The following is a 133,764-nucleotide window of genomic DNA, read 5'->3' on the forward strand; positions in this document are numbered from 1 at the left end:
AAGATGAAGAAATAGGAACAGGCACAGAAGCACATAATGGTGATGTAGATGGCTGACTGAAAACAGGAGGAATGTGTTTGCTAAAATGAAGATCCAGAGAGGATGAAATTGTTGGTGAGGAAGATGGAGGACTTGGAACAGGAAAAAAGTGTTGATTGTGGGACAACTGAAATGGATAAGTACTTTCATCGAATACAACATGACGAGAGATGTAGATGCGATTGGTGATAGGATCAAGGCACCTATAGCCTTTGTGTTGAAGACTATACCCCAAGAAAACACACTTTTTGCTCTTGGGATCCAATTTGCTATGAAAGTAAGGTTTGAGCTAAGGAAAGCATTGGCAACCAAATACTTTGAGCTTAGAGTAGTCTGGATGGTTGTGAAATAGCAACTGCCAAGGGGACTGTGAAATGCCAGAAACAGGAAGGCGATTAATAAGATAGATAGCAGTGGAGAATGCTTCTACCCAGAAAATATGGGGGACATGAGATGCAAGAAGCAAAGTGCGAGTTGTTTCAACAAGGTGCCTGTGCTTTCTTTCTGCACAACCATTTTGCTCAGGGGTGTGGGGACAACTGAACTGATGAAGAATGCCATGTTTGCTGAAATATGATGCAAAAGAGTGACTAGTAAATTCACCCCCTGAATCTGAACGCAGAACCTTTATTTTATTTCCAAGTGAATTTTCTACATATGATTTGAAGACAACAAATGTAGAAAATACATCTGACTTAGATTTCAAAGGAAAGAACCAACTATATTTACTATAGTCATCAACAATGAGCAAATAATATTGAAAACCACTACTTGATGTGATTGAGGCAGGTCCCCACAGATCACAGTGCAGTAGTTGAAGGCTGTGAGTTGTTGATGAAGTAGCAGCTTTAAATGGAAGCTTATGATTCTTGGCAAGAGCACAATCCGAACAGAAAAAGTCCACAGTAGACTTGCCTTGTAAAGCAAGATTATTGGATGAAAGGAGCCTTCTGAAAATGGAGGAGGAAGGGTGACCCAAACGCTTGTGCCAAATTGTAACTGGAGCTTTAATACTAAGTAAAGCTGTAGGTGAAAGAGGATGAAGATTGCTGGAACTTTGAAGAGGATAGAAGCCATCTCTAACCGGTCCCCGTAAAAGCATCTTCCCCGAAATACGATCCTTGACATAGGATCCATAAGGGTCAAGTGTCAATGAACAATTATTATCATTAACAAACTGATAAGCAGATAAGAGATTATGGGTTATGTGGGGAACATGTAAAACATTTCGCAATTGAAAAGAGTTATGAAAGGTGTGCAGAGTAGATGAACCAACATTGAGGATGGATAAACCTTTACCATCTCCAATATACACTTTATCCTCGCCAGTGTAGGGAGTAGGAGAGGTGAGGTTAGCAACATCATTAGTGATATGAGAGGTTGCCCCTGAATCAATTAACCAAGGCTGAGATGGTTTAGCAGAATGTTGTGCACACATGGCAGCAAGCTTAGCTGGAGGAATACGACCACAGATGTCAGGATTCATACGATCAAAGCAGTCAATAGCCTCATGACTGGTAGAACCACAGATTTGACAAAGCACTTTGAAGTGAGAAGAGACTTGATTGCTGCGAAAGCCTTGATAACCTCGATTGCCACGGTTATTAGGAAAATTACCACGATTACCTCGATGACCTCGATTGGAAAAGAACTGTCCTTTAGTGTTCCTGCCACGATTAGAGTTGAACCGAGATGCAGAGTGAAGAGGGAGATTCTGAGCAGCAAAAGCAGATGGAGTAGGAAGGAGAGGAGGCTGAGACTGCACCGAGAAAGCCTGAAAAGATTCAGGGACAGGAGATGAACTGACAGTTTTGCGTCTGGCCATAGACAATTCCTTTGTGAAAAGGAGGCCATGAAGTTCATCAAGAGAGGTAGAGGACAATCGGAGCATGATACAGTCGATGAAAGACTCAAATTCATCAGGCAAGCCATATAGTGTGGCGGCGATAAGATCTCGATCAGAGACAGAAGCACCAGCAGCTTGCAGAGAATCTGAAATGTCCTTGAGTTCTTGAAGATAGTCAGAGATAGAACGCGATCCTTTCTGAACAGATTGAAGGCGCGATCGCAACTGATGGATATGAGCCTCTGAAATTCCACCAAAGCGCTGTTCAAGCTTTACCCAAAGTTCTCGAGAGGATGAAACCCCAACCGTGAACGGGATGATTTCCTCAGAAAGTGTGGAATTCAACCAGATCAAAAGATTTTGATCTTTCTCATACCAGTCCTCAAAAGCAGGATTGATGCTACGATCAGGCAGAAATGGCGATGGACAGACGTCAGTACCATCGATTACTCCATGAAGCTTGTATCGCCGGAAAATCAGGCCAAACAGGGCGCGCCATGGTAGGTAATTGGATCTTTTGAGCTTGATCGGCACCATGCTGCCGATGTTATGAATTGTGAGAGAAGTGTAGGAAGTCAGAGGACTCGGATTTCCAGAGGAATTAGGGTTTCCAGAGAAATTAGGGTTTGGGCTCGAGGGGGAGATGACCGGAGAAGATGAACCAGTCGATTGAGCCACCATTACTGACAGAAATCAAGAAATACTACAAGATCGGAAGGGAAGAAGTGACGATCAGAGAAGAAAAATCGATCAAGAGTCGATCGATGCAGCAAGCGAAGAGAAGATCAGAGAAGAAAAATCGATCAAGAGTCGATCGATGCAGCAAGCGAAGAGAAAGATCGAAGCTGTGAAGCGGAATGGCGTGATACCATATAGAAACAGAAAACTTCAACAGTAAGTTTTCTTGATTGTATTTACTTGACTCAGAACTTTACACATTGTGTAGGAATATATATAGCCTTTGACTATTTACATAGATACCCCTAACTACTTTATAACTATCTTAACTAATCACAACTAATACAATCAGTTAATTTACAGTAACAGAATTATTAACAGTAGCAGACTTAGATGACTTGTCATTCTCCCTAATAATACCTTTATTTAAAACAAAAATTTAGAGATATTCTACACCAATAATTGCATGGGAAAAGCATACTTTTAGAAGTGGGGTAGGTTATGTGAAATTCAAATATCTGTTTAAAATTATGGAAAACTAATGAAAATGACTTGAAAACTTTGAATTTTAACGATAATGACAAAATAAAGGGTAAAGTGAATAGTATCAGGATTGATTTTTTAGTGTAAAAATGTGGTTTTTCATTAAAGTTAATAGTACCTGAATATTTTCGTTAAAATTTCCTTAAAATAATTTAGAAGTTGGACTTGAGTTGATTTTTTTCGATTAAGTTATAAATTTGTAACCTAATCGAGTTTATTTGATATTTGAGTTATTTTTACTGAACAGATATTCAAATTTAAGTTTAAAAAAATCATTCTAATTATGAGGTGACCTCGAAATTATTACATTAATGTAGGAGAATTTCAAAATTGATGAGTAGGAACTCAATAATTAATCTATTAATGACACACCCCGATCCTATAATCAAGGCGTGCTGGCCATCACGTGAGCGTGACGTAACCAAAAGTGCGATGCAGAAGCAAAAGATATGAGAAATACGAAGGAATAAAAACCAACTACTAGCAATAATATCCAACTAGCATGCTAGAGTGAGCTTAAGAGTAAAACACACAAATTCAGAGCATAAATACTAGGTGCAATCAAGTAGGACCATAACTAAGTTACAACACCCGCAGGTGAGTCCTACATTTATGTAGTCTGTCAGTACGCCGTGGGAATCCTCGTGGGCCACCAACGCTACTATCTAGAACCTGGAGGGGCGCAAAACAAAATTAAGTGGGTCAGTAAAACCAAAGTTTTCCAAAACATTTCATTTAAAACATTTCTAACCCCTCACTGTAAAACCTGTATACTTTCCCATAAAATAACATAATAGCATAATATTTGTTCATATCTCTCAAAACATCAATCTTTATCAAAATCCAGCAAGTATGCCATGTTATAAATGTCAATGACAGAATATGGATGCATCAATATAACAGGTGACATAATGAAACAACCGGAGACCCCGCAGTTGGTCATGTACGGTTCATTCTATAGCTCAATATCCAACCCAGCCGGAGTCACCACGGTGACCTGTACGACACTACTCTGCACATAAATCAAAGCTACCTAAAGTAGTCTGTACGACAAGAAAGGTGTAAGAATACGCTATAGTGCTTCTCTCATCAATCATCTGCGTGCATAATCTAAAGTCACCTACTAGTCGGAACCACCTCTAGTGATCTGTACGACTAGCATGTCGGAACCCTCTCATGGTTTGTACGACATGCACCTACTTGGATCCAAGGTGAGCATGCGGTGCGGTGAATACTATAAGCACCAACACTAGAGGTGCAAGTTATGAGCTATCAACACAATTCACATCATCAATGATTTACATAAATAACATAAAACTCACTTGATACTCACATGTGCGTCCACAGCACCAATTCACATATATATATGCATCAATTATCAATTCATATATCTCATAATATGCATGCATGACATTTTAAAACGTACTTTCATTTAAACTCAATTTCTGGGAAAAATATCAATAGTATATAGGTATAAACAGAAATACTGCCCACTCACTGATAAGTCGAAGGGTCGTAACCCCCGTGACATCCCTGGATGCGCTCGTCCTCGGGATAGGTATCACCTATATGCGAAACAACTAAAACAACGTTATTTAAAGCACATAACCGACAATTCGTAATAACTTCTCATACGATGCTCAATTTGGGTATATGAATATACCACAGTGACCTACTCGACGTCACGGACGTTGACATATTTTTAAAATAATTTTTGGGCTTGTCACGCGCCCTCATGCGCCGGGACAGGCACGGGTCCACGCGCCCCCTGCGCGCATCATCCCCTACCTCCAGTCGCGGGGAAAACTTGCCGGCGCCGGAAACTAGGCAGACCTGTAATCGGTCTTTTCTCTTTCGATTCTCAACCATTTTCCATGAAATTTTCACCAAAACTTCACAAATTACGAGAGGAAGAAGGCTATACCTTTAAAAACCTCCAAAACCTTTGAAATCACGTCAGGAAATTTCACCAAAACCGGCCACCTTCGAACCTTGTGATCCCGACGTCCAAAACTTTCAAACGAACGTCCCCGAGCTTCGTGAGAACCTCATAAAGCTCACTATGAGCTTGAATTGTCCTAAAAACGAACCAATACAAAGTTCATGAACAGTGCCAAACTCGGTGCTTGTGATTTCGACGTGAAATCGAAGATTTCTTACCTGAAATGGGTGTGGTTGAGTTCGTAGAGTCCTCATGAGCACGATGGTACCTTCAAAACCTAAATTGATTGTGAATTCGTCATTATCAAAATTCGAACTTAAAATCGTTCACTTACAAGAGAACAAAATACCATTAAATTTTTGTTATTAAATCGTAGTACTAAGCAACAAATTCCACCCTGAAAAATAATTTTATATGCACCTAGGACTTGCCCCTCCGCCCCCCCCCCCTCCTTTCGTTTTAACTAGTAGTTTTCAGTTCCATGATCAACCCGAATTTTTACATAGGAGTAATATTAACCAATGTTCTTATTATAGAAAATGTATCGAAATAATAAAGGGAATTGTCATTGTCACTCAAAAAATTTCAATTTTAACTGCTTACAAATGTTTTTTGTTTGTTCTAAATATAGAAAGTTTAAATGCAAAATTAAAATTTTGGAGTACAAATAACATTTTTTTAATAATATTGACCCATTAATTTAACGACATAGTGATAATCCATTATTTAATTAAAAATGGACATGAGTTTCATACATAGTACCAACCTTTTTCACCAAATAATGTTTATTCAAAGGATAAGGCTAGGTTAATCAAGATTTAAATAATAATTCAATCATCAACAACCATATCATATTATTTTAATAGATGATATTCCGCATTCCGCTAATAAGGTTTTCCTATGGAATTCCGCATTTTGAAAACACTAATTTTATACCATGGCTCGACAAAGCTCAACAGTTCAATTCGTCCGCGCATGCAGGTCCTCGCAATCCCGAAGATAAATGGCGTTATTCGTTCATCGACTACAATTGGAATGAGCACAGGCTGTCGGAGAAGGTAGAACTGGCAAGAGACCATGCTATGAAGGTGCTTAAATCTGCAGTAATCTTTATACATTAAACACTGAAAAATATATTAACATTCCATATAATAATACATCACAGCAGTTTTGGCTTGTTAACAGTAAAATAAAAACTCTGACTGGCTTTTACGACAGCACCGAAATAAATTTTATCATAACTAAATCGCCTTCCTTGAACGGTTGATCCTTCGTGGTCGAGAAAAGGATCTGGACAGAGCTCCGTGTACAGGACATAAATGTGGCAGTTGGGTAATGATACATTTCTGGCACTTGAAACTTCAACAGAATTGAAATGTCAGCTGGTGCCGGCTTAGTAAGGAATAGGTGCTCGGACAGAAGGCGGGCCGGATTTCATGTCCTCGATAATAAGATTCAGGAGAATCTGAGTCAACGAGCCTTCTTTACCTGTGTAATCAGCTCCAAAAGTTTCATTAGGCAACATTTGCAAAATGGTAGTTAAAAGAAAGAAACACATCAAAAGAAAGGACAGGGCGGACATTTGGTTGGTCATTCATTCGGTTAATTTATGTTCAAAGTTACACAGGATGGAGATAAGTTCTTACCATCCCCAATGATTTGCTCGTCCCACTGCACCACAGGGCGGACGAGAATTCCACTGCCAATAAGCATCATCTCATCTGCCTTCTTCCCTTCCTCAACAGTCACATTGTCTACTCTTACTCCCTGAAGCTTGCCATCCCCCACCAGCCCTTCTGCAAGAGCCAAAACTCTCCTTGCTGTGCACCCACTTAGGATTTTGTCAAACTGAGGCATCACAAGTTCCTTCTCTTTTGTAACAAAAGCCACATTCATGTTAGGCCCTTCAGCGATGAAACCATCTCCGTCCAGCCAAATGGCTGCGAATGCACCCTTTTCTTCAGCCTCCATCTTCGAAAGCACATTTGGAAGATAATTCACACTCTTCATGGTTGCAAATTGGGGGGGTTTTATTGGGATCGAAGAAGTTACTACTTTAATTCCCTTCGAACTAAAGGGTGATTGATCTTGGATCACAATAGCATAAAGCGATGGCTGATGGCAGCCAGATGGGGATAACTGAAAATCACCCGGTCCTGCTGAGAGCCAGTATCTCAGCGATCCTGTTTTGCACTTGGAAACACTCGCAGTTTGTAAAAGTATCCTTCTTATGGTTTCCCGATCAAATGGCAGGTCAATTTTCGCCATGGATGCTGACCTTAAAATACGGTCAAGGTGCTGGTCCAACTCGTAGAGATATCTTCAATGCAGAGAAGAGAGAACAATAAACAAACTTGAACTTACTGACTAATAGTCTAATTCATATCTACAGCACTGAAAATCTGTGTGTGTGTGTGTTAAGATCATACAAATTTTCAAAATCCATGTTCGATGTTCAACAAAAGTTATCCAGACATCATAAGGCCAAACTCACTAACCCATCCTTTATAGCAGCAGTGTCGAAAACACCATGCCCTCTGTGGACCATGTGGTCATCAATGGGAATCACCATAGCAGCTGGATCCGTTGTAATTCCTCCGAAAACGCTAGAGTACATGGCGAGAAATTGTTGCTTACCATTCTGATTTTCACGGTGTGCTTTTAGCCTTTCAATTGCCTTTCTACATAGAAAAGTTCAAATATCATAAAATAGAAGAAAGAAAAAAAGTCTAGGACGTCGATATTTAGTAATTAGTACTAATCCCTGAAGTCTGAACTAATCTTTTCCAGAATCAAACAAGTCTCAAACTTTACCACACTTCATCGCAGAAAATATTAACTCAAGACACCAATTAATCTTTTTTCACTTATTTCGCTGTACTTTTCTAACTTTTACTGCAAGCAAAGAACTTTAAGAACAGTACTAAAGCGTATAGTACTATACGGACCAGGGAAATGATTTCCTCACAGTCTTGTTCTTTTTATGCACATCCTATTTAATTATGTCCGTTGATTTTTCTTTCGTTTATTGAATCCAAGAACCATAAACGAATACGGGTGTGCAAAAGAGAGAAAGGGAGAGCCGAAATCACTTCCCAATTATATATAACACAATTCAAAGGCGAGAAGATGACCTCTGTGGAAGTCAGCTGTGGAACCTCAGGGACTTGGATCCCAGAATCTGGCACAACCAATATTGTCGTTGTTAGAGTTCTAATCATGAACTTATAAGTGAGTACTTGAGATTTAAAAAAAATATTCGACATGTTTATAAAAGCGATTATGAACAGAAGTGCTTCTACAAACTTACCGGACACAACTTTGGTTCGGTTCGAACTTCTGATGGGCCTCATCTCTCCGGCTCCGAACGACCCATGTTGAAAATTAAGCAACCCATGTCCGGAAAATAGATGATTTCGTGAAACTACGATCAAACCCCTTGAATGGCGAACTGGGTTTATGGGAAAATGCTGGGTTTGCGAGATGGGTTTCGGGAGAGACGGGAGGGAAGCCATGGAAGCGATCGGAGTGAGCTCTGCGAAAACGAAGACGTCAATCGGTGACTGAGGTTAAGAGTTGCCTGGGTTCGATAATACTGGATCGTAGGTGGGTCCCGCCCTTACATTTACATAATCCTCGTGTATTACCACCACGGCTTAAGGTGGCGCGTGGAGTGCACACTACGGGGTTTTAAGGATAGGTTTTGAGTTTGGAAAAGATCATGTGTATAACATGGAAAAAAAAATACTATTACATTTCGTTTGAATCATATTTCAGATCGTTTGGTGTTTCCTACCCACTCATGACAGGTAGGATGTCTCGTTTGATATAGAGCTAAATTCAATTTTTTTGCATGCGATTAATCATTTTAATGTCATGATTGATTACATTTCATTCAAATTAGTTGAAATGATGTGATAATTATGACTTTATTTCTTCTCTGTAACAATTTGTTGACAATCACAAAATGACAACAATTCTTTTTGAGTTTTTAATGTGCCATTTCAAAGTATTGTATTAAAAAATCAAAAGATGTCAAGGAAAAGTGAAGGCTTCTTGTTTCTTCTAATGGATTTATGCCAATTTTTTAATGGATTGATGTCATTGAGCAAATTAGCTTTTGCCTTTTTGTTTGATAGAATCTAACTTTTATTTTTATTTTCTTAAAAAATAACATATATATATAAATAGGATAATAAATTGGCTTTAAATTCGTTATTTATGAATTTTGTCTTAAATATTTATTATTTATACATAAGCAAATATAATTAACTATAATATTAAGTGACAAAAATTAAATTTTATTTTTGAAGTGTGGGTAGTGGACTCACCATTTGCAATAGGATGTTTCATGTACCTAATTAGACAAATCATTATAATATTTTTATAATTAGGCCAATCACAGCCTACGGCCACGGCCTACCAAGTCATCAAATTTTCAGCTAACCAAAGCGGTTGTGAATTGTACGCGCCACCACACAGCAACACCGGCCAAATCCCGATTCCTTAAAAATGGTGCTGACTTGCTGATCGTATCTGAAAGCAACAACACCGACTTCTCTCTTACGTTTCACACTTGCAAATTAGGGTTTTTGAAAATTCAATTTTTCAACCCACGAACTTGGATCAAGAGCCCCAAACTTTGGGGCAGTTGAAGAACCTAGGGTTTGCTCGATCAAAATTCAATCAATCATCACTGCAAAGAAGCAGAACCTAGTTCGTTTCTGTATCCGATTGAGCTAGGGTTTCTTGACCTTGGTTCAAAAATGGAGATAATCGGCGACGCGCTTCGCCAGGCGTTCATGCCGAAGCACGAGTACGAGAGCCTCCGGGCGGAAGACAGAGCGTGGGGGAAACTTCAGAAACCGCTGCTAATGGCGTCCATGGCGTTGGTCTGCCTCGTAGTTGTTGTGTGCACGGTTATCAGCTTGAACATTGTGTTTCCGGCCGACCCGGCTAAGCGGCCGTTCTGCGGCGACCGGAGGCTTAATTCGTTGCCGATGAATGTGAGAGGCGGCGATTCCGATCCGTTTCCGGGAGCGTTTTATCTTACGGATCAGGAAATTGCTGATTACTATTGGATGGTTGTGTTCATTCCCACCTTGATCATTTTCTTGGCTACTTTCATGTATCTCGTTGCGGGTAAGGAAGCTTTTAAGCTCTACTTTGATTATGTTTTACAATTTGAAGTTGTTTGGATGCAATAAATCTAAGAGGTAGGAAATTAAATTTTTGATTTTGTGTTTGTTGTAGAAAGGTGGAGACTTGGTTCATTACGAGTGCGTTAGGATCGAAATATCTAGTAAAAAATGATTGTGATTAGTGATAACAAAAGGGAAGACTTGGGGAATGTATAGGCTACATATTGGATGGTTGTGAAATCTTGGTCTATTTGGTTAGCAAAATCATCAGAAGTACCATAAGGAAATGGCATTTATAATCTGGGGTTTGCTGTCTCGGATAAGCCATTGTCTAAGTACTCTGAATTGTAAGTCATGGTGTTCACTTGGTGCAATAGATTTATGCTTACAATACTTCAAGTTGATAGTTTTGTAGCTGGTGAATGAGTACTAGAAGCCATGTACTAACCCGGAGCACAAAAGTGAATCTCTTTATTACAAATTTACATGGGTAGTTTTTTTATTTTTTTATTTTGGGTATTCTGTAGTAGAAGTAGAACTTCTGTTAAAGCCAATCAGAAGAATATGCATCAAAGCTGAAAGCCCACCCTTAAAGGGTCGATATTTGAAAACTTGGTAATAAATATGGGGCTTTATATGGTTCTGCAGTGGTTGATTCACACCTAGTGACCAGCTTCATGTCTAGGGCATAATCTGCTTGCGAAGTGTAGAAATGAGTATTAATTGGTTGTGCATGGAGCATGGTATACAATTTTGTTGTAGAAGGGACATTGTGTTGTTGGATATTGCCTTATTATTCTACAAGGAATTTTTTTGAGAAAATATTCTACAGGGATTAGATCTAACAATTTTCAGGGCAATAATTTGATTTGGATATGCTAAATGGTTTTCAACTTCTCATAGTTTCAATCTGGGTGCAGGAATCACCGTTGCTTATTCTGCTCCAACAAGACATGGATGCTTAAAAGTTGTTGAAAATAACTACTGTGCTTCAAAAAGAGGTATGCTCCCTTTGTCTTTCTCTCTCTCAAACTCCTGGCACACTTGTTTTCTTTTTCCTTTATTGATATTTAGCCGTTGTAACTCGTTTTCGCCCTTTCACACTGAGATTTTGCTTCACTTGTTCATGGTTTAGTTCTTGGAATATTTCAAATGAACTACTGTATCCTATATATTTCAGTCACCACTATCTATTGCTTATCACATGTGACTGGACTTGTCATAGATCATCTGGTTGCTGCTTACTATCTCATCTTGCTTGGCTGTTTTGAGTTTTTACCCTGGCGCTAGTTATATGGCTACTAGTTACTCCTAAATAGCAAATTTGGTATAGAAGTTTAGTGTGCCAGAATTTGTTCACACTTTTTTTAGTTGCAAGTGAGTCAGGGTAAAGGCTTTCTTTTGTTGGTTAAAGATGGATCTAAGAGATTGCTTGCATCATGAAAAATTTTCGCTCTTCTTATTGGGGCCTTGCCAGAACGGGCATACAGAAGTTCGGTTATCAGTATCTTTTCCCGTGTGGCACTGATGGTTCATCCGTTTTATCATGCCAGTTATCTTTAACAATACAAATTGTAGCATTTCTTTTATATCCTGGCATCTTTGGCCAGAAGCTTGGCGTTGCAGGACAACCTCTAATAATTGATGTTTGATCTCTTTTATAATCTGCAGGTGGAGTTCGATGTCTATCGATTCTGAATGCTGTCTTTGCTATCATATTTGGTCTACTTGCATTGTTTCTTGGCTCTAGCCTCCTAACACAAGGAAGCTCCTGCTCTTTGCCCTTGTTCTGGTGCTATGAGTTTGGATCTTGGGGGATGGTTGTTCTTTATGGAGGAACTGCCTTCTTTCTAAGAAGGAGAGCAGCTGCAATCCTCGATGAGGGTGAGTTTGGCAGTCGAAACCTAGGTCTTGAAATGTTGGAGAACCCCGTAGAAGTGACACCAGAGGTGGAAAGGCGGGTTAACGAAGGGTTTAAAGCATGGATGGGGTCTTCACTCCTATCATCTGATGAAGAAGATGAACCTGACAGTTATTAGGAACTTTCCCACATATCTCGAACTCTAACATGCGAATGGTTTGGCATTTACGTGAAGCCTTTCAGAACTAAACAAGTTCCAGCGGACTTTTTGACAACTTCAGAAGAGGATAGAATAGTTTGAAATTCAACTTTGGCTCTTCAAAGATGCCAGATTTGAAATGGTTCTAGTAATGATGTAACACAAAGTGAATGCTAATTACCCGACTTTAGGATCATGTCGATTTTGTAACCTTTGTTGCGCGTGCCCTCTTTGGTAGCCTGTGAATATCTCTCTCTCTCTCTCTCTCTCTCTCTCCCAGTAACCAGATGTTCTGCCACGATTTACATATCAAAGATCTAATACTATTTTACTTAGTGAACAATGCTGAGAAACTCAAGGCATGTTTGCATGCTACAATATTGCAAGTAATGGGTTATGTTTCCTTGATAAATCATACCTTTGGGGGTATTGTTTATCATTCTCTTGTTTCAAGTAAACATGTTCTCAGCTTGTTATCAATTCATCTTTTGAACTTTGTGTTTTTCAATGTGATGCGCCCATATCATGTACCAAGTGATGCGTTTAAGTTTAGGTTAGGTCACACAATGGGTCAACCACTAATCAAGTATCGAACTTAACACAAGTATAATACAACACTGTCATCCATGTAAGTCGAACCTAAAAGCTTTTACTATGTCAAAACCTAAAAAACTTTTACTCACAAGTGAAGAGAAATACATCTAGGTTGCAGTACAAATTTTGGTATAACATTTTGATTTTATTAATAATAATGGTGTCTATCAATGACATACAAACAATCTGCTTTTTTACATTCCATCTTTAGACCTCAAGTAAAGGCGTAATCAAATGCCCGAATAAGAAACCCAACCAACTTTATAAGCCCAAACAAAACCCAATCCATCTTTAAAATCAATAGAAATAATTCCTGAAATTATCGACTATCAATTATTTTGGTGCTTGGGTGAAAGATTATGTGAAATAATGATCAAAATGAAAAAACTCTTGGGTGAAAGATTATGTGAAATAAGGATCAAAATGAAAAAACTATCCTCAATTTAATAAACAATATGCCAAAATGATTTGACTAAAATTGAGGGTATTTTTATTATTTTATTTTTATTTTATGAAGATTTTTCACGAAATGAACAAAATGATTGACTGTGAACAAAGTTAATGACCAATTTCTACATATTCAAATCTCACCAATCAAAATAAGAAATAATGCAATAATTAAGAACTATTTTAGCTAAAACTCCCAATGAAATTATTTGGTTAGTGCTGCAGTAACTGAAGGGTGTAAAACCCTAATCTCTCTTCTTCTCTCATCGTTTCTCTGCAGTGGCTGGGCTGAACGGCACATCCCTTCTCGACTCTCTCGACGCTCGAATTCCCAACCAGCAGCAACCACAATGGCAGCATACGACTACGACGACGCAGGCACATACGACGAGACATCGGCGACGCAGCGCCAAACTTCGTCCGGAGCCCCGCCGTCTTCAGACCTCGGATACGACCCCAACTTCGTCCCCGACTCCGTAAAATCCTTCGTCGTCCACCTCTACCGCCACATCCGCGAGAAGAATGTCTATGAGATCCACCAGATGTACGAGACCTCGTTCCAGACCCTCTCCGATCGGCTCTTCAAGGACACCCCCTGGCCCTCCGTCGACGCCGTCGCCCATTACGTCGACAATGACCACGTCTTCTGCCTCCTTTATCGCGAGATGTGGTTCCGCCACCTCTACGCCCGCCTGTCCCCGACGCTGAAGCAGCGAATCGACTCCTGGGATAATTATTGCAGCCTCTTCCAGGTTGTCCTCCATGGCGTCGTTAATATGCAGCTGCCGAACCAGTGGCTTTGGGACATGGTCGACGAGTTCGTCTACCAGTTCCAGAGCTTCTGCCAGTACAGAGCTAAGATGAAGAACAAAACCGAGCAGGAGATTGCTCTGCTCAGGCAATTTGATCAGGTAATTATCACATTTAGTTCTTCAATGTCAGAAACCCTAAACCCGAAATTGGGTTCTCATTGTTGTTTGAGATGACCATAATTGGGGTTTTTTTTGGCAGGCTTGGAATGTGTATGGTGTGCTTAACTTCTTGCAAGCTCTGGTTGAGAAGTCGATGATCATTCAGATTCTCGAGCAAGAGAAGGAAGGGCTCGAGCAGTTTACCGCCACTGATGGGTATGATTATAATGGTGGCAGTAATGTGTTGAAGGTGTTGGGGTATTTCAGCATGGTGGGTTTGCTTCGAGTTCATTGTCTTTTGGGCGATTATCATACCGGTCTGAAGTGCTTGCAGCCCATTGACATTACCCAACAAGGTGTTTTTACCACTGTTATTGGAAGCCACATTACCACCGTTTATCATTATGGTTTCGCCAATCTTATGCTGCGGAGGTACATTGTTCGTTTTGTATGTTCTTTGTGATTTGACCTTGTTTTGCGTTAGATGTGTATGCATATATACTTTGTTTAGGTAGCCTTACAAGTATTACTGGTTTTTGGCTGCAGGTATGTGGAAGCGATTCGAGAATTTAATAAGATTCTGTTATACATCTACAAGACCAAGCAGTACCATCAGAAATCTCCACAGTATGAGCAGATTCTGAAGAAGAATGAGCAGATGTATGCCCTGTTGGCAATTGCTCTTTCGCTATGCCCCCAAGTGAAGCTTGTTGAGGAAACTGTGAACTCTCAGTTGCGCGAGAAGTATGGTGAGAAAATGAACAGAATGCAGAGATATGACGATGAAGCCTTTGCTATTTATGATGAGCTCTTCTCCTACGCATGCCCTAAGTTCATTACCCCTTCCCCTCCAAGTTTTGAGGAGCCCCTTGTTAACTACAACCAGGTATGTGAAACCTTACATTGTTGATATGATGATTTTTCTTGGAGAATAGTGCATATGATTCTAATTATTGGTTGCGGTTATAATGCGTTTACATGAATTGGTGGTAGACTTGATGCATAGCATCAGCAAACACTTGAGCAATAACAAAAATTCCATAGACTGAAATTTGATGGTGTCATACCAGAGAGAAAAGTGGTCTTTAGGCTCTTGGGTTTTAAGGTTGGAAACAGAAATCAAATAGAAGTCCTACTATTAGATATAGTGACATTTGAGGCAAAGTGTCGGTGGAGATCCTCTCTGTCTTTCTCTCTGAATGGGTTTGCGCGCGGGCATGTGCGCACAATTAATAAAATCGATTTACCAATTGCAGGACGCTTATAGACTTCAATTGAAACTGTTCCTTTATGAAGTGAAGCAGCAACAGTTATTATCAGGCGTCAGGACATTCTTAAAAGTCTATTCGTCCATCTCCGTAGGAAAGCTCGCAAGCTACATGGAAGTGGATGAATCCAAGTTGAGGTACTTAATGAGGATTCTGCTACTTATGTTTGTCTAATTCTTGTTTTGATTATATAATATTGTTGTTTTGTCACTCTGTCGTGTAGGACAATCTTGTTGACATACAAGCACAAGACACATGCTGTTGATACTGAGGGAAAAGTTATCTCCAATGCTGATGTGGATTTCTATATTGACGATGTATGTTTTCTTCTATTACCTTTTATCTTGTTAATGGAAACTAGAACTCCTTATGCACTTGGTTTATGGGACGTTTGTTGAGGTGATTATAAACTTGCCTCAGAAGATCTAAAATAGTCTTACCTTAAGTCGTCAGCATCGCCCCCTTTTTATATTTCAAATACAATTCTTTTCTGTTTTTTGAGTCTTAAATTATGTTAGGTCGACTCATAGTTTTCTTAAGCGAACATGTGATTTCGGTCTGTAGTTTGACTTAACTATGCAATTCAATGCCCTAAAGGAAAAACAAAAAGTGTGAATGCAGAATGCTTGTCTTTGGAAATGGGTTCAGTTACTCTGATTGCTCTTCTTTTACACTTGTAGGATCTGCGCCTATCTATGTTTTCTTCACATCAATGATGATTTATTTACTGGGAAATTGTTAGCCTTATCTATTGTAAATTAGAATGGTAAATGATGATGCATATGTTTTCTGCGTGTAATATTTCTATTCTACTGCAGGACTTGATTTCTGTCGTCAAATCAAAACCAGCAAAACGATATGGGGATTACTTCTTGCGACAAATCGTTAAGGTATGCACAATTCCTTGTTTTCCCTTATTTAAAGAAATCTTAAATTAGCAGCGTTAGGCAAATAAATAGTTAATCGCCTTGTTTAATATCTTTGAACATTTTCGTTACAGCTTGAAGGGGTGATCAATGATATGGACAGGGTAAAGCTTGATTGAGTCATCCGTCGCTTTCTAAATTACCGTCCTCTCCTGCAATTTTTGCTCGTTTAGATTCGTGTAATGACGTTTTGAGATATTTTTACTTCTTGCTAATTACCTGCCTCATGTACCTGCTCGGCTGCTCTTTTGAATTGGCGGATGTCGTTTAACTCTTAGAATTATCGAAATATAACTTTCCAAGTATTTTTTCCCCCTCAATCCAAGTCATCATTGGGTGCATCGGATATTTCTCAAAACACATGTCACGTGATGGGAGAGATATTTATATGTAAATATATAGTCGGGTTTTAGTTAGGTTTGAATTTTGGCATGGATTATTACTTGTGATACTTTTTTTTATGAAACTGGTTATAAGAACTTATCTTTCGTTCAAATGCCTCGTACTATTCTTCCATATATGAACAGATTTATAATTGATGAGTAAAATAAGGGGGAGTGATATTCATACACCCTATTTTACTTTTTACACACCTTTTAAATTTTCGACCGTCAGATCGGATAAATTGAAGAAGATCAACGGATAAAAATTATCAAGGGGTGTGTGAGAAGTAAATGAGATATGTGGATAGCACATCCCTAAAATAAGTATCAAATGTCACGTGATGAGAGAGAAACCAAATCTTTGTGCACAAAACGTGTTAAGGCCTGATATGTGGAATGAGGATCCTCTCAAGATTCTCTTTATGAGGATTTCAGAGATCTTTTAATCACATTTGTTTATCGTATATCGTGCGATCAGAAAGTATTGTAATTTATTTTATTTAAAATTAAATATAAACAGTATTTAACGAAAACTGATCGTACGATGAACGGATGTGACTGTAAGATCACTAAAATTCTTACAAAAAGGATCCGGAGGCGGATCGTCATTCCTAGATGTGGCCACTCATGCTAATTGACTTTCGGGAAGGACAACATTTGACGACATCGATTACGTTAATTTCCCTGCCGATTTTTCAATCCGCTAATTTTGTGTGGGAGCAGGAGCAATGGTTGTCAATTCTCGCTTGTCCCTTTCTAGGTAGTAGGTACCATTTTATCAGCAACGGACTTATAGCTCCGTTAGTTAAGGATATTAATATTCGCACTCGTTTTTTTTTTGTGCAATTTCATTCTTTTCCTATATCATTTGTTACACAAAAAAAAATAAATAAATGCACACAACAATAGTTTTTAACTTTACAAAGCGCATGATTGTATTTTTAGAGTGTAGATAACAGCTCTAAAAGAAATATATTAATTTCATTTTCAACATACTATCTTTAGTCATCAAGATGAAAATTTATGGCTGAATAAAAGATATAAAACAGTTTAGTCACCTTTTGAAATTTTTTTAGTCCAAAATGGATCAAATTAATATTGAATGTTCAACCTGTCAAGAATTAGTCAAATATTATTTGGGTAATAAATACAAGTACCTAAGACACATTTGAATGGCATTTATATGGACATGAAGCCTCTGTCTTTGGTTTCTACTCCTACTTTTTTGAATGTTAGTTGTGTGGTTTTAACTTGGATTTGCATAGTCCAAACACATGTACGCTTACTCTCCATCAAACATTCAACGTTATCATCGCATCTCTTAAGGTTCCAGTAGGCGGATCAATCATACTATTGAGGACTTACATACAAGGGGATTTTAATGCGGTGGTATTCCAGCCAGTTAAACATTGTCATGTTTTGTTGAGATAAACTTCAATGCAATGTGAATTCTGTTGTTATGGTGGTATCACAACCCAATCACACACTATCATGTAAGAGTTAACTGACTAATTCATATATCGCCACAATTGCATCTCGTTATAGGCACATAAGTCATTTGGGTATGTTGCCAAATTATCACCAAACCCCCATCTCCAGCAATTCCTTTCCTCCAACCCACATGGGTTTATCTCAAGAAGGAAAGGTAGAAGAAGGAAAGGTAGAATATTATTATTGTTTATTATTCTGAGTTATATAGGCAGCTAGGAATAGGTGCGGGCTATAGCAACACAGACAGAGTTGTGCTGACTGGTGTGATAGAGAAATGGTGATCAGTGCAAGGTGTTGCTTGAGCAACTCCATGAGAGTTTTGAATTTATTTGTCAATGTTTGTGGAGTTGCAGTCATCATCTACTGCCTTTGGCTCACCAAGAAATGGCAAGTTGGAGTCTCTGAGCTCCCTCCTGTCCCAATTATCCCTCAGCCCTGGTAAATATATATGCACATATTTTACTTTTGTTGAATTGTGAATTCATATTTTCATGCTTTGGGTGATTCCGAGGTTCCGTATTCGAATCTTCCGCTCTCCAATATCGCTTGTATCAAAGAAAACGAGAAGGGTTTTTGCTGTTTTTTGTGATGGACCTATAGAGCAGAGGCTTCCTGCAGTTTTTCTTTAATCTTGTTATATTTTGCATTTGTTCGAAAGTCATCAGTTGCAATTTTGTTTGACAGGTTTATATATACATGTTTAGGTATGGGAATTGCTGTCTGCCTCAGCACCCTTTGCGGTCATATTGTTGCCCATTCCGTCAGCAGTTTTATTCTCTTCATTGTATCCTTTCTGGTGTTTAGAGCTTTTCGATTGACATTTGGCTTCAAATCTTCGTTTACAATGTTCGAAAAAAAACTTGGGCGGTGATTTTCACACTCGTTTTAATCTCCTGCACTCCTCCCCTTGAGTGCAGAACACTTGAAGATGAGTGTCTAAATTGCTATCCAAACGTTTCTGCCTTTTTTCCTTCAACTTTTTACCACTTTTTAGCAATTTGAATTTAGTTTTATGACTATTTACATAAATATCATCAATCTGGTTTGTCCTTGACCAATTTTAATTAGTACGTACTCTTCGTCTTCTGTCTTCTTTGCCTTGAAGTTGGAGTGATTGTCTCAATTTTCTTTAGGATGGACTGGGAAGTGGTATGCCTTCATGGACTGCATTCAGTCTTTTTAGCTTGGTAGCCATTAACTAGTAATCACTTTTTCAAGAAGCTGCTTTTTTGGCCTGTTTTTTTCACAGCAATTCGCCAAGTACATTGATGAGGATCACACCCCGTTCAAAAAGTTCTTGAGGTTTCATCTAAACATGTGCCGCATCATTGTAATTCTCATTTTGATACCGCAGGTACAAAAAACCCCGTTTTTTACTCAATTTCGGACATTGTCTGAACCGTTAGATCATCATAATTTTAGTGACTTAACGGTTCAGACAATGTTTGCACTAGAGAATTTCCTGCGACTTTGAGCTAAACACAAGTTCATTTTACAGATCAAGGCTACCGTGCTGGGAATCATTCTTTGGGCCATTGGTTCTGAGCCGAGGACGGAACATTTCAACTCTTCTGATGTCACAAACTTCAGATACTCATTTCTAGCAGCACCTACACAATCGTTACAAGATATATCAAGACATGGATTCAGAAACTACGAAGTTTCATCACCAGAATTTGAATCTCCACCACGCCCAAGCCTTTTTTCAAATGTACAAAGATTTTTCAGAATGCGTTTTCATAGAAGAGTCACCCTTAGTTAGGGCAGAAGTATATAAGTTTTGGGTTTAGGGTCCCCTGCATTTTTGTGTTTAGTTGAGGGGGTTCAGAAGTATATAATCTTGGCAGTGCCATTAGTTCACTGTCGCTGAAATGGTAAAAGCTTTTACCGTTGAAAACCAACAACCGCTTGTCCGAAACTCCAAATCTCAGCTCAGCACCCCCGCCATCCAGGTCCAAAACTCTACGGACGATTTCCTGCACTGCCACTCTCTCAGCTGGAGATCATGGCGGTTCCGCATTTGCAAACATTCCTCAGGTTCCTGAAGCAACATTTCCCGTGGTAAGGAAATTAGATTTTCCCACACTTTCTTAAAACTTGGATTTCTTTGTGTATAGTTCAAAGACTTGATGGTTCACAGGATACTGCAATTCACACCAGTATTGCATTTGCTTAAAACTTTGAATATTTGTGTGTCTAGTTCTCTTGGTTGATCCCCACGAGATAAACTCGCGCTCCTATGCATTAGAGTAGTTTAGCATCATCATACAGTGTACATGTCCTAGCCAGACACCTTATGGAAACCATCTGAATTTTTTCAATGCAGCAGGTCTCGGGTTCGAGACTTGGGAGCAGCCTCTCCATAAATGGGGGTAAGGCTAGCCGACATTCACCTCTCCCAGACCCTGCGTAAAGCGGGAGCCTTGTGCACTGGGTACGACCTTTAGCAGGTCTAGCTATGAAGACATATCGTTACTATGATCCACGAACACACGGACTAGACTTTGAAGGTATGCTTTTGTATATAAATGCTACTTGTATTTTCCTTCTTTTGTATACAATTACCTTGCATCCCTCTCTTATATTGTAGATTGTATTTTCAGTGGACTTATCGTTTATTTCTGTCAGAAGATCGATAAGATTTTGTAGGCTATAATTTGTTTGTACCCTATTATTCTACCTAACGTTTTCCATCCGCGACGATGCTTGAATGTTCTTTTGTTCACATCTTCTAGTTCCAGTCTCGGTGACTGACAGGAATGCTGGAAGATCTTTGTTCTGGCCCAACAGGAGCTATCGTGCTTCTCCAAGCATGTGCGCATAATCCCACCGGTATGTTGATCCAACTATGCCACAGTGGGAGCAGATAATTTCTTTGATATTGCTTAGCAGGTACGGCACAGTTTCGTTTAAGCTCGATTTCAGCTTCAACTTCGCAGTTTTATAAGATCCCTCAACTGGTAAAGTCTGCAGGATCTTGTACCTGAGAAATTGGTTAAGTCTGCTGTATATTGTAGGGTCACTGTCTTGCGGTCTGCGTTGAGTCCATCGGCAGTGTCATAGATCGAACATCGTCATCTTACATTAGGGCATAGTTTACTCACCCTTAATGGTACTGTGCATGAGGATTACCTTGACAGGTCTTGGTCCCAAGGCAGGTCCTCATCTCGTAGATGCAATACATGCAGCTGTGACCACTCATCTCCAAGCCATTTTTAAAGTGCATAAAGTGGCCATATTGTAACTCTCTTGTAATCCAAGGGTTACCCTATTTGTATTAAAAATAGAAAAATGCGAGCAACGTGCTTGTAACTTGATTGGTTAGTAGCATATATTGTTTACACATGAGATCATAAATTTAATTTTCCCCACCGCCTACCCTCATGATCTCAAATTGTAGCTCAATTAGTTAAAACACAGTTAATAAAACAATGGACTGGAATAGTGCATTTACATTTACACTCGAAGTCGTAAGTTTAATTTTACTCCTCTCCAGATTCATTAGTTTAATTTCTCCCAACCCCAGTGGACGGGCTTAAAGCCCATGGGCTTTTATATAACGGGAAGAGATGCATGTACGCTTACAAACAAGAGGCAGAGATTCAGCCCATACCCAGAGCCTCGATGCACGTGCCTACCAAAATTTTATCGGATGTCCCCGAAGGGACTGCCTACCCAAATTAGATAACATCGATAAGGTCGAAGCCACGTGCCCTCGATGCACGTGCCCACCGAGACGGTTTTTCTCGTCACGGATAACAACATCAATTCGTAGCAGAAAAAAAAAAAAAAGAAAAAGAAGAAAACAATTCTCAATCCAACGGCTAAGAATTCCGTACCACATAAAGCCAACGGCGGATCGTGCAGAGTTGGAAACAGAGAATTCTTGGAAAAAAGAAAAGGTGTAAATACAATACAAATTGTCGAATACAGGCAGTTAAGGAAAAGCGGGGCCCACTTAATCAGAAACGTCACGGAAGAGGAGGGAGGCCTCCACGACGCGCCACGTCGTCGGCCACGTATGCAATTAAGGAACGCAAATCGTTTTCTTTCCTTTTATATTGCCCATACAACGAAGAGACTTGACACAGAGAGCGCACCAAAACTCAAAAAAGGCGTATTTTAAGCCCAGGAACGAATAAAACTGCCTAACATGCGCCCACAGTTAACATCACCCCACGCCCACAGTTCTTCTGTTTCTACGAGTAGTGATCGGAGGCTGAGCGCTCTGGTACGACACCTCGCTGCCGAAGAAGATCAATCGTCCTCCGCCATGGATGCTCACAACAACTCCATCTCTTCCTCGCCAGCTTCCGCCCACGCCAATTCCGTCTTCGCTCACGTTGTTCGCGCTCCCGAGGATCCAATCCTTGGGGTACTCTCTCTCTCAAAGTGTTTGATCTTTGCTTGAATCAGTTTATGAGATTTCAGGTTTTCGCGTAATTTGTAGTGATGGAGTTTTGATTTCTGTTGCGATTAAGCTGAACAGTTTTCAAATTTTGGTAATGGATTGAATGTTTGAACAGTAATTTGATCGTTCGGGCCCAAAATCCTTTTCGGTTTTCAATTTCGGGTATTTTAATGCTAGCTTTGATGTTGATCGTGATTTATATACTAGTTTGATCGTGCTTGTTTATCTTTATCCGAACACCTATCGTATTAATCTCCATCAATTGATTGATTGTTATCCGATTTTTGACTATATGAACAGGTTACTGTTGCGTATAACAAAGATCCAAGCCCTTTGAAGTTGAATTTGGGTGTTGGCGCTTATCGAACCGAGGTGAGTCCCTTTACGTACTGAATTTAACATGATTCATCAAGTTGTAGTATGTATTGTTAGCGAAATCGATATTCTCAAATGTGTGGAAATCGAATGGTTTCCGCTCACACGCAGAGCTGATGTTCGTTTCATTGTCAAAATTATGCGTATTTTCGTATACTAAAAAGGGAATGACTTGTTATCGTCATTTGTGTATGCTTAATTTCTTAACTTGTTTTGTTCTCATTTAATGGCAGGAGGGAAAACCACTTGTTCTTAATGTGGTGAGAAAAGCAGAACAGCTGCTCGTTAATGATATGTAAGCTATGTGATTGTCAGTAAACTCATTTCGCTATTAATTTAAGACGCTAACATTATTCACGTTAACCTGATTTGTGCCGTTAATTATTTGCTTACGATTTGATTCCTCATTACACCCAGGTCTCGCGTTAAGGAATACCTTCCAATCGTTGGACTGGCAGATTTCAATAAGCTGAGCGCTAAGCTGATTCTTGGTGCTGACAGGTATAGAAGACGGATTGATATCTCGTCGAATCCTTTTTTCTTTATCATGTTTTGTTTGGAGGTGTATTGATCAGTTGTTTGATGCAGCCCTGCTATTCAAGAGAACCGGATTACTACCGTCCAATGTCTATCGGGAACTGGCTCATTGAGAGTTGGAGGGGAATTTTTGGCAAGGCATTATCATGAAGTAAGTGCTTACTCGTTGCATCTTCTCTTGTTTCTACTATTGTGTAGATTATGGTTCAGCGAACTTAACCGTATCTATTTTACTGCAGCGCACAATATACATACCCCTGCCGACATGGGGAAACCACACCAAAGTTTTCACTCTGGCAGGGTTGACTGTGAAAAGTTACCGGTATTATGATCCAGCAACTCGTGGCCTCAACTTCCAAGGTTTAGAACTAGACGTGTTAATAGTTTCTTATTGTGTCTATCACAGTTGAATTTCTTTGCCCCAACTATTTCATCTTCTGCCATATAGTTTTTTTCTTAATTTACTAATAGTTCTTCCCTCGTGGGGTAATTGGCAGCAGGCATTATAACGTGTCTATTCTTCGTCCTGTTTTAATACTCTTTTCGTTTCATTTAACAGGCCTCTTGGAAGACCTCAGCTCTGCCCCAGCTGGAGCAATTGTACTTCTCCATGCATGTGCTCATAACCCCACTGGTGTTGATCCAACCCTTGAGCAGTGGGAGCAGATCAGACAGCTTGTGAGATCAAGAGGATTATTACCGTTCTTCGACAGTGCTTATCAGGTAGATTGCGTATAAAGTTCCAACTCCTGTACACACTAGTTTCTTCTTTCTGTTTAACGTCATGCTATTCTAACTACTCATGGTGAATTGTTTTCTTTTCTTCATAGGGTTTTGCTAGTGGAAGTTTGGATGGAGATGCACAGTCTGTTCGTAGGTTTGCTGCTGATGGTGGAGAGTGCCTTATTGCTCAAAGTTATGCAAAAAACATGGGTCTGTACGGCGAACGTGTTGGAGCCTTAAGCATTGTAAGACTCATTCCATAACTTTCAGTTGCGATTTCCCTTACTTTGATGCATCCCACAAAAATTCATGCGAGGCAAATTGTCTCTTGATTGTATTCGTTGTCAAAATTTCTACTTGAACATAGGTCTGCAAGAATGCTGATGTTGCAAGCAAGGTTGAGAGCCAACTGAAGCTTGTGATCAGGCCCATGTACTCGAACCCACCCATTCATGGTGCATCCATTGTAGCCACCATTCTCAAGGATAGGTACTCTTTGAATCTTGTTCAAATGCCTGTTAAATGGCAATGACTTGATGTGTCTTTAGCTAATTACTGAATTCCAACCCGAATCTTTTTTTTTTCTTCACTACTTCGAGTTCTAGTTGCCTCCTCACTTTTTGTATTCTGCGGTCAGGGACTTGTTCAACGAATGGACAATTGAGCTGAAGGCCATGGCCGATCGTATCATCAGCATGCGGCATCAGCTTTTTGAATCCTTGCGTGCTAAGGGTGAGTGTTTCCATATGGGAATGAGTATCATGCATTTCCGTAGCAGTTTGCATAGTTACATCACCTCACTGAGTTGTTATTCTGCAGGCACACCCGGTGACTGGAGCCACATCATCAAGCAAATCGGAATGTTTACCTTCACCGGATTGAACTCCGAGCAAGTTGCCTTCATGACTAAAGAGTACCATATTTACATGACATCCGACGGGTAATCAATCAGCTTTTTTATTAAACGAAGCCTAATCTTCTGAACGTCAAGGATAGAAATTTCGTTGCATATCCAAACACGTCTTGACGCAGATAGAGTGACGATTTGCAGAATGAGGCGATCGACTTAATTTTCTTTCTTGGTTTTTGCAGGAGGATTAGCATGGCGGGTCTGAGCTCAAGAACCGTCCCTCATCTTACAGAGGCAATACATGCCGCTGTTACTCGCGCTGCATAATCATATGTTAAGAAGGCAACATTTTCTTGTTGTGAGCCAACTTCAACATTGGACTCTTCCCTTTCTGCAGTTTTCTTGTAATAATTGTTTTACCTCATTGGATGAGGTTAAAGATTTGGCCGAGTATGATAAGATGAAGAAAATCTGGAGGATTTGTGTGACGTTTTCTACCTCCCCCATCTCAAACTTTGTATGCATTCATAAGAAATATTCATGTCAAATTAAAAGTTTTTGGAGGATTCTTTGTTTCATAATTTTTGGATGCTTTTCAATTTCAATAGTTTGGGACGATGGAGTAATTTGAAAAATAAACAGTTAAGATTTGAACAATGAAGATTGTTTATAAAGCCAGATTGCTTAGAGCATCTCCAAAGGAGATGTTAAAAAGTTCACATCAGCATTAACAGTAATGAAAGACATCACTAATGTTTTCCAACCGAAATGTCAATTTTTATGTTGTATGACATGGAAAGGCAGGAGAGACAACAACTTCAAATCTATTTTTAGTAATTAATAAATACTTTTTATAATTTTAATAGTTATCTTTTGTTTTAAAATATTAATTACAACTATAAAAAGTAAATAATGTGATAAATAATAGTTTAAATTTGACATATCGATTGGAGAACAAAATTTATAAAAGGATCAATGTGCCACATAAGCCTTCAAATTTAAAATTTGTGTTTAAAATTTGACATCTCCTTTGGAGATAATCTTAGTAACCTATCAAAAACAAACTCGATATTTAGAAAATTAGAATTGTTTTTGGAAGGCGCTAAAGCGCATTCTAATGAACAAAAACACTTCTAACTTCTATTGGTTCAAAGAAAAGTTTTCTCAAGAACACACCCCAAAGTAGGGGTGGGTTCAAAAAACCGAAAACCGAAAAAAACCGAAAACCAAACCGAACCGAAACCGAAAAAACCGAACCGAACCGAATTCTTTTGGTTCGGTTCGGTTTTAGTGATCTAGAAACCGAACTAAACCGAACCGAACCGAATTAATTAAATTAATTTTTTTATTTAATTATTTGTTTTGGGTATTATTTTCTAAACCCAATTTGTAAGTTAAAATGTGCTAAACCCAATGTGTTGCCAAACTTTAAGCTCAAAATATTTAAAAAATGCCTATAAAAACTCTAAACCCTAACCTATTATTTATCCCCCATATAAGGTTCCGGAACCAAACCTCCTCCAGAAGTACCTACATCCATCTCCATAGCACTGCCTACTTCTGTCCTAGCTTTCTTTTCCAAATCTACTCTCATATAACATGTAACAGAATCCATAAACATTTATTTCGGGTAGATTACTTGGGTAATTTGTGATGGAAAAGAATCTAACACACACTAAATAAATCCACCAACGCATTATTTTTACTAATCAAGTTGTCAACATGCAATTACAAGCAAACAACCTTGATCTTTGAACTACATCATACAATTTAACTTTTCTAAGTCATTTGTACGATTTTTGTGTTGTGAGGTTGTTAGTTTGGACTTTGGAAGACTTGATTGATGATTTTAGTTCAATTTTAAATGTTTATTTTCATTGTCTTTGATTCTAGTTAGAATGCTTATGTTATGATTGTGTTGGATATGTTAAAATTTAAAATTTCAATGTTTTTCATTTTTTGAAAAAAAACAAAACAAAAAACCGAAACCGAACCGGAAAAAACCGAACCGAAAAAAAAATGAACCGAACCGAACCGAACCGAAATTTTGGTTTGGTTTCGGTTTTGGCAAAAAACCGAACCGATTTAAACCGAACCCACCCCTACCCCAAAGTTTCATAAAAAAGTAGTTGAATTACGTAAAAGTTACGACGTGCTTATAATAAAAGGAACTTTAACAAAAAACTCATAGTATTGTTCACTTTTAACGAAAAACCACATTTTTACACTAAAAAGTCGATCATGTTACTATTCACTTGGCCATTTATTTTGTCCTTATCGTTAAAACTCAATTTTCAAGTCATTTTCATTAGTTTTCCTTATAATAAAAGCACTCTAAAAAATCTCTCATTCCCAAACGATCTTCAAACTTCACCAATGGTAGAGAGTAATTTCATTTTTTGGGTAAGAAGAATGTAATCGTAACTGGAACAGTTAAATTTCAAGTAGGGTAACAAAAAACACGAATATAAGAACATGGAATAGCTCATGAACACATTTCTTTTTCAATTAATTGATTAACTGGATCCAGACGCTGCAGCAAAAAATTGAAAAACACAAAAAAAGGAATAAAAAAAAGAAGGAGAAAGAACTACATACATACATATTATATATATATATATATATATATATATATATATATATGGATAACAAAATCTAAGGACAACTGTGACAGAAAAATAACCCAAGCAAGAAGTAAGGCAACCTTCTTACAGGAAGCTATTTATCTGCAACCCTTCAACAAATATGAAGTCGGACTCGAAAAGCTCTTGGCATTTGAGGAAGTCTTTACGTTTTCTGTTCCCTTCTTCCCGGGCGTCCCGCATTCGCTGAAGTCGAGGGTGCGACACTCCACCTAGGAAAAATATTACCTAGATGATTAGCTGATTTCGTTACAATGATAAGAACACAAACCCTTTCAAGAAATAACTGAAAACGCTAGACGAAGAAAAAAGGATCATACCAAAACATTGGAAGCCGAAAGAGAACTACTCCCTGGCTGATTAGGCGACCCCTGCTTGTTCTCAGGGCCCGCAATATCTCGGTCTTTCTGTCTTTCCCGGAATAAACTTTCAGGAGTTTCATTTCCCAACACCTCCTGGGCATTGGCATAGGCAGCAGCAGTCTGCTCACTTATCTGTTTCATCAGCCCAATGGCATCGTAGCTTCTCTCCCCCGGGCTCATGAAAAACCCTATATCCTGGAGAGAGGAAAATCGCGATGGATTTAATATCAGACCCACGACCATGTAATTTGAGAAGATAATCATCTGCCAGAAATTGTGGTTACCTCAATTGTAATTTCAGTATCAACTCTAGGGCCGGGGACAAAGGAGTTGATGAACCAAGGAGATTTCCATGCCGAAGGAGATTCGATACTTCTCTTAAAAGGAGTACCACCAAACCTAGAAAAACAAACACCGTCACCAAAGAAACCCATCAGGATCATATATTGAGAGTACTCTAGAACTACAAGAAATCATAAGGCAATACTGAATATGCCAGAAACAATGACATTGACAAAAGACTAAATCATACATGCTTTCAATATTGACATCATTGCCGGCACTATCAGTCTCTGGTGGAGCTGACGTAGAATCAGACTGTACACATTTATCTGCGAGAATTCCATGCTTCTTTACGCATATAGTGGGGGTTTTAACAGATGAGCATTGTCTTGCAGAAAAAGATTTAGAAGGACCTCCTGGGTTGGGGGCTTCAAAGCTTTTACGTAACTGTTCTTTAGGAGTTCTAGCAGTTGAGCTGAAGGGTTTTTCAGCTTTACATCCAACTACATCAGGAGAATTTAGTAGCAGATCATTTGTGTTACGTTCAACAAGTACTCCAGAAGGTTGTGCCTGAAAAGTGCAATAAGAGAATTTATACTACAAACAAATGCAATATAAAATCCACCAACATTAAGTGATTGGCCAGTAAGCCAGCAAAATAAATGCAAGGGAAACTCACACTTTGTGTAGTTGGGACGACATCAACCTTACTCTTAGCATCAACATCAGCAGTTTGTTGGAACTGCTGTCCCTTTTCCCGGGATTGACCGTCATCAAAATCTCTCTGTGCAGTTCCATCATCTGACATTGCAGTGCTGTCAATCCCTTTTTCTACTTTGTTTTCACAGGTACCCTTATTCTCTTTATTTTCACCAGAGGCATCAGAATTTCTTTTCTGATCAGAAGATGGAGAAAGGGAATCTTCTTTCTTCTCAGTGTCTTCAAACATAACATCTAGACGTGAAAAATCTCTGGCCAAGCAGGAGGTCACGTCAGTCCCAAGCCTTTTATCAATTCTTCTATCTGATAATGGCGACAATGGAGACAATAAATCTCGGTGTCGTTTCTTCAAAATAGATGGTGTGCCTGTAAAAGTTTTAGCAGCACTTTTTAGCAAGGCATCAGGGCTACCCTCACGAGAGGGTGAATCCCATAACCTATAGGGAGTGAGGCAATTCATAGAAGACATCATCAGCTGACGAATGCCAAGGGGACTATATTCTTGCTGCATGTCATTACAAGATTGTATAAGATCACAACTAAAAAATGGAATATCCAAGCTTGGAAAGCGAGGAGGCTCATAACATAGAGCTCCAGCATCCTGCTGTTCTTTTCCATCATCCTGCTGTTCTGTCTGCTCATTTGAACTCACGTCCACAGGACAAGTTTGCGCATCCAATCCCGAACCAAATGTATTTACAGGGACTAATTTTGAAGAATCGTTAACCAGATCTGATTTGCAGGGAGAACTGGCAGACTCGTTATTATAGATAAATCCATCATTTAAACTTGTCACAAACTCTTGGTCTTGAACTCTGAATAAATGAGTAGGTTCTCCAGCATATATCAGTGGATTTTCATGAGCAGAAACTACTTGAGAGCAAGAAGTTCCAATTACAGCAGAATTCAGGGGTTGATATGATTGTGAAGCTGAAGGTCTGCCAGTTTCAGATATTTGGAGGTTTGCGGGTTGGAGAAGTACTGAATCTGTGCAAGCACCCAAATCAACTATGTTTGAGCAATTTGTAAAATCTCTAGAGGGAAAACACCCACCATTCATTGAAAATAATGCCCTACAGCATTCATCGTCAGATATCAACATGTGCTCTGATTTAACTGAACCGAAGGCCATGTTACCCATGGAAGTTGAAGTTTGAAATGGAGCCTCCACCCCTTCATGGCTCTCATTAGACCTCATACAATGAGTGTACATGCTTGATGATTCCTGGCCGCATTCTAGTGAAGAAATGTTAGGTAACTCATGCAAATTTAACTGGAAATCCCCACCCATCGAAGCTCCAGCATCATGTGAGAAATTTTGTTCCAGGAATTTGGAGCAAACCAATTCAGGAGGTATTTCTGGAACGGAAAAATTGGCATCTCCTATAGTCATAGATGGGTAGTATGGTTCTGAACAAGATGCTGGACTGCAGCTTGGGTCATTCGATAAACGGGAAACATCATTATTCCCAAACTCCTCTCTAGTATGTGGTACCACATTGGCCATTTCAGGTGCTGAGAGATAGTGACCAGCAACAGTTGAATCTTGACTGCATTCTGAAATTTCTTCTACTTCTGCACCTTTGGCACCACTATCATCTCCACTGCTCTGCATTCTTGAAGAAGATGACATCATGTGTTGGTTTTGATTTCCAACATGAGGCATCCCTTGAAACTGTGTAAGCAAACCCGATTTTAAGTAAGAATCCAACTTCTTCTTCACAGAACTGTTCCAGTGATTTTTTATAGAATTGTCTGTCCTGTTGACCATGCAAGTATAGATATATCACAATTGTTGCCAGTGCACCAGAGTAAAAGGACATACAGTAGTAGCAATGGAAAACATTCAGTTTTTTTTAAATGTACATAGAAATAACAGAGACTCTTTGCCTCTAAATAATGTATGGGCATACCTTCCAGGCAAGAACTTCGTTAGCTCTGCCCATTTGTTCCCATACATTTGATGAGCACGTATCAGAGCCAACTCCTCTTCCTGTGTCCATGCCTCTTTGTTTATGCCAGGATTAAGATGATTATGCCACCTAAAAGTAGTTCCAACATGGTCAGAAAAAGAAACAAATACTAGATCAGGATTGAAGAGTAACAGGATTGTATCAATGAAATCATCCACAAGAAATTCTGTTATCATACCTTTCCCGACACTGCTTACCAATACGTCCAGGTAAATGCTGTGCAATAGTGGACCACTTTTTTGGACCATATTTTTTCACCAACTCAATAATAACTTCATCCTCCTAATCAATTTTGCAGAAACAACTAGTAAGAAAACATTGCATGTAAAAAAGAGAAATATGAGTTGATCCGACAAAAAATCTTAACAAACAAATGAGGCGACAGAACAAACACAAGAATAAGATGCAAGTAGTGCGATACCTCTTTAGACCATGGACCTTTGACCAGTTCGGGATTCAAGACTTTCTGCCATCTATGTAGGCATTGCACATCAGTCCGATCCTTGAAACACTCCGCTACAAATAGCCAAGATTCCAATTAAAAAATGAACAGAACATAGATAAATAATAAGTAGCATCAACTGAAATAAAAATCTTTGGTCAATTCAAATAATTGGGGGGGGGGGGGGGAAGGAGAGAGAGAACAGGGCTAAACTTTAGTGAAAACAATCTATCATGACATGCTAATAGAGATGGACACATTAGTAACACAATAATACCTATTTTTTTCCAATTCTTTCCTTTAAAACGCTGAACAGCCCTCCGCAAGATCTCATCCTGAATGGACAGAGAATATATTATTGTGCGCCACATATTCCATAAAGAAAGAGGGATAACGAATGAATGACAAATATGCATGTAACTAGGAGAATGTATTAAACAAAAACACAGTAATTTGAGATTTAAATATCAATGATGTATCAAATAAAGCAGCTAAAGCAATTTAAAAATTCGCTCGGTGAAATTCTGACTGCCAAGGTGTTAATACGCAACAAGCCATAAACTTATGCATCTTTTTGACAGCATGTTATTTTAAAAGAAAATTTACCTCTTCAGGTGTCCATTGTCCTTTCGTAGAACGCCTTGTAGGCCCACTAGTCCTCCTACAAAAGAGTTATATATATCAGACCAAAACTGAGTCGTATAACTAATTCTCTGTCAAGGAGAATTTTACCATACTAAACCAAAAGAGAGAGAGAGAGAGAGAGAGAGAGAGAGAGAGAGTCCTATAACATAGAAGGTCGAAAATTTAACAATGCACACATGCACTCACACACGACACCCTTGTAATTGCTGACCAATGAACATATGCACTTTAGTTTAACAGTTTTTACAAAACACTGAATACATCCTTGTGGTACATGATTCTTCTTTAATTTCACTGAAAACGATCAAGTAGGTTGACAGGAATAAACAAGAAGTAAAACAATTTTAAATGAAGCAAATTGTCAAAGGAATATGGACAACTGGTAATGACATCAACAAAACAATGAATAGTCTTCAAACAGAATTACCCATGGAGAGCTCGAACTTTCTGAATGCTGTCACCGAGCCCTTCCGAAGGAGTAGAATTTGTTCTTTCACCTTCCATAGTTAAACAACACACAAGTCAAGCTGCATACCCGGATTCCTACTCGACGATTCTCTCTAGTATTTGGACTCCAAATCATGATAATCACGCTAAGCAATGGTGGGGCCGAACTTGTTGCACAGAAGACCCACAAACTGCAAAAACACAAGAAAGTTAAAGAGACATTAAGCTCAAAAATCGATGGTAGAAACTCATCAAGAAATGAAACCCCCATATGGAGAACTAATAAACTACAAATTAAGAATTGATAATCTAAGCTCAATTGTGAATTGATTCAGCCAAAGCTTAGTAATTCAAATATAAAATCAAAGTTGGCACACAAAAAAACAAAATTCAACAAATTGTATCCGCTACAACTTCAACAGCCAGTCCTTGGTTTCAAACTGAAGAATGGGATTGAGTAGATTTGTAAACTGATTGTATCAAACTCAAGTTTAACTGAAAATCAATGAGAACTGTATCAAAAACCAGCAGATTAAGCCCTCAGACACGAATAAATTATCCAAGAATTCAAATTCAAATAAACCCAACTCGCAGAGAACTTAAAATCCGAGCCAGAAAAAGATTCAATTAAATCGATTCAATAAAAAAAAAAAAAAAATGGGATCAATACAAAAAAGAAAATTCAAATTCAATCAAGTGAAAACCCTAAATCACTGACCGAACAGAGCTTGGAAGAGCGAAGAGCAGAGATTCCACGGAGAGAGAAAGTCGACGACGCGATCGCAAAAGAGCACATTTGAAGATCGAAAGCGAAGAAATGGAAAATTTGAAAAGAGATCTGCTCACACACAGTAGGGAGGAGGAGAGAGAGAGAGAGAGAGAGAGAGAGGAGTGAGATAGTGAAACGGTCCGGATCTCTATTCAAAAATAAAGGGGCGGACTGTGGGAGTTTCAAACCTGGAGTTGAAGGTCAAGCAGGTTTGAAATAACCAACGGTGGATATTTTGCCACGTATGAATTGATGCCGGCCCTACCAAGACCTGCCTTACCACCTAATTTTTTTTAAATTTCAACGGGACAAATAAATTTTCTCCTCCCCTTTTACTTTTGTTTTCCCTTTTTCTTTTTCGGCCAATATTACGATTTTGAGATTTTTTTTTTTTTTTAAAGAGAGACAACTTGTGGCAAATCACGGTTATTCACTTATTTCGAGAGCCAGAAAGACGTACAGAGGTATTTCAGTCTCCCCTAACCAAAAATTTCGCTTCCACACCAGCAGCGGGTTTTGAGGGTTAGGAAGACTCAGACCACAAGTCTAGCTTCCATACCAGCAGCAGGTTTCGAACACGAGACTTTAGTTTTCAGTTTTAAAAAAATCCCGTAATCCGTTTTTTATCACTAGACCACCAGCTCGTGGTTAGGATTTTAAGATTTTAATTTCAATAAAAACGAAAAGATTCTAATATCAATCCACTAACTATTGTCCATCCGTCGACCAATCCTGGCACTTTTGAGTTTTTTATTTTATTTTATATTTTATAAATAAATAAAAATCATATCAAATGTTAAATTTGAATAAATAATAATAAACTTAATACTTTTGTGAGCTGAAAACACAAAATTGGATATAAAAAGAGTGATGAGAGCAACATTTTTGAAATTTAGAGTACACAATATTATTTTTAAAGTGTCGGCAACAGCTCAAACGATAATCTATATATGTATAGAGGGATGGTTATGGAAAAAAATAATACTTATGACCTTAAAAAAGGTTAATTAGGAAGAGAAAATAGGGAGATTTTAAACCAGGAGTGATTAGTTTGGTCAAATATCTTTATTACGATGAAATGGATATTGCAATTTGCAAATGTCCGTTTCATTAATTCAAATACTCAAAGACTCCTGTTACATTATTAAATGATCATTTTAAAAAGTCACCACCTACCAAACTGAGATTACAAAAAATAAAAATTCCAATAATTCGTTTGATAATACTTTTAAACTGGTTTAAACTGGTTGAAAGTGTTTGTTGTGAAAATATTTTTAAAATCAATCAATAATGAAAATGCTAGTGAACCCTGAAAAAGAGTGCCAACTTTCACGATTTTTTGAGAATTTAAACGCTTCAGTAAAGCTAGCAAAATCTTCAAACATAGGTAAAGAGAAATAAGATAAAATTAGGAAAACAACCTTTAAATTATATAATTCGAGTTACACGGACAAGTACCAGAACTAGATTAATGTTCGAAGATGCAAAAAATACCATGCTTTTTATAGCTAATAGAGACCGGGCTCTATCGAAAAGCAATTGTGCTACTATTAATCTCTATAAGGTATTGCACAAAATTTATCCGAAAGAGGATCAAAATCTGCGGACTTTATTCGGGCGACCCCCGGAATTATCATTGTCTCTTGAGCGGCCTTTCCACCCACCCCTATGGTGCTTGCCTCCCCTGCTAAACATAAATCGAAAAATAAGATATGGGAATTGCAGATTAAATCCGGTGAAAGCAACAACAGCAATTGGGCGATGGGGATGCAAAGAACTACACTAACCTTCCTCCGCGGTGGTTCTTACTATCGCGGAACTTTTCTTGGTTGCCACGGAAGAGGTTCCAGTACTCCTTTTCAGCCTCACCTGAAAGAATAGCATGTAAAACAGCATTCAATACAAGAGAATAGAAAACTAGTATTCATGACACATCAGGCTCCAGGATGAAAAACTACAAATGAAATAAAGATGACAGTTGCTGCCTACCGCTGACTGGTTCCAAAGTAGCGATGAAATTCTTCACAGCCAGACCTCCTTGCTCGGTCAAGACTGCAGCCGCACGTGCTTTCTGAGCTGCTTCAGGTTCTTCAAACCGAATGTATCCTGATTCTTCTCCGATCTTGAAATCAATGTACTTTACATGACAGAAACGAGTGTGAAAATGTCAAAACAAATTAACCACAATACACTCAACCATGACGAATGCAAAGAATCTACCTACAAATTCTTAAGAGTACCGAATTAATGACGCACGGGAAACATAAATTCAAGCAAAAAAGTAAAAGAGAATAATAGTGATACCTTTACGGTGCCAAACTTTTCAAAGACAGCCTTCAAATCCTCACGCAAAACAACATCCATGTTGTCTTTGTATGCAGCAGCATTCAATCTTTCTTCCTTCTCTCCACCCTTTGGAACAGAACCTTCAGAAGGCTTTTCCCCATCTCCAGCTTCCTTCACTTCATCCAAACTATTCTTCTCATCAGAATTTACATTATCCTTAACATCTTCTCCAGAAACTTCTACATCTTCATTCGCCCCGTTAACATCTTCTGACACTTTCTTTTCTGTTTCTTCAGTACTACCATTTGTACCATCATTGGCATTGTCAGGCATACTACTAACCACTGCAGGACCTTTACCAGACAAGCTCTTTAACGTGAATGCAACAATTAAACCCTTGGGGTAGCTGTAACATCATAAGATAAGTTAATCAGGCTAAACACCCAAAAGAGAAAGAAGCTGGAAACCAAATAGTGTATCCACTTACTCAGCCTCTGCTTTCGTGTTATTCTTGCCCTTTGTATTTGTAACAGGTCGAGCCTCATATTCCTTTACCTCTCTTTCTCTATCGGTATCAAAATCCTTCCTAAATCACACAATCTCTATTAGAACATGCAGATATACAAACAAGGACTTGCAAGAACAAAAATTACAGAATCAAAACAAAAAACGATTTATTTGTTAAGCTGCATTTAATATCAAACAAAAACAAGTTGACAGGGGAGAAATTTTAGTCATAAAAGAACCAGAATTTTTTTATTTCAATTACAGGTCAATGCCTTTTTGTATTGTCATAAACTCATTAAATAAAATCGCAAAAAACAAATTTACTGTATGACAGCGGTATGTAACAAGTGAAACTTACTTCGGCTTCAATTCTAACTTAACACCTGCGGATTCCAAAGGTTGCTCCAAAATCTTATTGGCTTCTTCCTCAGTTGAAAACTCAACCAAAGCAGTGCCACATAGTAGCTTTTTGTCAGCAACATGACGAGGCAGCCTCACGCTGTTAACCTGAAACAATTGAGAACAAATTCATACACTTGCAACATTAAATTGAAGGCACAAATATTTTTACAAAATACTGAAATTTCACTCCACAATGGACTTTTTGCGGCAGACTAATACTGACATGGTTTAAAATTTATAACCACACTTAGCTATACAACCTATGTAGAGTAAGTCCAAACATGTATCAAATACGAAAAAGATAGAAAGCAACAGCGAATCCAATGCCACTTAATGATGGTGCAGCAACCAATACCTTGGCAAATTGTCTAAAAAAAGTTTCGACATCTTCAAGCTTCACATCAAACGCAAATGGCGAAGCAGCTATTGTTCTGTTGTCTACCTGCTCTATCACCTCCTCCGGCTTCAGCATTTCATTAGCCCTACCAACCTTTGTCCCTAAAACACATACATACGATCTATTAGGCATCGAACAGAAACAAATTTTGTTAATTAAAAGCAGCATTTTAGTAATAAAAAAAGTCTTCTACTTGCGTTCTAGTGATTAAGAACGGTGAGCTCACCGTCTTCCGAAAGCTTTAGAGTGGCAGATTGTCGAAGCGTTTCGGCAACGGCCTTTACGCTAGCTTCGGGGACAGTATCGGGCTTCACATCCCCCAAATTGAGATGATTTCTCATCCGTGTAAACGAGCATATCAGAGCCAGGCTTACCACTAACGGTCAAAGTCAAGGCCAACTCAAAACCCAGAAATCCAAACCCTAAAAAAATTGATTACAAAATAAAAAATAAAAAAAATTAATTACACTTGAAAAACTCGGAAATTTGATGAAGTAAGGATACGTCCATCTTCGCTTTCGCTAATCGTTTTACTGAGAAAATCGTCCCTCGGAAGATTGCTGTCGCTGAAGTAAAACTCGACCTGCAAAAGAATAAATAAAATCGAGCTTTTTAGGGGGGAAATTAATTTTAATCAGAAATTTGATAAATTCGAATAAAATGATCAAAATTTAGGAGCGTTTGAATATCGAACCTGGCGCAGCACTTTCTTCGAGGTTTCTTCGTCCAAAGAAGGCGTCGCCATTGTTGTGGAGAGAGAGAGAGAGAGAGAGAGACTGCTTACGAACAGCGAGAGCGATGAGAGGAAAGGTAGAGCGAGAGAGCGAGAGAGCGAGGAAGGGGAGAGTGGTTCTAGGGTTTTGGAGGGGGATATTTCTAACGTTGTTCGGGCTTTTTCTGTTCGCTTTTCGGTTTTAGTAGTTTTTAATAGTGGGCCGGGTTTTATGCCACGTAAGTGGTGGCTGATGAATGTTGGGACCCACGGACTTTAAGCAAAACTTGGAAATAGTAAAGTTTGCGAGAGAAAGATTTTAGATTATTTTTTTCATAAATTACATGACGTTGGAGGTTGATGATTAGAATCTTCTTTTTATAATTTAAAGAAATAGTATAATCATCAACTATCATATTATTTAGTCTATAAAAAATGGCTTAAAATTTGATATCTTTAATATTACTCTAATATTTTTTGTCTTTTATCTATAAAATTTACTTTTACATTTTTATTTTATCATTTTCTTCTACATAAAGTATTGCACTATAAAAAATTTATAAAAATGTGAAATCCAATTTGCCTACTCAGGATGGCCAATGTTGCCTACTTTGGGGAGTAGGCAAAGTTTGCCTACTCAGCTGACCAGTCAATTAAAGCTTGATTTTGTCTATGTAGATTATCAAAATAAATTTGGCTGATCATTTGCCTACTCCATTGGATGCTCTAATCGCCTGTTGCACTGCAATTGAACTTAGAGTTTGCTCCGATTCAATGCTTCATGATCACACGTGAGGTGAAAAAGGTCATGGTATATGTTGGCGTATCCTCGTATTTAACTTTCCAATATTAAAATATTTTTGAATCTAAGAAACAAGCGGCTGTGGACGAAACGAAAGCGAGAATGTTGATTTGAGTAGAGCAAAAATTTGGTGGGAGTTTCTACTTATTAGTTAGAGGTTTTTCCAATAAAAAATGGTGAACACATTTTGCATTTGCGTATTTTATTTTTTGCTCAAAAGTTTATAGTCAGTTATTTGAATGATGCATCGCCACCACGATAGTTTAGATTGTCACACATGGAGCTTACTAAGCAAGTAATTATCCATCTCTGGGAAAAGAACATGAAATTCTTTTTCCTTTTCGCATGGACCAAAAGAAAGAGCAACCTATCCATTTCCCGTCCCCTCCTTTTCAAAATGTACACCTACATCGCATAATCTCCATATACATACACACATATATATGATTTTAGTAAATCATTCAGAAATAGGCAAATATAAATTAAGGGTTTTAAAATGTTGCAAATATTTTTGCAAATAAATCATTCATCATCATCCTCAATGAAGTTTGATTTTTGTGCATCACCATGACAAGAAAGAGATATCCACGAACCAACCCTCACCCATTCACCCATTTTCTTTCCTCCCTCCATTTGTTGTGTTTTCTCTTTTTCTTATCGACATCAACAAAATAAAAGGTTTAGGACCAACTCACAAACTGAATGATAAACTCTATTCTTCATGGGCAGCGGGCAGCGGGCAGCAGCGTCTCACCCAACCCATAGAGAATGATATCCTTACATGAAGTCCTCTTCCAGTTCCTGCAATGACTTGTTTGTCGATGCAATTTGTTTGTTAGATGTCATATTTTCAGAATTCATCAAACCTTTGTAGCTCCTTAGTTCCAATTGTCTCTCCTTCTCAAGCCTTTCCATCTCCTCTCGTCGTTTCTGCAGAATAGTTTCCTTAAAGTTAAATTGTTTTGTTCAACACAAGAACATCACATTTTACATTATAATAATGCAAGATACAGCCTAGCCTAATGCAGTATCATTTGATCAAAAACAAGTTGTAGTACTATTACTAAATTAAGATTCAGTACATTAACCATTGCAGAATTCAAAACCCGGAGATGTAGTGAAGTCAATAAGTTCTAAGGTACAGCTTCACGTATAAGAGCAAAAATACATGAAGCAAATTAGAAGTTAATAAGGTGAAGAATACGCTCAGATAATCGCACACGCTACAAGCCAGGAGGAACTTACCTTGTCCCTCAGGAACTGCTTTCTCTCAGCTCTTTCGGCTGCATTAACAGCTTCTCGCTCAGCTGCAGTTACATTTTATTAGCACGTTAGTTATCACACCATTACGACATAAAAAGACAGGGGTAACATTGGAAAACCAATATCACTTAAAATATCCATATCTACGAATAATACATAAGACATACTAGGCCAGAGATATCGAAAGGAAACTGAAGTGTCAACTTTCCTCCATAAAGAGCAAACTGAGTACTGTTTTTCAAGATTGGATTTTTAGAGCCACGTTTGTAAACAAACTAAAATAAAGCTGAGACTAAAACTTTACCTTTCAAATCAGGCTTCCTTTCTACTTTTGTCCTGTTCAATCTATTAACTACCTCATTGATCCGCTTCTCCACCCTCACAGTCCGAACCTAAATAAAGTGTCATTGTTGGACAATGATCAGTATCTCCATGCATCTTAAACCCAATGAAAATACAAACTACATAGCCTGTTACTATTCCACATAATAATGTACATAGGCTACAATATAAAGAAGCTCACATTCTTCGAATTGTAGAAACCAACTTGACCAACATCCATGGAGGCACTTTTCTTCAAATTGGACCAGGGAGTGTAAACAACATCAACATTGTTTACCTTGTTGCCTGCAATATGACACATCATTAGGACACGACAACATTGCAGTATCCTTATTGGAATGAAAATAAAAAAAGAAAAAGGCTTGGATGAAATTACAAAACGGAACCAATTACTCTAAAATATAAGAATCTGTTTAGATAATGCCTTGGATGGAATTTGCTTTGACAAGCTGAGCGCAATCCTCCAGTAAACCTTCACTTATATCATCGATGGTCTGTCCTTTGTGCAGCCTAACATAAACATGGGCGGAAGACATTTTGTCCACATGGAACCTGTAACGCCAAAATCCCATTACATAAAACTTCAAGCTTACATAGTACAATTTCCCTACTAATAACAAGTTCTTTTGTCCTCTGAGTTACTAACTACAAGTTCAAACAATCAAACACAGGATTAACGCATAAACACGGTCTGAACTTAACAAACAATTACTAGAAAACCGGCGAAACATGCATTCCTTAAACATTCAACATCTAAAATAAGTCATAACATGGCAGTGTCACAAAATTTCCGATTCATTCTTTCATACAAATGCACACAATCCCAATTCTGAAACAATATGAACTGATCCCGATACGGTCAGAACTAAACAAACCACATAATCCTTTCGTGTTAATTGTGGGAAAATTGAAATCCTCCCTAATCTAATCCCCATCATTGACCTAATTCTTGATTCTTGACCAGAAATTTCAAAACTTGACAAAAAATGCAATTACAAATTTTCAATCTTTCTAATGAAAAATTGGGATAAACTGCGAATTGGATTGAAAATTCGAAAAGTTGGAGACAGAGAATTGGGTGAAGGAGTTACCAAATGTCTTCGGGGAAGCCATATTTGATGAGCTCCTCGTTCTCGAACTTGTCGAGGCCCATGAAAATGGTGAAATCGCCCACGTCCGATCGCGCTTTGAAGTAGAACACCATGTTTCGCCCCTTAGAATTCGATCGCCGCAGAAGAAAGCGACAAACTTTGAGGAGGAGCTAGGGCTTCCGAGTTCCACCTTCCAGCTTTCCAATTGGAATTTTGATCACTGGAAAATCTTTTTTTTTTTTGTTTTTTTGTTTTTTTTGTTTTTCATGTTATTGGGCTTGGGTTAAGAGGGAATAGAACCAATCCTTTTTAACTTTTTCAATTAAAAAAAAGGGAAAAAATTCTTTTTGACTTCAACCGTTCAACGTGCAATCAATATTGAGCGAGGGATTGAATAGATCTGGCATTTTGGACCCGACCCGTTAATATGGGTCAACTAGTTAATTAGTATTTAGGAGGATGATTAACGAGTCAGGTCGTTAACGGATGAACCGTTAACAACCTATTAAATAACAGGTCATCTTGAGTCAACTCGTTAGCATTCGTTAGTTGAGGATGTTTTAGTAATTTCAGTAAAATCTTAACAACAAAAAATAAACTCTATGCAAAATAATAATAATAATAATAATTGTTAACAGGTGAAACGGGTCCGGTTCGGGTGACCCATTAACTTAACGGGTCTAGGATCGAATCTAGAATTTCAAGTGTATATGAAACAATATTTTACATTAAGCAGGTTAGGAATTAGACTATATCACACAATGTATCAGCATAATATTTGATATTGAAGTCGTCATAGACAGAAGTCGAACTTAAGATATTTTGATTATAATTATGAGGGAATTGAAAGAAGTTGAAGTTTCTACTATATAATCAAGGGAACTTTAACGAAAAGCACCCGGTACTGTTCACTTTAACGAAAAACCACATTTTTACACTAAAAAGTCAATCCTGGTACTATTCACTTTACCCTTTATTTTGTCCTTATCATTAAAACTCAAAGTTTTCAAGCCCTTTTCATTAGTTTTCCTTATAATTCAATTGGCAATATATGGAGTATCTCAACCACTTATAATTCACATGCAAGATCCCTTCTTTTTTCAATGTCGGATTAATACGTTCAACATGAAACATACGAAAATATGGGTTACAAGCTGCTTGAGCTACAAGACGACAAGTTGTATCATGCCAAATCTAGGATGAAGTTGTATCATGCCAAATCTAGGATGATCTCAACACTACATGTCATAGGTTCGATTCCTGACATTTGTGAACCACACGATGGTGGTCATAAGGAGGCTGAAATGTCTATATGAGTCTTTCTGACCCTCGAAAAGATAAATTGTCATGGCAATCCACCAGCTGGTCCTGTTTTAAGAAGAAACATTCTAAGATGATGGAAGATCGCCTCTCTACACCTCTATATCATGCTACCAGTAAATTAACATAACTTTCTATACTCTTTATATGTTGGTCATGTAATGGAAGATATAAAGAGATGGGATATATTCCAGGTTCAATTCAAGAATCCCTCACAGGTTATACATCCCAACTTGCAGAATGTGACATAACAACTTGTACACCGCCAGTCGGCTACAAGGCATCTGCATTAAGAAACTGAATGAAGCAGACTTGGAGTGCAAAATTGGATTCAACCATTAATACATTAAGATAATCATGTTTGAAATTAAACTAATTTAGTTTCCTAATTAATTTGGTGGCTCAAAAGTCTGAAAATTAATTAGGCATTTTTCTTACAGTGAAAGAAAGTTGCAAAATTTAAGTGGCTTAACCTTGCAATGTCAAAAAAAGTCTAAAATACATTAAAACATAACAAATTTGTTGAATTCAACTACTAGATATGTAATAAAAAACGCAAATAAATTTAGCTGACGGACCTAAGTCACTTTAAACGCAATCCTATCCTTAGAGTAGAATCTTAGGACGGCGGGGGGGGGGGGTGCAGTTCTTGTCACTCTGATTGGTTGCTGACAAGGATTGAGTGTTATGATATTGGATTTGGATCCCATCCGGATCCAAATTGTGAAAATTTTGAGGATCTTCACATCTTAACCATTTATCGTGCATTATATGATCAGAAATCATTTAACTTTTTTTATTTAAAATTAAACACAAATAATACCTGACGAAAATTAACTGTACAATGTACAATGAACAACTAGAATGTGAGGATCTAAGATCCCCACAAGTGGATCCGGAGAGGATACTCTTCCTATGATCTTACATCAAGCTGTCCAAAAAGGTCGTGTATTTTTTAATATAACTTGTTGGCTTAAGTACAACAACAACAAAAAAAACTAGTAAAATTTTTGTAGCTCTAGTAATTACCGACCCACAATTTTTTGGGGCAAAACACAAATTTGACCTAGCAAGTACAAACACAAATTTTTTAATATTTTTGTAGCTTTCACATTGCCGACCCACAATTTTTGGGGCAAAACACAAAATTTGACCCAGCAAGTACAAACACTTTGACCAAAAAAGAACAGTAGAACACAGTACAGAGTTCATCTATGAGAACCCTAGCAAATTTTTTCCCCTCGAAGACAACGTTCTATACATCATACTTGCAAAGGTTTTCGAAACCCATGTATTCGTGCCGGTTAATCTTCCCGACCATGTTCGATATCCCAACTCCACCTGAAAAAACAAAAACAAAAGAGAAACAAATGCCTCTCAGAATTCAGGGTATTAGCGCAACTTGAAGTTGGTTGACGGAAAAAACACTTACCTAGTGAGATTGCGCTGACAAATATGGTAAAGGCTAGAATGAATATGATTAGAGACGCCCTTCCGAAGAGTATAATCAGCCTTCGAACAATGTGCTGTCCTACTAATGCTGCAACAGTGGCAACCGCGGTCAAGTAGACAGCTGCGGAGATTGCAATGTGTGTGTTAATATCCAAATTTAGACGAATTTGTGAAGTACTAGCTGCATCTGTCTACAACTGGATAAAGAATGATGATTTTGTAGCGAACTATCCTTGGCGGCATTGCAGGGATAAAACTTACCATAAGGAACTGGAAAACGTTTTAGAAGGTAGTATTCTACAACAGACATGGATGACGAGAATGTCATTGCAAATGTGGCCGTGGCACTGGAGACCTGCAGCGAAATCATCACGAAGTTTTAGAACAAACTGAACCATTTTTTGTGGCTTTTGGTTTTGTTTAATAACGCTTCATGTCACGGAAAATTAAAAAAGGCACCTGAGGAGGGATTCCGAGCTCCAAAAACAGTGGACCCATGATAAATCCTCCGCCTAATCCAAGCAACCCACCTACGATTCCTGCAATTACACCAAAGAGACAGTAGATAACCAGCTGGTGCACTTTCCAATCTGTCCCTTCCTCTCCCTTAGATGCTATTACCCTCCGTCCCTGGTACAGGCTCACTGCCTCGTACATAGATACACCAAGGGAAACTGGGATCTGCAGAACATGGAAACATTAGCTCATTCCTGATCGTCCATGAATTGAATTTTAACATGTAACATGCAGAGAAACAAATACATTCACACCGTACTACCTGTAACAAATTCACCACCCAATATGCTGGAGAGCAAGTAGTTGTACGTTGCTGTGGAAAAGACGGATGGTTATTACTCATTAGCTCCACAATGTCATATAATCAAAGGGAATTTGCAATAAAAATTATCTGATAGACTAGGTAAAGAGATGGAAACCTTGGCAATTTGCAGTGCAAGAAATGCAACCCAGACGAAAACCAGAAGTCCAAGCTCCTTCCAGCAAACATTTTCAATAATCGAGACCTGAAATGGTCATCTAGATTTAGCTTCGAAACTCCATCAAAATTATACCAGCGTCTGCGTAAGTACCGTGCATGCACTCACCTCCGGCTCCTTGGTTTCCTTTTCCTGCTCATTGGCTGGGCCACTTGGAAGAGGCTTGTATGCCACATTCTCAGCAGCTGACCGAACAAGAACATATATGGCGTGATTGTAGAAATCAACTACAAGCAAGAAATCCGAATGTTTTATACAACATTTGAGCTACAGTATATCATACTCACCAGCTGACTCCAAACGCCTAGCAGCCTCCTAAAATCCAGAAGAAAAAAAAAATGGTTAGAGTAGTGCAACATATGAATTTCAAGAGAACTTAAACCTAAATTTAAACTAGAGCCTTGCTTATTGCATATAAAACTATGGAGGTGGAGATTCCATTCCTAAGTGAAATGAAATTAGAATTTGGACATCACCAAGTATGAGTACTATGAAATCATATGTCGTGATCCTTGAATTATCTTAATCACAGTCCGAAATCCATAGCATTACCTTCTTCATAATGGTTTCCTTTTTCCATGTTTCGACACCCTTGAAGAACGCCTTTGTTGACGTACCTGAAAACGCCAGTAATAAGCGGTTGAAGTATACAGTAACACCAAGAAATTCAAACCCAAAAGGATGATTGGTCCATTACCTATAAAGAGAACGATAAGCAAAACTGTGACCATCCAATCAGCAAAGATCACGTTGAAAGCCACTCCAATACTAATGCCCAGCATGAGCATCGGTTGTATGAGTACAGCCAAATCATAGTCAATAATGGGCATATCTATAGTCGGATGCTTTAGCTTAAGATTATAGTACACAGTTGAGGCAGCTGCACCCATGATCATACCTGAAACGAAGCAAAATGAATCCACGGCGATGTAACTTCCAGTCAGTAATTCAATATAACAGTGAATCATTATGAAAAAATCAATGTAGTTTGAGAAAACATTTTTATAGGACTGAACCATGAAAAGGACTTAAAAAGCCTGTTCACTAAAATTACCACGACAAATTAACACAGCACAAGAAACTTGGGTGTCACACTGAAGAACTAAAATCAGGCAACAGTGATCTGTGATCAAGAGCTTATTCAATTCAAACAGCCTGCACAATTGGACAATACTACCGCTAGCTTCTAAACTAGTTCATCATATACCGTGTTATATAACTACCAATTCAACGCCACATCTTTTCATTCCTATTAAATTACCATAAAATCTCTTCTTACATTTTGATATAGCTGTTGCTGATTTTGGATCAAACCCAATGATTAGGCTAAGCATTGGAACGAAAATGCCACCACCACCAACACCACCTACACTCCCGAACGCAGCTCCACAGAATCCAACAATAGAACCCACAACAATTTGCCACCCAAATTTCATTTCCTGTAAACCAAAATTCACAAAATCCTTTGTTTACAAACCCCTTATAGTTATTTTTTACAGTGAAGTGACAAACATATAATAGCAGAGCAATTAGCAATAAGTATCCAATTTTACACAGTTTTGCCTTAAAACCCCAACTAACACATATTTCTGATTTTATCCACATGATGTGTACTTCTTGATACAAATGTAATGCATGCGGTGCATTCAGGTTTACACCAATCTACTATAATTATTTACAAGGAACAGGGAAGATCCCACTTGGGACTGCTTTCCTAGAAAGCACTTTTGCTCATAAGTGTTTTTATTAGAAGTGCTTTCGTATAAACAAGTCAAATTTTTTTATTAAAAAGGCAAGTACTTATTGAAAACTGAAGATTTTCTCCAAAAAATGCTTTTTAAGTTTTTCAGCCAAATTTATACAGATGTGCGCTTTCTCTTTTGATTGTCAGACAGTGATTTAGCTGGAAATTAAAAGTACACTTGAAGATTAACCAAAAACTTCAACCGAAAAATAAAATTTAACAGGTTTTGTGGGATTTACCGGCCAAACATGATGATATCCCGATTTCTCGGATTGCCATAAGAAATTCACAGCTTTGAAAAAGTAATTAGATTCGGATCCCTCTGTCCCGTTGAACCTCGAACCTTCAAGCCTCAGGCCTCTCTCCGCCGAAACAAACACAAAAGCCGCCCCAAAGTGCAGCATAACCATTGCCACGGATCTCAAACCGTGCCATTTCGCTCCAAACGCCACCATATCAATAAAGCCACCACCTTTTCTTCTGTTTGGTTGCCGAGAAAGCGAAAGGAAAATGTGGGTTTTCCGTAGGATAGATTCAGAGAGGTGGGTTTTATTTCCGCGAAAGTAAGAAGCCGGGAGAGAGAGAAGATAGGAAGGACAAGAAAAGCTGTCTCCTCTTTGATATTGCAGTGAAAGTGGGTGGTGAAGGATGAAAGCTTAATATAGGAGAGATGACGAAATGGGGTTTGGTGGGTGAACGTTATTGCTTCTTTGTTTGGATTGGATTCAGTAATGACGTCGGAGACGGGAGATTTCCATCGAATTTGAGGGGGAGAAATGCGATTTGCTGACGTGGATTTTCTTCTTGTTTTATGCACATGCGTCTCTATTCTCTCCACGTGGGATAACTATTTGGCATGTTGTTGGATAATAACAGCATCTCCAAAAAATAATAAAAAAATAAAAAGTGCACCAGGTTGTAATACTAGGTATCTTACTTATTTTTTATTTTCAAAAGTTTGAATTTTTACGTTTGTGTCCTCTAAACAAATAAAAATTAAATTCATTCAACTGTGATATATATGGTGGTGAGCACTATTATTGTTAAACCTATCTCATTATCACACAAAAAAAAACCAATAACTTTTTTCGGTAATAATTTGCACATAACGCAACATTGGCTGAAAACAATCATGTATATGCACCTGATGCGAATTTGTTCTTCATCGATTTCCCTCATCTCTAACAATGAACAATTAAACTCACTAACACCATCGTTTATCATGCATAACACGTACCTTTTCATATTAACCAACTTACAATCATACAATCACACAATCACATTGCCAAAGTTAAAAGGACAAACATCTCACAAAGTATAGTTGCCATAGGGCCCATGCAATCACATTATTAAAAAAAAAAAGTGAAAAAAAAAAGGACACGTGAGTTGGACTCCACTTTCATTTATGAATAGCAAGACACGCTATGTAATAGTTGACTAGACAAACACTCGACGTTTTTAGCAGCAGATCGGAAATATGCAATCAAAGGTGGCTTGTGACAATATGTAAACATGTCATGTCGTCTTAAGGATTGCATGCCTATTACTTTGGAGTGATAGTTCATGGACAAAGGGATTTTAAGGTTGTAAATTGTTAGAACTTCTTTAAAGAAGATGTCAAATAAGCATGAGGATTATGTACTCCTTCCGCACCTTTTGTATTTGGTTGATCTTGATAATTAACACTTTATCAGTTATGTAAAAATAAATAAAGAAAAAAAAGATGTCAAACGGTCCACGTCATGAAACATGTCCACAATAACTGTAAAATTTCTTCAAAGGAAACGTCAATTCTAATATGTCATGATGTGAAAAAGCATACATTGCAACTACTGAAAAAATTTACAGCACTGGTTAAAGGATTCAAATCATTATTTTATTGTTTATTAAATATTAAGATATACTGGTTATTTTACTAAGTAGATCCAATATTTTCACTCAACATATACCCTTTGGAGTAAAAGATTATACAAAATGTCAAATTGCTACATAAATCATTAAATACAGTATGATATTTTATATTTAACATTTCTTTTGGGATGTATTATAATAATATATGGAGGGAAATTCATGAAACCACTTTTTTTTACGCAAGATTTGACACATATTTTTTTGGAGTCCACTAAGTAAGTATTTTAACGATCTGAACCTTCTATCCTTTAGAACATCCTTACAAAAAATTAGACAAATCCAAACCATTAAGACACTCATTTGTAGTGAAAAAAATGAACGGGTATGATTATACAAAGAAACTCTGAACTTTAATCCAACGGTCATATGATTTCAGATTTGAGTAATTTTTTGGAGGCGTGATCCTTGAGGAAACACCTAAAAGCTAGACAATTTAGATCGTTAAAATACATTACAAAATGAGTCCCACAAAAATATGTGTAAAAATTTGTATAAAGAAATTGGTGCCATACATCCGTCCGGCATTTTACATATATGTGTATAAATTGTTTAGGGGTGTGTGGAGCACACCCCCCTTTTTACTTCTCACACACTCTTTGTTAATTTATATCCGTTGATCTTCTTCAATTCATCCGATCCGACGATCGAAAACTAAAAAGGTGTGAGAGAAGTAAAAAAGGGTGTGTGGATATTACACCCCATTGTTTATAAGGTAATGTTAATCTACACGTCATTGTCGACAAAAAAGGTAAATCTTATGTAAAAAAAAAAACGAATTTTAACGAAAAGCTCCTGGTACTGTTCACTTTAACGAAAAACCATATTTTTACACTAAAAAGTTAATCTTGGTACTATTCACTTTACCCTTTATTTTGTTCTTATCATTAAAACTCAAAATTTTCAAGCCATTTCCATTAGTTTCTTTAAAAAAAAAAGGCTGTGTTGAAAATTTGACTAATGAAAAGTTTCTTTGTAATCTCTTCCATCAAATCAAGTGATATGGATCATTGAAATTTAATCAAGCGATTAAAAACAGGGGTCATTTTTTAAAATTATAATAACTTTAGGCATTAGATCAAATTTTAAATGTCCATATCACTTGATTTAGTGGTTTTGGTAGAAAAGATCCTGATAGGATGTCTCCCCAAACGAGACAAATGAAAAGTTAATAATGTAAGAAGGGGTGTGCTATCCACACACATTTTTGTACTTCTTACACATCCTTGTTAATTTATGTCCGCTGATCTTCTTCAATTCATCCGATCCAACAGCCGAAAACTAAAAAGGTGTGGAAGAAGTAAAAAAGAGTGTGTGGATATCACACCCATTTAAGAATTCTTAACTTTATCAATTTTTTTAAAATTAAAAAATTAGAAACAAACTATCTAATAACACGTGTACAAAGTGTATTTAACCTATCACTAATAACACGTGTACAGAGTCTATCATTTTTTTAAAAATTAAAAAAATGGAACCCTACTTGTGTTCGCCATCATCAAATCTTCTTAAGTTCATATTTTTGGGTCAAAATATTTAAAAGTTTTCCTCAAAGCCAGTTCATACTTGATCTCGATCCAACTTTTAGCCTTTTATGGTGCTTTATATTTCACTTGCAACCAAACTCGCGAATATATTATCATCAAAGAAATGTGCTATTTTCAGGGTGTATTTAACTGCCTTTTTTTAGAAGAACAACTAAGCATTCTTAAAAAACGCTTGCGTAAATCGAAACCCGATAATTTATATGCATCTCACATTTGAATTCTACGGTATTGAGCAACCATTTACCGTCGTCCACAAATACATAAATAACTATATTTATCCAAGCATATATAATTCCCGACATGTTCTAGGGTTTCCCTTCCCTATCCAGAAGAACTTTTTTTACTTTGAATATACTAATTGACGCAGGAGGGAACTGTGGGAATAATCATTTGCATTTGACTACTCCATGGCGCCCCTTGTGTTATGCTACATGTGCTTTCAAACGCTCATCCATTTGGCATGCTATCGTCTCGACCTTTTTCTGACGGCTCCATCTCCATCTTAAAAGCCACATACATATATATATGCATAACCAATATGCAAAAGATTGTGTGTATATTCTGTGTCTGTTTTTTCATCGATATAGATTAGTGTTACATCAATGTTAAGGTTAGTAGTTTATGAGCCGATTAGAAGAATTCTAATTATGAATGATAGACGGTACGCAAAGTGTATCATTCATTATAGCAGTGCTAAGGTTAATCATCATTAATAACAAGTGGTTAAATCTTTACCATTGATGTATTTAAATTAAAGCAGTGATAAAGTTAGTATTGGGACTGGGATTCAGATCTACTTTGATTTATTTTGCTATTTCTCCGTTGGATTTTAATCAAACCCCAACTGGATGGCACTACAAGTCTTACAGAGACAGAGAGACAGGCTCCTATCCAGCATGGACTTTGGCACGCTAAAAAACAACAACTGGTTAGTCTTTTACACACCGGTTATTGTCGTAGGGTTTGGGAATCATTCACAGTGTCAGACAGACAGACCCCCAGCCCCACGTTCAAAACGAGTTTATCAAGTACTTATCGACTGATCCAGAAGGAGAAAGTTGATCTGCTCTTCGAGTTTTACGTAATACGAGAGACCCCACAAAGACAAGTTGAACGTAAAAATAATATATAAGAAATAAGGTAGAGGGAGACAAGATCATCAGCCACAAAATTAGATTCTCTGCATCTGTATGTATCGTCATGCATATGAAATGCATGTATGTGAAGCATATAATGCATGCATGCAAATACAAATTTGTTAAGGAGGGCCCACATAATAATATCTCTTTTATTCTGTTAAAATTTCAAATTTGTTAAGAAATAAGGTGACGGTAATGCCGATAATATCCCCATCAACGGTATCACTGTGACCACCACCATGCACTAATCCGACCACCACCAACCATCATCATTTCCAACACTAGTCATCACCTGCAGAAAACCTGTTTCAACTTCTGCTACTACTGCTGCCAAAACAACAAGCAGCAGCTGATCAAGATCAACAGCAAGAAGAGGAGGAGGGGAGAGAGAGCTAGCATAGGCCTTCACTAGCACTACTACAAGCCGACCTGCAAAATATATATGCATTTGTTAAACTAGCTAGGGTTTGGTTAATTTGGATTTAATTAAAATGGATCTTCATAGAGACTGATATGGGTAGCTTTTTATTGCGAAAAACAATGGGGATAAAGATAAATTTGTACACTGAATTGGATTTATGAGGATAATTTAAGTAGTAAATTTGGGTCTGAAGAGATATTGATAATTTTATTAAAAATAATATAAGTGTAAAGAGTAAGCTGAATGTAGAGAAATGTTTTATGAATTTAAATAAAATCTAATAAAAATAATAATAATCTATCAAAATAAAAAATAAAAAAAAATCTATAAACTAGTAGGCGAGCTCCTTTTCTCATTTTTCCTTTTCCTTTTTCCTTTTTGCTTTTTGAGACGGAGTAGTTGTGGTGTTTGTGCAGGACAACGTTGTTTTGGTACATAAAATGATAAGTGCAGCAGGATAAGATTGCTGAGTTGCCATCTCGGGCAACCATGTTGATGTTAATGCCGATGCAATGCCACGTTGTGTTGATTACTCATAGTAGCTATCTGCATAAGGAAGTTACGAAAATTCTATTATGTTTCAATGAATTTTTATATCGAAATTTTTTACTCTTAGATCTTAATTATTAGACCCTTGACGACCAAAAATTTCAGCGCAAAAGATCCCTAGAAGCATACTAGAAAATTCCGGCCAAAGGCCATCCAATAGCATAGTCCGACTTTGGAACGGATAATGTGTCGCCAACAAAACGTATTGACATGCTTGTCCATGCATTTCCAACAATACCCTGAACATGGAATACAGTGTCCAGATAAAGAAGAATAATAACAATAATAATACAATAAAAATATAATCAATCTCAGCATCCGCCATTAAGCATGAGAGAAACTCTGTCAACCAGACACAAATCAAATTGCGCGCGAAAACAGAAATGCTATAGATGCCGAAAAATAGAGCCAACCTCTGACTGGCCGTCTGGTACACCAACGGCTTCCGACTAAGAAATGGGTAAACGTAGTACAAGTAGCGTTAGCGCCGGGTTCTTTAGGGTTTAGGGTTTACTGAATACTTCCTGCAATTCGTAATTTGATCCCATTTACATCAAGGGTTGGGTGAATCCATCAGCAGTTATTGCAAGTTAAATGACTTGAAAATAGATAAGAAAAGAAAATTGGCAAAAGTTTCTGTATTAACCTAACATTGTTGTAACTCAAATATTATTTCGTCCTCGATCCAAAGAAGCTGTTGCAGCTGTGTGCAGTTGCATAATTAGCTAAAAGATAAAAGAGGCTTTAAAGGCATTCCGGTGTTGAGTTGGGAAAGTTTCGGTGTCTGTCTCTTCTCTGTATTTCAACTTACTCCACCTTCTTGGTAGTTTTGGCATCACTTTCTTCTTCAGATGTCGCCGCAGTCTTCGACTCATCAAATGCCAAAAGCTGCATCACGACAGAATCAGAACCTCGCTCAGCAAACGATTTCAAAGAATACACACATATTTACAAATATATACACGGAAGTAACACACATGACTAGCTTTAGTTTTCGTTTCCAATATTTTCCTTCAACCCAAAACTTAAAGTCCCTTTTAATCATTATCTAGCAAAAGGATCGCTAAGTCATTGGCTCATCACTTATGAACCCCAACAAGGACCAAAACCACTGCGATGGGATTGAATTGAATAAATTTTTTTTCATTAATTTTTTTTCTGGATTTATATCAATATTAGTACTGTGTATATTATATATTTGAATGTAATGCCATAATATTCACTATCTACTTTACGTAACTGCATAATCCATAACATTTTGGAAACAAGAAAGCATGGACGTGTGAACATACCGGTTTGACATCACCATTCCAAATGCAGTGAGCAGCCAAAAATCCAATAACAGATGGTACAATATACAACAGTGCAGGCTGTCAACAGAAAACATACAAGATGGATCAGGTAATAAATTAGTTATGATGTACAGGGGAGACCAATGATGACGTAAAGTAAATGAAGTGGTCTCTATAATATAACGGGAACTTCAGTTAACACTTAACATCAACGGGTATTTATAAGGTGGGGTGCAAGAACTAGTTGAAAAATAATCCATTGAAAAATAATCCATCAAACATAATTATGCCATACCTGTGCCGCCTGAAACCAGTTCATTACAACAATTGTGAGGACCAAACCAACCGTGTATCCCAAAAATGCACTCTTAAAGTACTGGCCCTTTTTTCCCCTAGATACATCAAACCGCAAAGCCAACGCCACGAAAATGCCTGAAGGAAGATATAACAGACAGTTTTAAAGTTAAATGTATAATATAAAGTTTTAAAGTTTGAACTAATGAACTGGCTGCTAGATCACCCAAAATATGAAGCATTTTTATGCTAAAAGCCTAAATCCATTTGCCAAATAATTACCACTTCTTATATTTGCTTTCAAAAGAAATATTATAGAGGTTAGTCATATTCTCTATCCAGTAAGATCCTTTTAAGTAATTGATCCCTGTTATCCACATTACTAGAATATTATACTTTTGCGATAGACAAAGTGAAAAGCAACATTCCTCAAATATACAAAAGCGGGAAATATAGATGCTTAATTAGGGAAGACAAAATCAGGTGGCTTGTAGGTCCCAAAGGATTCAAAACAAATGTCCTTCCAAATCCATGATGCTTAGGTAGTATATGAAATGGAAAAGGGCGAGACCGATTAGAACTTAGTGGGTAGAATATTCTACTTAAATAGTATACTTCGTTCAAATGACAGATACATCTTACTTCAACATAATATAATACTCAAACTCCATAGAACAAATTTATAACAAAATGACAAATAATAAACCTTATAAACAGATCATGCAGTAGATACTAGATAATAGGATATGAAAATTTTAACCTTACCAGGGATTACAATATCACCAAGTCCAAGCATAGAAAATGGACGTGCAGCATCTGCTGTGGGGAACAACAGCTGCAGACCAATTAAATCATGTTTGCAGTAAGAGTATTAGAAGTTTAGCCACATTCAGAAATTGATTATTTGTTGGTACAAAAGGTCTTTGATTAATATGGAGTACAAACCTTTATAGGCGCATCAAAAGATTTTGCAACACTGACCATAACTGGAGTGAAGAAAACCCAGAAAATATCATACACAAAAAGTCCAGCCTGCAATGCACAAGGACCAAAGATTAAAAAAAATACATGTATGTATATAATACATACAAATGCATATGTAATTATACATAGGGTATTTATAATTTAGTATCCAATATTCAATGATCAGCAAGAGGAAACAAGAGCATATCATAGCAACCCGGAAACACTAGATCAAGAGTTAAAGCAGTCAAGACAGAGATAGAAAGGAAGCTTCAGCAGCACAAGTGATGACAATGGCAATCAGAAGCAGATTAAAATACTTCAAAAAATAATCACACAAATCCAAGAGTCCCTCTTCTTACCAAAAGGATGGCACCAGTTTTAAAAGACCCAAGAGAAAGCATTTCAATTCCCTGAAAAGAAAAATAATGAAATTCTTCAAAACTCAGTTCTTGAGTATAAAGTTACAGATTAAATAAACATTTCAAAACATACGCCAGCACCGGATTAAAATTTAAAAGAAAAAAAAACTATAAAAGATATAGATTAAAAGAAAAGATGTTTATCAGAGAGGATGCTAAACATACTCAAAAATCTATATAACTGGATGCTGACATACCTGAATACAGAAGGCAAGCCCCAATATATTGTTAGCCAGCCAATGCTTCTTTGAAGCATACCATGCACAGAAAAAGGTTCCAGGAATTGCAGCAACAATCTGAGATTTTGTGAACTCAATCTCCACAGCTGTGTAAGAAACGGTGGAAGGAAAATTATCATTCTGCATGATGCAAGCAAGATAATGTCAACTAGATCAAACAAAAACTCAGACTATACGACTAACAAAATTTCTTTCATACAATGGCACCATAACTAAAATGATTTCCTACCTGCCTAATAATTCTAGAAGATCCACTAACTATATACACAACACTTCAAACAACAACAACAACAAAGCCTTTTCCCACTAAGTGGGGTCGGCTATATGAATCCTAGAACGCCATTGCGCTCGGTTTTGTGTCATGTCCTCCGTTAGATCCAAGTACTCTAAGTCTTTTCTTAGAGTCTCTTCCAAAGTTTTCCTAGGTCTTCCTCTACCCCTTCGGCCCTGAACCTCTGTCCCGTAGTCACATCTTCGAACCGGAGCGTCAGTCGGCCTTCTTTGCACATGTCCAAATCACCGGAGCCGATTTTCTCTCATCTTTCCTACAATTTCGGCTACTCCTACTTTACCTCGGATATCCTCATTCCCAATCTTATCCTTTCTCGTGTGCCCACACATCCCACGAAGCATCCTCATCTCCGCTACACCCATTTTGTGTACGTGTTGATGCTTCACCGCCCAACATTCTGTGCCATACAACATCGCTGGCCTTATTGCCGTCCTATAAAATTTTCCCTTGAGCTTCAGTGGCCTACGACGGTCACACAACACGCCGGATGCATTCTTACACTTCATCCATCCAGCTCGTATTCTATGGTTGAGATCTCCATCTAATTCTCCGTTCTCTTGCAAGATAGATCCTAGGTAGCGAAAACGGTCGCTTTTTGTGATCTTCGCTAGATTGCTCCGGTCATTAGTGTGGATAAGTATATAAATGGATAGAGATAGGAAAGCAAACACAAGATGTACGTGGTTCACCCAGATTGGCTACGTCCACGGAATAGAAGAGTTCTCATTAATTGTGAAGGGTTTACACAAGTACATAGGTTCAAGCTCTCCTTTAGTGAGTACAAGTGAATGATTTAGTACAAATGACATTAGGAAATATTGTGGGAGAATGATCTCGTAATCACGAAACTTCTAAGTATCGGAGTGTGGTGTCGTCTTGACTTGCCTTATCTGTCTCATAGGTAGATGTGGCATCTTCTCTGGAAGTACTCTTCCTCCATCCAGGGGTGGTATCTTTAACTGGTGGAGATGCACAAGGTAATGTATCAATTTCACTTGAAGCTTACTTGTAGTTTCAGGCTTGGTCAAGCGCGATACAAACCATGTAGTAGGAGTCCCCCAAGTCGCCGAGCTAGGGGGTCTGCTGAAAGAGGTGACAGACAAGGTAAGCAATCAGAGCTCCGACTGATTGTTCACCTTCTCCCCATCTTGCAGCAGCATGAAGGATAAAGAGAAGAAAAATGAGAAGAGATGATATGAGATACTTTTGCTTTTGAAGAAGTAACTTTCCACAGGCTTATTCTTGAACTGAGCTGGAGGGTTTTCTGGTTTCCTCCAGAGTATAAGGCCGACTGAAGAATTTGAGGGTCAAAACAAGTCCATCAAATCTAGAGTACGTTCCACCCTGCTGATATGGGATACTTTTGCTTTTGACAGAGTAATGGATGTATCGGCACGTGTGCTGTTACGCTTGTCTCCACATGCTTCCTTGTATCCTTCGCACTTGCCCTATCTGTTCCTCAAGCAGATGCGGAATCTTCCCTGGAAACATAAGATGTTGAAGATGAGTACTCGAGAGCAATGCCAAGTAAGTAATCAGGTAAGGGGTTCCAGGCAGTCAGTTCCTGGCTGGAAGCTTGATTCCAACTGCTGACTGATTGCTCTCTTTCTCCTTGTCTTGCAGGTAAAAACAAGGCCAAAGGAAAAGACAGGGAAAAAGCATGATATGGGATACTCTTGCTTTTAACCCTGATGATATGAGATATTCTTGCTCTAGTATAGCTTGTTTGCAGAGGTATTATCGGGGGGAAAGAAAGCTGAATATTTCGAAAGGCTTCGTTGGGAGTGCCCTCTCAGATATGATGAAGGGTTGAGCATTTTTGCAGGTCTGCCTGTCCGTTGGGGATGGAGGTCGACATATATAGGAGTCTCCCTAACAACAAGTAGTAATGCTATTCCTTTACCCTGCTTGGTCATAGCACGGTAGTGGGAGCTGCCAGTTTCACATGTTTTAACTCTGTCAGAGCACTTTGAAAAAATGGTCTGTGGTATCTGGCTCTCGAGATTCGGAAAACGATGCCTCTTCGATTTTTGAGAAAGCAATCATGTTGGGGGTCTGACTCTCGAAATTCGGAGAGCAGTGTCTCTTCAATTTTTGAGGAAGTAATCATGTTGGGAGTCTGGCTCTCGAGATTCGAAGGGCGGTGCCTCTTCGATTTTGGAGCAAGCAATCTTGTTGGGAGTGTTGTCTCGAATGTGAGTAAAGGTTGGACATGTTTGCTAGTCTACCTTGCCACGAAGCACAAAGGTTGACACACAGGGACTTTCCAATTATCCAGCAATGGTACTGTTCCTTTACCCTCTCTTCAATTTTGAGAAAGTAGTCATGTTGGGAGTCTGGCTCTCGAGATTCGGAGGACGGTGCCTCTTCGATTTTGGAGCAAGCAATCTTGTTGGGAGTGTTTTCTCGAATGTGAGTAAAGGTTGGGCATGTTTGCTAGTCTACCTTGCCACGAAGCACAGAGGTTGACACACAGGGACTTTCCAATTATCCAGCAGTGGTACTGTTCCTTTACCCTTGTGGGTAATAATATGGTAGCTAGACCTTCAAAATTTATGTGTCTAAACTTTGTTAGTGCTGTTTCTTTGCTATTCTTTTACCTTTCTTGGTCAGAGCGATGTAGTGGGAGCTGCAAGCTTCACGTGCTCAACTTTGGCAAAGTTATATGTGGTACCCATGAGCTATTGTTGCGTGTGGGAAGTGGGTGATTGAACAGTAAGATTCATGTGCTTTCTACTTCACCAGAAGTCTTCGACAGAATGCCCATAATTTCTGCAAAGCTGAGTGTGCGTGTGACAGGTGCTGACAAGGCTAGAAAAGTAGGTGCCTCTTCGATTTCTGAGATTGGCCCTCGTGGTCTCTGAGCAGCCCAGCTTTTGAGAAAGCGAGCGCCTCTTCGATTGATTCGGAGAACGATGCCTCATCGATTTTTGAGAAAGCAATCATGCTGGGGGTCTGGCTCTCGAAGATTCGGGGAGCAGCGTCTCTTCGATTTTTGAGAAAGTAATCATGTTGGGAGTCTGGCTCTCGAGATTCGGAGGGCGGTGCCTCTTCGATTTTGGAGCAAGCAATCTTGTTGGGAGTGTTTTCTCGAATGTGAGTAAAGGTTGGGCATGTTTGCTAGTCTACCTTGCCACGAAGCTTCTCTTCGATTTTTAAGAAAGTAGTCATGTTGGGAGTCTGGCTCTCGAGATTCGGAGGACGATGCCTCTTCGATTTTGGAGCAAGCAATCTTATTGGGAGTGTTTTCTCGAATGTGAGTAAAGGTTGGGCATGTTTGCTAGTCTACCTTGCCACGAAGCACAGAGGTTGACACACAGGGACTTTCCAATTATCCAGCAGTGGTACTGTTCCTTTACCCTTGTGGGTAATAATATGGTAGCTAGACCTTCAAAATTTATGGGTTTAAACTTTGTTAGTGCTGTTTATTTGCTATTCTTTTACCCTTCTTGGTCAGAGTGATGTAGTGGGAGCTGCAAGCTTCACGTGCTCAACTTTGGCAGAGAACTTTGGCAAAGTTTTCTGTGGTACCCATGAGCTATTGTTGCGTGTGGCAAGTGGGTGATTGAACAGTAAGATTCATGTGTTTTCTACTTCCCCAGAAGTCTTCGATAGAATGCCCATAATTTCCGCAAAGCTGAGTGTGCGTGTGACAGGTGCTGACAAGGCTGGAAAAGTAGGTGCCTCTTCGATTTCTGAGATCGGCCCTCGTGGTCTCTGGGGAGCCCAGCTTTTGAGAAAGTGAGCGCCTCTTCGATTTCTGAGATCGGCCTTTGTGGTCTTTGAGCAGCCCAACTTTTGAGAAAGCAAACGCCTCTTCGATTTCTGAGATCAACCCTCGTGATCTCTAAGCAGCCCAGCTTTTGAGAAAGCAAACGCCTCTTCGATTTCTGAGCAGGCGCCTCTTCGATTTCTGAAGCTCCGTCGAGTGCAGATTTTTATAGGGGCTGGCATTAAGTTCCAAAGCACACTTGAATCTCCACCAGTAGAAGCTTCATTCTTGCACTTCTAAGATCTTGATTTGTCCGACCTCTTCTCTCTTCAACACCTTTGAAAATGTCTGGCCCCTCCGACCGTCGTTTTGACTTGAACCTTGTTGAAGAGGCAGCCCCGCCTTCTCCAGACAACATATGGCGTCCATCCTTCGTCTCCCCCACTGGTCCTCTTACCGTTGGGGATTCCGTGATGAAGAATGATATGACCGCTGCGGTGGTGGCCAGGAACCTTCTCACTCCCAAAGATAACAGACTACTTTCCAAACGGTCTGATGAGTTAGCTGTTAAGGATTCGCTGGCTCTCAGTGTTCAGTGTGCAGGTTCTGTGTCTAATATGGCCCAACGCCTATTTGCTCGAACCCGCCAAGTTGAATCATTGGCGGCTGAAGTGATGAGTCTCAAACAGGAGATTAGAGGGCTCAAGCATGAGAATAAACAGTTGCACCGGCTCGCACATGACTATGCTACAAACATGAAGAGGAAGCTTGACCAGATGAAGGAAACTGATGGTCAGGTTTTACTTGATCATCAGAGATTTGTGGGTTTGTTCCAAAGGCATTTATTGCCTTCGTCTTCTGGGGCTGTACCGCGTAATGAAGCTCCAAATGATCAACCTCTGATGCCTCCTCCTTCTAGGGTTCTGTCCAGTACTGAGGCTCCAAATGATCCCCCTCCGGTGCCTTCTCTTTCTGAGGCTCTACCGACTGCTGAGACTTCTCCTAAGCAACCTTTGTGAAGGCTCCCTCTTGTGTGTTTATTTTGACTCATGTATATGTACATATTTGTAGCTTATCGGGGATATCAATAAATAAGCTTTCCTTCATTTCAACGTATTGTGTTAAATACACCAAAGCCTTATTCGCTAAGTTCTTTGAATTTTCTTTTGTTGAAGCTTGTATGTTGAAGCTTTCTGAGTGGAGCATGTAGGTTGGGGTAGTGTTCCCTTAATTTTCCGAGTGAGGAAAACTTCTCGGTTGGAGACTTGAAAAATCCAAGTCACTGGGTGGGATCGGCTATATGAATCTTAGAACGCCATTGTGCTCGATCATGTGTCATGTCCTTCGTTAGATCCAAGTACTCTAAGTCTTTTCTTAGAGTCTCTTCCAAAGTTTTCCTAGGTCTTCCTCTACCCCTTCGGCCCTGAACCTCTGTCCCATAGTCGCATCTTCTAATCGGAACGTCAGTAGGCCTTCTTTGCACATGTCCAAACCACCGTAACCGATTTTCTCTCATCTTTCCTTCAATTTCGGCTACTCCTACTTTACCCCGGATATCCTCATTCCTAATCTTATCCTTTCTCGTGTGCCCACACATCCAACGAAGCATCCTCATCTCCGCTACACCCATTTTGTGTACGTGCTGATGTTTCACCGCCCAACATTCTGTGCCATACAGCATCGCCGGCCTTATTGCCGTCCTATAAAATTTTCCCTTGAGCTTCAGTGGCATACGGCGGTCACATAACACACCGGATGCACTCTTCCACTTCATCCATCCAGCTTGTATTCTATGGTTGAGATCTCCATCTAATTCTCCGTTCTTTTGCAAGATAGATCCTAGGTAACGAAAACGGTCGCTCTTTGGTATTTCTTGATCTCCGATCCTCACCCCTAACTCGTTTTGGCCTCCATTTGCACTGAACTTGCACTCCATATATTCTGTCTTTGATCGGCTTAGGCGAAGACCTTTAGATTCCAACACTTCTCTCCAAAGGTTAAGCTTTGCATTTACCCCTTCCTGAGTTTCATCTATCAACACTATATCGTCTGCGAAAAGCATACACCAAGGAATATCATCTTGAATATGTCCTGTTAACTCATCCATTACCAACGCAAAAAGGTAAGGACTTAAGGATGAGCCTTGATGTAATCCTACAGTTATGGGAAAGCTTTCGGTTTGTCCTTCATGAGTTCTTACGGCAGTCTTTGCTCCTTCATACATATCCTTTATAGCTTGGATATATGCTACTCGTACTCCTTTCTTCTCTAAAATCCTCCAAAGAATGTCTCTTGGGACCCTATCATACGCTTTTTCCAAATCTATAAAGACCATGTGTAAATCCTTTTTCCCATCTCTATATCTTTCCATCAATCTTCGTAAGAGATAGATTGCCTCCATGGTTGAGCGCCCTGGCATGAACCCGAATTGGTTGTCCGAAACCCGTGTCTCTTGCCTCAATCTATGCTCAATGACTCTCTCCCAGAGCTTCATTGTATGACTCATTAGCTTAATACCCCTATAGTTCATGCAATTTTGTACGTCGCCCTTATTCTTGTAGATAGGCACCAAAGTGCTCGTTCGCCACTCATTTGGCATCTTCTTCGTTTTCAAAATCCTATTGAAAAGGTCAGTGAGCCATGTTATACCTGTCTCTCCCAAAAGTTTCCACACTTCAAACAATCATTTTAATTTCTCAACCAAGTAGAATTATAGCATAAAATAGAATCGAATTCGTAGACAGTAAATCCAGAGTTTCAAAAGAAAATAAATAAAACTAGTGATGAAGTAAAATATGTCATAACAATAGTATCCACCATAAAACTTCAAAAGGACATCATACACCGGAAATATGGAAAATGCCAGACGATAGGATCGTTGTTCCAACTCTCTGGCAAATAGCGTGCAATAGCAGGTAACAGTGTTGCTCTGTACACAGACAGGAGGTCAAAATTTTTAACAATAATATAGCAGTTGAAAATAAACTATAAATAAAGGACTTACGAAAGAGCGATGATCCCAAGAACAAAGAAATAGCACGTCAAGACAGCATTAACCAAGTCTTTGGATAAGAACTTAAAAAGTAAAAATAGTGATAACAGCATTGCACTCCCGACAAACGGGAAACGCATGGCATGTTCATTGGACATCGTCTCCTGCATGATTGAAATAGCACATTTATAAAATTCAAGGCAGGGCAGTGAAGACTCGAACAGATGCATCAGAAACAAATAGACAGCTGAACTTACTGAAGGTGGAGTTGGCTTCACAGACCGGTAGCAACCCACGAAAACTGTGAGACATGCAGTCAAAACTACATTTAGGTTTGGATCTACCTTTACAACAAGTGGTGCTAACGTTAAACCTGCAGACAAAAGTAACTTAGTCATTTAATTTCCAAGTGATGACCATTCCACACACCTCAACAATGGCATCTAAAAATTACAGAATATATATTGCAAATTTTACTAGATAACTAAATGCAATGCACTTATAACACTGGGAATGGGCATAAAAACAGACAGGCACGCAATCTCTCATACTTTTCCCAAATTGGCTAGTCAAACAAGAACAGCGAGAGTGTACCAAGAAATTTCTCATCACCATTTCATTTCAAATACTTATAGCAACAAAAAAACATACAGAACGAAATCTGGCATTGGATGTTAACTTTGTTAGCCTACTTTTCTCAACCACCAAGCATATCCTAAAACACATCGATCTTAAATGAAATCTACACATGGTTCTGTCATTCCCTAATTCATGTCCATCCTATCAGCAAGGCTATAAATATACTCTAGTTCTTCAAGATCACTAAATGCTCCTCAAATTTGATTCTTTTTAATCAAAATAAATAAATAAAATATAATTTGATGCTTTTCAAAACTACAGTGCCATTTCCCTCACTGTAAGACTCATCAAGATTAGAAATTTATGTAATTATACTCCCCCACCAGCTCCATAGCCCAATGAACAACTCAATCCCAAACTTTTTTTCCCTATTTATAAAGCAACATTTTCCAATGCCCACAAAAAAATCCCAGTAAATTACAATTGGTAAAACAAATTTAAATTACTGCTTATGGAGAGCAAACCTGCTAAGGCGATATTGGCAATACGCTCAACGTTCTTCATCGTTAATGTAATCACTCGAAAAGAAACCGCTTCGAACAACAATTCCGATCAAATCGAACTGAATTGGGCCTCCTCCTCAAAACCCTAGAAATGAGATCCAATTACAGAATATAAACCAATCGAATTTCCCCCAAATCACAATCTCAATTTCAACAAAAGATACACAATTTTGAAAACTGACGAAATTACCGCTCTTGTAAGAGAGGGAATTGACTGTACCAGTGGGCCGCGATGCAGAAGATTTTCAAACGGTCTCCTTCCGTACGGATCGGAGAGAAGAGATTTTGAGAAAATTTGCAGAGTTAGGGTTTTACCTGAGAAAGAGAATGCGGGGGATTTGGGGGTTAAAGTTAGAATTCAGAACCACAAAGAGACGGGGCTGTTAGGTGGCTTTCGGTGACAGCCAATAAGGAAACAGATTTCGTGGAAACTAAAACTGTCAAATGGTCAAAGGTGGACTTTTGTTACGTGGCGGGAGGTGATTCGCGGTTGTTTAATTACGTATCTGCAATGTGGATACGTTTTATCAGTCATAAATTTGATGACCTATTTCGATACTTTATAAGCGAGCCACGTAGGTTGGCGTCTAGGGTCCAATCATATTTCGCCATGTCGGATTTCGAACCTCAAAATATCTCCTTTTTAAAGATTTTACCGCTGCTGTCAAAACTTTTCCGTTTCTCTTTTTGGTGAAAATTATATTATAGTATATTCCAATGTAGCCCTAGAAATTTTATAGATTGGCACTATTGCCCTTCTCTTGTATCACCTCACCCTTTTTTCACACTTCAGTCTTTTTTTTTTCTTTTTTTGGCTCAAAATATTCTCACTTGACTAAACACTAGGTGTATTCAATTGAAAATTTGAGATATTTTAATAAATTTATATATCTATGGAGTTTAATTTATTTATAGAGATTTCATGAAATTTTTTTATTCAATTCCCTTGAAATCTCAAGAGGAGAGGTGAGATTTGTGAATGCTTAAATTGCACTACGAAATCTCTCAAATTCCCTCAAATTCCTCAACTTTTAAAAATTCTTTAAAATAAACTACTAATTGAATACACCTTGATTGTTATAAACTTCTTCGAAATCCTAATTGAATACATCTAGATTTTTAAGAATTTTAATAAACTATTTTAAAATTTTGATTGAATACATGTTGAATTTCAGATAATCACTTAAAATCCTGATTGAATACCCCTAAATTCATTAAAATAATTAAATTCCCTCAAATTCTCAATTGAATACGTCCTCAGTCAAATAAAAAAATTTCAACAGCCATTTAGTACTACAATCTAGTGACATTCATTTTCACTTGTAAGTGAGAGATTTTATGTTTGATTATCGCCAAAGGCAAATTTGAACCACATTATTACTAGCCTATTATGAGACTAAACCCACCCCCTCTCTTTTAGTGTAAATAATATTGATGGTTTGAAAAAAAAAAATTAAAAATTAAAACAAATTTAACAACAAAAAAAAAGGATTAAAAGTTATCTTTAACGAATTTCAAACTATTAGTAGTGAAGGTGTGGTACGGTAATCGTGTCATTTACCAGTATGTGAATTGTTCTATGAAATAAAATAAGTTCATGAGAAATTTTATATTACGGGAAAGGCATTATTGCATATACGTTATTTAACTAGCTAAGCTATGGTATGTTTGTCGAACAAGCACAAAGTGTCACAACATTTTAGTGTGACCACTACGGATTTTGGGTATTCAACATTGGTGCATGTTGATCACATAAAAGTTATTGCCCTAACTGGTACTATTGATCAAACTTAAATGTTAAGACACTTATGTTCTGGACCGCACTATTACAATAATAGTGTAGTTTACACAAGGTCAGACTATCATATTACTCATACTCAACAATATAAATTTTTTGTAAGATATAATCGTTGATTTTTAAAACCACTAAATAGTACTAGTACAAAAGCAAAAGGAAAAACTTAAGAATGGAATGAAAAAACCACAAGCTAGTGGCTTAGTAGTAAATGACGGATTGCGAAGCTTCCTTCAAACTAAAAATTGGAGGTCTCGGGTTTCAAACCCGCTACTGGTGTGGAAGCAAGACTTGTGGCCATGAGAGGCTAAAATGCATCTGTGAGTCTTTTTGACCTTTGAAAATGATGAATAACCGTGACTTAATACCAGTTGTCTATTTTTAAGGGAAAAAAAAAGTAACGCAGAGGGGCAAAATTGACATTTACTAACAACAGGAGAGAAAAGGGACGGGAGAAAAGGGACGTACAAAGGAATCTCCCTTTCCCGGACTATCTGGAATCCCTTAACGCTCTAAACCCAGCAACCTCCACAGCGGAGGCAGAATGTCCCGGTTTCTGCTCCAGCTCCAGCATCTTCAAACGCTCACTAAACCCAGCAAACTCCAATTCGTACCCAGCACTTGCTTCTCTCACCATCCCAACTTCACTCTCAATCTCAAGTTTCCCCCCGACCACACCAAACCCAGCAAACTCCACCTCTCTCCCCGCCCCCTTCTTCCCGCCACCGCTCGATCCCCCATAATAGTCTGCAAATCCAACGGCTCAGGTAAATCCTCTTGCTTCAAGTTAATTAGTTGGAGTCTGGTGGATATTTCAGTTTCTGCTTTAGCAACTTACTGTGTGTTTAACTGCTAGACAGCCTAGACTTAGATGTTCTATCACGGCCAGAAGAGCGAGGGAAGCCGCACCGACGCGCCAACGGAATATTCTGGATTATACTTGCTAACATTGGGATTTACTTAGCTGATCATGTGTTCCAGGTAGTGTTTTTAATGTTTGATTAATTCATATTCAACAACTTTATTAAATTGTAATTTGTACTGTTTTAATGTTTGATTAGTTCGAATTTAACAACTTTGTAAATTGTAATTTGTAATCAGTCCAGCATCTAATTGGGTTTAAATTTTATGATTTGTTTATGGTTGTGTTAGGTTCGCGCGATTAAAATGCTCTACTTGTACCACAATTGGCCTACATGGTACCAGTTTCTAACAGCAACATTCTGTCATGCTAATTGGTGAGACGCATATGCGATTATGTAATAAATTATGTTGTGTTGCCGGACTGTGAATCTGGATCATTCATCGGGTTGCTTTTTGTTAGAATGCGTGGTTTGGACTTTAGATTCACAGTCTAGCAACATAAGTGTAGCGAGAGAGCATTTTAGTGTTAAATAACTTGCATGTATGTACTGATTACCGAATTCACTATGCATTCTTTCAGGAGCCATCTCTCGAGCAACCTCTTCTTCTTGTATATTTTTGGTGAGGGTCCCTTTCTTTTCTTTTTTCTGGCAGGGTCAACTTAATACCGAAACAAATGAAATTTGGACGTAAAATAGAAAATACAAATCAAATTTAGATAATTAGATGGTGTCTTTCTTGTTTGAACAGGTAAGCTAGTTGAAGAAGAGGAAGGGAATTTTGCTCTGTGGCTTTGTTATATTCTTACCGGGGTTGGAGCAAACCTTGTATCGTGGCTTGTTCTACCACGAAATGCAGTTTCAGTTGGAGCCTCTGGTGCTGTTTTCGGATTATTTACCATTAGTGTGCTTGTAAAGGTGAGTTCCGATCTTGGAATTTATCGTTTCTCTAGACGAGACAAATCAGTTTATGCTTAACCAGTCAACCCCTCTGTTGATCAATTTAGATGTCTTGGGACTGGAGGAAGATCCTCGAAGTGCTTATATTGGGCCAATTTGTTGTAGAAAAGGTGAGTCGAGGTTTTCAGAAATAGACATTGCTCCTCAAATAGTTTCTCCTACCAAAGCATCTCCAAAAGTGATTGGAGCATATGAATTCTTTGTTCCAATTTGTTTCATGGTTTTACAGCTTTGTTATCATTTTTGTCAGATTATCTGGTTTTAAACGAAATTACACTTCAAATATCTGTAGTTTTATTAGTTTACGTGTCTGTGTGTGCGTGCATGTTTATTTTGCGTTTTATGTTTATTTTTTCCTAAGATCATTTACCATATGTCCTAAGTACATATTTGGGGACAGATTACCAATATGATTCTGTTTTTGTTGCTGTTTTTGGCCACAACTAGGTTATGGAAGCAGCCCAAGCTTCTACTGCATTATCGGGCACCTTTGGTAGAAATTCGTTGATGAATGTCAATCACATTGCCCATCTCTCAGGTGCTCTTGTTGGTGTTTTTCTGGTATGGATTCTCAGCAAGGTTCCTTCTGAACCCCCATCACAAGAAGGATCGAATTTCCAAAGCAAAGCAGGCAGAACTCGGTTATAATTCGCTATTGAAACCACACTTATGTGCTTTTGCAGCGGTTAATATCCTGCTCACCATTGTGCTCTATTTTTTGTTGACCATGTGTACATTATTCTGATGCTAATTGATTCAATACAAAAAGGATAGAAATTTCCCCAATTGGGTCAATCTTGGTCTTTATAGCCGACCCCACTTAGTGGGAAAAGACTTTGTTGTTGTTGTTGTTGTTGGGTCAATCTTGGTCTGAACCAAATGTGTGCAATGTGTAAGGGAAATTCTCAATGGCTGATAAGCGCTTCTCATAAGCACTTTTGTTGGACCTTTTACCCACTGAAATGAAAAGCACTTGGAAGTATTTTATAACCTGAAAACACTCAACTTTTTCTCCACTATTTTTGGTTACCTGAAAGCGTTTTTAATCTTTGAAATTTTATTATAAACATGCCCTTTAACTGTGTTATTGAGTGTGAGAAAATGAGTTCTCATTTTTGACAAATACGATATTCTAAACTACTCTAAGCTACGGAAATACATATTCGAATTGGACTGTAGTAAGAGGGTGGGCACACTGCTCTATCTAAATCTACGAGACTCTTCATGTTCTCAACTGTAAATAACAATATTGATGATTAATGTAGGAAAGTACAATGTGAAGCATTTTATTCACAAGAAGTAATCAGCATGCTCAAAAACAAGCAAATTTCAATGAAAAGAAAAACTCTCTTCACTATCTACAACATTCATATGCTGAATTTTCTTCCGGCATAATTCTATATGATTCTGTTTATATCCAAATCGCATCGTTCCTTTAGTGCACAAACACAACTGTACATTGCTGTGCAATCTGACCGTACACGCCAAGCTGCCCCTGAGATTGCTGCCTGCATATAATCGGCGATCTCTCCCCAAATTTACAAGTACGAGACAGATTCATAGACTTTGCAGCAAGCCATGACACGTCCAACGAAAAATCACCATCTCTTAAAACCAGTCTTCCTTTTCTAGTTGCTGAACCCTTTTGATCACTTGTGACTGCTGATGGTATTTGTAACAAATTGGGATGAAAGGCACTTGCTGATTTCTTTTGATATGTTTTCTCTAAGCTCTCAAATGGCTCCTCTTCTTTTTCAACCTGAGAGGTCTTTTCTTCACTTTTCGCAGAACCCAGCATCCTGTTTGCCTCTTTTGTTAGTCCAATCGAGCGCCATGCATCTGCAACAGGCGAGATAGTAGATTTCTCCGGCTGAACACCAAACTCTTTCATAATCTGGAGTATTTCTTCAGCTTTTCATGGCAGCTTTGCTCCTCTAAATCCCCGTATTAGGGTCTCAAATGTCTTTAAATTGGGAGAAATACCGGACTCGTACATCTTATCAAAAACTTTGATCGCGTTCTCCATTCTGCCACTGCCAGAACTGCACCATCCGCTCATGATGGTTGTGAATATCACAACGTTTGGACGAACTCCTAATTTGATCATGGTTGCAAATAGTTCTTCAGCTTTCTCAACTTCTTGAGCACGTAGCAAGAATGCTGTATGCATGTGCATCAGGTTGTATGCCGGCCTTCACCATGTCATCGAAGATTTGCCTACACTTCTCCATGAACCCTGCTGTGCTCCATGCATTCATGATGGTGCTAAATGTTATCACATCTGGTTCGACCCCAAATTCTTCCATCAATTTCAGCACCTGCAAAATTGCAAACTAATACACATTTTTGTGTCAATAATCGAAACAAACACCATTTCGTGCAAACAAATAGCTACGCAGTTCTGTAGGTCATAACTCACCTGATCAACCCCATCTCTATCCATGGTGTCTACGAATCCTTTAACCAGCGAGTTAAAGAGTACAATGTTCGGGCAGAGGCCAAGATCTTTTATCCTGCGCATAAACCTTAAGCCCTCCTTCAACTTACCATCCTTGCAATACCCGCTCATGATAATGCCACAAGCTGTTGAATCCTTCCATTTGCAATAGTGGTAATTCTTTCTCCATTTTTGTTACCTGATTCTCCCTTATGTTTTACTTAGACAATATTTTTTTTTTTTTAATTTTCAAAATTTTGGGTTTCTGGGTGCTACTCAATCACAATCAGAAGACACCAGAAAATCAAAGCTCGGTTGTACGTGGTCAAACCAACTTGAACATTAAGAGAGAGAGAGAGGGAGAGAGAGTGTGACTGTGCTTGGAGTTGCTTGTAAGGAATGGAGGAGTATGGAGACCCACCAAAACAGATGGGGAACATAATGTATGTAATCATCTCTGAGGGGGAGAGAGACAAATGTGATGGGGATAAGCCGATAAGGAGAAAAAAGTGAGGGTCTCAAAATTTTCAGGAAAATTGCTTCTCATTTTTTTTTCTTCCCTTTTTTCTTATTAAAAATAAATCATGAAAGTTAGTGTAATCTCTCAACACCCCACCTTTCTCATAAATCTTAGTTTCATTTTTATGGTAATCAAATTTCCATTAAAAGTCCAACCAATTTTTATTATATTTCTTTCGTGACACATATAATTAATAAAAGAAATGTTAGGATTAGTCGTATATAGGTACGTAGTTGATCATTTATGCTTCGACTCATAAAACAAGAACGTCGATGTTAAATTCATATCAAGCACGAATTCAACTGTTAAATTTGGGGTGGCCTGAGTTATCTAGGTGGATAGGGAGTGGGTTAGAGCAATAAGCTATTTGGTAAGACTTGATTGTAAAGTCCAAACTAACCTAGCCAATAATGTGTTCATTCTCATTATGTGTTTATGCGCACAAATGATTGTAACACTCCTCTATTTGGTAAGGCTGTCGCACTATGACAACACACACAAAAGGGTAGAAATCATAGGTTAGTGGGTGGGACAAAATACGCAATGAGAAACACAAATTTGCCATGGTGAGATCATTGTCAGCTATAATTAAAATAGATTTTCTTTGATAATGGGTGGTGCTATCCACATCTACACATGCTTTGTTAATTTTGTATGTTGATCTTCTTCAATATATTCGATCTGACGGTCAAAAATTGAGAGGAGTGTGGATGGCACAACCCTCGATAATTAAGATAAAGGTTTGGGCTTTAGGTTGGGCTTGAGTCAGCCCATTACGGGTTATGGGCCGGGTCACCATACACGGGGTCATAGCCGTAAGCCAATGGCTCTACGCACTGGGCTTATGTAAAAGTACCATACATGGGGTCCTAGGAAAATGCCGCAAAGATGAATTCCCGGAAAATCTAAAAAAAGAGAGATCAGAAGCAAGCAGCCACTGTGATTAAAACTTCAGAAATACTCTTCTTTCTTCGTAATTTCCAATTGTTTTTCATTAATCACAGAATAATCACCGTGATTAAGACCCAGATTAGAGATTCATCTGAATATTCAGCCCAATTTTTTTCAGTAATTATCTTTGAATTTTTGGAATATTCTTCTGGAGTGATCAATTTCGGGATTGATATGTTTAGGCTGTGGAAATGGTACCAGAATTCTTTATCTGTTCATCCGATTAAGACGCAGGTCATCAGCTCCGGTTTGATTTGGGGGTTTGGTGACATAACTGCCCAGACCATCACCCACTCCACGGCCCAGGAAAGCGAGCGGATTCAAGCTCAGGTAAAAATAAAATTACCCATTACCCAAATGGTTTTTTTTTTTACCCTCAATTTTCTGGTAATATTCTTGCATTTCTTGCTCTGTTTCAGTATTTGCTCAAATGGGTCTCTGTTATTCACTATTTTCCCAGATGTGTCTCTCTTGTTTTCTCCTACATTTGATCATTTAGCTCTTGTTCTTGTGTTTGTGGAATTTCTTTCATGCTTTGGATGGCCTCTGTATTTGTTTATTTATTTGTCAATTTTTATTGAATCGTTGCCATGGAATTTGGAAAAAAATTCATTGTGCTTGTTTTTTTAAACTTCAAGAAGTGTAGGATTTGTTGCTTAATAATGGGGGTTAATGTGGCACCAAGCGGATATAGTTCCTCATAAGCAACTTTTATTGAACGGGTTCATTATGGCATGATGTTTAGGTTCAACAATACAATTCCATGTGTAAGTGGTGGTGAACCAATTCCATGTAAGTCTTTCATCATGTTTAGGGAAAAGTTTTGGTAGCTGCATTTTCTTTATCTCTTGATTTGGAGGATCACATATTTTGGAGAGGATATTAAACTACTTACTCATTGTGTATAATTTTTCTTAGTTTAGAGAAACATGACGTGTTTTGGTAATGTTCTTAAACGATTCTTCGGTCATAAATGTACCAAACACTTTCTGAAATCAAGTTACGCTGTTAAGCATAACACCTTGTGCAGAGTTCCCCAATTTTAGGCTACATATATGAGAGAAATATAACGTAAAAGTTTTGGAATTTCTCAACATTTTGTTTTATATTAAATGATCAAATTCAAATGCATGCTCGCAAGACGTTGCTGTCAAATATATTGTTAATTAGTTTTCCATGTTCATAGACTAACTTATTTGTCTTCGTGCACAGGGTGAAGATGAAAAGTTAAAGATCAACTGGAGAAGAGTGGGTACAACCAGCTTGTTCGGATTTGGGTTTGTCGGGCCTGTTGGCCACCTCTGGTAAGGAAATTTTTTTGGTGGAAAAGGTCATTCTGAGTATGTCGACATGTGATTTTGCTGGTGTTTTTGAGATCTTGTTCACACGTCAAATGGCGTTCTAGAATTTTACCAAGTAAAGGAACCACTAATCATGGGCATTTGGGCCTCCTTAAAACCTTTCACTGCGTTTCCTCTCTTTTCTTTGCTGAGTGAGACAGTTTATGAGTTTGGTTTTATTATTCTTTTGCAGGTATGAAGGTTTAGATCGATATATAAGGTCAAGACTTCTGCTTCAACCAAACTCATTTCGGTTTGTTGCTTCTAAAGTAGCGATTGATGGATTCCTTTTTGGGCCATTGGATTTACTTGTGTTTTTCACATACATGGGTTTTTCTGCCGGAAAGAGTTTTCCTCAAATCAAGCAAGATGTGAAAAGGGATTTTCTACCAGCCTTTGTTCTAGAAGGAGGCGTATGGCCGATTGTACAAGTAGTAAACTTTCGGTTTATACCTGTGAGGTATCAGCTCCTCTATGTCAACTTCTTTTGCTTGTTGGATAGCTCTTTTTTGTCATGGCTCGAGCAACAACAGGATGCTCCATGGAAGCAATGGTTGAAATCATTAGTACATGTTAGCAAGCAAAACGGTGATGAAAGGTGATTCGTGATTGCCCTTGAACTATACAGTGGATTGTACGTCAGAAAAGTATAACAGTTGAGTGAGAAAACTAAGATACCAACTTAGTTTTTGGAAGTTGGGAATTCGGAAGAGATGGATTTGCTCTCATGGTTATCCAGGTTTTACTTGCGTTACAAGTTTTCATTTATTTGTATTCTCTAGGAATGATTTAATAATGTTTCTATCAATTGTGTTTGCTACTGATTGCAAGTTCTTGGTCTTGCATCCAGTTGAGTATTATCAATTTGGTTTTACCGTCTTACCCTCTGTAAATATTTACTCTTGGTAGTTAAATACCGGAAAGGAAATTTTCCGGAATTGAGATTTGATATGTGATCCTTGTTTCATATCCATTCTGTGATTTTTCAACTCTTAAACAGTTAACAGACCTGAACAAGCAGATAACAGCTGCTACTTCAAACCCAGACCAAAATAATTTACCAGAAAGATTAGTGTAATCTGTGATTTTTTTTTTTTTTCAGCAGGCAATTGAAAAAATGGGGGCAAGGCTAGCCGACATTCACCTCTCCCAGACCCTGTGTAAAGCAGGAGCCTTGTGCACTGGGTACGACCTTTTTAGCAGGCAATTGAAAAAATTGAATGTACATAATTTTCTTTTCAGTTCTTAACTCCACACCATTCGTTGGCCCTCGCTGCTGGAGCCGGAAAGGTTAAGACCGTATCCACTGGTAGTTTCACTGTACCTACTGATATCGAGGTATGCATTCTCGAAGCCATTGTGTAATGTGCTGTTTCCTGGTGTGATTCCTTCACGAAGCTCCGTCAAGGAAGCGACTCCTTCTAAAGCGTGGACTACCTGCTCGGTTCGGATTAAATTTAAAGATTTTTGGTTAATTAGATGAACAGTTATGCGCTTTGTTTCAAATAAGCTATAATTGTGAAACCTGAAAGAGTGAATTACTTGGCTCATTCGCGGTCGAAGCCATGCTGAATGCCGTACGCAAGCAGCGGCGCAAGCAACGATTCGAGCCATCTCATTCTTCTTGTAGTTTTTCTCCAATCTTGGATCAGTAAGTGCATCGAAATCACCATTTTCCAGCGCTTGAGTGAGCAATGGCCTGGCCTGCAATGCCGAACACGAAAATTCAGTTATTTGTACACTCAAAATTTCTGCACTCGAGGACCAGGGTTGATGTTCTGCATCCATCGGATAATATGATCAACGAAATGTAAGGTGAGGCAATGCTAAGAAACGCATCAGTGATGCAAGAGAACTAACCCACTGCACTAGGCCCTTGTTCCTTATGGATTCTGAAGTACTGATAGGACGGCGTCCAGTGATCAGTTCTAGAAGTACAACCCCATATGAATACACGTCTGATTTGTCAGTTACCTTACCGCTCGATGCGTATTCTGGAGCCAGGTACCTGTACATGTTCGACCAAAGAACAACTGATTAAGAAAATTCTGCCCTACAACGCGAATTTTGTTCCGCCAGATAGCAGTCAAAGCAAAACTGAATACATTGCTATGGCGTTGGAGTTGTAGTAAGAAGAATATCATGTTCTTACCCAAACGTTCCCACTACTCGTGTCGAAAAGTGAGTCATGTGAGTGTTGGTATCAGAGAAAGATTTGGCCAGTCCAAAGTCAGAAACCTGAATGTTAAATCTCAAGTTCGTTAATCTTATTATCGCTATTAACACCGGTTAATCCATTGAATATATAGAGAAGCTCTCAATTTTTGTCAGCAATGTGAAAGGAAAAGTTAGTGCAATAGTAATGGCATTGAGAACCTTTGCTTCAAAGTTATGATCCAGAAGAATATTAGACGCTTTGATGTCGCGATGAATGATTTTTGGATTGCCTGCAACCGAGAATGAAAATGTGAAAAACATTCGCAATTTTATTTACCGGATGCGAAAAAGAAACTTCCAAGAGATCTGTGAAGGGAACTCACAATCTTCATGGAGATATGCGAGTCCTTTTGCTGATCCAGTAGCAATTCTGAGTCTGATTTCCCACTCCAGAACAGGCTGCCCTTCTCCTGCAATGCATTGCGTTTAGTAGTGTTAGCGACGTTCTAAAACACGGAGATCAAAGAAAGAAAAAAAAAAACCATTGGCTATTTGGTTTATTGAATCATCTATCGAGCCATGAAAAAGATTCAGCAATAGACATAAACAAATGCACTATCTGTTTTACTTCAAGCAATACATGGAGTAACTCCCGATATAGCAGTAAAAGCAAGACGTGTAGGCAAATCAACTTATCAAATTTTTGCAGTAAAAGCAAGACGCATAGGCAAATCAACTTATCAAATTCTTGCGTTATACTCCAGTTGAATCAAAATCAATCATTTGAAATAGGACTTACCGTGTAAGTGGAATTCCAAGGTGTTGTTTGGAACAAACTCATAAACAAGCAACCTATCAACCCCGGTTGTGCAGTATCCAACCAAAGAAACCAGATGCTTGTGATGAACGCGGCTAATGATGTCAACCTCGGACTGAAATTCTCGCTCCCCTTGCCGGCTTCCTGTCTTCAACTGCTTGACTGCAACTTCTTTTCCACTTGGAAGCACTCCCTTGTGAACATACCCGAATCCGCCTTGTCCAAGAAGGTTGGCTTCAGAAAAGCCATTGGTTGCCACCACTATTTGATCATATGTGAAAATCCCATTTGGGAAATCGAAAGGCGACCCAGCTGGCCTTTGAGTTTGAGGCGGATGTGGAAACTGATATCTGGATTTGATCGAAGCAGAGCCGGCATTGCGGCTTATTGGAGATTGTGGGACGTTGGAGCTGGATAGCACCCTGATAACATGAACTCCTGGTAGAGGAACATCTGACAATGCAACGGAGAAAACACGGTAAATCAGTAAATGAAATTGTTTTTTTTTGTTGATAATATTCTACTTTTAACTAATCATCTAAACTGCGAAGAGAAGATTCAAACTCAGGTGCATAAGGAAGTACACATCCCCTCTAGCCAATGTAGTTAAGGCAACGTAATTACCTTTTGTGGCGAATGGTGGTGTTTTATGGGGATCCGCCAAAAGGGCACTGTTGTTTTTGCTCCGCCTACGATTGTAACAGAGAAACAGAATGGCAAGGAGGAGAGCGACGGCGACAAGTCCACCAACGGCGCATGATCCGGCTATGAAAGCTGTGCTCTTGTTTGCTCTTGGGTTGTGGACTTGCAAGGTGGTTGGCAGGGATGAGGATAATGGTGGATGTAGCATTGACTGAGGCGGCATTGTCAATGTGGTTGGAGGTGGGATTATGGAGTTATTGTTGGAGGGAGATGGCTGCAGAGTGCTGGCCAATGGGGGAGGCAATGCAGGTGGTGGAGAGTCGTTGGTTGGACTCGCTAATGGTGGTGTTTGGGTGGTGGGGCTGGTGGGGGCTGGTGGAGTAGGAGTTGACAATGCAGGTGGTGGTGGAGCGGTTGATGGGATTATAGGAGGGGAAACATGTGGTGGTGGTAAAGGTGGTGATAGTGGCGGAAGAGAAGGTGTTGATGGCAGTGGAGTTAGCGGTGGCGAGGGTGGTGGAGGGGAAGAGGTCACTACTGATGGTGGTGGTGAATGCGATGGAGGTGAAGAGGTGACCAGTGTTGGTGGAGGAGGAGAAGTGGCTGAAGGCGTTGGTGGAGGAGTGACCGTAGATGGTGGCAACAGAACTGGCAATGGTGGAAGCTGAGGTGGCGGAGATGTTAGAGGAGGCGGTGGTGGTGAGGAAACAGGAGGGTCAGAGTTGTTTATAGGCGGCAGAGTAGGAGGAGTACTAGTGGGTGAGGATGGTGCTATTTGTGGCAATGGCGGCATCAACGGTTGTGGAAATGGTGACGGCAACAATGGCGGCAGAAGTGGAGGAAATGACGGTGTCAATGGAGGTGGAGTGGTAACAGGAGAAGCAGCAGGAGGCAGTGACCGTGGCGGCGAAGACATTGTTGGTTGCAGAGTAAGTTTCTATTGAGTTTCTAGAGATGTATTGTAATTTGTATTTGTATAACAGCATAACACTTTAGCTACTAATAGATAGAGGCTGTATATGATAGAGTCCCGATAACTCACTAGTCACTATTAAATTTGATATCAAGGTTTGATTAAAAAAAAATTGATATCAAATTTAATGACGGATATATGTTTTGGTCATTTTTCTTTAACAATCCTTGATTATCGAGTTATATGATAAGTGAACAATGTAAATTGACTTTAAGATGAACTCTAATAATGAGATGGTACAAATTGTTTAAATTTTGAACTACTTAATAGGTTAGACTAACGAAAGCAAATTCAATAATTTAGTACCAAAAGAGTATTATTGACATATAATATATAGGATAGATAGGATATTATTGGAAAGGGATCATCTCCGGTTCCCTTTCTTCTAATTCACCAAATTAGAGAATTCGTGCCGTTGAAAATTGATCTAACATCTGAAGTTATTGTAACTTTTAAATAGATCCCTGTGTTTGTAGTCTTTGGATCAATATTCAACGACACGGATTCTCTGATTTGATGAATTAAGAGAAAAGGAGAGAGATATTTTAATTATTTTTTAATAAATTTCTTCCAACTAATCTTCCAACTAACCTCTCACTTATTTTACTTTTATATGTTGAATGGGGAAGCAGCATGTGATCAGTAAGACAGTAACTAGTTGCTGTTGTTGTTGATGTTGTCGGTGGAAATCCAGTTCACCTTCCACTGTCTCACTAGGGCTATAGCCCACTACGAGTTAATATGGGAAAGAAAAATTTGGGTGGAACTTGGTCACGTTATTCGTAGGAGAATTCTCACAACAATAGAGAATTCAATATGTTTACAGTTTAATATCGAGAGAATCTTTAATAGGAGTGACACTACAACGTGGTTGGACATATATGGCAAGTTAATAAGACATTACCATGTTAACATAAATGGAGCCAAATTAACCGAACATCATGAGAATTTGAGCATGTTTGTGAGAAAAAGAGCAAAAGATGAGACTAAGGCCATCTCCAACCGAATGGTCCAGAGGGCCAGAGGGCCGAAAATAGCCCTAAAACCGTCTCCAACCGAGGGCTAGGCCAGAGGGCTCGGGAATCTGGGAGGGCCCCACGGGATCGGAGAGGGCTGGAGGGCTGGCTATTTTTTTTTTAATGTTTCTTATTTCTGTCGGTTACAACCGACAGAAATAACATTTTGAATTCAAACTTCCAACGGCTAGCGCCACTAGCCGTTGTAAATCCTTTTTTTTTTTTTATGAATTTAAACCTTTTTTTTTATGAATTTAAACCTTTTTTTTTTCTTTTTTTTTTCTATAACTTCCTATAACTTCTATTTTACAAAATTTGTTTCAATTTTTTCCTATAACTTCCTAAGCCATTATACAACATTAAATTAAATTAAGTAACATGAAACAACATTAAACAATATGAAACAACATTAACCGACATAAAAATTATACAACACTAACCAACATGATTTTTAAATAAAATTAAGTTGTAGTTTTTAAATAATAAATTATGTTTGGCCCTATGGCCCTTTGGCCCTCGGTTGGAGACGGTTTTTTTTTACAGGGCTAAAACGAGCCCTCTGGCCCTCTGGCCCTCGGTTGGAGACGGAGGCAAATATGGCCCTGTACTGTTCATTAAAATATTAATATCTTGGAGAATCTTGGAGGGCCAGAGGGCTAAAACGAGCCCTCTGGCCAGCCATCGGTTGGAGATGGCCTAACTGCCCCCATTGAGATTTCGCCCCTTCAGATTCCTGACGGCTCACTCTATGTGAGAGCTAGTCTAGTAAAATAATCATACCGAAATTTCTCTTTTGATATACATGCCCATAGCAGATAATTGAGTCTATGTACTTCAATCATAAAAGTCATCAGGCACCCATCACTCACCCATCTTGGGTTTCTGCCTTTGCTCTCTTCAACTTCCCAAAGTCTCAAATTCTGATCGAACAAATTTGCATACAGGGCTAGTAGTAGGGGGCCCACAAAAACTCACATACAAGTTGACTGACTTTTCTTGTTGGCACTGTTCTACCTGGAGATGCTTCAATTAAAAAGTAAGAAGATTCAAGGGAAGATGTAAAATTAGGGCAGATGACAACAAAGCTTTGCTTGGTGCCCAATATTTAGGTTACAAGAGTTAAATGCTGTCCTTCTTCTTGGAGTACTTCTTGTCTTTTATCCGAGATCAAATCTAATCAAGTCGACAGTGTTACACTATTGGGATACTTCAAATAAACTAGAGTATGTACATTTTCTTGAAGTACAAACGGTAGTGAAGTACCGATTGTATCATTTTCTTCTTTTTTTTCTTTTTCCATTGATTTTTTTTCTTCCTACCTTACTTAGATTCAAATACTTTCAGATTTATATTTATATCTTTGTTTTCGAGTGTTTTGACATGGATTATTATCCTAGTTTTATTTATTTAATATCCCTTCGGTGTCATTGAGATAAGAGATGTCGTTTCTAGCCTATCTCTTCTTATTTCTATATATATATATATTGAAAAATCATCATAAACGAACCAATATTTTATTCTTATTTGAAATGAAAAAATAATAATATTTTAATATAAATTGCTTGAGCTATTCAGTATAGAGGGTTTGGGCAGCTACTATTTATTAAAAGCAGTTACGGTTCACATAAGGGATTGTGTAGCTACTATTTTAACATGAAGGGATTGGACAGTTACTGTTCCCATGGCTGTAAATAAAGGTGTACAAAAGCTAACCAACAGGATCCCCCGAAGGGGTTGCACTGCAGACCGAAATAATTTTGTCAAAAATGTATTATTTGTATTCATCTTCACTTGTTAGCGAAAGATTTTAGATTAAAAAATAAAAAATGGTACTGTTTGTTAAAAAATAAAAAATGCATCACATACACGAATTTTACACGTCATGGTACACTCAAAACTTAACCAGAATTTTTTTTTTTCTTTTCTGGGGGGTGGAGTTGGTACACGACAGAAGCAATCAGTTCCGGTTTTACAACAACAGAAAAAAAAAACCATTATGAAAAGAAAAACTAACTCAACCCCTATGGAATCTCATGGAGATTGATCTACAGCTACAAAATCACACTTTCGCAGCCTTCCCGTCGTCTCCGGAGGAAACTAATCGAAGGGACTTGCCCTATTTTCTGCTGATGGCAACTTAAATGATCATGGCATGCCGAACTTGGACAGGGCAGACTGGAACGCGGATGAAAAGGGCTGAGTTGCACTTTGGTCATCGGCTTTTATCTTTATTTGAGCTTTGGCGGATGATGTGTTGACTATACACTCTACCAAAAATGTTGAAGATTCTTCTACCTTCTGTGCGAAGAAGAAAAACTTGAAGTTGGGGGATTGGCCGCCGGATGCAATGCAGTGGATGGCTTGGCCTTGCATATGCCGTAAGAGTGCTTGAGGCGTTGTCAATGCTGCAACTCCTTGAGGGTTCATAGAATACTCCTGCTCGAAATTAGAAGCAATTTGTAAGAAAGATATATATAAAAGACCGACCAAAATATAAGCAGTATAAACATTATGCAGAAAAATATATATTTCAAGGTATACCTGTGATAAAGATATTGGCAGTTGGCGCCACTTCTGCTGGAAAGAGGTTGGATCCAAAACAGCTTTCGGATTAAGCTTCAACGGAGGAGGTGAGGGTGCAGGCGCAGGTGCAACAGCCAGTCCCAAGCCAAGCAGATCATCAATTGCAAAGCTAGACTGCGGAGCATTTCCTGACACACTAGGGTTTGAAATTGCCAACTCCGACAGTTGAGAAGTGGGAACAGACACAGACGAAGCATCATATGAAGGAGCACTATATGCAGAAGAACTGGTATTGAGACCTCTTGTTTCCTCCTTCTCTGAGGTACTTAAAAGCAGATCCTTATCATTTGCTTCGACTCTGTTTGGAACAACGGTATCCGCAGATTCTGTCCCAATAGATACATTTCCAATTTCATCTGAAAACTCAAATGGGCCTCTGTGTTCCTTATAAGTAAACATGTACGAAGGCTGCAAGCATTTCAAAATATCAGTCTTTGTCAATTGTCAGGCCTCCCTTCAACAAAGCTCTCAATATATTGTAAACAAGCGAAAATATCGCAATCGATTCAGACAAGTAACGTATGGTTTACACTTATATTCACATATCCATTGTGTGCGCCTTGTGTTTGTCTATCCAGATACCCAGGAAGGGGATTGCGAGTGTGGTTGTCTTTTAATCTAAAATCATTTACAAGGGAGGAGAATTATTATTACCTTCTGATATACCACAGATAAACTGTTAAATTCGTCGAAAATCCGATCTTTGATTTCACTGCTCTGAGTATCAGCAAAGACAGAAACAGCTTGCTTTGGAGGGTTCACCACTTGTTCTGCTACACTTATTTTATATTGCAAAAGCCTGTAGTAGAATAAGGCTCTATCATGAACATCCTGCAACCAACTGAAAGTTTACTGAACATTCCTAATGAAAATATGACAAAATTCTCACCAATAGAAATTAATGCACGCATAGAACTTTTAAAGGTAATCATATATAACAACATCAAAACACAACAACATGCACCTGATGAAAATCAGCAAGACCTGCGGCCAGTGCAGCTCCCAGGGATTTCTGAGTCTCAGGTGGCCTCTTAAAAAAACACTTCATTACTGCTGTTAGTAGATGTAAGCGAACCTGCGCAATGGAATCATCCCATCACTCAATAGTATACAAGTAATTAATAACACGACCATAGTTTTAATTCATGAATTTGTACCATTAGAGGTTCAAAAGTATATCTGTAGCTGTAAAATGCTCGAATATACTGACCACAAAGATCCTACACAATCCCCACACTAAGTACACACACAAATACTAGACCCCTGGTTTGTTATTAATTTCCGAGCACTAACATTGAAACCACATTGGCCGATCAAATCGAGACTGCAAGTCTGCAACACAGTACTTTATTCTTTCAACAACAACAACAACAACAACAAAGCCTTTTCCCACTAAGTGGGGTCGGCTATATGAATCCTAGAACGCCATTGCGCTCGATTTTGTGTCATGTCCTCCGTTAGATCCAAGTACTCTAAGTCTTTTCTTAGAGTCTCTTCCAAAGTTGTCCTAGGTCTTCCTCTACCCCTTCGGCCCTGAACCTCTGTCCCGTAGTCACATCTTCGAACCGGAGCGTCAGTCGGCCTTCTTTGCACATGTCCAAAATCACCGGAGCCGATTTTCTCTCATCTTTCCTACAATTTCGGCTACTCCTACTTTACCTCGGATATCCTCATTCCCAATCTTATCCTTTCTCGTGTGCCCACACATCCCACGAAGCATCCTCATCTCCGCTACATCCATTTTGTGTACGTGTTGATGCTTCACCACCCAACATTCTGTGCCATACAACATCGCTAGCCTTATTGCCGTCCTATAAAATTTTTCCTTGAGCTTCAGTGGCCTACGACGGTCACACAACACGCCGGATGCACTCTTTCCATCCAGCTCGTATTCTATGGTTGAGATCTCCATCTAATTCTCCGTTCTCTTGCAAGATAGATCCTAGGTAGCGAAAACGATCGCTTTTTGTGATCTTCGCTAGATTGCTCCGGTCATTAGTGTGGATAAGTATATAACTGGATAGAGATAGGAAAGCAAACACAAGATGTACGTGGTTCACCCAGATTGGCTACGTCCACGGAATAGAAGAGTTCTCATTAATTGTGAAGGGTTTACACAAGTACATAGGTTCAAGCTCTCATTTAGTGAGTACAAGTGAAAGATTTAGTACAAATGACATTAGGAAATATTATGGGAGAATGATCTCGTAATCACGAAACTTCTAAGTATCGGAGTGTGGTGTCGTCTTGACTTGCCTTATCTGTCTCATAGGTAGATGTGGCATCTTCTCTGGAAGTACTCTTCCTCCATCCAGGGGTGGTATCTTTAACTGGTGGAGATGCACAAGGTAATGTATCAATTTCACTTGAAGCTTACTTGTAGTTTCAGGCTTGGTCAAGCGCGATACAAACCATGTAGTAGGAGTCCCCCAAGTCGCCGAGCTAGGGGGTCTGCTGAAAGAGGTGACAGACAAGGTAAGCAATCAGAGCTTCGACTGATTGTTCACCTTCTCCCCATCTTGCAGCAGCATGAAGGATAAAGAGAAGAAAAATGAGAAGAGATGATATGAGATGGAGGGTTTTCTGGTTTCCTCCAGAGTATAAGGCCGACTGAAGAATTTGAGGGTCAAAACAAGTCCATCAAATCTAGAGTACGTTCCACCCTGCTGATATGGGATACTTTTGCTTTTGACAGAGTAATGAATGTATCGGCACGTGTGCTGTTACGCTTGTCTCCACATGCTTCCTTGTATCCTTCGCACTTGCCCTATCTGTTCCTCAAGCAGATGCAGAATCTTCCCTGGAAACATAAGATGTTGAAGATGAGTACTCGAGAGCAATGCCAGGTAAGTAATCAGGTAAGGGGTTCCAGGCAGTCAGTTCCTGGCTGGAAGCTTGATTCCAAGTGCTGACTGATTGCTCTCTTTCTCCTTGTCTTGCAGGTAAAAACAAGGCCAAAAGAAAAGACAGGGAAAAAGCATGATATGGGATACTCTTGCTTTTAACCCTGATGATATGAGATATTCTTGCTCTAGTATAGCTTGTTTGCAGAGGTATTATCGGGGGGAAAGAAAGCTGAATATTTCGAAAGGCTTCGTTGGGAGTGCCCTCTCAGATATGATGAAGGGTTGAGCATTTTTGCAGGTCTGCCTGTCCGTTGGGGATGGAGGTCGACATATATAGGAGTCTCCCTAACAACAAGTAGTAATGCTATTCCTTTACCCTGCTTGGTCATAGCACGGTAGTGGGAGCTGCCAGTTTCACATGTTTTAACTCTGTCAGAGCACTTTGAAAAAGTGGTCTGTGGTATCTGGCTCTCGAGATTCGGAGAACGATGCCTCTTCGATTTTTGAGAAAGCAATCATGCTGGGGGTATGACTCTCGAGATTCGGAGAGCAGTGTCTCTTCGATTTTTGAGGAAGTAATCATGTTGGGAGTCTGGCTCTCGAGATTCGGAGGGCGGTGCCTCTTCGATTTTGGAGCAAGCAATCTTGTTGGGAGTGTTGTCTCGAATGTGAGTAAAGGTTGGGCATGTTTGCTAGTCTACCTTGCCACGAAGCACAAAGGTTGACACACAGGGACTTTCCAATTATCCAGCAATGGTACTGTTCCTTTACCCTCTCTTCGATTTTGAGAAAGTAGTCATGTTGGGAGTCTGGCTCTCGAGATTCGGAGGACGGTGCCTCTTCGATTTTGGAGCAAGCAATCTTATTGGGAGTGTTTTCTCGAATGTGAGTAAAGGTTGGGCATGTTTGCTAGTCTACCTTGCCACGAAGCACAGAGTTTGACACACAGGGACTTTCCAATTATCCAGCAGTGGTACTGTTCCTTTACAGTTGTGGGTAATAATATGGTAGCTAGACCTTCAAAATTTATGTGTCTAAACTTTTGTTAGTGCTGTTTCTTTGCTATTCTTTTACCTTTCTTGGTCAGAGCGATGTAGTGGGAGCTGCAAGCTTCACGTGCTCAACTTTGGCAGAGAACTTTGGCAAAGTTATTTGTGGTACCCATGAGCTATTGTTGCGTGTGGGAAGTGGGTGATTGAACAGTAAGATTCATGTGCTTTCTACTTCACCAGAAGTCTTCGACAGAATGCCCATAATTTCTGCAAAACTGAGTGTGCGTGTGACAGGTGCTGACAAGGCTAGAAAAGTAGGTGCCTCTTCGATTTCTGAGATCGGCCCTCGTGGTCTCTGAGCAGCCCAGCTTTTGAGAAAGCGAGCGCCTCTTCGATTGATTCGGAGAACGATGCCTCATCGATTTTTGAGAAAGCAATCATGCTGGGGGTCTGGCTCTCGAGATTCGAGGAGCAGTGTCTCTTCGATTTTTGAGAAAGTAATCATGTTGGGAGTCTGGCTCTCGAGATTCGGAGGGCGGTGCCTCTTCGATTTTGGAGCAAGCAATCTTGTTGGGAGTGTTTTCTCGAATGTGAGTAAAGGTTGGGCATGTTTGCTAGTCTACCTTGCCACGAAGCACAGAGGTTGACACACAGGGACTTTCCAATTATCCAGCAATGGTACTGTTCCTTTACCCTCTCTTCGATTTTTAAGAAAGTAGTCATGTTGGGAGTCTGGCTCTCGAGATTCGGAGGACGGTGCCTCTTCGATTTTGGAGCAAGCAATCTTATTGGGAGTGTTTTCTCGAATGTGAGTAAAGGTTGGGCATGTTTGCTAGTCTACCTTGCCACGAAGCACAGAGGTTGACACACAGGGACTTTCCAATTATCCAGCAGTGGTACTGTTCCTTTACCCTTGTGGGTAATAATATGGTAGCTAGACCTTCAAAATTTATGGGTCTAAACTTTGTTAGTGCTGTTTCTTTGCTATTCTTTTACCCTTCTTGGTCAGAGCGATGTAGTGGGAGCTGCAAGCTTCACGTGCTCAACTTTGGCAGAGAACTTTGGCAAAGTTATCTGTGGTACCCATGAGCTATTGTTGCGTGTGGGAAGTGGGTGATTGAACAGTAAGATTCATGTGTTTTCTACTTCCCCAGAAGTCTTTGACAGAATGCCCATAATTTCCGCAAAACTGAGTGTGCGTGTGGCAGGTGCTGACAAGGCTGGAAAAGGCTGGAAAAGTAGGTGCCTCTTCGATTTCTGAGATCGGCCCTCGTGGTCTCTGGGGAGCCCAGCTTTTGAGAAAGCGAGCGCCTCTTCGATTTTTGAGATCGGCCTTCGTGGTCTTTGAGCAGCCCAACTTTTGAGAAAGCAAACGCCTCTTCGATTTCTGAGATCAACCCTCGTGATCTCTAAGCAGCCCAGCTTTTGAGAAAGCAAACGCCTCTTCGATTTCTGAGCAGGCGCCTCTTCGATTTCTGAAGCTTCGTCGAGTGCAGATTTTTATAGGGGCTGGCATTAAGTTCCAAAGCACACTTGAATCTCCACCAGTAGAAGCTTCATTCTTGCACTTCTAAGATCTTGATTTGTCCGACCTCTTCTCTCTTCAACACCTTTGAAAAATGTCTGGCCCCTCCGACCGTCGTTTTGACTTGAACCTTGTTGAAGAGGCAGCCCCGCCTTCTCCAGACAACATATGGCGCCCATCCTTCGTCTCCCCTACTGGTCCTCTTACCGTTGGGGATTCCGTGATGAAGAATGATATGACCGCTGCGGTGGTGGCCAGGAACCTTCTCACTCCCAAAGATAACAGACTACTTTCCAAACGGTCTGATGAGTTAGCTGTTAAGGATTCGCTGGCTCTCAGTGTTCAGTGTGCAGGTTCTGTGGCTAATATGGCCCAACGCCTATTTGCTCGAACCCGCCAAGTTGAATCATTGGCGGCTGAAGTGATGGGTCTCAAACAGGAGATTAGAGGGCTCAAGCATGAGAATAAACAGTTGCACCGGCTCGCACATGACTATGCTACAAACATGAAGAGGAAGCTTGACCAGATGAAGGAAACTGATGGTCAGGTTTTACTTGATCATCAGAGATTTGTGGGTTTGTTCCAAAGGCATTTATTGCCTTCGTCTTCTGGGGCTGTACCGCGTAATGAAGCTCCAAATGATCAACCTCTGATGCCTCCTCCTTCTAGGGTTCTGTCCAGTACTGAGGCTCCAAATGATCCCCCTCCGGTGCCTTCTCTTTCTGGGGCTCTACCGACTGCTGAGACTTCTCCTAAGCAACCTTTGTGAAGGCTCCCTCTTGTGTGCTTATTTTGACTCATGTATATGTACATATTTGTAGCTTATCGGGGATATCAATAAATAAGCTTTCCTTCATTTCAACGTATTGTGTTAAATACACCAAAGCCTTCTTCGCTAAGTTCTTTGAATTTTCTTTTGTTAAAGCTTGTATGTTGAAGCTTTCTGAGTGGAGCATGTAGGTTGGGGTAGTGTTCCCTTAATTTCCCGAGTGAGGAAAACTTCTCGGTTGGAGACTTGGAAAATCCAAGTCACTGAATGGGATCGGCTATATGAATCTTAGAACGCCATTGTGCTCGATCCTGTGTCATGTCCTTCGTTAGATCCAAGTACTCTAAGTCTTTTCTTAGAGTCTCTTCCAAAGTTTTCCTAGGTCTTCCTCTACCCCTTCGGCCCTGAACCTCTGTCCCATAGTCGCATCTTCTAATCGGAACGTCAGTAGGCCTTCTTTGCACATGTCCAAACCACCGTAACCGATTTTCTCTCATCTTTCCTTCAATTTCGGCTACTCCTACTTTACCCCGGATATCCTCATTCCTAATCTTATCCTTTCTCGTGTGCCCACACATCCAACGAAGCATCCTCATCTCCGCTACACCCATTTTGTGTACGTGTTGATGTTTCACCGCCCAACATTCTGTGCCATACAGCATCGCCGGCCTTATTGCCGTCCTATAAAATTTTCCCTTGAGCTTCAGTGGCATACGGCGGTCACACAACACGCCGGATGCACTCTTCCACTTCATCCATCCAGCTTGTATTCTATGGTTGAGATCTCCATCTAATTCTCCGTTCTTTTGCAAGATAGATCCTAGGTAACGAAAACGGTCGCTCTTTGGTATTTCTTGATCTCCGATCCTCACCCCTAACTCGTTTTGGCCTCCATTTGCACTGAACTTGCACTCCATATATTCTGTCTTTGATCGGCTTAGGCGAAGACCTTTAGATTCCAACACTTCTCTCCAAAGGTTAAGCTTTGCATTTACCCCTTCCTGAGTTTCATCTATCAACACTATATCGTCTGCGAAAAGCATACACCAAGGAATATCATCTTGAATATGTCCTGTTAACTCATCCATTACCAACGCAAAAAGGTAAGGACTTAAGGATGAGCCTTGATGTAATCCTACAGTTATGGGAAAGCTTTCGGTTTGTCCTTCATGAGTTCTTACGGCAGTCTTTGCTCCTTCATACATATCCTTTATAGCTTGGATATATGCTATTCGTACTCCTTTCTTCTCTAAAATCCTCCAAAGAATGTCTCTTGGGACCCTATCATACGCTTTTTCCAAATCTATAAAGACCATGTGTAAATCCTTTTTCCCATCTCTATATCTTTCCATCAATCTTCGTAAGAGATAGATTGCCTCCATGGTTGAGCGCCCTGGCATGAACCCGAATTGGTTGTCCGAAACCCGTGTCTCTTGCCTCAATCTATGCTCAATGACTCTCTCCCAGAGCTTCATTGTATGACTCATTAGCTTAATACCCCTATAGTTCATGCAATTTTGTACGTCGCCCTTATTCTTGTAGATAGGCACCAAAGTGCTCATTCGCCACTCATTTGGCATCTTCTTCGTTTTCAAAATCCTATTGAAAAGGTCAGTGAGCCATGTTATACCTGTCTCTCCCAAAAGTTTCCACACTTCGATTGGTATATCGTCTAGGCCTATTGCTTTTTTATGCTTCATCTTCTTCAAAGCTACAACCACTTCTTCCTTCCGGATTCGACGATAAAAAGAGTAGTTTCTACACTCTTCTGAGTTACTCAACTCCCCTAAAGAAGCACTCATTTCATGTCCTTCATTGAAAAGATTATGAAAATAACCTCTCCATCTGTCTTTAACCGCGTTCTCTGTAGCAAGAACCTTTCCATCCTCATCCTTGATGCACCTCACTTGGTTTAGGTCCCTTGTCTTCTTTTCCCTTGCTCTAGATAGTTTATAGATATCCAACTCTCCTTCTTTGGTATCTAGTCGTTTATACATATCGTCGTAAGCCGCTAACTTAGCTTCTCTGACAGCTTTCTTCGCCTCTTGCTTCGCTTTTCTATACCTTTCACCATTTTCATCAGTCCTCTCCTTGTATAAGGCTTTACAACATTCCTTCTTAGCCTTCACCTTTGTTTGTACCTCCTCATTCCACCACCAAGATTCCTTTTGGTGTGGGGCAAAGCCCTTGGACTCTCCTAATACCTCTTTTGCTACCAAATGAGCAAAGCCCTTGGACTCTCCTAATACCTCTTTTGTATTTTTGTGCTCATTCTCCTCATTCCAACCAGAAAATGGATCCTCATCAAAACTAAGTAATATACATTGACAAATAAACCAGGGCTCATTAAGATAGAACAGAAAATGCAACTTAATAACTTACCTCAGCGGAATGCTCATCTTCCCAATTTTCAATCAAACCCTCTAAAATATAAGGTGCATCATGCATTTCCTGAGAATACTCCCCCAGCATCCATATAAGAGCAGCCTTGGCCTTGGGTTCTTGAACATTTTTGCTGCTGATGTTCCCAACAACTGCAATACAATCCTGACTCCATTGTGGATATTTCCTCAGCAGATCTTTTACAAGAACCTGTAATAAAAAAACTCCAAACTTGAGTCAACCTGGCTAGCTATCGAATACATAAATGTAACATGACCGTTACTTTGCTTTTATTTTCTGTTTACCTTTGTTTGTTTTTAACTGACCTATAGCCATTTAACATATCATTCCCATGAATGAACCACGGTAAGCTGGTATGCTTAGAATTACCATTATAAGTATCTAACAGAATCAAACATGATTATTTACCAGAGCTTCAGCAGTTACATAGTCCTTTTCCATCTCCAGAAATTGAAGAAGTCGATCAACAATTGCATTCACATCATACTGTTGTAGAGCTATTTTCCCAACCGCACGGATTGACTCTCTTGCAATGGGAATATCAACATTTGCAGCATATTCACATAATTCCGTCACTGAAATGGAATCAAGCTCATGCATCAGTCATACTTGAAAGCTAACAAGAAAAACAGCACCCGTGACCACTGACCAAAGAAAGGGTCACCTTAAAGAACACAAAAATACACACACACACACACATTATTGCTCAAGAATCTGTAATGAATTTCAGGTGGTGTTTTCTTACCAATTTCATAAGTGTTACTCTCATTTGCCACTGCAGTCAACATCTCAAGCTTCAACTTTTTAACATAAGATGGCTCATTGTACTGGCAATAAAAGTGTTTATAGTCTGAAGAAAATATGAAAGGTGCACGCATCACCAAAAGATGCAGATGGCTTAGAACTGCATAAGATTGCTCTGGACTTCCTGAACTCACTAAGGTCAGGAGAGGAGCTTTAATGCGTTCATATACCTAATCAATAAAAAGAGGAAAAATAAGCTTTAATTAGAGAAGTTATTCTCATAAAATAGCAAGAATAGTACACGATGGTGCAACACATAGTTGCCAGATACGTGTTCGGTTCGAGTTCGTGGTTCGATTTGGGTACGGAATTCGGTAGTAACCTAAAGTACCATTCGTCAAAGGGTACACATAGACAGTACGATATTCAGTTCGATTCGTTCTGAATTCGTTAAAAATATAAATTAAAAATCTTTATAAATACATTTTACAATAATATTTATAGTTATTATAAACAATTATTTTTGTTTAAATTGATTATTTGTTTACAAATAAAAAACAATTAATTCACTTAATTGTCTAGTCAGAATAATATAAATATTACATTAATATGGAACTTGGGAAATGCTATCAGCCTCCGACTCTTTACTTCTTCTCTGAAAAATCAATACTCCAGATGGGACCCTCAACTAACACAATAAAAATATTAAAAACTACAATTAAACTTAATATTTTATCTCTCTTCCTATCCCTCATCGTCTTCCCTCTACCTGACGAAAACCAGAAGCACAGAGCTTCCCAAAATTCCAGTTGTTTCCATCCTCTCTTCCCAACAATTACAGCTTTTCTGTAATCTGATTAGAAATTATTGGAGATGGTTAGATGGACCACCGAATTCAGCACCGAATCCAAAAAGTAGTGGTACGTCCGTACCGGTACAGAATTTGGACGGGATTTCACCGAATCTGGCAACTATGGTGCAACATGGAACATAGGCATAAAAGTCACAACCATCAGATCCTAAAATGTTATTTCTTTTCCAAACTAGATCACTCTGTATACTATATCGAGTATTTTCCAACCAATTAATATAAAAGGGATGACCAGCAGCCAAAAGTTCTTCTATTCTGCTATATATATAGTAGCTCCTATATGATTATGCAACTACAAGACGTACCTTTTGTAACATTAACACAGCTATATTTCTTCCTAAATTTTGAGTTGCAAAATTATAGGTTTAAATGGAATTGAATTTCTTTATGTTTACCTGCTGATGTACATCAGTCATTGACAGAGTCAATTGAAGAAATACTTTAGTGGTTGCTAAGACAACAGCACCATTTGCATGCTGAAGTCTATCCTCGAGCAGATTCATGACATCAAATATCTCATTGGGATCTGCGGGTACATATTTAGCTACCAACTCAAGTACCAGACATTGGGCCCATTCACTAAATTCCCTAATCCTGCAAAAGAGAAAATGTACCAAACTCAACTGCTGTTTCTTCGTCATTAGTTAAATTAAATGGAATTGCTGATATTGAATCATTTTGAACAATTAAAAATTGTTCCCAGGTGAGAAAATTGTCATATTACTTGGCTTTCTACTTATGCGCTATGTGGACGATTCATCATTAGATACATTATATTCACTATACCAACATAATGCAGAACCCATATGGAAAAGAGGAGAGAGAGGGAGAGAGATAAACTACCGGTTCAAAAGATAGTATATGACTGGCTTGCTAAGCAAAATTTCTCTCTCCCTGGATACTTCTTCAGATGCACTTCCTCCTAAGCTCCAAATCTCTTGTAGGGCAGACAAACAATTTGCAACCACCTGACAATATAAGAATATGAGAATCTCCTAACTAAAAAACACAAACGAAACTTCCTGAATCATCTGTAAAGTTCAATATAACATGGTGGAAAAGTATAAATCAGATAAGTGATTATTTGACTATCATATCTAAGGCATTGAACTTTGTTCTTCACCCGATGCTTTATCCTTTTTTTAACAATAAAGAGAAAAAATACATTTATAAGAAAATATCAAAATCAGCAAATCTTAATATATAAAAAGCAGAAAACAGGGAGATAACTGAAATTGCCTTACCTGAGTATCTCGGTCATTAAGCAACAAATGCTTAAGCGTTGTTGGAAAATCTGCATCAACACAAGTTGAGGCCGATATATGATACAACTTCAGAACCCCCATAACTGCTATCATCCTCACATAACTATTATTGTCCTTCAACCCTGCACCTAAAGGCCCAACCAAATACTCTACAAGGTTTGTCACTCGTAGCGAACACAAGCTCCTCAATGCAAGCCCCCGGATCATCGGGTCCTCATCCTTGCAATCTCTTTGGAGAAAATTGATCGTCAAAAGTGCAAGGTCCGGATTGACCTTTGCATAATTCCCGACATAAAGGTAACACATTTTCTTCAAAACTATATCCGATGTGGCTGAGCACATCACCATCTCCCCAAAAACAGACGAGACATCAATGCCAATTGTCATGTAAGAGATAACCTTCTTGAAAAGCTCCCGCTTTGAATCATCAACTCCCGGAGCTCGGCTGCCGGCAAGATTCCGGAGCTGCGATTTCACATCAGCAACTTCGCCTTTTCTGCTCGGAAAGTAAGTTTTGAGTACCGATTCAAAGTAATTGAATTGTTAATGAGAGAGTAAACCATGATACAAATGATTCTGAGCAAATGCTGAAACAATTGGGGAAAGATCTGCCATCTAAGTTCAAACTAAATCTTCCAAATTATGTCGAAAAACAAGAACTTGAATTTAAATTCACCCGGGCTCCCTTTCTTATCCGATTACAAAACTCTTTCCTCAGTAACTGAATTACTAAATAGACTGATAATTCACACGCGGAAAATCAATGCATGCAGGAAACGAGATTGAGTGATCTCTGAATCGGAATAACAACATGCATGGTTCGAATTGCACTAATCGAAATTTCTTATTTTGTTTGCCAATTTTCTATCACAAAATTTTCTCGGGAACCAAACAAGTGATCAGCGTTGGAGACTAGGGTTTAGAGAGAGGGAGAATCTGGACTTACCCGGCAGGCTGAGACGGCGAGGAAGATCGCTGAGACTGCGCCGGAGGAGCCATGATCAATCGGAAGTGAACTCGGAGATCTAACCGAGCACGAAGAGTTGGCCGCTGAATCTCAGAAACCAAGTTGAAAAACTTGAAAGAGAAGCATCCAAGCCTTCCCCTTTGGAGAATGCTGACGTGGCTGGACCGGGTTGGTTGTCTGTAAATTCTCCCCTCTTCGGTGCTCCACAGTAACAATGGGGCTCGACTGCTCGAGGTCCAGAAAGCAATCGACAATAGTACAAAATAATTAGTTTCAATGGGCTTCGGCCCGGAAAGCCCAGAAATCAACTAAAACGCACCGTTTCTCGTCAGTCCCCCACACCTCCAAGATTTTTCCCTCATACTTCCCACCACCAAAACCAGAACACAGCAGCTGCTCCCATGGCTGCTCCCAAATCATAGCCAAAAAAATCAATATACAAAAATCTACAGATATGGTTCTGCTTCACCTTCCAAGAACCCACATATCTTTCTACACCCATTTCTCCCTCTTCGCAAAACCCAAAACCCCAACCTTCGCCACCGCCACAACTCTCCCCCCAGTCCTCACCTCCGCCCTCTTCTCCGCCCCCAGATCCTCCCTCTCTGCCTCCGAACCCATACCCATTTCCCAAATCCCGAAACCCCAAATCGAAACCCCCCAGGAATTCGAAACCCGCATCGAAATCCCGCTCGAGAAGCTCTTCGTGCCGCCTGAAACTGAGGTTTCGCATACCGACGCCGGTGCTCTGAGCACCCGAATCTTGAAAGGGTCCAATATTCTGCTCAGCAAGTACGCCAGGAACGCTCAGGTGGACCAGGCCGAGTTCGTGAAGAGCAGTGTGAGGACTGAGGACTGCCCCTCTGATGGTCTCCCGGAGTTTGCTCTCGTGGGTCGGTCCAATGTCGGCAAGTCCTCGCTGCTCAACTCGCTTGTGCGGCGGAAGCGGCTCGCGTTGACGTCCAAGAAACCTGGTCAGTAATTGGTACTGTAAATTCCATCAGTCAACTTTCATTGCTTGGTATTGTCAGACTGACTTATTGGCTTTTGGGGAAGAAACTCAACAAAAGTTAGTATTGATTTGGTGGTTTGATGAAGGCTTTTCCATAAATTAAACATTTTAAGGATAATCTGTAGCTTTGTTTTAGTATGTAGAGTTCGAGGCACCCTGATGAATGACATTGTGGCATTTTCGTCTCTAGACTGACCATGCATTCTGGCATCTTAATTCGAACTCGTTCATTTTTTTCCTGCAGGGAAAACACAATGTATAAACCATTTTCGGATCAATGGTAGCTGGTTCCTGGTGGATTTGCCCGGCTACGGGTATGGTTGAAAGATATGTATATTTGATTTCTACGGTTTTTTTGTTCATATAGAAGATGTGAAGATACTAATCTGAAATTTTGAATGGTTGCCGTGATGAAAAGTTTTTTAAGTTTCCGAGAGCTTAGAGGGAGCGCATTACTTATTGGCTTTAGTTTCTTTACAGTTTGCATTTGCCAGGATTCTGAGTCCTGCTAAATATGAGCAAGAGACTGCCGATTTCGCCCTCGTTATGCAAGTTTTAAACTGATAGTCTTATATTACCTCTGTGCGTTGTGTAACCTGACAGGTACGCAGCTGCACCACAGGAACTTAGAACTGATTGGGTGAAGTTTACTAAAGACTACTTCCTCAATAGGTCGACATTAGTTTCGGTTTTCCTTCTCATTGATGCCAGCATTCCGGTCAAAAAAATTGATCTGGAATACGCTAGTTGGCTGGGCCAGAATCAGGTAATACCCTTTCTTTGCATTTATGCCAAGAGTATTGGAAGATATGGTGAACATGATGTCTCAAATCGAATAATGTTAGCTTTCCAGGGGAATTTATGGGTACTAGAGGTTTTGACAAACACTTTATTAGCGATTTCACTTTTGTATTTTCTCCTCTGAATGATGAACCACCCACGGTTGCTTACTTACGAGTTTGTGTTCTAAACATAATTAGCGGAAAACAAAATGGAAACTTTCTTGAACGTGCTTCCCTTTGTAACGAATACCTGTTTTAAAAGTGAATGATGCGCAGAGGTAACTAACTATCTGCCCATTCAGATTCCTATGACTATGATATTCACCAAATGTGACAAGCGGAAAAAGAAGAGGCATGGAGGGAAGAAAGCTGAAGAGAATGTGCAGGATTTTCAGGAGTTAATAAGCAGCTTCTTCAAGACAGTGCCTCCGTGGATTATGACGAGCAGCCTGACCAATCAGGGTCGTGATGAAATGTTACTGCATATGGCTCAGCTGCGGAACTACTGGCTGAAGCACTAGGAAAACCAAAAACCTGATCACGTCTTCCGAATCTCAGGTAGGTATGCTGTCTAATTGTTCAAGATACATCCAAGTACAAGAAGCTGAGATGAAATTCCAATGTCACACTAAGTATTTTTATCCCCAAAGGCTCTTTAATTTGCATCTGAATATGATGTTAAACATGAGAGCCATACATTGAGGAAAAGGAGAGCCAATGTGCATGTGGCTAAAAGCTAATAGCTCAATTTTGTCCCTCGTGTTACTGTTTTAATCTAGTGTAAATCTGTTTAAATCTTTATTTAAAGTTCAGGGAATCATAATCTTTACATTTCAACTTTGTGCTCCTTTGTTCTTCCTTGTTGTGCCAAGTTGTTCAGGATTGTAAATTTTCAATTTTGGTCCGAGTTCGAACCCAAGACCTAGGGTGCAAGAGCTTGAACCCAAAACCTCAGGGGCAGGGGTTGGAACCCAAAACCTTGGATGCAAGACTTGGAACTCAAGAGCTAGGGTGCATGAGTTCGAACTCAAGACATCAGGTGTAAGAGTTTGAAGAGAAGCCCTCGGGTGAAAGCATGAACCTAACTTCAGATGCAAAGTGGTCATAATCACTAACCTACAAGCACATTATCATCCAAGTTATGGGTGCAGTCTAGTAATTCCGATTCATCATCAAAATAGAAGCAACTTCGATCTTAAAGAAGTTACAATGAAGCTAAAGACGTGCTAGAAAACTCGACGATCAACCCAACAAGCAAAATAAAGGGTAAACATAATTGTAATTGAGAGTAATTTTCATTTATATCAAAATGCAGCTGCAAATGGAGACAGTCTAAACCATAACCAACTCCTCTAATAACATAATAAGCAATTAACATCCGTTAAACAATGATCCAAAACTTGTTCAAGTGAAAATTCAAAACTATCAAGACAAGCAAAACAAAAACCAAATCGAAAACAAAACAGAGTTTGAGTTCAGTGGGCTTTGAAAACTTATGAGGAAGCAGCAGCAGCACCCTTTCTCCTCGGAGCAGCTTGAGTACCTTCCAGGAAGCCGCTCTTGAACCTCCTCGGCACATTCCTCAGGTACCTCATCCGCCCGGTTCCCGTCGTCTTTCGGCGCAGCGCCTTCTCACTCCAGTTGTCTGAAACCAAACCCACACAGTTCATCAAAATCCGAAAATTACATAATTAATTCAGAAAAAAAAAAAAAAAACCAACAGTACAAGGAAAAGAGAAGTGGTTACATTTCCTGAGGCGGGCAGCAGGGTAGGCGCAGGCGGAGCAGCGGCTCTTCTGAAGGTGAAAACTGCGGCGGCCGCACCGCACACAGAGTGTGTGCGTCTTGTTCCTCCTCTTTCCGAAACTTCCTGTTCCCTTGCCCTAATTCATATTCCCAAATTCAAACCATTTGAATCATATATCTAAGTTAAATTGCTATCAAAGCTAAAAAGAATGAGAGATCGAGAGAGAGTACCATTTCGTTGGCTGCAGAGAGAAACCCTAGATTTCAGAGGAGTTGCGGGAAATTTCTCGCGGACGAAGATTCAGTGACTTATATAGTCGTCGTCATCGACCAGATTAGGGTTTCACTTCGAATGTTGGGCCTCAAATGGACTGGAAATGGAGGCCCAATAATAATCACAGGCTTGCCATTCAAATGAGCCAGTTAGTCTGGTCATGTGAGGCCCATTTGGTGATATAATCCAGGTCCTGCCGATGGTTTATGTTAAGTTAACAAAATTGTAAGGACTTAGCATCTGCGGGGATAGCTCAGTTGGGAGAGCGTCAGACTGAAGATCTGAAGGTCAGGTGTTCGATCCACCTTCACCGCAAATTTATTTTTTGTTGTTCAATCTAGTACATATAATTTTCTGCAAATTTATTTTTTGGTTCATTTGAAAAGAAAATAAAACTTTTATAACCACAGTATGGACTGAGCTTAACAGTTCAAAAGTGGTCCCTTGTGAAAAAATATTGTCTATGTTTTCTTAAAAAAATAAAAAATCTACATGATTTGAACTCAATAACAAAAATGATATTAAGTGCTACTTTTAAGCATGTACACAAGTGATTCAATCTGCTCCGTTCTGAAGTCCTTATCCATGCCTACGTGCTTTGAACCCAATAACAAACGGAGATTAAGTGCCACCTGTAAGTACAAGTGACTCAATCCGCTATGTTCTAAAGTTCTTGTCTGTATCTGACTATATATGGCAACGAGCATCATAATGATAATTAGACTTCTTAATCACACTACTATATATAATTATAATGATGTGGTGTGTATATATATCGTATCAAACACATACATTATACGTGGAAGATATATATTAATTTTCATAATGTTTCCACGAAAAGCAAACACGAACAATGTTGATAGGGCAATAAGTGGGACACACCAAGACATCGAAACATCAACAATTCAAATACGTTTTTTCAAAGTAAATTATCGAATTTGTTGAATTGGCACAATCTTTCTCTTATCTGGGTTTATTTTTTTACTATTTTTGGTGACAGACATTCCCAGAGGAATAAGACTAATCATGATTAGAGAGTGAGCCCCAATATGGTCGATTTGGGACTGTCTGATTGGTGAACCATTTCTGTTGACTAATGACTCCCTGCCATTTGATCATGCTACCGACTTTGTGCATGCCAGTCCATCTATAATTTTAGGGTTGGAAATGGTCCATCCCATGCATATCAGTACAAATCAAACCGTTAGGGATAATCAATTTCTTGGACCACAAGAAATTAAGGCATTTTTAAGCCCACTAATTGATGGTCCTCAGTGGTGGCCATGTGAACTGAATCATATATGTGTAGTACGTACGTCCTAAATTGCCCTATCATTGAGCTTGTGGATGATATACATAACTTACAAAGGACCACTTTGTGTTTTTAAGCTAAGTGCATTTGCTTAAAGATGCTTTAATTTGTGTTGTTGATTTGCCTAAGTACGTAATTAGCTTTTTAAGATGGTTCTTGAAACCTAATTGTCTTCTTTCGTTCTTTACCAAATTTCTAATCGTACCCAAAATGTCATAGTCTTCTTTCTTTATTTCCTTTTTATCTCTTATAAGGTCATTTAAGTTCCATCTTTTGTATTTGGTAATTCAAATTCTGTTACAATTAAATACGCAGAATGCTGTATTCTTACAGAGAAGAAAGAAACGTTTTTTGTATCAAAAAAGGTTAGAGGGATTTAAACTTGGGACTTCTTCTACCATTGAGAAGTGACACTTTACTAATCTTACAAAGAATAATAAGTTAATAACACTAGTCATGATACACTTTTCACTTCTTAAACTAGAGACGACAATTATACCAATAGCTAGTTGACGAAGTGAAAGTATGCTAAAAGATTGAGTGACCAATAATTAGCTAAAAAAGTTTAGTGAGGAATGTAGAAAAAAAAACTTAGTGTTATTAACTTATTATTCATAATTTCATGCAGGGTAACTTGATTCGTACGTGTTATCTATTTGGACTTGTTTTATAATAAATAAATACGTTTTCAATGTGTATATATTGCATATTGCAATGTGTCTATTTTAGCCAAATATTAATGGAAGCAATTTTGATAATTTGGAAGTGTTCTTAACCCTAGTTAAAATATTCATACAGCAATTGTTGTGTCTGAACTTATCTAAATTAGCATTAGGTTTATTTTTGTTTTATTTGTAATCCGTGGATTAATCATATATAGCATTGAGATACAAAAGCTAGCTCATTACATTAGGTTGGTGGACATGGGCATAGTTTGTGGCCTCAACTAAAGGATCATCATAGACATAAATGAGATGCGGAGAATGAAGTGTCCTTGTTGTGAAGCAGAGCATATATAATTAAGATTCGATTTGTGGTTGCTTCGTCAAGGCAATTCGGTCGGAACAAATCCTTCCATGCATCTTGATCTTGTAATCATCATGAATTGTCAAACTCAACTCATGCATTCTCCCATAACATCGTACCACCATATGTTATTCCCACGCAAATCGCAACGCAATAAAACATGCAAACAGGAACAAAAAACCCCATGAATTTGAGTTTGGCTTTTTGAAGGTACATAATTTCCTTAGGCTATACATGTAGGCATAACTTTTTTATTGTTTAGTAGCAATATATGAAACTAGCACACGATTATTTTAAGTTAACAGATAATCTAAAACCATTTTACCCTTGAAGTTTATGAATGAGATCCAAATTAAAAATTTATTGGCTACAATACTTATATGCATTTAATACAATAACCATCTTGACTATCTGATGATAATTGTATAAAATACATATATTCACATGAATTACATCTTAAGGTCCGATGATTATTGTATGAAATAAATAAATAAATAAAAGTATTTAAGCTAATCCCCAAGAATGTGTTGGCATGGTTGAAATTATAGTTTTGTCAAATATTTGAATTCACGTATTCAAATAATAAAAAAAAAGAATTCACAACTTTGTTTAACAAAATGGTACTAGCTACTAGACCAGTGAACATTATAAACAATAACTAACCCGATAATGCTAGAGATACTAAATTTGTAGACAATATTTTGTAAATTAAATGACATGGAAGTTGATGGTTGAATTATCATTTAAGTGTTAGTTAACGTGTTTATTTTTTATTTGTGACACATTATTTAATTTACAAATTTAATTTATCTAGTATTATTCTAATCACAATCGTAACTTTTTCTCTCGTGCTCTTTGTTGACAGACATGGACATTAATTTGGAATTTGAACCACCTCCATCCTGCAATTTGAGTTAAGTTTTATAGGTAACTTGAAGTAACTGTAATTAGTTAGATAGATAAAACAGATCAAATTGACAATTTAGCTGGGATTCCTTGACATGAGTCAAAATAGATCAAATATATCTTTCTAGATAATGATGAAATAATTCAGTTACAGTCATGAGAGAATTTAGTCAAGGGCTTAGTCTGGTTATTGGGATCTCGAGTTTTTTGGATCAGATTTATTAACGATTGTCTGTTATTGACATGTGTTATTCATATACGAGGACGATTGATAATAGCATATTCTCCGTTATATGATGAATACGGCCACATATTTTGGGATATGATTTAGACTCTTCAACTCTAATAGTTATGTTGTCGATTCTAATTTTACCCAAGTTCACCGGGATTCTAGTGACCTGAGTTTGTAATGCTTAATTACTGTTTGTATTCATCAATCATAGTATAACTTACCCCTCCCCCTTTTTCTCATTTTTTTTTTTTTTTTTTTCAAAAGATTGAAAATTTCATTAAATCTGAATGGAAACATTTACATAGAGGCCAAAATATTAAACAACCAATCCGACTTAAAACAATCTCATCTATAAAGGTTACATTCCCTTGAAACAGAAGAAGCCACTAAATGCGGAGTATGATGAGATTTTGGTTCACTTTTGATCATTCGAAAAGATGTGGAGTGATTGATAGTTGTTCTTTGTTTGTCTTTCAAATATGAGAAAATGACATATGCATGCCTACTAGTATAAAGTAAATTTTAATTACCCTCGTAATAGTATAAAGCTTAGTAAGTGAGGATTAGCTAGCTAGCTATATATAGTGCTCCTTTAGGAAAAACATGATCAAAATATTTTAATCGCGTTGACTAATAATTGTTAGCACTATATATACACACACTATATTTGATGAAGCAAATATTTCATGATTTCATGTAAATATTTGATCCAAGTGCTATGATTAAAACGTGGGTTCTCGATCACTCTCTGAGATGATGATTCATATTTTATGCATCCTGGATTGAAAAAGTGGTGGTCCAATCTTCTACTTGGGAGTGAAATCATTTTGACAGCGAAATTTGCATGCCAGCAGTAATAAAAATCTGCAAAAAGTTTGGTGTATAATCTTTATCCATGTCAAGTTGGAAAATGAAAATAGTAGGGTAAAAAGTTTGAAGTCAGTTCATATGATTTTCATTATTCTCAGTAGATCAAGTCAAATTTTCCATTGAAGTTGTCTGAAGACACCACCCCTCAAAAAAATCCAGAAAGAAGAAATACAAAAACCCTAGCTAGATAGAGAGAAAGAATAACCCGCACACACAACCCTAGCTACATCAATGTTAATACTAATCTCTCAATTGTCTCTCATCCCAACCCCATTGAAAATACAGGCAAAAAACCACAATCATTTGCATACACTTGATGAAAAATAATACCAAATCCTACCCTTTACTCTCTCCCACTGATCTCTCTGCCTCTATAAAAAAAGTCATACCTAATTAGAGATCAATAATAATGTACAAGTGTACATGCTAGAAGTTGATGAGGTCCACCCTGCAAAACCGATACCACACACAATGCTTCTTTCTCTCTCAAAGTTCCTCTTTCCCAATCCCCTGCAGCTAGCTTCTTGTCAATTTCAAAAGTAAAGGGGATCGTAGACCCAATTCTCTCCCTTTCAACCTTTTCTTTTTCTTAGGGGTTTTCATTTTTCTTTTCCTCAACTGAAAGAGCACACACTTAACTTTTGAGAAATGATTTCTGCACACCGTTTTCACTTCATTCACACCCCTTTCTTTTTTAGCCATTGAACTCAACAAAGCAAATATAATCATGGACGGAAATTAAGAGGGAGTGTGCAGCAATCACTACTTTCTTTTTTTGCACATAGTGCCAACCATAAAATATCCTCCAAGAGGCGATCCTTTGGTAAAATTTTTCCTGGCCAACCCAAATCTCTCTCTCTCTCTCTCTCTCTCTCTGTCCCTCACTCTCTCTCCCAGCTGCCTTCTCATTGTTATTAGCTCATCAAATCAAAATCATCATAATGATGGTGGTGATGATGATGATAGTGGGAAAAGTGAGGCTTTAAAGGGAGTACAATGCTTTGCCTCAGCTTTCCAACACCGTTCAATATCTTCAGCAATTCTTTTGGCATCCATTGAGGCACCAAGTAGTCCACGTTTGGTAAACCCCACTGCATATAACCCACATTCACCTTTCCAACCATTTGGAAATGGCGTTCTAGGTAACCCATCTTCCTTTGAAAACATATCATTCTCCTGCAATAACATATATATATTTTAGGGAACATGCTAAACTTTTATTCCCTATACATAATAATTAGGGTAAAATTTTCTTTATAGACTTCCGTTGTTAGACAAACGCTTTATACATATATATTGTCAAATTTATGTGTACGACACATTCATGCAAGAATCAATATAATCAATATTATAGTAGGAATTGAGTTGGCACCTTTAGCCAAATGGGCACATTGCTTCTGTAACCTGTTGCTAAGACAATGGCATCAAATTTCTCCGTTCGTCCATCAATGAATTCTATAGCGTGAGGTTTTAACCTCTTGATGGCTGGACATATCTACAATATTACATAGTATAAAGTCAGAAAATAAGGAAAATGAACTATGTGTCGACATTTATATATATAATAAAAAGCAAAAGAAGCTAGACTTATAGTTTACCAAAAAAAAAAAAAAGCCTAGACTTATAACATTTTGATAGTAAACAAGATTCTAAGAGCTCCATACATATTTTGTTCCAGTTATCGGGAAAATATTTATTATCAAACATGTTTAAAACGGTTCTATGTAACGTCAAATCACCATAATATGCTAAACTGTCTGACAAGAGAAAAACAAAATTTACTTGTTCGTGGGACTGCTATTACATCATAAAGCATATCTAGAGGTACCATCATTTGGGAAAAAAATACTGTGTAAATAATTAAAAGCAATGGCTGGCAAATAGTAAATTAAAAGAAAAAGAGAAGATTAAAGTGAGATTGAGAAATGACTTGATGAAAAAGCTTGGTACCTCAATGTCTCCACTTTTGATCTTTGCCAGTGTACCAACGTCTAAGACAGGGGTCTTTCCAGACAAGGTCTTGAGCTCCAAGGGACCCAATTTCGGTCGGTATAATCCGAGTCGAGAGGTATTGCCGAGAAGCAGCCGAGACGCAACCAGCAAGAACCGATCCACAAGTCGCATGGGCAGCCACTTGAGCAACCACATGGACAGCCCAAAAGTTGATTTTCCAAGCATCTCTCTTGGTAAGACATGTACCTAATTAATTCAAATATAAAAAAACAAAAATATAAAATTAAAATTACACTAGAAAAAGCTCAAAAGGCACAAAAAAAAACGAAAAAAAAAAAGAAAGGAAAAAAAGGCAATCAAACAATTAACATGGAGGTGATGTGTGAGTCCCATTCCATGGAGGCAATCAAACAATTAATTGCTTCATATGCCAAGGACGAAAGAATTTTAAGGGCACAACTGTTTCTTTATTCTGAGAAAAAAAGGTTTGGAAGTAAGAGAGACATATGAAGCTTCTGACCAATGCTACGCATGCTTTGGTGTTCCAATAAAGTAAAAGATGAAAGGAAATTTTGTTTTGCTAAAAATAGGGTTTTATATTCATGTTTACTCAACTTTGAACAAACCATTGGAACTTGAAATGATAAATAGTTTGAGATTGTTTGGGGGCTTGTTTTTTTTTTTTTATTTGACAAAACAAAAACCAGTTAATGGCTCTAAAATAGAAAATATAGCAAAGAGAGTACAAATTTCTCAAAAATGGTGTTTCCATTATATATAAATACATAATTTGTGTTAAAAAAATTCATTCATAGTTTTATTCTTAAAGACAAGAAATTAGGACAAACAATTGAGTGGTGAAAAAGTGAGGAAAAAACCGAAGAAACACAAATTAAAACTTGTTAAACACAAAATCAAAAACTCAAGGGCACCAAAAATCTTATAGCACTTTAATGGCATTTGTTTAGAGAGAGAGAGAGAGAGTTCTTACTGTATCTCTGACCACAAGAGAAGGCCTAGCATTATGATTACATAGATCCAAGCACACCTCCATGCCTGAATTTCCACAACCAACAACCAAAACTTTCTTCTCTCTAAAGTCTTCACCACTCTTGTACAAACTTGTGTGCCTTATGGGCCCTTTAAACTCAGTCATTCCCTCAAGCTTCGGCACCACCGCCTCTGCATTCTCACCGGTGGCGGCAATCAACCACCGGCACACATACTCCGTCTCATCACCACCTTTCACTCCCGTTGTCCGCACACGCCAAAACCCGAGCGTGGGATCAAACTGGGCACTGGCCACGGTCTCATTGAACCATGGCCTAATGTCATACTTGGTAGCATAATCTTCAAGGTATTGAATGAATTGTTGCTTTGTAGGGTAAGTTGGGAAATCATTGGGGAAAGGCATGAAGGGTAGCTCACAAAATTGCTTCGGCAAGTGAAGGCGAAGGCGGTCGTAGGTCTTGAGCTGCCATAAGGAGGCTATGCAATTGGATCTCTCCAGGATCACACTCGGTACACCTTTTAACTTGAGACATGCGGCGGTTGCAAGCCCTGATGGCCCTGCACCTACGATGACCGGCCCACACACTACGAGTCTAGACGACGGTGATGGTGATGGCGATGATGCTGACGAGGACGAGGACGAAGACGAGGAAGACTTGTTGCTCATTTTGTCAATGAAATAAGGATCATGGGATTGCTTGCCTTGTAATTCTCTTGTGTTGTAGTAGTCCATGGACATCTAAGCGACGATATGTAACAAATTAATTTAATTCAAGAACAGAAATAGTGAATTAAAAGTTGAAGAAGCTAGCAGAGGAATTGTTAGTGAAGGAAAGAGTTTGGTTTGAGAGGACAAAAATAAGTGAGAGGAAAACATTGGGAGAGGAGGTGTAGGTTTTGGGACTGTGTGAGTCTCTTAATCAGTCTAAGTTTAACTGTTTTAAGAGGGGATTAAGCTGATGGTTGGTTATACAGAGTTAGTGGTGATCAAGGTGTTTTCTCTTTCTCACTTATCAGGGAAAGATTAGGCTTGTGAGGGCGATTCCTTGATTTATGGAGCGGATTAAGAGGGTCTTATCTATTTGTGAGAATGAGTAATTCGTTTTTTTTCCTAATCCTAATTTTCTGTGTGTTGTTCAATGGGAGGGTTTAAGCGGAGGAATGAGCAAACTACGGGACTAAATCAGCATTCAACACAAGGAGAGAGAGAGAGAGAGAGAGAGAGAGAGAGAGATGGATAGATTGATGGTGAAATGTGTATTTATATTCCGTATTGTTCTCATACAGGAATTTATATGAGGAAGGCTAAGCGGTGAAGAGATATGGACATGATATGAATATTAATAAAACTATAAAGCATACTATAAAAAATATTTTCTTATAAAACAGTCACAATTCGAATCGAAATATTAACAATGAAGTTGATTATTGTTTGAACATGTAACAAATACACCCCTTAGTTTATCTGAAATTAGAGGTGTGAATGGATGTCCTTAAAGGGCACAAATTCTTTTACATAATCCTAAAATAATGATCCATATTAGGATAAGTAGTCATTAATCTAGATGGATTTTCTTTCAGCCACTAATCTAGATGATTAAGGGATGTGAATTATTGGCATTGGAAAATATGGATCGGACCAACTTGGCTTGGGCCTCGGGGCGGTGGAGTATGAATTGTATCCAAGATACCATTCACATTACATGGGGATACTTTAAGAGCTGTGGTTGATTTGTAATCATGGAAAATTAAAGTAGATATACTACAAGCAAAAACATGTTCTTGAAAGTAATTAAAAATCAAAAGTGTGAAAATTAATAAATTCTTGGGCTGAAGAAAAAGAAATATTTTGAATTTCTATTATAGTGCATTTGAATTAAGGAGTTAGCTAGATGTTGTTTTAGTTGAAAATTACAAAGCATGCCGAATTAGAATTCTATACAATGGATGACTCGTTTATATATACACATACTACATACATATATGTATATATAAATTAGAGTTTTATTTAATTGTGAAAGTGCGGTGGCTTGGCATTTGATTTTCAAAGGATTGGTGTCCATGAAGAACAGAACTTGGTTGCTGCTCCTACTGCCAGCCAATCATAAATAAATATGTATCCAAGTAATTGATTTTTACTATCCGTCCATAAAATTAATGTTGTAAACAACCCCATGATGGGTGATCCACTGGGAAGTTCTCGTGTGAGTTCCCAGAAACAAAACCGTGAGGGCGTGGTCGGGGCCCAAAACAGACAATATCATGCTACGGTGGTGGAGTGGGCCCGGGATGTGGTGGACCTCGGGTCGGGATGTGACATAAAGTCTAAATTTCACCTTATATTAGAGAAACTCTTAATTTCAACTAAAACCGACACATTTCGTCAATATTTCCAACACATTGGTTAAATATCGACAAATTGCCATATGACATTCCCTAAAGTTTCATTTTAAATTTTCATAATTTTCATCGAAGGCAACCGCTATCGATATCAATATATCCATTAATATTTCTATAAATTTGTATATCAATACTTCTACCAATACCGATATTTTAAACACTGATAACAACAATGAGAGTGGTGCTTATGTGTCTAGGTACTGGATTGGAAAATGGTTTATTAGAATTTAGTTAGTTTTTGATAATGCAAAATTATAATAAAAATGTGTACAAAACTACATAAGTAAGGAATATAGACTACACAATACTGACAATTTTGCGTTTAACTTACAAATTGCAATCTCTTAAAAAAAGAGTGCATTTTTGCTATAGTGTATGTTCACCACCCTATTTATCACCGTTAGATGAGTTTGAATTTTGAGATTTGTGCTTATCCACTACACGAATTTCGAAATTTAAATTCATCTAACGGTAATTAATAGGATGGTGAGCATACACCATACTAAATGGTGGTAAGAAGAAAGGGAACTTTAACGAAAAGCACCCGGTACTGTTCACTTTAACGAAAAACCACATTTTTACACTAAAAAGTCAATCCTGATACTATTCACTTTACCCTTTATTTTGTCCTTATCATTAAAACTCAAAGTTTTCAAACACTTTTGATTAGTTTTCCTAAGAAAAAATGCTTCCCTTAAAAAATAGACATGTCTCTGTTTTTTGGAGTTAAAGTTAATGAAAGCATTGCCTAGAGAGTACAACCGATAATTCAAAATTAAAATATTTTCAGTTTGGAATTTGATAATGGAATTTTGTACTTACACAATTGACTAGACTTAAATGAATAGAACAATGGAAGGGAGAAGAACAATATATCCGTAGGAGAAAGTACATGGGTTTATATTATGAAACCCAATGTCAAGGACAAAATTTTGTCAATGCGGGGGCGTTAAAAGATTGCGATTGTGTAATAACACACTATGTGTTCCCAATGAGTCCCAACCAGATTAAACCCAAATCTCAATTTTAAGTAATTGTTTGCTAACCGTTCCACTTCACTTTTAGAACTACTTAGACATTAAAATAACTTAACTCATTTTTTGACACACATTTGATGCTGGCCCATTTTATAGGCCCCAATCTGTAATTTTCTTTTCTAACTATCCAAATCGTTTATATTTCAATTCATTATGCATAAATCATCTTTGTAAAAAATAGACAAATTCAAATTATTAATACATTCGTTTGTAGTGATGAAAATGGACAAGTATAGTTTTGCATAGAAACACTAAAAATGATTGTCATGTAATTAACGGTCATATGATTTCGAATTTGGATAATTTTTTATAGACATGATCTATAAAGAAGACCTAAAAAGTAAATTGTTCGAATTGTTGATAAAAATGAAATCACCATTGTCCTAAAAAAACCGACATATCTGTGTATATGTGAAAGAAAAATCATCCTTATACTAGACCACTATATTGATGAACCAAAGAGAAGAAATCGTTGAGCCTAAAGGTCAACACTCTCAACACACCACCAAATACTATGCCTCCCCTACTATTTTCCTTATGTTCAACTCTATTTTTGTTTTGTGATTGTTGTCACACTGATAAAAAGATTAATAATCTAATGCAAAACCCGAGGAAACCAATGATTTCAGTAAAATGCAACTACAAGAACCCAAAAATTGTAGCTAGCATCTGCAAGCATACCTAATCATTGGAAAATATCAACAAAATTAAAAGCGTTGTGGAAACAAGGACCATAATATTATCGTGACTTGGACGTACTCACGAATTCGAGGGCCACCTCTGGAGATGCTATATGTGGGTTGTTACGATTCTTATGAATTTCTCATCAAAAGAAATCATATCGACACTCATTAGATGATATGAATTGGTTCAATGGAAGTAGATTATTGGCTCTCAAATCACCGCAGTGTGATCAATTTTCTGTCCCACTAAAAGTTTTCAAAAAAAATTGACGTGTTCAGTTGTTTTTAATTGGTCTCACACTCTTCCAAAATAATGTATTTTTAACAACGAATATTTTTATTTTCAAATGGAGAAAGATTAGACAAAATTAACTCTTCGGCAATAGTCGCGTGTGTTGAACATGATATGTTTATGTACCATTAAAACACCGTAGAACTAACCTTGAGAAGTCATCTTCCTAGCACGGCAAGGACTGCAATTGCAGCAAGCTTTCCTCGAACACCCTAGACTTTGAAGATTGGTCTTCTGCACACTCACCACCACTGTATTACTCGAACCTATGGGGAATTCTGCAAGTATGTGTATCGGTGGTGTATGCAGGGACCTTCCCTTGGTATTTATACTACTTCAACCCTAGCATACATTCCCATAATCATACGCTAGGATTCCTTATTGTACAAGGATATAATCTACCAAATCTCAATCCAAATAGGATAGTATCAAGAACCCTTATTCTCCAATTATAAATGGGTTATATACCTTTACTTGGAGTCCAAGTTATAGCTTATAACTAAACCCTAATCACACTTACATTCCACATCAATCCTTATTAACTATATTGACCTATTAGCCGTTGGATTAGAGTCTAACATCCAACATTCTCCCACTAGGTCAATTAGTTAATTCAAGAAAGAACTTTAATGAATTTGTAAGCATGATTCTTTATTGGCCAATGGATTCAGTTAAGCTAATAAGCTTCTTGCATACTTCTGTCAAGTAAAGATTACTCATTCAGAACTATCGGAGACTATGAACTTACATGAGTGTTCATGAGCTCTTATAATCACTGAACAAGATCCTTGCTTACATGAAATAGTCAATCACAGACTTGGTACAGAAGTGAGCCACATAACCATGAGTCGAAAGCATCAACTCCATCACTTCCAGGTCCACTTAATCAGTCTTATTTATGATTGCTTAATGCTTCCTATGAAGCTTTCAAGCTATGAGAATAGCTTACATATATTTTTCGTGAAAAAATTCAGTACATATGCCAATCAATCTCTCGGCACTACTAATTGTAGCTGATAACCTTTTGCTGCTACATTGTCTCACTGTAATATATATCAGTTGCTTATGATCTTTCAACAACTTTTATTTCCAACAGAAAATAAGAATTAGAACTATATTGAAACAATGTATGAATTACTGAAGCAACATCCTTTTATTAAACATTCAATTCAACCAAGTGCAGCGACTGGCTAAACACAAAACCAAAATTACTATTTACCATCACGATAATAACCAATATGCATAACTATGCTATATACTTTTACTACTCCCACTAGTTCAACAAATCTAGGGTTGCAGTCACTCCCATACTGACTGTATGCTTGTGAAAAACTGCATTTGGTAATACCTTAGTGAGTGGATCAGTAAGCATTGCATGAGTGTCAATGTAATCAACCTTGATCTCTCCAGACTTCACTTTCTTCCTTGTCAATGGATATTTGGTGTTCAAGTGCTTAGTTCCTAGAGACCTTTTATTATTTTTAGAATAAAAGACATCAACTTTATTATCACACCAAATTTGAACAGGCTTTGCAATTGAATTCATGATCTCGAGACTGCTGTGAAATTTCTCAGCCATATAGTCTGTGATGTAGCTTCATAACAAGCTACAAACTCATCTTGCATAGTGGAAGTGGCAACAATATCTTGTTTCACACTCTTCCATGACACAACCTCATTTGCCAATGTGAATATATAACTTGAAGTTGACTTAAGTGAATTAAGGCAGCATGCAAAATCTGAGTCATTATAGCCTCATTATAGCCTACTAGTTCGAGTTTTGAATCCCTTTTGTATACTAGCTGATATTCTTTTGTTATTTGCAAGTATCTCAAAACTTTCTTGGCAGCTACCCATTGTGCATTGCCATGATTAGATTGAAACCTTCGCAATATGCTAATAGCATATGCAATCAAGTCTAGTACATACATGTGCATACATGAGACTCCCAACGAGAGAATCATAAGGTTTACTAGCCATTTCTTTCTTCTCAAAATCAATCTTAGGGCACTGATCCTTACTGAGCTTTTCTCCCTTTGACATGGGAACATCACAGCCATTCGAGTCTTCCATGTTGAACCTTTTGAGGACATTTTCAATGTATGCTTTCTGTGATAAACCAAGTAGTCATCTACTTCGATCCCTTGTGATCTGAATACCAAGAACAAAGGCTGCATCTTCCATATCCTTTATCTCAAAACGTTTAGACATAAATCTCTTGGTGTCACTTAGTAGTGATGCATTATTGCATGTTAACAATATGTCATCCATGTAAATGATGAGAAAAATAAAATAGTTTCCATTCATTTTCATGTAAACACACTCATCACTAGGGCTCTCTTCGAAACTATATGATGAAACAACCTCATCAAACTTCAAATACCACTGCCTCGAGGCCTATTTCAATCCATAAATGGATTTGTCAAGTTTATAGACCAAATTCTCTCTCTTTTCTTAAATGAAACCCTCTGGTTGCTTCATGTAGATCTCTTCCTCAAGGTTTTCATTCAAGAATGCAGTCTTAACATCCATTCGATGCAATAGTATATTGAAGTGAGCCACTAGTGCTATGATTACTTTAAAAGAGTCTTTTGTAGAGACTGGGGAGAAGGTTTCATTGTAATTAATTCATTCTTGCTGAGTATATCCCTTAGCTACAAGTCTAGCTTTGTATCTCTCGATATCACCCTTAGAGTCCCTCTTAGTCTTATAAACCCACTTGCAACCTATTGGTTTGCATCCTTGTGGTAGCTCAACCAACTCCCACACTTTGTTTTTATTCATGGAGTCAAATTCTGATTGCATAGCTTCTTGCCAATATGCATTGTTGAGACTCTCAATTGCATTCCTGAAGTTTAATGGATCTTCTTCTTGGTTACTGAACTTAGCCTCTTGCAAATACACAAGGAAATCATCTGATATTGCAGGCTTTCTTGTATGAGTGGTTCTTTTGGTTTCGATGTGTATAGGCTCAAGGTTCTATTCTTGAATGGCTGGTGCATTGTTCAACTGCACAAGTTCTACTGCAATAATCTCTTCTTGTTGAACAACTTGTGTTGGTTTTGCAACTCGGTCACTTTGCATTGGAATTGGTATAACAACTTCATCTGTCACAGCATCGCCTAGGTTTTCCTTTTTTATTGCTTTGGTCTCTTTATTCCAATCAAGATTCTCCTCCTACTCATCATCATTAGTTTCTTCAATGAACTTGGCTCTTCTAGTTTCAATGAATCTTGAAGTATGATTGGGACAATAAAACATGTAACCCTTGGTTCTTTCTGGATACCCTACAAAGAAGCATGTGATTGTTCTAGGGTTCAACTTATTCTCCATTGGATTGTATGCTCTTGCTTCTGCAGTGCATCCCCAAATTTTCAAATGATTTAGCACTGGTTTTCTGTTAGTCCATAACTCAAATGGTGTCTTGGGGACAAACTTGCTAGGGACCCTATTTAACAAGTAGTTTGCAGTTTTGATTGCTTATCCCTAAAGAAAGGTAGACAGTTTTGAATTACTCATCATACTTCTCACCATCTCGATCAAGGTTCTATTTTTTCTTTCACTAACTCCATTTTGCTCAGGGGTGCCTGGATTGGTGTATTAAGCAACAATTCCATGTTCTTGTAGAAACAATGCAAAATGACCAGGCTGTCTTCCAGATTCACTAAACTTTCCATAATACTCTCCAACCTTATCAGACCTTACTACTTTGATTTTGTAGTTTAATTGATTCTCCACTTCTGCTTTATAAATTTTGAAAGCAGCAAAGGCACTAGACTTCTCAGCCAACAAGTATACATACCAAAACCTAGAAAAATCATATGTGAATGTAATGAAATACTTGTAGCCATTGTGTGTTTATGTTGGAAAAAGTCCACAGATGTCTGTGTGGATTAGTTCTAGCAACTTTGTACTTCTAGTTGAACCCTTCTTTTTCTTGTTTATCAATTTTCCCTTAATGCAGTTAGTACAAATTTTGAAATCACCGCAAAATTTGTTCCCTAGTTAATCTTTGCATTCTTTCTTTTGAAATATGCCCTAATATCTTGTGCCATAACTTGGATGAGGTGTCGTTTGTCTGTGCTCGTTTGTGCCCTATTATGTTAACCACACTTGTTGGTATATTGCAGTTAAGCTTGAACATGGCACCAACCAATACTCCACCACCAATTAAATTGGAACTTCAAAATATTGAAAAACCATTCTCATTAACAAGCCTACTAACTGAGACTAAGTTCCTTCTCATGGAAGGTAAATAAGCAACATCAACCAAATCTAGCAAAAAACCAGAAAATAATCCAAGCCTAACTACTCCAATGAACTCCATTGCAACTCTAGCTCCATTACTCATGAATATTTTTTTATTTTTTTATTTTTTTATTACTCACGAACATTGACACCTCATCCTTGTTTGGCACCCTTTTACTAATGTACCCTTGCAATGAGTTTGTCACATGAATTGTAGCACCAGTATCAAGCCACCAAGTATCATAAGATATCTCAACCAAGTTTGATTAAAAACAAATTGAAATTTTATGCACCATACCTTTGTTTTTCTTACTCTCTTTGTTTTCCTTCCAGCGTTTATACCTAGTGCACTCATTTTTCAGATGTCCTATCTTCTTGCAAAAGAAACATTTCATTCTAACACCCTTATGAATTCTTAGATGGTTATTGCCCTTATTGACCCTTCATGCAGATCTTTTGTTGTTTTTCTGTGGAAGGTTGTCTTTCTCATTAAGAGGATTGACATTATCCACTGCATTGACTTGTTTCTTTCCCTTATCTAGTCGAATATTTTGTTCTTCATGCACACATAGCAATCAACTCGTTCAGGTCGTATTTTTCTTTCTAAGCTATGTAAGTACTCTTCAACTAAGAGTACTCGGGAGGTAAGGAATTGTGGGCAAGATGCACTAGAAAATGGTCATCTATTTTGATGTTAAATGCATTGAGCTTTGCAGTTGCATCAACCATTGAGAGAATGTGCTTTCTTACATCACCACCAAGGTACTTAGTGGTTATAAGAGTATTCATGAGTGTTCCAATTTCTGCCTTCTCGGATTCTTTGAACTTTGCTTCAATTGAGTCAAGGTATGCCTTAACATTATCTGATTCAGTGATTACCCTTCGAACTAGATCAGACATTGATCTTTTGATTACCAGCAATGCCATTCTGTTAGCCTTAATCTACTTCTCATACTCATTCTTCTTTTTTGCAGTTGTATCTTCAATAGGCTTGGTTGATTCATTCTCTCTTAAAGCTAGATCGAAATCCATGAGCCCTAGAGTTATTTTGATATCTTGCCTACATTTCTTACAGTTGGTTCCATTGAGTGTTTGAATTGAATTCAGGGAGCTAATTACTGAAAGATTTTCAAATGAAAATAAGCATTCAAGACTCTATATTTTGTATAACTGAAACAACTTAACCTTTGTTCGGTTTTTCAAGTTTAATCAATATCAGTGCAAAACAAATAAGTTGCATAAGTAATAGTACAACATGAAAGCCATCCACATTTGTTTGGCAATTAACTTTTACAACTCATGCATCTTATATGTTCTCACTGAGCTATTAGTAACCTAACCAATGTCGATTAGTCACACCTTTATTTGGGGATATAACCTCATTGTTATGGCTACTGATACAAGCTGATCAATTTAAACCTTGAATTTTTAGCAGTTCTTGAATGATTGGGACTAATTTGTTGTGTTTCAATCATTCAATTACATCTCAAAAACATTGATCATGATGTAACTTTCAGCATGTTATGAACCTTAAAACCTTTGATTATCGACCATGCTTAACAATCAAGACTTCTACAGCAAACAATCTCTTAGTTTTAATAGGCCAACGATAATTCTTTACATCAATCATGTATGGTAAACATTTCTAACGACAATTTAGGGTTTATGTGGATGTAAGCACAACATTCATGACTCTTGTTTGTAGTTCTTTTATGCATATTACTTAGTCCTATATTTAGTCGAGATTATTATAGATATGCAAGGAAAGTATCTCAAGACTTCACACATGCAAGTATTAATTATAGCAGCAGAAAAGAAACCAGAATCGAAATTTAAAGAAACATCAATTCATTCATGTTGCATGCATGATTTCGAGTATGTCAGTTCTTTATGGATTTTAATTACATAAACGTTGGCTCTAATACCAATTGTTAAACATGATAACTGTTAAACATAATATGTTTATGTACCATTAAAACACCATAGAACTAACCTTGAGAAGTCATCTTCATAGCACGGCAAGAACTGCAATTGTAGCAAGTTTTCCTCGAACACCCTAGACTTTGAAGGTTGGTCTTCTACACACTCACCACCACTATATTACTCAAACATATGGGAAATTCTACAAGTATGTGTATCGGTGGTGTATGCAGGGACCTTCCCTTAGTATTTATACTACTTCAACCATAGCATACATTCTCATAATCATACGCTAGGATTCCTTATTATACAAGGATATAATCTACCAAATCTCAATCCAAATAGGATAATATCAAGAGCCCTTATTCTCTAATTATAATCGGGTTATATACCTTGTTGATGCACAAAATCAGCGAGGACTTTGGTACAACAGAAAGTGTTAAGTTTGTGACATTCGCTAGATTGCTCCGGTCACTAGTGTGGATAAGTAAGTAAATGGATAGGGACATGGAAGCAAACACAAGATGTACGTGGTTCACCCAGATTGGCTACGTCCACGGAGTAGAGGAGTTCTCATTAATTGTGAAGGGTTTACACGAGTACATAGGTTCAAACTCTCCTTTAATGAGTACTAATGAATGATTTAGTACAAATGACATTAGGAAATATTGTGAGAGAATGATCTCTATTTATAGAAGAGAGTTTCTAGTTTCATTCTAACATTGACACATGTCGTGTTGTGATTGGCTTCTGATGTTGACATGTGTCGCGCTATGATTCACTTCTGATGTCGACACGTGTCGTGCTGTGATTGGCCTCCTGGTTTGAGGGAAACTCTTCTGGGTCATTGACAGTATAACGTTGACCGGTGCTCAGTAGTTTCAGGATTGGTCAAGTATGGTACAAACAGTGCTCCCCTAAGTTCCCAAGTGAGGGAAGCTCCACGATTGGGGACTTGCAAGATCCAAGCCATTGAGTAATCACGAAACTTCTAAGTACTCAAGTGTGGTATCATTTTCATTTTCCTTATCTGTCTCATATGTAGATGTGGTATCTTCTCTAGAAGTACTTTTTCTCCATCCAGAGGTGGTATCTTTAATCGATAAAGATGCACAAGGTAATGTATCAATTTCACTTGAAGCTTACTTGTAGTTTTGGGCTTAGTTAAGTGCGATACAAACCCTATAGTAAGAGTCCCCCAAGTCGCTGAGCTAGGAGATTTGCTGAAGGAGGTAACAGACAAGGTAATCAATCAGACTTCCAAATAAGCAACCTGGATCAGAGGTTCGACTTCGGCTTCCGGTTGATTGTTCTCATTCTCCTTGTGTCGTAAACAGCAACAAGGATAAGGAGAAGCAAATGGAGAATATATGATATGAGATACTTTTGCTTTTGAAGAAATAACTTTCCACAGTCTTATTCTTGAACTTGGCTGGAGGGTTTTCTAGTTTCCTTCAGAGTATAAGGCCGACTCAAGAATTTGTAGGTCAAAACAAGTCCATAAAATCTAGAGTATGTTCGACCCTGATGATATGAGATACTTTTGCTGTTGACAAAGTAATGGATGTATCGGCACGTGTTCTGTTACACTTGTCTCCACATGCTTCCTTGTATCCTTCTCATTTGCCCTATATGTTCCTCAGGCAGATGTGGTATCTTCTCTAGAAGCATAAGATGTTGAAGATGAGTACTCGAGAGTAATGCCAGGTAAGTAATCAGGCAAGGGGTTCCAGGCAGTTAGTTCCTGACTGGAAGCTTAATTCCAAGTGCTGACTAATTGCTCTCTTTCTCCTTGTCTTGCAGGTAAGAACAAGGCCAAAGGAAAAGACACGGAAAAAGCATGATATGGGATACTCTTGCTTTTAACCCTGATGATATGAGATACTCTTGCTTTAGTGTGGCTTGTTTGCAGATGTATTATCGGGAGGAAAATAAGCTGAGTATTTCGAGAGACCCTGCTGAGAGTGCCCTCTCAGATGTGAAGAAAAGTTGAGCATTTTTTTTATTTGCAGGTTTGCCTGGCTGTGGAGGATGGAGGTCGACATATATAGGAGTCTCCCTAACAATAAGTAGTTGTGCTATTCCTTTACCCTTCTTGGTCATAGCAATGTAGTGGGAGTTGCAAGCTTTACATGTTTTAACTTTGTCAGAGCACTTTGAAAATGTGGTTTGTGGTATCTAGAAAGCTGATGTTGCATGTGAAGATTGCAGACAAGCTTTATCCAAGGAAATCTGGCTCTCGAAGTTTGGAGAGCGGTGCCTCTTCGGTTTTCGAACAAGCAATCATGTCGGGGATCTGGCTATCGAGATTCAAAGAATGGTGCCTCTTCGATTTTTTGAGAAAGCAATCATGTTGGGAGTCTGACTCTTGAGATTAGGATAGTAGTGTCTCTTCAATTTTTGAGAAAGTAATCTTGTTGGGAGTCTGGCTCTCGAGATTTGGAGGGCGATGCCTCTTCGATTTTTAAGTACGCAATCTTATTAGGAGTATTTTCTCGAATGTGAGTAAAGGTTGGGCATTTTTGCTAGTCTGCCTTGCCACGGAGCACCGAGGTTGACACACATTGAGACTTTCTAGTTATCAAGCAGTGGTGCTGTTCCTTTACCCTTGTGGGGAATAGTAGGGTAGCTGGACCTTCAAAATTTATGTGTCTAAACTTTGTCAGAGATCTTTGGCAAAGTTATCTGTGGTACCCGATGAGCTGATGTTGCGTGTGGAAAGTGGTGCCTCTTCGAAATCCGGAGAGTGATGCCTCTTCGATTTTTGAACCAACGGCCTTGTTGCCCTTTCTTTTATAAGGGCACCAATTTTGTGTAAGAAGTACATTCAGAGAGTTATTGTTTATAGGAATTTTCCCCTTACTTTACAGATTTATTGCACCTCATTTCTCCTTCATCATTTCTGAGAATGTCTGGCCCATCCGATCGTCGTTTTGACTTGAACTTTGGTGAAGAGGCAGCCATGCCTTCTCAAGACAACATATGACGTTCATCCTTCTTATCCCCTGCTGGTCCTTTTACCGTTGGGGACTCTGTAATGAAGAATGATATGACCGCTGCGGTGGTGGCCATGAACCTTCTCACTCCCAAAGATAACAGACTACTTTTCAAACGATCTGATGAATTGGCTGTTAAGGATTCTCTGATTCTCAATGTTCAGTGTGCAGGTTCTGTGTCTAATATGGCCCAACACCTATTTGCTCGAACCCGCCAAGTTGAATCATTGGCGGCTGAAGTGATAAGTCTCAAACAGGAGATCAGAGGGCTCAAGCATGAGAATAAACAGTTGCACAAGCTCGCACATGACTATGCTACAAACATGAAGAGGAAGCTCGACCAGCTGCAGAAATCTGATGGTCAGATTTTACTTGATCATCAGAGGTTTGTGAGTTTGTTCCAAAGACATTTATTGCCTTCGTCTTCTGGGGCTGTACCGCGTAATAAAGCTCCAAATGATCAACCTTCGGTGCCTCCTCATTCTGGGGTTCTGCCTAGTACTGAGGCTCCAAATAATCACCCTCTGGTGCCTCATCTTTCTGGGGCTCTGCCGACTGCTAAGACTTCTCCTGAGCAACCTTTGTGAAGGCTTCCTTTTGTTTTTTTATTTTGATTCATGTATATGTACATATTTGTAACTTATCGGATATATCAATAAACAAGCTTTGCTTCATTTCAACGTATTGTGTTAAATACACCAAGGCCTTCTTCACTAAGTTTTTTGAATTTTTCCTTTTGATGAATCTTGTATGTTAAAGCTTTATGAGTGAAGCATGTAGGTTGATGTAGTGCTTCCTTAATTTCCCGAGTGAGGAAAACTTCTCGGTTTGAGACTTGAAAAAATCCAAGTCACTGAGTGGTCGTGAGACTTCCGAGTATCAAGGTGCAGTAGCATATCGCAGGAGTCCCCCAAGTCTCCGGTTGGGGGAGTTGACGAAAAAGGTGTCTTGCTAGTAGCCAAGTTTCCAAAGTAACAAAACTTCACCATTTTCCTTTCTAAGTGGTAGCCCAAAACTCCTCCTTCATATATATTTGTTATGAAAGTTGTTAGGCCCAAAGAAGAGAATGCCTAGACAATTTTTTTTTTCAATTTTCGAATTTTCGAATTTTCGAATTAAAATTTCCGAATATATATATATATATATATATATATATATATATATATTTTTAAGCTTTATAGGTGAAGCTTTGTAGGTTGAAGCTTTGTTGGGTACCATGAATTGATTTTCCTTCACACTATCTTGATCAAGATAGTGTGAAGTTTTTGTAGGTGAAGCTTTTGTGTTGAAGCTTTGTAGGTGAAGCTTTTGTAGGTCAAGCTTTTGCGGGTGAAGCTTTTGTGGTGGGTGAAGCTTTTGTTGGTGAAGCTTTTGTGGTGGGGGAAGCTTTTGTGGTGGATGAAGCTCTTGTGGGTAAAGCTTTTGTGGGTAAAGTTTTTATGGGTGAAGCTTTTGTAGGTGAAGCTTTTGTGGTTGGTGAAGTTTTTGTGGGTGAAGCTTTTGTTGGTGAAACTTTTATGGGTGAAGCTTTTGTAGGTGAAGCTTTTATGGTGGGTGAAACTTTTATGGGTGAAGCTTTTATGGGCGAAGCTTTTGTGGGTGAAGCTTTTGTAGGTGAAACTTTGGAGTTGAAGCTTTGTAGGTGAAGCTTTGGAGTTGAAACTTTGTAGGTGAAGCTTTGGAGTTGAATCTTTTGTTGGGTACCATGAATTGATTTTGCTTCACACTATCTTGATCAAGATAGTGTGAAGCTTTTGAGAATTTGTAGTTGTCCCCTATTGATGAAGCTTTTGTTGGTGAAGCTTTGTTGGGTACCACGAATTGATTTTGCTTCACACTATCTTGATCAAGATAGTGTGAAGCTTTTGAGAATTTGTAGTTGTCCTCCATTGATGAAGCTTTGTTGAATTTCCTTTTTTTTTTTTTTGGGAAACTAGAAATTTGAAAATGTGGGAGATACAACATATACAAATTTTGCTTCCACATTGTTGAGCAAGAGATTGTTATGCAAGCCACACCTTATAGTAGTCGAAGGTTTGGATGAACCATATAAATTGAATTTGCTTCGAACAGTCTTGAATTTGCTTCGAAGGTTTGAGAATTGTAGTTGCCCTCCATTGATGAAGCTTTAGTTGGCACCATAAATTGGTTTTGCTTCGCACTGTCTTGATCAAGAGTGTGTGAAGCTTTTGAGAATTGTGGTTGCCCTCCATTGATAAAGCTCTTATTGGCACCATAAATTGGTTTTGCTTCACACTATCTTGATCAAGAGTGTGTGAAGCTTTTGAGAATTGTGGTTAAACTTCTTTGATGAAGCTTTTCTTAGCACTATAAATTGGTTTTGCTTCACACTATCTTGATTAAGAGTGTGTGAAGCTTTTGAGAATTGTGGTTGCCCTTCATTGATGAAGCTCTTGTTGGCACTATAAATTGGTTTTGCTTCACACTGTCTTGATCAAGAGTGTGTGAAGCTTTTGAGAATTGTGGTTGAACTCCTTTGATGAAGCTTTTGTTGGCACCATAAATTGGTTTTGTTTCACACTGTCTTGATCAAGAGTGGTGAAGCTTTTAAGAATTGTGGTTGCCCTCCATTGATGAAGCTCTTGTTGGCACCATAATTTGGTTTTGCTTCACACTGTCTTGATCAAGAATGTGTAAAGCTTTTGAGAATTATGGTTGCCCTTCATTGATGAAGCTCTTGTTGGCACTATAAATTGGTTTTGCTTCATACTGTATTGATTAAGAGTGTGTGAAGCTTTTGAGAATTATGGTTGAACTCCTTTGATGAAGCTCTTGTTGGCACCATAAATTGGTTTTGCTTCACACTGTCTTAATCAAGAGTGTGAAGCTTTCTACGAGTTGTAGTGTTTGCATTGTTACAGAGGGGAAATGTCTGAAGCCAATGTAAAAGGGCTGAATAGCTTGATCTTCATATGCCATACATTGAAGTTGTTGTTGACTTGCAATAAGACTTTGTTGGTGACTATAACTCTTGTTGGGCATAAGTGTTCCCCTAGTTGAGTTGTTAAGCTTGAGGGTTTTTTATTATTTGTGAATGCTAGGAGTTCACATGTACAAGTTGTACCACTCGTCTTTTGGTAGGTGGAATGAATAGTGAGTTGCTTTCATCACTTGGTTGGTGGTACGAAGGTGAGTTCCTTCATCGCATTTCATCACATTTCATCACCTGGTTGGTGGCACGAGGATGAGTTCTTTCTTCACCTGGTTGGTGGCATGAATGGCAAGTTCCCAAATGATATTAGAATACGGGTTGTACATTTGATCACCTGGTTGGTGGCATGAAGGAGAGTATGGGTTGTACATTTCATCACCTGGTTGGTGGCATGAAGATGAGTTCATTCTTCACCTGGTTGGTGGCATGAGTGGCAAGTTGCCAAATGATATTAGAATATTGGTTGTACATTTCATCACCTGGTTGGTGGCATGAAGGAGAGTACGGGTTGTACATTTCATCACCTGGTTTGTGGCATGAAGATGAGTTCATTCTTCACCTGGTTGGTGACATGAGTGGCAAGTTGCCAAATGATATTAGAGTACAGGTTGTACATTTCATCACCTGGTTAGTGGCATGAGGGAGAGTACGTGTTGTACATTTCATCACCTGGTTGGTGAGAATAAAGGCAAGGTGTCGAGGTACATTGTAGCAAGTGTCGAAGACACAAAGTATGTTGAACCCTTTCGAAACACAGTTGACTTATGTATGAATGTGTTGGAATGTATGATGTTTATGTATGAATGTGTTGGAATGTATGATTTTTATGTATGAATGTGTTGGAATGTATAATGTTTATGTTTATTGATATGAGTGATGCTTATGAATGTTTTGCTATGCATGAAGGGATCCATGCTTTTGATATGTGATCCATGTTGGTTATAACACTTAGTATCACATACTTTATGTCAAAGTATGCATGTTGAAGCTCTGAGTTGGAGTATAAGGGTAGGTTAGCGTAGATCAAGTGTTCCAGTGCTAGGAACGCAAAAGACTCAGAAGAAGTTATCTGAATTCCCTCTTCTTTAAATATTTGTCGAATGACTTGTGTGACAAAAGATCTCAAGCAGTTGAGAGTCAAAACATTTGTAATGTGTATGCCTTCTTATAATAGCATTTCCTTTAGTACCTAGTCCTCCACTTTGAAAGAGTGAGGCTTGGCCCCATAGTCATAATAGTCGACGGTACGTTCACCCCTGGTTGTCTTGATACGAACTTTTATCCCTCTTGTTGTAATGGGCTTGCTGAGAGTAAAAATCCTTCCTTTTACCAAGAAAAAGATACGTTTGGTGACTTAGTGAGTAGCTAAATGAGGCAGGAGATGATGCAATAGGTGTCTGAATGCCCAATATCTCCTCACTTGGTAGAACTTGACTTCCACTTCCTATTTGTTGATAAGGGTTAACCATATGGGGGTTCTCTTGGTATGTCTTTGCTTCGGCGGAGGCGTGGTTATAAGCCTGTGCCATCACCTCAGAGTAAGTCTTCCAAGTGTTGGCATTGATCATGTACTTGAAGAAACAATCATGTAGGCCTGCCATGAAGGCCTTGAGGGCGGTCTTGTCATCTGCCTCAAAGCAGCGAGAATACTTATGGCTGAAGCGACCGGCATACTCTTATAGTGACTCGTCCGGCTTTTAGTGAATAATGTACAAGTCATCTGCATAATGCAAGTGATCGGTCTGGAAGATGTGTTAAGAGACAAACAGTTTCCTCAATTCCTCAAATGAGTCTACTATCTCAGGTGGAAGACGACAATACCAGTTTAGAGTTCCGCCAGAGAGGGTGGAGGGGAAGAGAATACATCGCTCTTCGTTGGTGTGCATCCAATATGCCATGGTGAACTCAAAGATGTTAAGGTGTTCAATTGGGTCCTTCCTTCCAGTATAGAGTTGTAAACCAAGCTTTTGTTTTGTCTTCGCTTGAATGGGGTGTTGAGGATCCTTCTTGTGAGAGGGCCAGGCCTGGGTTAGTTCCAGTTAGGTATCTCGGCCTGACGTTCGACTTTCAACTTGTTTACTTCCTCAATAAGCTGTAGGACAAGGGGGTCATGAGTGGAGTTATATACCACTAGAATTTTCTTTCGTAAGTCTCCATCGCCTCTTGGAAGTAGGAAAGTTTGAGCATGCGCGTGTGGTTTTTTCTTGGACTCGCCGTACTGACTTCTAGGTCTAGTCTGTCAGAATACCTCAAAGTCCCACGTACCTTCATATTCCTCTGGGACCTGTCGTTCCTTCCCTAGATTGGCAGCTGGCATGGGTCCTGGGAGGGGACCAAGTCTTTCAGAAACCCTTGGGTCATTGATATTCGAGCATATGTGGAGGGGAGTATCTCGACGTTGCTTTAGGAAGTCCGGCAGTCACGATAAACGGCTTTCGATCCTTCCAACCCTTCTGCAATGAGGTGTCTTCCTCCACTTTTTCTACTTCGGGTCGAAGCATCTGGGTTGAGAGAAGTCTCATGCTGATCAATGTTTTGATGATTAGCTCGCTTCTCATCAAGGATACCCATGTCGAAGGAAGGTGACCTTCCGTGTTAGGGGGCACCCAGATGATGATTGATGTTCACATGGGCAACGAGCTCGCGTGTTTGAGTACGCCAAGTTTCGTGGAGCGTCTCAAAGAGCTTCTCATACTGCTCCTGGAGGACCTCATTCTTCATTGTTATCTTATTATTCTGAACTTCTAGCTTATCGACTTTAGCTTGAAGAGCAACCCTTTTTCCTTCATTCTTTGGTTACTTCGCATTAGGTGCAAAAGGGGTGTCATTCTATGTGTTGTAACTTCCTTCGCTCCCTATGTTGGAAAGGGATGCCTGGTCAAAAGAAAGTGTACGAATGGTGGAAACCAGCTTGGCAAAGCTGAAGAGAGTGGGAATAAGTGTCGTTCCCACAGACGGTGCCAAATGTTGATGCACAAAATCAACGAGGACTTTGGTACAACAGAAAGTGTTAAGTTTATGACCTTCGCTAGGTTGCTCCGGTCACTAGTGTGGATAAGTAAGTAAATGGATAGGGACAGGGAAGCAAACACAAGATGTACGTGGTTCACCTAGATTGGCTACGTCCACGGAGTAAAGGAGTTCTCATTAATTGTGAAGGGTTTACACGAGTACATAGGTTCAAGCTCTCTTTTAGTGAGTACTAGTGAATGATTTAGTACAAATGACATTAGGAAATATTGTGAGAGAATGATCTCTATTTATAGAAGAGAGTTTCTAGTTTCATTCTGACATTGACACGTGTCGTGTTGTGATTGGCTTCTGATGTTGACACGTGTCGCGCTATGATTGGCTTTTGATGTCCACACGTGTCACGCTGTGATTGGCCTCCTGGTTTGAGGGAAACTCTTCTGAGTCCTTGACGGTATAACGTTGACCGGTGCTCAGTAGTTTCGGGATTGGTCAAGTATGGTACAAACATACATTTACTTGGAGTCCAAGTTATAACTTATAACTAAACCCTAATCACACTTACATTCCACATCAATCCTTATTAACTATATTGACCTATTAACCGTTGGATTAGAGTTTAATGTCCAACAGCGTGCGGGCACCTACCCTTCTCCGAATGGATGAGAACCATTACTCCCAGAAACCCCTCGTCTGTCCACCCCCCTCCACCAAATTTATTGATAATAAATGAAAATAAACGAAAAATATACAAGCGGCAGGACTATGCCAAGACCCACAACGACAAAAACGATTATAAGGACAAAATGAAATGTCACGAACATGAGTAAAGACTACAAAATCTGGAATCGTAGACCAACTGTAATTAGAATAACTATTTGCCTCAAATGAAGCTAAACCTGATTTCCTTCTCAAATGTTTTTTTTTTTCAAAAAAACAAATCGCATTTGATGAAATCTCCAACGGCAATTTTTTCAATCCATCATAAGAAACTACAAGACTGCATTAGGAGCCTCAAAAGGATAGAAAATAACTAATATTTGTCTATTTTAATCCATAAATGTTTCTAATTTCTAACCCAAGCTATATGCATGGCCTCAACGAAAGCAAGAATATTTTTGCAACAATTGAACAAACAAATTTTGTTTGATGCAAAAGCACCAAGCCCATCTTCCGATGAGCGAAAAATCACCACAAATCCTGACAACGAAATATTGTGATATGAAAATAGATGAGGTTCAAAAGTTTGTCAAGTTGTATGACCACATCAGGGGGTTTGTGACTGTGATAACGTAGGGATCCTTGTAGAAACATAAATCTTCTCATTTAAATATATATATATATATATTTATTTTATTTTATTTTTTTATGTGTTACAACATTTTAATATGTTTGGAGAACCAAATTTATAATATGCACAGGTATTTAATTATGTGAGTTTATGAGTTGGTGGGAAGGAGAAGAGATAGAATACACATATGTGGCATATCTTGGTTCCGTAGGCCCGTCAAGTGATGCATATGGTCCTTGTACAAACATATATGTATATATATGCAGACCTTGGGGCTAGGGCAGCTAAGCACATTTCTGAAGCACATTTCTGAAGCACATTGCTTTCAAACAAGAGCTCAGCAATAGTGTGAAATTTATCATGGATAAGAACTTGATGCTGATATTGGGTACGTAGCCTTGCTGTATGTTGTTCATTAATATATATATACACACACACATATATATGTGTGTATATGTATGACTTTCTTTTGACTTCTTCTTCTCTTCTACTTGTATGTCATTCATTAATACACACACACACACACATATATATATATATATATATATGTTTATATGTATGACTTTCTTTTGACTTCTTATATATATGTGTTTATATGTATGACTTCTTTTGACTTCTTCTTCTCTTTTTCTTGTATGTCATTCATTAATATATACACATATATATGTGTGTATATATATGACTTTCTTTTGAAGTTGGGTGAAATATGATAAGGCCGTAGAGTTTGGTATTGGGTAATATCATTGAACTGTGGGGACTGCTGCTATGCCACTGAAGTTGGTGCATGGCAAATAGCAAACATCTCCATTAGGAAAACTGGTGTTTTCTTTTTTGGAAAAATATGAAGTATATTGATTAATTCCCTATCTATTAGGCCAGGTTTCTAGTATGAATAGGATTATGATTACTTTATTTTTTATTTTTAGGAGGACAACAAGTGGCAAGCCACGATTATCCATCCCTTTCGAGAACTGGAAAAACTCACAGAGTCATTTCAGCCTTTTAGATTGCTTTCCTGTTCGTTTGAAGATTAGGTCTTAAAAAATACAGCTCCATATGAATTAAGTCTTGATAATATTTAGTTTTTTTTTTTTTTTGTGATGTAGTCTTCTTGACAAGTTTTAGCATTTTTTCTTCGTGTATGTATATTCAAATTTCTGTAATCAATTTCTATTCTTTCCATCTTGAATTAATTTGCTAATAATTCATACACAATACATTGAATCATCTAAGTAAATGAAGCTAATTTGAGTAGCGAGGGAGAGCAAGTGACCCTTTATCACGGTGGTGGAAAGATGTTGAGTCATTGCATGGCGACGTGAGTTCGAACTCCGCTGGTTGCTAATTTAAATTCTAATTTAATAAAATCTACCGTTTGACAACAAAAAAAAAAAATTAGTGAGCGAGAAAAAAAATTGAGTTAAAACATGAATGTGATCTCGACTCAGAAAAAATCAAAATGTTCAAATTAGCTTCCTCCGCCAAATTAAATTCATATTTACATAAATAACTATACGGTTGTGTCGTATGTTTATACGCATACAGTAATGCATATTTACGATTAGCTGGTTACTTCATTTTCTAGGGTGTACGTGCTTTGGCTTGATATGCATGTCCCAATCCTGAACGATGCTTCTAAAATTTTCTAAGCCACTACGGTGTCTGGAAACTTAAAATTTTGTTTTGAAAAGTGCCTTATTATTTGATAAGGAGCAAACAACCATATGTGCTTAATTAAGAGGCTTGATGATATCGTGCTGGCTGCCTATAAAATTCTCCTAATCACACCGGCATCAAAATATTTATATATCTCAGTATTCAATCTACATGCAATATCTTTTGTTCAAACAAAACCTAAAATCTAAGGAGAAGGAAAGCACTGCAAGAGTTTTTTTTTTATGGGTATCGCAGCCATACTGTCATATATATATATATATATATATATATATATATATTTTTTTTTTTTTTTAAATAAATCTTTTGTGTTATAATATGGTGAGAAAGACGAGTTTATAGTGATTGAAAGACGAGTTTATACGTTGTAGTATAGTATTATTGTTACTTAAGGCTCGTTTGATAACTATTTTAGAATTTTCATAAAAATGAAAATTGAAAACTAAAATAAAGCTATTTTGAATACCGAAAGAAGTAGCTTTCAGTTTTTTATTTTTCACTTTTCAATTTTTTTTTAACTGAAACCAAAATAGTTATTAAACGGCCCATAAATAAAACATGTATTATAACATGCATGAATATAAGTACTATCACGTGACAACGTTATACTCACATCGAGGCCGAGATGCCCTTGCCCTTCCTAAAACAGGTGAAGATTGTGTTACTCTTCATATTACCAATTAATTTTATGATGAAATCTCACATTTTTTCATTAACATTCATATTTACAAACTAGCATGCTAAGCCATCAAATTAACTTTTTCCTTTTTTAAAAGAATCGAATTAACCTTTTTCTATTATTATCATGGCACTTAAACTTAAACTACTCAAATCAAGTACGATGTATAGAAAACTAAAACTAGTTTTTTTTTTTTTTTTTTTTTTTTTTTTTTAAGACGGAAATGCGAAGAACTTAGTTAAAAAGGCAAAGGCATGCAGAAAGCTATGCCTATATAGAATTAATCTTTGCATGAACTAAATAAGTGAACCGGATCCCCTCCTGAGCATAGGGTGGGGATCCTCCTGACTAGGCTATCTGGGTCATTGAAATTTGATACAACGATTATAAATAAAGAATCTTCTAAAAATTATAATTATTGTAACCGTTAGATCAAATTTCAATGATCCAAATGATCCGATCAGAATGATCCCCACCCTATGCTCAGGAGAAGATCCGGTTCCCTAAATAAGAATGATAATACCAGCCGAAAGTATAAAGTGAGCAGAATAGTGTGTTAAAAATAAGTAATAACACAAAGGTATAGGCTAATCGCCTTAGGCCTATCTCCAATGTAGGTGGAAGAGGCCAAGAGGGTAGCTTAAACTAAATTCTGGAGTTGTTACCATATTTAGCATTTCTCAACGAAAGAATATCGGGAATAAGATTGAGATCAAAAAGTTGTTAATATATTTAGTAATATTCCATCTTCCCCCTCATATGGGAACTGAAAATCGAATCTAACCTAGCTAGGCTATGGCAATAAGAAAATCGAACCTAACCCTATAACTCGACTTGCCCCTTGAGAGAGAGGGAGAGAGAGGGAGAGTTGAATGGGACCCTTGAAAACGAGTGTGGAAGCCCACACGGAAAAGGATTCTCCTTTTTCTAGAAATCTTAGGAATTTCGTATATGTGATCATGTATCATATATCATGCGATAAAAAATTATTTTAAATTTTAAAATTTAAAATTAAATATAAATAATACCAAATGAAAATTAATTACACGATATCGATGATCTAAAAAAAAATCCTGTGATGATCCTTTCCAAAACAACCAATAATTTGGGCACGCGGACTCTTTGAGACCAAGACAAGACCTACTTAATGTTAATATTTTTAATTTTTTATTTATTGAAGAGTAAAGTGCGGTTTGCAATACGTGAGCCTGGGAGTCAGCATGCATATACGAGGTTTTGTTACTTTAGAGCTTTACCTCTTACCCGAAAACCTAGAGATAAATCCTAAGTGCAGAACAAAACAAGTTAAAATGCAAACCTAGTTGTGTTTTTGTTTGACACAGTTACAGCTGCATGCAGATGCGAGAGGTTAATTACTTTAGAGTTTATGTTCTTCTCACCCAAAAACTCGAGAGCTAAACCCTAAGTGCATAGGCATGCGAATCTAGAGATGAAATTTTGATGCCCTGAGAATGAAATTTTGATGCCCTGAGAAAAAAAATTTAGTCATACTCATACATCTACAATTGGTAATTATTGATTGTCGATTTAAGATTAAATTATGTTGAAGGTATACGGTCAGCATAACAGAATATATATGAAGCTTTGTATTAGTATTTAAAATATTTTGTGCATGTCTATTCGTCACCAATTGATTTTAGGTTGTAACTCTTAAATTTAAATAACATAACAATATAATTATAAATTGATATATAATCAAATTTTTATGCCAAAGTATGTAAATTGGAATTATTTGCAGGTCTTGTGGTATTTCTAATCAAGTATTCTTTCACCTTTACTTATTCGATTACTTATTAAAATGCCTACTTTACCTAAAAAATAGTTTTGTTTGATAGCTTTTAAGAACATTGAAAGTTAGCACAAACCACTTGCAGGTGCAATACAACACTTATATAGTCTCAAGCTTTTTGATACATATCTTCATTGGTCATCATAAATTGCATATCTTTATACTTGTAGCCCACATGAAATCTAATGATGGGTGCACACCATAATGCTTTATTATTATTGTTATTATTATTATTTTTTGCTCGTACAACCTTGATTCATCTCTATCATGTAATTTGATCTGCTCTACCACTTAAAATTTGCAATTTACTTTAGCACTTAGACATTTTGTTTTGTCTATATTAGTCAATTCCACTATGAGTTTAGAGATAGTTTCCTGATTAAATGATGTCAATTAACTAGTAGGGCGGTCAAAGAGGGCGATTCCATAATATTTAAGCATAAATTAAGAAGTGACAATTAGGTTATTTTAGGTACAATCTTCATCCAAACATGAAATATTATCATGTAAACACGACATAAACTTTCATACTTTGGAAAGCACCCACACCCCTCTGTGGTTCCACTTCCATTAATCTATCTTTGCTTATAGTGCTGGACATTCTTCAACTTTTCCTAAATCGTGATACGTTTTGTAGTAGTCATCCACCAAATTCTAATAAAGAAGGTGTGATCCTATCATGTTGGTTAAAACTTAACCTACCATGCTTCATGCCTTTTCTTTTCCTTTTTCTTTAACAACTTATTACTCCATTTAAATGAAGAAATTAATGCATATATATCAACCTTAACAGGAGAAAAATGTATCATCACAGTCCCACATATATATAGCCAGATGTATATGGGATGTGGGATGTGGGATGTGGGATGTGGGATGTGGGATGTGGGATGTGCGATGTGTATAGTACATGATGATGCAACGAAATCCCAGGACAAGCTCTACGTCTCCAATTTACTCTTTTTTTTCTTTCCTTTCTTTTTTCTTTTTTGTCACTTCTAAGTTTCACTACTTTCATAATCAAATTACACTCCAAAGTCCAAATTAGAAACACAAAAACAGTAAAAAGTGAATGCGTGGAAACTCAACTCCTCATAAATAAGTATGCGTAAAACAAGAAAAAAGTTACAAAATCAGTAGTTACATCCATAATTATCCATTGAAAATCAAGACCCGCGTGCACAAATTAGTACTTTAACCCACTAAAAGTACTCTAATCGTAGCTTAAGTTGACATAATCTTTGTGATTTTTTAATCATCCATATTTAATTTGCCCAAAGACATTATGGGGATGATGCTATAAAATTCTGATATTAACAGTTTAATATTTGTAAGTTGTACTATATATTTATAAAACCAATCTAATCATCACGAAATAAGTGGGGACGTGAGGAAAGGAGGACTTAAAGCCACTCACTTTCGAAGTACTTAAATTAATAAAATTTAAGCACTCATATATGAATAATTTAGTATGTTAATGGGAAAGATAGTATAGGTATATAGTATTATTGTGTGACAATTAGGCACATTAGGAAGCCTGACCCAAAGGTTGAAAATAACATCACTGTGAAGTTTAGATCCATTGATTAATTCCCCTTTAAGTTGAAGCACAATTAGAGAATGAAAAATTAGATTAATTACAGACTCTGTATAATTTAAATAGAAGTTTGTTGAGAATAAATTCCACATTAGTAAGAAGAGGAATCTTGTATGGCCTTACAAGTAAGTTGGTCTATTCCCCGTTGCCAATTAATTTTAAGGTAGAACCTCAACTTTCTTCATGGTATTAGAGCAAATTGTCCCACATGTGATGCTCAACGGTCACATGTGTTCCTCATCACCTGATTTGTTTTGTCTATGTGTTAGGCTTGAAAATTTGCCACATTTAAGGTTGAGTGTTGAAAATGAATCTCACATTGATAAAAGAAGGGATATTGCATAAGCTTATAATTAAATTGAACTATCTCCTCTATTACCAATTAATTTATAATGAAACCTTAAATTTTTAAAGGTTCATTTATTTATTTTTTACCTTTTTTTCTTTGTCTTTCTGAAGGTGCCTGCATCAGAAAAGCAAAGTGAACAATTCATATTTGAGGTTTGGGTAAGTTAACAGGCAGAAAGACCATATAAAATTAGTCTATTATGTCTGACTTATTCGAAGTGAAAAAGTGACGAGTGTTATACATAAACCCAGAAGACGACATTTTGATAGTGTAATTACCGAAAGAAGTTAAATGTCTTCTTCTGTAGCACCTATTTAAATCTTAGTGGATGATCCACGTTAAGACTTACACTGCACGTTTTATATTTATTTTATAAGCGATACTTTGGATGCAATCCCTAATTACCAATATTCTTTGATTGAAACTTTCGTGGTTTATTGTTTTTTATCGAAGTCCCTAACATTAATGTAATAACGTATTTCTATGTAGGTTATTATATTTTTAAATTAAAAATGAAATTTGTAGTTATTTATATTAATGAGATTTTAAATAAAACTCATAATTTATGGGAATAAAAAAATTAAAAATGAATTATACTCTCCAATATATTATGTATATATACACACACACACTGACACACCCCGACCCGGGATGTCCACTAGGACTTCGAATCGAGCTGTGCTGGCCGACACCTGAAGGGTGACGAAGCCATAAAGTATGATGATGTCGAAAAATGTGAATAAATTTAAACCTAAGAGTGCCTAAATATCAGAATGCGCTGGTGAGCGGGAATGAACCCACTTCACACGTGACATTAGAGCATAAGCAAGTACAGTAGAGTGAATTAAGAATCGTACCCTCGAAATAATCTCCAATACTAAGAATCGCCACGAATCTTCGACGATAAGAAAACTCAGCTAATAAAACCTGGAGGGTGAAAACAAAATAAGGGTGAGTGGCTCTGGAAATAAAATTTTAATAGAAACCATATAAAACATTATAACCCCTCGTTACAACACCTATATAGTTTCCAGAAAAATCATAAATATACCACAACACAGCATCTCATCAGCAATATCAATAATCATGTAATTAATAACCCATACTAGCATGCAAGTCGGAGTCACCTATGGTGACCTGTAGGACTGCACTCATATCTCATCAATCGATGTCAACTCATAAGTCGGAGTCACCTATAATGACCTGTACGACTTACCCATATCTCATCACATAATTCATCACATATGCTAGCTCATCACATATCTCATCACATATGCTAGCTCATCACATATCTCATCACATATGCTAGCTCATCACATATCTCATCACATATGCTAGCTCATCATATATTTCATCACATATGCTAGCTTATCACATATTTTATCACGTATGCTAGCTCATTACATATTTTATCACGTATGCTAGCTCATCACATATTTCATCACATATGCTAACTCATCACATATCTCATCACCTATGCTAGCTCATCACATATTTCATCATATATGCTAGCTCATAAGTAGGAGTTACCTCTAGTGACCTGTACGACTTATCCATAGCTCAATAAGTATACTTGCACATGAGTCGGAACCACCTAAAGTGGTCTGTATGACATGATTGGGTGTAAATAAATACGCTCAAGTGCTACGGTCACGTGAAAATTGTGCGAATAATCGCGGGTCATCTACGAGTCAGAACCACCTATAGTGGTCTGTACGACAGGACTGTGCACCTGCCTTAGATCTAAGGTAAGCGTATGGTGCGGGAGATGAACATCACGTGAAGGACTGTGCCCTGGCCACGGGCAGGAGCACTAACACCGGGGTGTAGGTTTATGAGCTCTGAATACATCTCAACATAACATGTACGACTCATGGGCAATCCATACGATAGTGTCGGAATTGCTTAAAATATAATATAGTCATGCCATCACTCGATCGTTCCAAATAAAAGGTAATCATAATTATGCATCCCACATTTCACAACATATACTCACCTGAACTTATCTATGCATCCCACGTTCGCCTTCGTACCTTAAAGCATTCATAATAATTATGCGCAATAATATACTTATGGACATGCCTTGATGCAATTCAAAACTTGACCATATCGTAGTGCTTCCAAATACATATATATATATATATATATATATATATCAATAATGTGGCTTAAAATGCACAATTTATAATGCTCTACTCCCGAACTATAAATTTTCGGGAATAATTATCAATGACTAGCTCAACTAAACACTAGTTTAACTAACTATCCATACTTACAATTCTTTACTTCGAATTCTCGATCCTTCACACAAAGAATTATGACCAACATCCAATCACTAAATCATAAGGTTAAATCTCACATTTTCTACCAATGTCCCTCATCTTGCACAATTTCCCAAACAAGGCCAATGTCTCAATTATTTAATCTCATTTATGTTATGGCTACATCTAACGTTTCGTTAGATTGCCTATGTACCCTAAACAGGGATCAAGCCATTCCTAGTTCGCATTAGTACTTCACGGCATTCACAATAATTATATGCAATAATCAGTTTATAATCGTTTGAGGAATTATCAATCATATATATATATATATATATATATATATATACACACACACACATGATAGAAAGGAAA

At 38.2% G+C, this 133,764-nt stretch overlaps 17 protein-coding genes, 1 long non-coding RNA gene, 1 other non-coding gene and 1 pseudogene across 38 annotated transcripts; 8 read left to right on the forward strand and 12 right to left on the reverse strand.

Moving 5' to 3' along the window:
* Positions 1-6,131: 6,131 nt before the first annotated feature.
* Positions 6,132-8,846, reverse strand: LOC114821670 (D-amino-acid transaminase, chloroplastic). 2 transcript variants are annotated; one of them, XM_070813785.1, is made up of 6 exons: positions 8,702-8,812; positions 8,359-8,632; positions 8,183-8,229; positions 7,547-7,725; positions 6,695-7,368; positions 6,132-6,536 (listed from the first exon to the last, which is right to left on the reverse strand). In XM_070813785.1, the coding sequence occupies exons 2-6, from the start codon at positions 8,561-8,563 to the stop codon at positions 6,442-6,444; spliced, it is 1,200 nt and encodes a 399-aa protein (XP_070669886.1). In that variant the 5' UTR covers positions 8,564-8,632; positions 8,702-8,812; the 3' UTR covers positions 6,132-6,441. The 2 variants fall into 2 exon arrangements, with proteins under 2 accessions (XP_070669886.1, XP_028950535.2); XM_029094702.2 differs by having other exon boundaries at positions 8,359-8,846.
* A 570-nt stretch (positions 8,847-9,416) lies between these two features.
* On the forward strand, positions 9,417-12,459 carry LOC114821345 (uncharacterized). Its single transcript, XM_029093411.2, has 3 exons — positions 9,417-10,190; positions 11,110-11,190; positions 11,861-12,459. Exons 1-3 carry the CDS (start codon positions 9,815-9,817, stop codon positions 12,226-12,228), a joined length of 825 nt encoding a protein of 274 aa, XP_028949244.1. The 5' UTR covers positions 9,417-9,814; the 3' UTR covers positions 12,229-12,459.
* Positions 12,460-13,446: 987 nt separating this feature from the next.
* On the forward strand, positions 13,447-16,715 carry LOC114821344 (uncharacterized). The gene is made up of 7 exons (XM_029093409.2): positions 13,447-14,201; positions 14,302-14,633; positions 14,748-15,087; positions 15,458-15,606; positions 15,693-15,786; positions 16,288-16,359; positions 16,470-16,715. Exons 1-7 carry the CDS (start codon positions 13,641-13,643, stop codon positions 16,512-16,514), a joined length of 1,593 nt encoding a protein of 530 aa, XP_028949242.2. The 5' UTR covers positions 13,447-13,640; the 3' UTR covers positions 16,515-16,715.
* Positions 16,716-18,052: 1,337 nt separating this feature from the next.
* On the forward strand, positions 18,053-21,593 carry LOC103415467 (tetraspanin-19-like). Of its 15 annotated transcripts, none has more exons than XM_070814493.1 (8): positions 18,053-18,707; positions 18,954-19,053; positions 19,338-19,418; positions 19,519-19,623; positions 19,768-20,330; positions 20,599-20,779; positions 21,005-21,161; positions 21,287-21,593. In XM_070814493.1, the coding sequence occupies exons 1-5, from the start codon at positions 18,544-18,546 to the stop codon at positions 20,029-20,031; spliced, it is 714 nt and encodes a 237-aa protein (XP_070670594.1). In that variant the 5' UTR covers positions 18,053-18,543; the 3' UTR covers positions 20,032-20,330; positions 20,599-20,779; positions 21,005-21,161; positions 21,287-21,593. The 15 variants fall into 15 exon arrangements, with proteins under 15 accessions (XP_070670594.1, XP_070670597.1, XP_070670592.1 ...); XM_070814496.1 differs by having other exon boundaries at positions 20,717-20,779; positions 21,011-21,161; XM_070814489.1 differs by having other exon boundaries at positions 18,160-18,340; positions 18,478-18,707; positions 20,596-20,779; positions 21,005-21,593.
* Positions 21,594-22,218: 625 nt separating this feature from the next.
* LOC103415469 (aspartate aminotransferase, cytoplasmic) lies at positions 22,219-25,731 on the forward strand. Its single transcript, XM_008353800.4, has 12 exons — positions 22,219-22,644; positions 22,981-23,052; positions 23,289-23,350; positions 23,473-23,556; positions 23,644-23,743; positions 23,832-23,952; positions 24,152-24,315; positions 24,423-24,560; positions 24,683-24,804; positions 24,953-25,047; positions 25,135-25,255; positions 25,408-25,731. The coding sequence occupies exons 1-12, from the start codon at positions 22,423-22,425 to the stop codon at positions 25,490-25,492; spliced, it is 1,386 nt and encodes a 461-aa protein (XP_008352022.3). The 5' UTR covers positions 22,219-22,422; the 3' UTR covers positions 25,493-25,731.
* A 1,915-nt stretch (positions 25,732-27,646) lies between these two features.
* LOC103424715 (transcription factor MYB3R-1-like) lies at positions 27,647-33,630 on the reverse strand. 2 transcript variants are annotated; one of them, XM_070814503.1, is made up of 12 exons: positions 33,397-33,630; positions 32,659-32,869; positions 32,193-32,247; positions 31,864-31,921; positions 31,566-31,660; positions 31,323-31,426; positions 31,085-31,213; positions 29,158-30,931; positions 28,702-29,021; positions 28,454-28,568; positions 28,128-28,364; positions 27,647-28,019 (listed from the first exon to the last, which is right to left on the reverse strand). In XM_070814503.1, exons 2-12 carry the CDS (start codon positions 32,733-32,735, stop codon positions 27,888-27,890), a joined length of 3,096 nt encoding a protein of 1,031 aa, XP_070670604.1. In that variant the 5' UTR covers positions 32,736-32,869; positions 33,397-33,630; the 3' UTR covers positions 27,647-27,887. The 2 variants fall into 2 exon arrangements, with proteins under 2 accessions (XP_070670604.1, XP_008361036.3); XM_008362814.4 differs by having other exon boundaries at positions 29,131-30,931.
* Positions 33,631-34,855: 1,225 nt separating this feature from the next.
* On the reverse strand, positions 34,856-37,931 carry LOC103424840 (la protein 1-like). 2 transcript variants are annotated; one of them, XM_029094481.2, is made up of 10 exons: positions 37,734-37,931; positions 37,544-37,622; positions 37,266-37,415; positions 36,998-37,140; positions 36,599-36,747; positions 36,221-36,319; positions 35,752-36,139; positions 35,437-35,584; positions 35,235-35,316; positions 34,856-35,131 (listed from the first exon to the last, which is right to left on the reverse strand). In XM_029094481.2, the coding sequence occupies exons 1-10, from the start codon at positions 37,782-37,784 to the stop codon at positions 35,041-35,043; spliced, it is 1,380 nt and encodes a 459-aa protein (XP_028950314.2). In that variant the 5' UTR covers positions 37,785-37,931; the 3' UTR covers positions 34,856-35,040. The 2 variants fall into 2 exon arrangements, with proteins under 2 accessions (XP_028950314.2, XP_028950313.2); XM_029094480.2 differs by having other exon boundaries at positions 34,856-35,134.
* A 1,082-nt stretch (positions 37,932-39,013) lies between these two features.
* On the reverse strand, positions 39,014-41,534 carry LOC103456040 (uncharacterized). The gene is made up of 6 exons (XM_008395669.4): positions 41,250-41,534; positions 40,583-40,710; positions 40,340-40,443; positions 40,121-40,208; positions 39,799-39,860; positions 39,014-39,483 (listed from the first exon to the last, which is right to left on the reverse strand). Exons 1-6 carry the CDS (start codon positions 41,360-41,362, stop codon positions 39,331-39,333), a joined length of 648 nt encoding a protein of 215 aa, XP_008393891.1. The 5' UTR covers positions 41,363-41,534; the 3' UTR covers positions 39,014-39,330.
* Positions 41,535-43,629: 2,095 nt separating this feature from the next.
* On the reverse strand, positions 43,630-47,540 carry LOC103415470 (sulfite exporter TauE/SafE family protein 3). The gene is made up of 12 exons (XM_029094580.2): positions 47,000-47,540; positions 46,296-46,455; positions 45,714-45,914; positions 45,569-45,633; positions 45,304-45,331; positions 45,125-45,201; positions 44,957-45,043; positions 44,800-44,850; positions 44,481-44,702; positions 44,283-44,376; positions 44,002-44,142; positions 43,630-43,910 (listed from the first exon to the last, which is right to left on the reverse strand). Exons 1-12 carry the CDS (start codon positions 47,213-47,215, stop codon positions 43,825-43,827), a joined length of 1,428 nt encoding a protein of 475 aa, XP_028950413.2. The 5' UTR covers positions 47,216-47,540; the 3' UTR covers positions 43,630-43,824.
* A 4,908-nt stretch (positions 47,541-52,448) lies between these two features.
* LOC139192232 (uncharacterized) lies at positions 52,449-52,847 on the reverse strand. Its single transcript, XR_011576223.1, has 2 exons — positions 52,738-52,847; positions 52,449-52,563 (listed from the first exon to the last, which is right to left on the reverse strand). It is a non-coding gene; the product is annotated as an uncharacterized lncRNA (long non-coding RNA).
* Positions 52,848-52,947: 100 nt separating this feature from the next.
* On the reverse strand, positions 52,948-64,102 carry LOC103431326 (signal peptide peptidase-like). 3 transcript variants are annotated; one of them, XM_029094398.2, is made up of 12 exons: positions 63,893-64,102; positions 63,634-63,757; positions 62,788-62,903; positions 62,543-62,694; positions 62,382-62,467; positions 55,493-55,620; positions 55,236-55,286; positions 54,856-54,942; positions 54,676-54,745; positions 53,912-54,048; positions 53,617-53,694; positions 52,948-53,212 (listed from the first exon to the last, which is right to left on the reverse strand). In XM_029094398.2, exons 2-12 carry the CDS (start codon positions 63,671-63,673, stop codon positions 53,132-53,134), a joined length of 1,026 nt encoding a protein of 341 aa, XP_028950231.1. In that variant the 5' UTR covers positions 63,674-63,757; positions 63,893-64,102; the 3' UTR covers positions 52,948-53,131. The 3 variants fall into 3 exon arrangements, with proteins under 3 accessions (XP_028950231.1, XP_070669990.1, XP_028950232.1); XM_070813889.1 differs by having other exon boundaries at positions 63,634-63,754; positions 63,891-64,030; XM_029094399.2 differs by having other exon boundaries at positions 63,863-64,027.
* A 1,772-nt stretch (positions 64,103-65,874) lies between these two features.
* LOC103431325 (rhomboid-like protein 11, chloroplastic) lies at positions 65,875-68,076 on the forward strand. The gene is made up of 7 exons (XM_008369474.3): positions 65,875-66,234; positions 66,324-66,448; positions 66,620-66,705; positions 66,912-66,952; positions 67,082-67,248; positions 67,338-67,400; positions 67,738-68,076. Exons 1-7 carry the CDS (start codon positions 66,012-66,014, stop codon positions 67,936-67,938), a joined length of 906 nt encoding a protein of 301 aa, XP_008367696.3. The 5' UTR covers positions 65,875-66,011; the 3' UTR covers positions 67,939-68,076.
* A 441-nt stretch (positions 68,077-68,517) lies between these two features.
* LOC103400198 (pentatricopeptide repeat-containing protein At5g25630-like) lies at positions 68,518-69,922 on the reverse strand (annotated as a pseudogene).
* A 1,159-nt stretch (positions 69,923-71,081) lies between these two features.
* LOC103456045 (protein SYM1-like) lies at positions 71,082-73,489 on the forward strand. The gene is made up of 3 exons (XM_008395675.4): positions 71,082-71,528; positions 72,411-72,502; positions 72,732-73,489. The coding sequence occupies exons 1-3, from the start codon at positions 71,373-71,375 to the stop codon at positions 73,138-73,140; spliced, it is 657 nt and encodes a 218-aa protein (XP_008393897.1). The 5' UTR covers positions 71,082-71,372; the 3' UTR covers positions 73,141-73,489.
* A 118-nt stretch (positions 73,490-73,607) lies between these two features.
* LOC103400196 (proline-rich receptor-like protein kinase PERK3) lies at positions 73,608-77,181 on the reverse strand. Its single transcript, XM_070813890.1, has 8 exons — positions 76,137-77,181; positions 75,495-75,965; positions 75,079-75,165; positions 74,915-74,985; positions 74,691-74,776; positions 74,399-74,546; positions 74,081-74,242; positions 73,608-73,975 (listed from the first exon to the last, which is right to left on the reverse strand). The coding sequence occupies exons 1-8, from the start codon at positions 77,068-77,070 to the stop codon at positions 73,784-73,786; spliced, it is 2,151 nt and encodes a 716-aa protein (XP_070669991.1). The 5' UTR covers positions 77,071-77,181; the 3' UTR covers positions 73,608-73,783.
* Positions 77,182-79,898: 2,717 nt separating this feature from the next.
* On the reverse strand, positions 79,899-93,314 carry LOC103456044 (beta-adaptin-like protein A). The gene is made up of 11 exons (XM_008395674.4): positions 93,088-93,314; positions 92,121-92,637; positions 91,720-91,844; positions 91,272-91,470; positions 90,007-90,235; positions 89,670-89,836; positions 89,241-89,450; positions 81,691-81,801; positions 81,381-81,557; positions 80,685-81,134; positions 79,899-80,579 (listed from the first exon to the last, which is right to left on the reverse strand). Exons 1-11 carry the CDS (start codon positions 93,138-93,140, stop codon positions 80,289-80,291), a joined length of 2,529 nt encoding a protein of 842 aa, XP_008393896.3. The 5' UTR covers positions 93,141-93,314; the 3' UTR covers positions 79,899-80,288.
* Positions 93,315-93,468: 154 nt separating this feature from the next.
* Positions 93,469-95,739, forward strand: LOC103400194 (GTP-binding protein At2g22870-like). Its single transcript, XM_070813892.1, has 4 exons — positions 93,469-94,082; positions 94,365-94,434; positions 94,724-94,886; positions 95,205-95,739. The coding sequence occupies exons 1-4, from the start codon at positions 93,563-93,565 to the stop codon at positions 95,421-95,423; spliced, it is 972 nt and encodes a 323-aa protein (XP_070669993.1). The 5' UTR covers positions 93,469-93,562; the 3' UTR covers positions 95,424-95,739.
* Positions 95,740-96,178: 439 nt separating this feature from the next.
* LOC103456043 (large ribosomal subunit protein eL37x) lies at positions 96,179-97,069 on the reverse strand. The gene is made up of 3 exons (XM_008395673.4): positions 96,880-97,069; positions 96,650-96,785; positions 96,179-96,547 (listed from the first exon to the last, which is right to left on the reverse strand). The coding sequence occupies exons 1-3, from the start codon at positions 96,880-96,882 to the stop codon at positions 96,396-96,398; spliced, it is 291 nt and encodes a 96-aa protein (XP_008393895.3). The 5' UTR covers positions 96,883-97,069; the 3' UTR covers positions 96,179-96,395.
* A 95-nt stretch (positions 97,070-97,164) lies between these two features.
* On the forward strand, positions 97,165-97,237 carry TRNAF-GAA (transfer RNA phenylalanine (anticodon GAA)). The gene has a single exon. It is a non-coding gene; the product is annotated as a tRNA-Phe (tRNA).
* A 4,129-nt stretch (positions 97,238-101,366) lies between these two features.
* On the reverse strand, positions 101,367-105,464 carry LOC103456042 (indole-3-pyruvate monooxygenase YUCCA6). Its single transcript, XM_008395672.4, has 4 exons — positions 104,213-105,464; positions 103,219-103,467; positions 102,641-102,763; positions 101,367-102,444 (listed from the first exon to the last, which is right to left on the reverse strand). Exons 1-4 carry the CDS (start codon positions 104,969-104,971, stop codon positions 102,205-102,207), a joined length of 1,371 nt encoding a protein of 456 aa, XP_008393894.3. The 5' UTR covers positions 104,972-105,464; the 3' UTR covers positions 101,367-102,204.
* Positions 105,465-133,764: the final 28,300 nt, after the last annotated feature.

The sequence above is a fragment of the Malus domestica genome, chromosome 15 (assembly GCF_042453785.1).
Source record: "Malus domestica chromosome 15, GDT2T_hap1".
NCBI lineage: Eukaryota > Viridiplantae > Streptophyta > Magnoliopsida > Rosales > Rosaceae > Malus > Malus domestica.

What these genes read in the sequence shown, in the direction of transcription:
- LOC103400194 (XM_070813892.1), top strand. Translation starts at nt 93,563, where the DNA reads ATGGTTCTGCTTCACCTTCCAAGAACCCACATATCTTTCTACACCCAT. An exon ending in GTGGATTTGCCCGGCTACGG is followed by an intron (nt 94,435 to 94,723) that starts GTATGGTTGAAA and finishes GTAACCTGACAG; the next exon opens with GTACGCAGCTGCACCACAGG. An exon ending in GTTGGCTGGGCCAGAATCAG is followed by an intron (nt 94,887 to 95,204) that starts GTAATACCCTTT and finishes CTGCCCATTCAG; the next exon opens with ATTCCTATGACTATGATATT.
- LOC103431326 (XM_029094398.2), bottom strand. Translation starts at nt 63,673, where the DNA reads ATGAAGAACGTTGAGCGTATTGCCAATATCGCCTTAGCAG. An exon ending in CTTTTGATGCGCCTATAAAG is followed by an intron (nt 54,746 to 54,855) that starts GTTTGTACTCCA and finishes ATTGGTCTGCAG; the next exon opens with CTGTTGTTCCCCACAGCAGA. An exon ending in GGAATGGTGATGTCAAACCG is followed by an intron (nt 53,213 to 53,616) that starts GTATGTTCACAC and finishes GTCGTGATGCAG; the next exon opens with CTTTTGGCATTTGATGAGTC.
- LOC103456043 (XM_008395673.4), bottom strand. An exon ending in TGCTGCCCGCCTCAGGAAAT is followed by an intron (nt 96,548 to 96,649) that starts GTAACCACTTCT and finishes GTTTGGTTTCAG; the next exon opens with ACAACTGGAGTGAGAAGGCG.
- LOC103456042 (XM_008395672.4), bottom strand. Translation starts at nt 104,971, where the DNA reads ATGTCCATGGACTACTACAACACAAGAGAATTACAAGGCAAGCAATCC. An exon ending in TCAAAAGTGGAGACATTGAG is followed by an intron (nt 102,764 to 103,218) that starts GTACCAAGCTTT and finishes GTAATATTGTAG; the next exon opens with ATATGTCCAGCCATCAAGAG. An exon ending in ATGTGCCCATTTGGCTAAAG is followed by an intron (nt 102,445 to 102,640) that starts GTGCCAACTCAA and finishes ATGTTATTGCAG; the next exon opens with GAGAATGATATGTTTTCAAA.
- LOC103424840 (XM_029094480.2), bottom strand. Translation starts at nt 37,784, where the DNA reads ATGGCGACGCCTTCTTTGGACGAAGAAACCTCGAAGAAAGTGCTGCGC. An exon ending in AAGTTAGAATTGAAGCCGAA is followed by an intron (nt 36,320 to 36,598) that starts GTAAGTTTCACT and finishes TGTGTGATTTAG; the next exon opens with GAAGGATTTTGATACCGATA. An exon ending in AAAAGTTTGGCACCGTAAAG is followed by an intron (nt 35,585 to 35,751) that starts GTATCACTATTA and finishes TGTCATGTAAAG; the next exon opens with TACATTGATTTCAAGATCGG.
- LOC103431325 (XM_008369474.3), top strand. Translation starts at nt 66,012, where the DNA reads ATGTCCCGGTTTCTGCTCCAGCTCCAGCATCTTCAAACGCTCACTAAA. An exon ending in CTGCAAATCCAACGGCTCAG is followed by an intron (nt 66,235 to 66,323) that starts GTAAATCCTCTT and finishes TTTAACTGCTAG; the next exon opens with ACAGCCTAGACTTAGATGTT. An exon ending in GCCAATTTGTTGTAGAAAAG is followed by an intron (nt 67,401 to 67,737) that starts GTGAGTCGAGGT and finishes GGCCACAACTAG; the next exon opens with GTTATGGAAGCAGCCCAAGC.
- LOC114821670 (XM_029094702.2), bottom strand. Translation starts at nt 8,563, where the DNA reads ATGGCTTCCCTCCCGTCTCTCCCGAAACCCATCTCGCAAACCCAGCAT. An exon ending in CCGAACCAAAGTTGTGTCCG is followed by an intron (nt 8,230 to 8,358) that starts GTAAGTTTGTAG and finishes TGGTTGTGCCAG; the next exon opens with ATTCTGGGATCCAAGTCCCT. An exon ending in CACAGCTGACTTCCACAGAG is followed by an intron (nt 7,726 to 8,182) that starts GTCATCTTCTCG and finishes CTATGTAGAAAG; the next exon opens with GCAATTGAAAGGCTAAAAGC.
- LOC103456045 (XM_008395675.4), top strand. Translation starts at nt 71,373, where the DNA reads ATGTTTAGGCTGTGGAAATGGTACCAGAATTCTTTATCTGTTCATCCG. An exon ending in GCGAGCGGATTCAAGCTCAG is followed by an intron (nt 71,529 to 72,410) that starts GTAAAAATAAAA and finishes CTTCGTGCACAG; the next exon opens with GGTGAAGATGAAAAGTTAAA. An exon ending in GGGCCTGTTGGCCACCTCTG is followed by an intron (nt 72,503 to 72,731) that starts GTAAGGAAATTT and finishes ATTCTTTTGCAG; the next exon opens with GTATGAAGGTTTAGATCGAT.
- LOC103424715 (XM_008362814.4), bottom strand. Translation starts at nt 32,735, where the DNA reads ATGGAAGGTGAAAGAACAAATTCTACTCCTTCGGAAGGGCTCGGTGAC. An exon ending in AAAGAATTGGAAAAAAATAG is followed by an intron (nt 31,661 to 31,863) that starts GTATTATTGTGT and finishes GGCTATTTGTAG; the next exon opens with CGGAGTGTTTCAAGGATCGG. An exon ending in AAGGTCCATGGTCTAAAGAG is followed by an intron (nt 31,427 to 31,565) that starts GTATCGCACTAC and finishes AAAATTGATTAG; the next exon opens with GAGGATGAAGTTATTATTGA.
- LOC114821344 (XM_029093409.2), top strand. Translation starts at nt 13,641, where the DNA reads ATGGCAGCATACGACTACGACGACGCAGGCACATACGACGAGACATCG. An exon ending in TGCTCAGGCAATTTGATCAG is followed by an intron (nt 14,202 to 14,301) that starts GTAATTATCACA and finishes TTTTTTTGGCAG; the next exon opens with GCTTGGAATGTGTATGGTGT. An exon ending in TCTTGCGACAAATCGTTAAG is followed by an intron (nt 16,360 to 16,469) that starts GTATGCACAATT and finishes TTTTCGTTACAG; the next exon opens with CTTGAAGGGGTGATCAATGA.
- LOC103400196 (XM_070813890.1), bottom strand. Translation starts at nt 77,070, where the DNA reads ATGTCTTCGCCGCCACGGTCACTGCCTCCTGCTGCTTCTCCTGTTACC. An exon ending in ATCATAACTTTGAAGCAAAG is followed by an intron (nt 74,777 to 74,914) that starts GTTCTCAATGCC and finishes TTTAACATTCAG; the next exon opens with GTTTCTGACTTTGGACTGGC. An exon ending in ACAAGGGCCTAGTGCAGTGG is followed by an intron (nt 74,243 to 74,398) that starts GTTAGTTCTCTT and finishes TCGGCATTGCAG; the next exon opens with GCCAGGCCATTGCTCACTCA.
- LOC103456040 (XM_008395669.4), bottom strand. Translation starts at nt 41,362, where the DNA reads ATGGTGTTCTACTTCAAAGCGCGATCGGACGTGGGCGATTTCACCATT. An exon ending in CAAAGCAAATTCCATCCAAG is followed by an intron (nt 40,444 to 40,582) that starts GCATTATCTAAA and finishes GTCATATTGCAG; the next exon opens with GCAACAAGGTAAACAATGTT. An exon ending in AAGGAAGCCTGATTTGAAAG is followed by an intron (nt 39,861 to 40,120) that starts GTAAAGTTTTAG and finishes ATGTAACTGCAG; the next exon opens with CTGAGCGAGAAGCTGTTAAT.
- LOC114821345 (XM_029093411.2), top strand. Translation starts at nt 9,815, where the DNA reads ATGGAGATAATCGGCGACGCGCTTCGCCAGGCGTTCATGCCGAAGCAC. An exon ending in TTTCATGTATCTCGTTGCGG is followed by an intron (nt 10,191 to 11,109) that starts GTAAGGAAGCTT and finishes ATCTGGGTGCAG; the next exon opens with GAATCACCGTTGCTTATTCT. An exon ending in CTACTGTGCTTCAAAAAGAG is followed by an intron (nt 11,191 to 11,860) that starts GTATGCTCCCTT and finishes TATAATCTGCAG; the next exon opens with GTGGAGTTCGATGTCTATCG.
- LOC103415467 (XM_070814491.1), top strand. Translation starts at nt 18,544, where the DNA reads ATGGTGATCAGTGCAAGGTGTTGCTTGAGCAACTCCATGAGAGTTTTG. An exon ending in GCAGTTTTATTCTCTTCATT is followed by an intron (nt 19,054 to 19,337) that starts GTATCCTTTCTG and finishes AATTTTAATTAG; the next exon opens with TACGTACTCTTCGTCTTCTG. An exon ending in TTCTCATTTTGATACCGCAG is followed by an intron (nt 19,624 to 19,767) that starts GTACAAAAAACC and finishes TTCATTTTACAG; the next exon opens with ATCAAGGCTACCGTGCTGGG.
- LOC103415469 (XM_008353800.4), top strand. Translation starts at nt 22,423, where the DNA reads ATGCGCCCACAGTTAACATCACCCCACGCCCACAGTTCTTCTGTTTCT. An exon ending in CCGAGGATCCAATCCTTGGG is followed by an intron (nt 22,645 to 22,980) that starts GTACTCTCTCTC and finishes CTATATGAACAG; the next exon opens with GTTACTGTTGCGTATAACAA. An exon ending in CTGATTCTTGGTGCTGACAG is followed by an intron (nt 23,557 to 23,643) that starts GTATAGAAGACG and finishes TGTTTGATGCAG; the next exon opens with CCCTGCTATTCAAGAGAACC.
- LOC103415470 (XM_029094580.2), bottom strand. Translation starts at nt 47,215, where the DNA reads ATGGTGGCGTTTGGAGCGAAATGGCACGGTTTGAGATCCGTGGCAATG. An exon ending in AGCAACAGCTATATCAAAAT is followed by an intron (nt 45,915 to 46,295) that starts GTAAGAAGAGAT and finishes GCTTCGTTTCAG; the next exon opens with GTATGATCATGGGTGCAGCT. An exon ending in ACGTTTTCCAGTTCCTTATG is followed by an intron (nt 44,143 to 44,282) that starts GTAAGTTTTATC and finishes CAATCTCCGCAG; the next exon opens with CTGTCTACTTGACCGCGGTT.
- LOC103456044 (XM_008395674.4), bottom strand. Translation starts at nt 93,140, where the DNA reads ATGGCTCCTCCGGCGCAGTCTCAGCGATCTTCCTCGCCGTCTCAGCCT. An exon ending in GAGTAACACTTATGAAATTG is followed by an intron (nt 89,837 to 90,006) that starts GTAAGAAAACAC and finishes ATTCCATTTCAG; the next exon opens with TGACGGAATTATGTGAATAT. An exon ending in ATGTAACTGCTGAAGCTCTG is followed by an intron (nt 89,451 to 89,669) that starts GTAAATAATCAT and finishes TTTTTATTACAG; the next exon opens with GTTCTTGTAAAAGATCTGCT.